The sequence below is a fragment of the Entelurus aequoreus genome, linkage group LG18 (assembly GCF_033978785.1).
Source record: "Entelurus aequoreus isolate RoL-2023_Sb linkage group LG18, RoL_Eaeq_v1.1, whole genome shotgun sequence".
Taxonomy (NCBI): domain Eukaryota; kingdom Metazoa; phylum Chordata; class Actinopteri; order Syngnathiformes; family Syngnathidae; genus Entelurus; species Entelurus aequoreus.
Genome location: NC_084748.1, coordinates 39,000,306 through 39,110,305, shown reverse-complemented (window position 1 = coordinate 39,110,305; position 110,000 = coordinate 39,000,306). Strand labels below are relative to the sequence as shown.

The 110,000-nt window shown below is 39.4% G+C and overlaps 3 protein-coding genes across 7 annotated transcripts in view; 1 reads left to right on the top strand and 2 right to left on the bottom strand.

The window, feature by feature from the left end:
• LOC133633614 (scavenger receptor cysteine-rich type 1 protein M130-like) overlaps window positions 1-2,509 on the top strand; it is a 28,082-nt gene extending 25,573 nt beyond the window's left edge. For both annotated transcript variants that reach the window (XM_062026196.1, XM_062026195.1), the window contains 3 exons: window positions 446-766; window positions 833-1,153; window positions 2,394-2,509. In XM_062026196.1, coding sequence (XP_061882180.1) covers window positions 446-766; window positions 833-1,153; window positions 2,394-2,434 — 683 coding nt within the window. In that variant the 3' untranslated portion in view covers window positions 2,435-2,509. The remainder of the gene's footprint in view (window positions 1-445; window positions 767-832; window positions 1,154-2,393) is intronic.
• A 10,983-nt stretch (window positions 2,510-13,492) lies between these two features.
• On the bottom strand, window positions 13,493-80,210 carry patl1 (PAT1 homolog 1, processing body mRNA decay factor). Of its 3 annotated transcripts, XM_062027151.1 has the most exons (21): window positions 80,181-80,210; window positions 80,007-80,099; window positions 60,049-60,151; window positions 59,703-59,918; window positions 59,376-59,594; window positions 53,429-53,508; window positions 51,551-51,631; window positions 46,913-47,113; window positions 46,631-46,732; window positions 44,041-44,127; window positions 43,664-43,884; window positions 37,668-37,812; window positions 35,887-36,004; window positions 32,886-32,983; window positions 28,517-28,576; window positions 26,980-27,125; window positions 26,725-26,884; window positions 25,129-25,254; window positions 20,747-20,838; window positions 20,519-20,668; window positions 13,498-14,082 (listed from the first exon to the last, which is right to left on the bottom strand). In XM_062027151.1, the coding sequence occupies exons 2-21, from the start codon at window positions 80,019-80,021 to the stop codon at window positions 14,061-14,063; spliced, it is 2,442 nt and encodes an 813-aa protein (XP_061883135.1). In that variant the 5' UTR covers window positions 80,022-80,099; window positions 80,181-80,210; the 3' UTR covers window positions 13,498-14,060. The 3 variants fall into 3 exon arrangements, with proteins under 3 accessions (XP_061883134.1, XP_061883135.1, XP_061883136.1); XM_062027150.1 differs by lacking the exons at window positions 80,007-80,099; window positions 80,181-80,210 and adding an exon at window positions 75,519-75,871 and having other exon boundaries at window positions 13,493-14,082; XM_062027152.1 differs by lacking the exon at window positions 80,181-80,210 and having other exon boundaries at window positions 80,007-80,145.
• Window positions 80,211-86,410: 6,200 nt separating this feature from the next.
• LOC133634122 (E3 ubiquitin-protein ligase DTX4-like) overlaps window positions 86,411-110,000 on the bottom strand; it is a 57,420-nt gene continuing 33,830 nt past the window's right edge. The window contains exons 5-12 of one of the 2 annotated variants that reach the window (XM_062027148.1): window positions 105,408-105,469; window positions 100,373-100,534; window positions 100,200-100,261; window positions 99,965-100,131; window positions 99,735-99,888; window positions 99,529-99,618; window positions 96,291-96,389; window positions 86,411-93,535 (exon numbers count right to left, since the gene is read on the bottom strand). In XM_062027148.1, coding sequence (XP_061883132.1) covers window positions 93,404-93,535; window positions 96,291-96,389; window positions 99,529-99,618; window positions 99,735-99,888; window positions 99,965-100,131; window positions 100,200-100,261; window positions 100,373-100,534; window positions 105,408-105,469 — 928 coding nt within the window. In that variant the 3' untranslated portion in view covers window positions 86,411-93,403. The remainder of the gene's footprint in view (window positions 93,536-96,290; window positions 96,390-99,528; window positions 99,619-99,734; window positions 99,889-99,964; window positions 100,132-100,199; window positions 100,262-100,372; window positions 100,535-105,407; window positions 105,470-110,000) is intronic. The other variant, XM_062027149.1, reaches the window with a different exon arrangement.

Genomic DNA, 110,000 nt, shown 5'->3' with positions numbered 1-110,000 from the left:
GGAGGTGAACTTTTATTGCGGTTTTGAAGGAGGATAGAGATGCCCTTTCTTTTATACCTTTTGGGAGCGCATTCCACATTGATGTGGCATAGAAAGAGAATGAGTTAAGACCTTTGTTAGTTCGGAATCTGGGTTTAACGTGGTTAGTGGAGCTCCCCCTGGTGTTGTGGTTATGGCGGTCATTTACGTTAAGGAAGTAGTTTGACATGTACTTCGGTATCAGGGAGGTGTAGCGGATTTTATAGACTAGGCTCAGTGCAAGTTGTTTTACTCTGTCCTCCACCTTGAGCCAGCCCACTTTAGAGAAGTGGGTAGGAGTGAGGTGGGATCTGGGGTGGAGAGCTGCTGGAGGTTAGCCCCACTCACAGATGTCATTGTTGTAACTGCTTTGACAACCACACCCGTTTTTTTTAACGATATGACAAGGTCCCATGTTTCTTTGCAGACGTCCTGCCTCGGCCTAAAATCACCTTGTTCTCCGGCTACACGGGTGAGAAGCACCGGGACGTGAAGCTCATCAGGGGCTACAGCTTCACCATCAAGTGTTCCGTGGAGCCATGGTACCCCGACGGTCACTTCAGCCTGAACTTTAATAGCCTCAATCAGACTCTCAGCCGCAGGCAGCCGGCTGTCAATCACTCTGCCCGCTTTGTGTTTCCAATTGCACACGCGCCGCATGCTGGAAACTACACTTGTGTCTATCACAACTTTGTTTTTGGGCAGAATTTCTCCTCTGCGAGCCACGGTCTCTCTCTTAGCATCTCAGGTAGGAGGATACTTAGCAAACATGTCAACTCAAACTCTACCGATCAGTTTACTCTCTGCTTTGTAGATGATTTAGATGTGATGTTGGATGACGGACAGCCCCGACGCAATGGGAGCATCTCCTGTGCTGGAAAACTGCATGTGCATCATAAAAACCAGATGAGGGCGCTGGGCGCAGAGTCGTCATCCTGGGATCTGAAGCAAGCTTCTGTGGTGTGCAGACAGTTGGGGTGTGGCGCCGCCCTCTCAACCGAAGCCTGCCATCTTCCCAACAAAGAAGCCGTGTGGCGTTTCTTCTCAGACTGCGATGGATCGGAGTCTGCGCTGATGGACTGCGGGAACGTCGCTCATTGGTTTTCCTCCTCAGCGGTTGTGGTGGTTTGTGAAGGTAAGTCTAGTGGGATAAATGTGTAGCCCAGGGATGCCTAAAGTCGGCCAAAATCTGGCCAAATTTAATTTTGTTTGGCCTGCTGAAGCGTGGCTATTCCCACTATTTCCTTGACAGAAATGCTGAAATGTAATATTTATTCTAAACTGTGGAGGGAAGTGCGGCAGCGCCCTGCAGGAGCAAAGGTCACCGCCTCTGGCAATGGTGTCGAAGGGGGAGCACCATCAGCTAGGGGCGGCTGTGGGACGGCGAGACCATACTTGCCAACCCTCCCGTTTTTACCGGGAGACCCGGTATTCAGCGCCTCTCCCGATAACCTCACGACAGAAATTTTCTCCCGACAAACTCCCGGTATTCAGCCGGAGCTGGAGGCCACGCCCCCTCCAGCTCAATGCGGACCTGAGTGGGGACAGCCTGTTCTCACGTCCGCTTTCCCACAATATAAACAGCTTGCCTGCCCAATGACGTCATAACATCTACGGCTTTTAGAGAGTAGAGTGCACAACTGCGCACACAACAAGGAGACGAAGCAGAAGAATGAGGAAGTTACAGACATGGCGACGCCGTCGACGAGCAAGTTGAAGAAATACGCTTGCAAGTTCCAAAACGAATGGAAACAAGAATTTCAGTTCATCCAGGACAGTTCGAAGGGGAAGGGGTATGTAATTATGTTGCCTGTACATTTTGTAGAACAGACTCAGTCATGAACGGAGAAGTTAAACAGGACAATACTGCCATCTACTGGATAGCCTCCGGAACACTGAAATTCAAGTATTTATTTTATTTATATGTATAATAAAAAAAAATAAAAATAAAAATATGTATATATATATATATATATATATATATATATATATATATATATATATATATATATATATATATATATATATATATATATATAGCTAGAATTCACTGAAAGTCAAGTATTTCATACATATATATATATATATATATATATATATATATATATATATATATATATATATATATATATATGAAATACTTGAGTTGGTGAATTCTAGCTGTAAATATACTACTCCCCTATTAACCACGCCCTTAACCACGCCCCAACCACGCCCCACCCTGACCACGCCCCCACCCCCCACCCCACCCCGCCACCACCCGCCACCCGGTATCGGAGGTCTCAAGGTTGGCAAGTATGGGCGAGACACAGCTGGCAAGTGATTAGATTTCACAGGTGGTACGTGTTAATCTAATCATCTGTTGTCTTTAACAGTAAGCAGCCGGGAGCAGGGAGGGGAAGAGGATTGGGAGTGACGGCAGCGTCACGACATGCCGAAAGACATTTTGTAAAAGCTTGTTAAAAACATTAAAAACGTTGTTTAACCTGCACGCTTGGCTCTTGTGCCGTGTCTACAGTGGAGCTGCTAGGAAGCGACTTCCACATACACGTTTTTACAACGTTAGAAAACATTCGTAAAACTTTTCAGAGGGTGAGACAACTCCTGGAAATGACTGTCTTAGAATGGCCAAAAGGTATAGATGTATGTGTCCAGGTTAAAGGAAACGGCAGGCCGTCCTCTTCTAATGGATTTATTACAATCTTTGCAAGCTGGGTAATGTTTGCTGTGGTCTGGAACAATATGGCGCACAAACAACTATCAGAAATGTAGCCAATATTACATACAGATACTGTAATGCAGTGTTTTTCAACCTTTTTTGAGCCAAGGCACATTTTTTTCATTGACAAAATGCGGAGGCACACCACCAGCAGAAAACATTAAAAATTAAACTGAGCAGTCGATATTGACAGTCAAAAGTTGTTCTCGCAAGTGTTGGATATTAATTCAAACCATAACTAAGCATGCATCACTATAGCTCGTCTCAAAGTACTGTCACGAGCTGTCACATCCCGCCGCAACTTATTTAGAGTTTTTTTGTGTTTTCCTGTGTGTCGTGTTTTAGTTCTTGTCTTTTGGTGGCTTTGCCTGTTTTGTTGGTATTTTCCTGTAGCAGTTTAATTTCTTCCCTGAGCGCTCTTCCCCACACCTGCTTTGTTTTAGCAATCAAGAATATTTACGTTGCTGCAATCCTTCTTTGTGGAGACATTGTTGATTGACATTTCAGGTTCGGATATACTTTGTGAACGCCTTCTCTGCTCCAGACACTGTAAGTCTTTGCCGTTGTCCAGCATTCTGTTTTTGTTTACTTTGTAGCCAGTTCAGTTGTAGTTTCATTCTGCATAGAACTAACCTAAACTACTAAACTTCAATGCCTTTTCTTAGCGGCACTCGCCTTCTGTTTATTTTTGGTTTAAGCATTAGACACCTTTTTACCTGAACACTGCCTCCCTCTGTCGTCTGCATTTTGTGATCGCGACAAAGCAATTAGCTACCTGCTGCCACCTACTGATATGGAAGAGTATTACACGGTTACTCTGCCGAGCTCTAGACGGCACCGCCACTCAACAACAACACATTATTTCCAGACTATAATTACTTGTTTGCAAAAAATATTTTAACCCAATTAGGTGAAATGACATAATCTCACACCAGACTGTAGCTCACGCTACACCACTGTGCCGCACAGTGGTTGAAAAACACTGCTGTAATGGGTCATGAAACTAAAATAAACTAAATACACAGAGGACATAAGTAAAGGAAATTAAATGAGCTCAAGTATACCTACACAAAAGGCATAATGATTAAATATGTACATACAGCTAGCCTAAATAGCATGTTAGCATGGATTTGCTTGCAGTCATGCACTGACCAAATATGCCTGATTAGCACTCCACGCAAGTCAATAACATCAACAAAGCTCACCTTTGTGCATTCACGCACAGCATAAAACGTTTGGTGTACAAAATGAGACGAAGAAGTAGTGGCATAGAACACGTCTTTCTGTGGCAGTGTCGGAGAAAGTTGTACATGTAAACAAACTGTTGAGTCACAGTCCACACAACGGTGAGTTCAAGGGCCGCGGAAATTAGTAGGACAAAACGGCGCTCACCAAATACTCTCATCAGTGAAGCACAAACATATTAAACTTTCTAACAATTAGGACGGTTTGTGTCGTGTTTGTCCTCCTACAGAAACCATATTAAAATTAAAATTAAAATTTCACCCCATTTTTTTCCTATTTCCATACATTTTTGAAAAAGCTCAATGGAGCCACCAGGGCGCCGCTAAAGAGCCGCATGTGGCTCTAGAGCCGCGGGTTGCTGACCCCGGCTCTGCACTGTTTATGGAGACACACAATTAGATGCTAGCCGCTTGTCGGTCTGCAGGACTAAAAATAAACACAGTGGAAGCCAGAGCGGGTCGGTGTTTGTGGTCGGCAACAATGTCAATCCTATACTTTTTCATGAAAATCGGCTGATACTGATCAATGGCTGATTGATCGCCACATCACTACTTTTGCTCCCATTCAATCCCAAAGTCCTCTTTTGTCCAATGACTTATTCCCTGATGTTTTTATGTTTGTAGACAACAAAACAATACAAACAAACTACACAATAAAAAAAAACACACCTACTGTGCTTCTAATTAGAAATAACTAAACCAGTCATCACTTAAGTGGTTGCCTCATTCGTCAACAACAACAAAATATCACGTTGTAAGGTTATAGTAGACATTGTAAGTAGGGAACAGTAATTTGTTTGATTACTGAAAAAAGTGACGACTTCCGTAAGGTTGACCATGTTATTCCCATGATTACATAATCAACTATACGATAAATAAATTGTTTTAGAAGGCCGATGCTCACAAAAATGCACACGTTACACAATACACATCTTACATTAGTTTGGAATTTGCAGAAGTTTACTAAATTAGTTTTACGATACTGTCAAGCTGACAGCACTGCACAGTATGGAATATGTTTGTGATTTTTCCGATCACGTGTTGTAATATTAATGTGCCATTTTTGATCAGGCAGCACTGTGACCACCGCTAGGGGTTCAGGCAGGGTCCTAGGCAACTGGGCCAGTGCATTTTTTTAGAGCAGTATAGTCATAGACATCTTATAAGTAGACGCAGCATTGGCTGCTGTGACGCGAGAAATTCGGCCGCCATCTTGAAGTGGTGATGAGGAGCCGGCGAGCAGCCTAAACTGACAGTTGACAGGTAGAAAACAAAGTTCAGCGTTTTCCTGCTCAAATGAGCGGACTGTTGAAAATAGGACTCGGGGGATTACTTTTCACAAGTAAGATTTAACATTAACGTACTATTAGTTGTATTTTGTGAAAAGAATATTACCACAGAGTTGAGAAGGAGCAAAGATCTTCAATAGTACTGACATCGTAACCGCTAGCAAACAAGAGTATGACCATAATAGAATTGCTTGTCAATTAAATTAAATTAAATTTAAAAATGTCATACTTGAATAATTTAAAGTTGAAATAAATGATTGTGACACCTAAAACAAAATTCACCAGCCGCCACTGATTATGATGCATTCTCATTTTAGGCAAAGTATAAGACAATACTTTCTTAACAGTATCATTGTAACCAGTAATAAGTCTTCAAGTAACAATATTCAAATACTAACATTGTTGGGTAAAACAGAATTTGGTTTGATTCTGAATCCAGTGAAACAGATTGGTGGTTTTAGCGGATATAAAGACTTCCAGGTGTTTATATATGTTTATGTTGAAGTATTTGGCAGACGCTTTTATCCAAAGTGACATACATAAAAAATACATATAAAACAATCACTGTAAACATGATCATTTAAGGGAAGAATGTAATACAAAATATCAATACAAAGTGTCAAGACAGAATAAACTATCTGCTGCTGCAGCAACAGAGATACAGTCTAAGATATATAGATATCTAATGTATTCATACATTGTTTATGTAGGATATACGCATTTTTATATAACCTAATCATATTGTTTCTTGAACTTAAAAATAGCTGACCGTTGTTTTCCCCCTTCTCTGCGATTATATTCCCAGTTTTGATCTCGGACGTCTGGTCACTTATAGCATATAGGAATATTCTATTACTGTTAAGCAAACTAAGAATAATAAAACACGCCAAAAAATGTGTCCTTTATCATAGCTACACGTATGACAAAAAAAAGCGTGAAAACTAGTGGTATTCAGTGAGGTAAGATGAATTAAATGCTCTGACAGTTCATTGCTCCTGCCAAATGAATTGCACTGAGTGGAGCGGATCACCACCCCAAGATGGCGGCCCCGCGTCTCGTCAGCGCCTGTAGGCGGTAGCGCTCGATGCTGTGTCTACTTATAAGATGTCTATGGTTTAGACTGCAGTTCAGTGTCAGTAAAGTTCGAGTTGAGCATAATTAAGAGTAAGTCATTTTACTACAACATGTTCCAAATAAATATTACAATGTTTGTTGTAGTTATACGTGATAATACTCGTAGTGACATAAATGACTTGAATTTGATTCCAGCCGCACTTCAGGATTCAACACGTTGTCATGTGTTCTTCCCACCACTGGGCGGCAGTAGCATTCCAACATAACCAAACACAATAACCGGAAGTGCTTGTGTTTTCGTCGCGGATGACATAAATGTGTTAATGTCATGATTATGTCTATGGTTATTATTATTTTTCTAAATCTCATTAAATTAGATGTGTATCTCCTGATCACACGTAAAAAATCAAACAATATACGGATTGGTAATAAAAGTACTTTTGTTATTACAATTAGTGAAAGTGTTGTGGCTTCATTCTGAGTAGCGGCAGCGCCATCTGGTGGCAATAAAGACTTAGTGCAGGCATTCAAAAGCAGACTGGAATACGAACGATATTCAAACGTGTAATAAAGTTCTTAAAAGCCACACTTAAGTAAAAGTATAACTATAAATACAATTTCGAAACCAATTCCCGCAGTGACAATTGTTATCCCTTTCATATTGTGTACGTAAAAAATGTCTCTGCTATGTATTTACAGGCTAGACTAGAGGGGAGCAGCAAAGGAGTGAAGGCATGAAGGATTATTATATAATAATGAAACATTTATGTTGAAAATAATGAGAAGAAATCGAATTAAAAAATAAAACGTTGATTCCTGTGGTAAATGATTTTGCCTGTGAATGTTGTTTGTTATGTGACTGACAAGCAATGGCACAAAAAGTGACAGCACAGGTCACTTAAGCAGAAAAATAAGGTTTTCTACTTAGTTGGTGTAAGACAGGGGTGTCAAAGTCAAGGCCCACGGGCCCGCGAATGCATTATCTACGACCCCCAGGAAGATATTTGATTAGTATTAGAATCGGCCCCGCAGGCCACAGCATGCACCAATACTCCATCAGTGTTGGCGCTAGGAATTTTCAAAATGGGGTTCCAGGGACCCCATCAAGTCATACAAATGGGGTCCCACAGTACATTTTTGGGGTCCCACTTTTTTGTAACCGTTTTGAAAACAAATGAAAAATGTATGCATTATCCTGTTATATCTCACATTCGATATAGTGTTTTGGACAAAGGTTGTCATTCATTAAAAAAAATAATACAAAAGAAAGTACATTTTAATGCATATGTATAAAATAGGGGTGTAACGGTACACAAAAATTTCGGTTCGGTACGTACCTCGGTTTAGAGGTCACGGTTCGGTTCATTTTCGTTAAAGTAAGAAAACAATAAAATATACATTTTTTGGTGATTTATTTACCAAATTTGTAAACAATGGCTTTATGCTTTTAACATTGGGAACACTATAATAATTCTGTCCACGTTAATCAACATTAAACTGCCTCAAGTTGTTGCTCCGATTAAATAAAATGACAAAACTTTTCTTCTACATATAAAAAGTGCAACATTAAACAGTTTCAAGTCAACTCATCATGCTTAATTTATTGCAGCATTTGGGAATCCTGTAGTGGATTTGTATTATGTAAATGTTATATTTTTATCAAGATGTGATAGCAGGGACCCTGCCATTGAAAACTAGGCTGCTCCATTACTAATGATTAATGTAACTATAGCTGAAAAAATAGTACAACAGCAATAGGAGAGACTATTCATCCCTGAACACCATGGAGTTCATGTAGGCTTAATGATGCAGTTACATTATTATATCAACTATCAGAGACAGAAACTCTTCATTTAACATAATGTCCTTTTTTGCTGCTTCAACACAGCTCAATCAACACAGAAAAAGGTGAAGTGAAATAACAAACAGACAGGGCTTTGCTGTCCGTAACACACACGCACACACCGCAAAATGAGCTAACGTTACGCTAAAAGCAAATTAGCCCTCATCTCAAGCCAGGACTGCGAGCGAGCTGAGCTGCCTTTTATATTTCTAGAACGTCAACGGGCTCATAGTGATGTTACTAGTACTTTTGTAGTTGACTGGGAGGTGTTTATTATCATTTGGGGAGAGTCCGCTGCCTGATGCTTACCTGCTAAACGCTAAGCTCTGACTACATGCGCTCTGAATACACACTGCTGATTGGCTGTTACCGCTCTGTGTGTAACCAATCAGATGGTTGTGTGGGTGGGACAATGCTGGGTGCTGTGTAGGAGACAGAGGCAGAAAGCAGAGCAGCTTGTTAAGACTTTAGCTTAGGCGGCTACTTCATATGTTCGTGTGGAAACTCGTTCGGTACACCTCCGAACCGAACCGAAACCCCCGTACCGAAACGGTTCAATACAAATACTCGTACCGTTACACCCCTAGTATAAAATGTATTCACTTTCTTCTTTCCTTCATGGATCTAAACTTTACCGCAGCCGGGATTTTTTTCTATATTTTTATTGCAATATTTTCAAAATGTGTTTGTTCTATTTTTGGCCAAAGTAGGACCAAAAAAACAATCTGAAGTTGTCTTTATTTTGTAGTTTTAATGCCGTGGTGTTAATAGTCCGGCCCACGTGTGGCCCCTGAGCTAAAATGAGTTTGACACCCCTGCTGTGAGACATTAATAATTTCAATACACACATTTTAAAGTAGTCAGTGTACGGCTTGTATAGCAGTATACCCACTGCAGACTATTCACTGAAAATGACAGCCTGTGATTGGCTGGCAAGCGTACCAGGATACCCCACCTCCCACCCAAAGTCAGCTGGGGTAGGTTCAGCTTCATCCATTTATCAATTATTGCGCCAATACTGCACTCAATTACTTGTTCAATGTCTTGGAGCCCGTTCCAGTCTTGTGCAGGTCTACAATCTGGTTCCTGAGATCAGCTCTTAAGTCTTGCATGAGGTGGTCAAGTTGTTTTCAGCCACATAATGAGGTAAGATTTACAAGTACTTCCTTAAAAGGGACATAACACATTTGTATGCTTCATGAACACATAACTGCTCTGTGGGGGGTCAGAACCTGATTGGTAGACCAACAAGATGATCGAATACAAATTATGATACAAATTGATTTATATAAAACCTTTATGGTCGTGTCTGTTACAATTAAAACGGTGTGCTGACACAACCTTTTCACTTCCATATGACAGATGATATTTGAGCTTTGAGTGTTGGCCGATAGTGATTTCGATCCAATACGATATTAGCAGGTATCAGTGGCGGGCAGTGCGTTTTCCACCTAGGCCTTCAGTGATGTCCAACTTCAATAATTACCTCTCCAAATACCATAACTGGAGTAATACTATACAGGAAATACGCACTACTGCACATTGAAACACAACAATAGTGTACAAAACAGGTTATTTTCTGGCGCATTTAAAAAAAAACAATTAAAACGCACCAGCAATTAAAACATATCTTATGTGGTTGTGGAAAGGTGCTTGTAGGAGTAAAGGTCACCGCCTCTGTCCATGGTGCTGAAAACAGAGCGCCATCAGACGGGGGCGTGGCAGGTGTTGACGGCGAGACACAGCTGGCAGATGATTAGATTGCGCAGGTGGTACGTGTTAATCTAATCATCAGTTGTCTTTAACCGTGAGCGGCCGGGTGCTGGAGGAGGAGGAGGAGGAGGAGGACTGGCGAGACTGGAAAGTCTGGACAAATATACGAGTGAAAACCGGAAAAACATTCAACCTTCGTTTAACCCTGCACAACTGGCTTCCAGAGTGTATGTCTGTGAGTACGCAAAGCTTACAGTGGTACTGTCAAAATTGCACTTGCAAAAAAACATATTAAAAGTGAAAAAATAAAAATATTTAAACTCACAATTTGTAGGCAAGGCAAGGCAACTTTATTTGTATAGCGCTTTTCATACACAAGGCAGACTCAAAGTGTTTCACAGACAACAAAGTGAAATAAAAGAAAATAAAAGCAAAATTAGAATGTAGCACCCATTGGACGCCGTATAAGCCAGTGGTACCCCTCGTAGTCGGCTTATTCGAGTGGAAATGTTGAGCATTTCCCCATTTCATCGCCAGAACAGCTGAGCTAGTTGGCCGACATCGTCTCACAAGATGTAGTTTCGCTTTAAATATCCTTCTTGAAAATGGCCTTGCAAATATCTATCTGCCACCTAATCAACATGTTGTTCTCCTTCTTTGCTATCCTGCTCTGGCTACGGCTCAACACTTCCTGCTAAATTGAAACTTGTGATTGGATACTCACTTTGGAATGACAAGTGAGTATCCAATCACAGTCTCGTTAACATCAGGCTACTTGGGTAGGCTACTGTCAACACCTTGTGATCTGATTGGCTATTGCAATTACCTATCAACTGTATGTGCCCGTTCACTTTCAGTGCACAGACGCCCGCATTGTTGATTCTGAAGGCCCCGGGCAGATTTGGTACAGCATGGCAACATAAGCGAGCTGAATTCTGATTGGATACAAACTCTACACTAAAAACAACAGCACTGGAAGGAGCATAATATGACATGAAGAGAATATGCATACTTTTAGATATTTAGGGAAAGTAAATAAAAAAATACTTTTATCTTTAATTATGATTTTCTGGTTATGTTAGGCCCTGACGGCACACCACTGGCAGGTATCATTGATACTTTTTTAATATTTTGAAGTGTGGAATGTTAGAACATGTTCGATCAAGTGAAATTATCCAGATAACAATAGTCGATAAATGTATTAATAACCATCTGTAATAGACTTATGTTGTCTTTGAGGGTTGAAGTAGAGTGGTAATTGTTTTTGGCAAAAACCACAATATTTCATTGACTTAGCTTATGAAGCAGTAACTTGAACGATGCGGAAACATGTGTTACTGGATATTGTCTAATACACTTCTGCCTGGGAGACTTTGTATGTGTAAGTAATAATGGATCTATACATATTTGATGTTGTTTATATTGACAAATTCGCAATTAAGGACACTTATGTGCTGTTAGGATGGACTTTTTTGTATCTCACAATGGGGAAATTACGTTGTTGCAGTGCAGGTTTTTACATGCAGTAAAGTAGAGCGTAATGAGAAACAAATAATTTAATAATTACTACATATTGCTCTCTAACATGTATAGAAAAAAGTAGGGATGTCCGATAATGGCTTTTTGCCGATATCCGATATTGTCCAAATCTCAATGACCGATACCGATTAATACAGTCGTGGAATTAACACATTATTATGCCTAATTTGGACAACCAGGTATGGTGAAGATAAGGTCATTTTTTAAAAAAAATATAAAATAAAATAAGATAAATAAATTAAAAACATTTTCTTGAATAAAAAAGAAAGTAAAACAATATAAAAACAGTTACATAGAAACAAGTAATTAATGAAAATGAATAAAATTAACTGTTAAAGGTTAGTACTATTAGTGGACCAATCATGTGTGCTTACGGACTGTATCCCTTGCAGATTGTATTGATATATATTGATATATAATGTAGGAACCAGAATATTAATAACGGAAAGAAACAACCCTTTTGTGTGAATGAGTGTAAATGGGGGAGGGAGTTTTTTTGGGTTGGTGCACTAATTGTAAGTGTATCTTGTGTTTTTTATGTTGATTTAAAAAAATAAAAAAATAAAATAAAAATAAAAATACGATACAGATAATACAAAAAACGATACCGATAATTTCCGATATTACATTTTAAAGCATTTATCGGCCGATATTATTGGACATCTCAAGAAAAAAGATATAAAAAACACTAACATCCGTATTGCACACCATGAAAAATCACACTAATCACATAAGTGCATTGCAAAGTCTAATGGCCATGGGTAGGAAAGACCTTCTTGCACTGTGGGTGTAAAAGTCTAATACTGAAAGAGCTACTCAGTGTTGTGCATGGAGTGACAAGGATTGGACATTATGGATGTCAACTTGGTCAGCATTCCCAATGCCGTCTAGTGGGCAGCCTAGGACGGAGCCAGCTCTCTTAATCAGTTCATGAAGTCTGTTCCTGTCTCTGACCTTTGCTGCCCTCACCCCAGCAAACGACAGCATAGAACACCGCAGAAGTCACCAAAGTGTCGTAAAAAGTGCGCAGGAGTGACCCGTACACCCCGAAGGACCTCGGTCTCCTTAAGTGTTGAGAATGCATATATGTTTAAGAGTTCTTTCTTTATTCATAGTCATGTTTAAAGCAGCTAGTATTTTTCCATTTGTACTCTTTCTATGCTTGCATATTGTGTCCGCAGATGTCTGTGTAGTGTCTTGAGGGATTGGAATGTGGGAGAGATGCATCCCCCTCCTTATCTTATCAGTGTTGGAGAAGGGGGAGGCATTCCTTTCTGGACAGGTTGGGGGCTGTTTTCGTATTCAATAAGTTGTCTTGAATGTTAGACCATTTCGAGATGTCGATATGAAAGAACAATTGGACTGGTCTCCTAAAGCTTTAGTAAAGCTTGATAATATTCCTATTCTGTCTTGATGGTCCTTCTTACTCAGCATATATGTCATCAAAAGAACCTGGGATTGACCGGTGGTTTTAATTCCCCGAGAGGTAGACTGCTCAGACGCAACAATTGGCGTAGGCGACTTTGACCTTTCTAGTACACAGCGATTAAATTGTGAGTCCAGTCCAATTTATTGAGGTGAACACCCAGGTTTTTAAAGGAGTCTACTATTTCTATATCTGATCCCTGGATGTTCACGCAGCCTCATGCCCTGCAGCCAGGTGATGGTCTACTCCCGCATCTTCCAGTGCCAGCTGGATTTTGTTGAAAGCACTGGAGAAGTCAAAGAACACTTCCCGTGGTCTAGAGGTGGGTGAAGGCCCGATGCAGCAGGTAGATGATGGCGTCATCCACCCTGAAGCTTGGACAGTGAGCAAACTGCAGCTGGCTGAGGATAATCCACTCCATGGTCTTCATAAGGCAGGTCTGAAGTGGTTCGACTCCTTGGGATGAGGGGTTTTAAAAATTGGAACCACAGAGCAGTGTGCTTGGCTGTTGTGTAGCCGCTTGATTACAAAGTTGGCTGAGGGGCAGGTTGACACCTTATGAATAGTCCATGCACACTATCCTTTGTTAAGAAAATATTTTTATTTATTGCGGAACTATTTTGATATTCCAAACAAATGTCAACTTAGAAAAAACATATACACTAAAAAAAAAAAAAAAGGTACATTTATTGAAAACCACATGTACAGTTGACTTTAAAAAGACAGTTACACACAATGTACACGCCAATAATAATTTACAAAGAGACTTAAAGCAGACGAGTTTAGGTGATCGATTAGTTGGACATATTTGTCAGCTTTACGGTGTTAAGAGAACTGCACTCAAAGCAACGGGACAAGAAAATAGGAGTGCACATTTGATATCATAGAAATACTTTTAATTTTAGGGTTCAATTTTAAAACAATATATTTAAAAACGCAGAATTCATTGCTATCATTCAAAAATCCTCAATCTCATTTAGTCGGCTCGGTTCCATTAAAAAATGCACACGCGCACACTCGCACACAACAAAAAAGGGGCAAGAGAAGCAGTTGGATTAAAACAAGTCATCACAATGCCACACACACACACACACACACACACACACACACGCACACACACACACACACACACACACACACACACACGTCCGCAATATATCAGGAGGCTTCTGTGTTGATGACGATGCAGAAACTTTTACCGGGACAAAGTGGAAATCCTGGGAAAGACAAGTAACACAATTCTTATTTATTTTCTCAGAAATGTCATTGTTTCAGAAATACAATCCAAAATGACTTCAATAAAGTTTGTCTGAGTCTAAATATTCACAGCTTAAATACACAATCCAAAAGTAGTAAAAAGACGAAAGTGTGTATCTTAGAGCAACACAATATTGTAAATTCAGGCCTCAAATTTTTACTTTTTAAGGTCAAGGCAAGTGTTGCCTTAAAGGAGGGCTCATATTTTAGGGCACCAAGGCAAATATTATTTTCTTTTGAGGCAGGGGCTCCAAAGCATGCATGCATGCATATATTATCTCTATTTTCACATTCTGATAGAGGGAGGTATTTAAAAAAACAAAAACATTTTATATGTACATTTATATGCTGTATCGGGACAGATCCATTAGGAGTTTGAGCAGAAATATGTCATAGGAATTAACTATACACAATAAAACATTAACAAAATGCTGTGTCACATTGTTTTTTGAAGTAATACCTTTGTGTCATGAAAAAAACAAGTAATGTAAAAAAATCCTTGTTTACTTTTTGATTTAAAAAATAAAAAAGCAGTTTGGCTAATGAAGATAGAGTCTAATAAACAAGCGTTGTTCTTCTCTTGGTTCAGTACAACAGTTTGGTCAACAAAAATAAAGGAGGAGTGACACCTCTCACATCGAATACAAAATCTTCACAGCCTTCGTTCAATTCGATAGGATGACAAAACATTTTAGCTAGTAGTGATGTTAATGGAACACTGATACAGTTTGCAGGTAAATAAAGCAGGAGTGACAACATCCCAGTAAACAAACTAAAGACTTTATAAACAAGTTGTGACAACGTTCAGGACACATCGCCTGCTGCATGTTTCTTCAGGTCATTACCTCTCAGTCACAGCAGCTGATGGATGCTTTTTTAACAAAATAAAAGTAACATCAAATAGTTTTCTCCTTCGCTGTGTACTTTTAGTGTGGGGACAAGTGCGTCTGTCTCCAATATTGTCCACACCTGTCTCCATCTAAATACAGCAGTGCACTGCGGGAAATGAGGGGAAACGACGTTAAACCAAGCACTTGGCTCCGTTTACTCCGAGGGGAAGTAAAGTCTGTGTCGTTGGTCCGCCATGATTATCAAGCCAAACGACGCTAGTGCGCATGCGCCTGATTTCATGTTGCCTAAAATGCATTAATAAATGACGGGGTTGGTAATTAAAAAAATAGACGGTGTTAGTAACAGTCTGGAATTTTATCGCGAATGATCATTATACCGTTTACCGTTACATCCCTAGTCCATTATCAAGTAAAAAGTCAAGGACGGTCACGGCATGTTCTTGCCGTTGATGTCGGTCAATTTTTTTAGGGAATTACGGCCATTGACAGGGCGGTCGCAGCTTTTGCTGTGGTTAAATTCGATCCCTATAAATTGTATGGGAAACGTAATGTGTGTCTTCCTGTGTTCTATAAAGTTCACTGAAGTCAGATTTACATTATATGGTCAAGTGACGTCACCTATGGTCATGAAGTGTGGGTCATGACTGAAAAAATAAGATTGCGGATACAAGCGGCCGAAATCAGTTTCCTCAGAAGGGTGGCTGGCATCTCCCTTAGAGATCGGGTGAGAAGTTTAGTCGCCCGAGAAAGACTCGGAGTAGAGCCGCTGCTCCTTCGCTTGGAAAGGAGCCAGCTTAGGTGGTTCGGGCATCTCGTGCGGATGCCTCACGAGCATCTCCCTAGGGAGGTCCTCGTTGCACGTCCCACTGGGAGGAGACCCCGCGGCAGGCCAAGGACCAGATGGGGGGATGACATCTCCTCTCTGGCCTGGGAACGCTTCGGGATTCCCCAGGAGGAAGTCGCTAATGTTGCTCTGGAGAGGGAAGTCTGGGGGTCTCTGCTGGAGCTGATGTCCCCGCGACCCGATTCCGGATAAGCGGTTGAAGATGGATGGATGGATGGTCAAATGGCGCCATGACCATTTTATTATCTTTTCACCGCAACCCCGAAAGGGGTAAGCGGTAGAAAATGGATGCATGGATGGATGGAACTTCCAAAGAGCACAAATCGAATGAGTCATGGTTGCTTAGAGACAGCAAATCTGCCAAATGTGAATCAAAATTGAAGATGTATCCAATATCTGCCAAGGTGGAACCCCAAAAGGTTTTACATTTTTATGTTTTGCTATTTGAATAATTCCAATTGACCAAACCTGTTCTAACATCCCACACTACAAAATAGTGTGTGATTTGTGCTGATGTAATGTCGGATCAATACCGGTCAATACTCAAGGCTCCAATATTGGTATTGTATCGGAAGTGAAAAAGTTGCATCAGGACACCACTACCTATAACAACCGTATTTTTCGGACTATAAGTCGCAGGTTTTTTTTCACAGTTTGGCCGGGGGTGCGACTTATACTCAGGAGCGACTTATGTGTGAAATTATTAACACATTACCGTAAAATATCAATTAATATTATTTAGCTCATTCACGTAAGAGACTAGACGTATAAGATTTCATGGGATTTAGTGATTAGGAGTGACAGATTGTTTGGTAAACGTATAGCATGTTCTATATGTTATAGTTATTTGAATGACTCTTACCATAATATGTTACGTTAACATACCAGGCACGTTCTCAGTTGGTTATTTATGCGTCATATAACGTACACTTATTCAGCCTGTTGTTCACTATTCTTTATTTATTTTTAAATTGCCTTCCAAATGTCTATTCTTGGTTTTGGGTTTTATCAAATACATTTCTCCCAAAAATGCGACTTATACTCCAGTGCGACTTATACATGTTTTTTCCCTTCTTTATTATGCATTTTCGGCCGGTGCGACTTATACTCCGGAGTGACATATACTCCGAAAATACGGAACATTATGTTCAAACACATCCTTCGATGAGTCAGGGACGATACTATTTTTTTTAGAACAATTCGATTTGAAACGATTCAGTAAGTTAAAATCGATTCAGCAATATTTTAGCAAAAAATAAATAAAAAATCAAGCAGTGTTACTGTGAAATACTGCAGGGGAAGTTTTCTATATTCCTGTTATTTCTTGTAAAGGAATTAGGTATACATGACAAGTTTCGGTGACACAAGGACCTAAAATGGCCGAGGGTGTGATGAACGAAGTCAGAAACGTAAGCGAAGTCATGATTTTTTTTTTTTTAAACTTTTTTAATAATACTAATATACTATGTTCTTTACACCGTTTATAACATCTATCACCGTCACTTCTGTTGTGTCCGTCGTATCCATTGTGGTTAAGATGGTGGCTTTACATTATTGTGTGTGTCGTTTATATTTGTTGTGCCGTTTACAATCATGCTGTAGCGAAAACGTTTTTGTGTTGCAATTAATTCTTTATTGTCTTGTGGCGTTTGCATTTGGTGTGACCTTTATCGACCCCATGGCGACTCGTCTTGAGTGTAGCGCGACCAGATGTCACCAAACGCCCGTCGAAGGTAATGTTACAGACATTAGGTGAATTAATAAGTACCGTAGGCTAATTGTTTCAGCCCCCTCTGTAATTTCACTCACTCACCATTCTTATATAAAAACATTTTATGTCCTGGGCCCTGCTCTGCTGCTCATACTCCTGGACTCCTTTTCAACTAATTTCTGATGTCACAAATTGTTATTTTTTGGGGTCATCCAAACCCTTCCCGATGAGGAAGAATCATGGGAAGAACAAACCGCGATGTGGACAAAACAATTTTTTAAGGAGCCGTGGTGGTTAATGAAATTATTCAAACTTGAATATTGTATGATGTATGGGCAGCACGATCCCAACAGGGACAAGCGGTAGAAAATGGATAGATAGTATGACTTGTGACTTTTTAATTTGGATTCATTTTTATGAATATGTATTAGCTCAGTGGAAGCATAATCTACCAGGGGCTGTGGGCATACTTGCCAACCTTGAGACCTCCGAATTCGGGAGATGGGCGGGGTTTGGTGGTAGCGGGGGGTGTGTGTATTGTAGCGTCCCGGAAGAGTTAGTGCTGCAAGGGGTTCTGGGTATTTGTTCTGTTGTGTTTATGTTGTGTTACGGTGCGGATGTTCTCCCGAAATGTGTTTGTCATTCTTGTTTGGTGTGGGTTCACAGTGTGGCGCATATTTGTAACAGTGTTAAAGTTGTTTATACGGGTCACTCTCAGTGTGACCTGTATGGCTGTTGATCAAGTATGCCTCGCATTCATTCATGTGTGTGTAAAAGCCGCATATATTATGTGACTGGGCCGGCACGCTGTCTGTATGGAGGAAAAGCGGACGTGACTACAGGTTGTAGAGGACGCTAAAGGCAGTGCCTTTAAGGCACGCCCCCAATATTGTTGTCTGGGTGGAAATCGGGAGAAATTCAGGAGAATGGTTGCCCCGGGAGATTTTCGGGAGGGGCACTGAAATTCGGGAGTCTCCCGGGAAAATCTGGAGGGTTGGCAAGTATGGCTGTGGGCCATTAAAATCGTCATGACCTTTCTACCTTATAACACAGCCCTGGTCATAGATGGGCAGACAGACTTAATGTTTAACGTCCTTATCATTAAAAGTGCTAAACTTCTTAAAAAGTCTGTCGTTCTTAAATGCAATGTTTTCTTTTTTCTAGTATCGATAAAATCGATATTGCCCTTTAAATCGATGCTGGATCGATACCTATTTTTCGGAAGGCCAACTTGTATAATATTTAAAGGCCTACTGAAACCCACTACTACCGACCACGCAGTCTGATAGTTTGTATATCAATGATGAAATCTTAACATTGCAACACATGCCAATACGGCCGGGTTAACTTATGAAGTGCAATTTTAAATTTCCCGCCACACTTCCGGTTGAAAACGTCTAGATATGATGACGTTTGCGCGTGACGTCAACGTTTGATACGGAAGTATTCGGACCCATTGAATCCAATACAAAAAAGCTCTGTTTTCATCCAAAAATTCCACAGTATTCTGGACATCTGTGTTGGTGAATCTTTTGCAATTTGTTTAATGAACAATGGAGACTGCAAAGAAGAAAGCTGTAGGTGGGATCGGTGTATTAGCGGCGGACTACAGCAACACAACCAGGAGGACTTTGAGGATAGCAGACGAGCTAGCCGAACGACCTCACCTTGACTTCCTCCGTCTACGGGCCGCCAACCGCTTCGGTGATCGGGTGAAGTCCTTCGTCGTACCGTCGATCGCTGGAACGCAGGTGAGCACGGGTCGTGATGAGCAGATGAGAGCTGGCGTAGGTGCAGAGCTAATGTTTTTAGCATAGCTCTGTCGAGGTTCCGTAGCTAAGTTAGCTTCAATGGCGTCGTTAGCAACAGCATTGCTAAGCTTCGCCAAGCTGGAAAGCATTAACCGTGTATTTACGTGTCCAGAGTTTGGTAGTATTGTTGATCTTCTGTCTATCCTTCCAGTCAGGGACTTATTTGTTTTGTTTCTATATGCAGTAAAGCCCGATGCTATCACGTTAGCTCAGCAGCTAAAGAGCTTCACCGATGTATTGTCGTGGAGATAAAAGTCACTGTGAATGTCCATTTCGCGTTCTCGACTCTCATTTTCAAGAGGATATAGTATCCGAGGTGGTTTAAAATACAAATCCGTGATCCACAATAGAAAAAGGAGAGTGTGGAATCCAATGAACCCTTGTACCTAAGTTACGGTCAGAGCGAAAAAAGATACGTTCTGCACTGCACGCTAGTCCTTCACTTTCATGTTCCTCATCCACGAATCTTTCATCCTCGCTCAAATTAATGGGGTAATCGTCGCTTTCTCGGTCCGAATCTCTCTCGCTGCTGGTGTAAACAATAGGAAAATATGAGCAGTCCTTCCTCCGGTGTCGTCACGCTACTTCCGGTAGGGGCAAGGCTTTTTTTTATCAGAGACCAAAAGTTGCGAACTTTATCGTCGTTCTATACTATATCCTTTCAGCAAAAATATGGCAATATCACGAAATGATCAAGTATGACACATAGAATGGATCTGCTATCCCCGTTTAAATACATTTTTTTAAAAACAACTCGGTTTAAAAGTACCTCTACCCATAGCCTGTGCGGACTAAGGTACTGTAGTGTAGCGGGTGGTTGGCTGATTAGTAGTTTTAAACTTAACAGCCAGCGGATTTCGCCGCAGTGAACAAGTAGAAACTCCATCGCACAACCGTGAGGATATAAACCTCACATTCACAAACAAAATGAAAAAAAAATGCATTGACATAGTAATGGCTGACTTATTTTTCAAGGAGGAACAACACACTACGTTACTACTTGCAACAAAAATAATCTGAGTGCTCTCAACACTGGTTATCTAGTCATAAAACACTGAGGAAATCTTAAGCACTTTGAACGTTTTTTTTAATGTACCGGTATAATATATTGCCCAGCCCTATTATGGATCAATGGAACTGGGCTCAATACCTGAAGTCCTGTGTGTATTTGTGACTTACTGTAGTTTTTCCTGTAACAAGTCCAAGCGTTGGCGGTCCACATAGCGTGAGAAGAGGAAGAGCAAATTGGGAGGCGTAAAAAGAGGAGAAGAGAGAGACGTAGAGGGAATGCTCAGCAACTCCCTGGTCACAGAAAACACCAACTCTGTCCTGGATGACAAAAAAGTAACAACTAAGCAAAATGCGTCAGTCGAGTTGGTACAAACATCAAGGATTGAAGTGTCTCACCATCGATTGTCATCCATGAGCTGACAGTTGGGGTCAGAACTTTGCATCCTCTCTCCTTTACTCAAGATCAGATAGAGCAGCGTAACACCAAACTGAACACAAACAAAGGACACGTTTTTATTTAGTGTCTTTTTGTATTCTAGACCTCAATATTTGTCTATTATGAAACCATTAGTGCTGAGTATCATGGCTAATATCCCAAATCCATTCGATTTTAATTCTTAAAGGCCTAAATCGATTAATCACAATTCAATCTGATTCAATCTGCACTTAAAAATTAAAAATGTCTCAGATCTGCTACAGAATGCAAATGTGCCTTGTTGTTTCTCTCTACCATAAAAAAAAAACTTTGGAGAGTTTTAACCGTATCTGTCAAAGTCAAGGCCCGGGGTCCCACAGTACATTTTTGAGATCCCACTTTTTTGTAACCGTTTTGAAAACAAATGATAAATGTATGCATTATCCGGTTATATCTCACATTCTGTATTGTGTTTTGGAAAAAGGTTGTCACAAACGTTACCTAATTCATTAAAAAAAAAAATAATACAAAAAAAAACACATTTTTACGCATATGTAAATGTATTCAGTTATAAACATTCATTCATTTTCTTCTTTCCTTCATGGATCTAAACTTTACTGCTGCCAGTATTGTTTTCTATATTTTTATTGTAATATTTTCAGAATGCCTTTGTTCTATTTTTGGCCAAAGTAAGACAAAGAAAACAATCTGAAGTTGTCTTTATTTTTTAGTTGTAATGCCATGATTTTAATAGTCTGGCCCGCATGTGCATAGAATTTCCTCCATGCGGCCCCTGAGCTAAAATGAGTTTGACACCCCTGGTGGAACTCGAAGCAAGCTATTCTTTGGGACTCTTATTATGTTAGCGCAGTCAGACAGGACGTAACACACAGCAAATTTATTGTAAAGACTGCAACTGTGGTTTTGGTTTTTCCGCTGCATCTATAAACAGTTGTTATGCATGCGGGGAGATTTGTAAACAAAAGTAACTGTCCTCTCTCGAGATACAGCTGCCACCCTTTTTTTTATAGTGAGTTTACACTACATTAGTGCAGACATCACAAAACTGACAGTTAAAAAAATACAGTTATCAAAAATAACAGTTTCAGTCAGATGTTTATGTTGCACCGGAGTATGGTTCACTTCGGGCAGCGCTAGAAGTTTGATGCTGGTGAGTGAGGCCATAAATCTTTGCCAAAACAAAAAGCGATGACCTCAACAACTGTAGCTTTATGGCTCGAGGAGAATCGGGTAGTAATGCTGGTTACTTAGTAAGTCCCTTGGTTTTTTTTTTGTTTTGCCCCGGACGGCTTGTTGTTGGAAGCGTAAGTTAGCATAGTGTGACACGGCTGCACATGTTGCAGCATACGTAAGACTAGCAAGTCTTACGTATAGTTAGATTAAGTCTCTAACTATTTTTGGTTCCCCGGCTGACACAGGTGGCTAAAAGCAAACAGTGTATGTTAATACACATTGCGGAAAATAAACTACATTTCTTACAAGTATTATATCAATGGAGAACTGGAATATGAGGCTAAACATTTAACACGTCTGTCAGGTTCAAACACTGATGACATCTATTAAACGAGACAAGAAGCAAGGAATTAAACAGACAGAATTAAATTTGGCTCAATTTGAGGAGAAACGTCTGGGCTGTACTCTTGGACAGTCTCCAGCATGCTCGGGCGAAAGATTGTACGCCACCTCTTTTTATTTGGACTTTCCCTGTTTACATAACAACAGCTGTTTCTAAAGGAATGGGGGGTATGTAAACAGCCATTGCTTTCGGTCACATTAACACAAAAGAAAAAGATGCCTCTGGCTTGGACTGGTCCTGGATCGAGCTTGGGCAGGTCTTGGATCAAAATAGATAACCCCTCCTGTCTCCTCCCATCGTACACAGCGGAATTTTCCAAGCCTTTGGCTTGGTGCAACAAACACAGCCTCTTGTCTGTTCACTGGGAACTCAGAGAACGGAATGTTTTTTGATCATTTACATACAATTTTTCTGACAACGTCGCGTAAGAACAAGCAGGAGCAGACAACAAGGAATGCTAATTGCTAAGATAGCCACTAAACTATCTTGAAAAAACACAAGCAACAGGTGCTTATTAAACTTTAAGAAGTGTACCATATTTTTTGGACCCTAAGGCGCACCACAATATAAGGTGCACTGTCGAGGAACGGGTCTATTTTCATACACAAGGCGGTTTTGTTGGCGGTCTTATTGACGTGCCTCTACTTCGACTGCATCTTCTCCCCGTCATCTTTTGTTGTAGTTTTTAGCACTGCCATAGTGAGTCTATTGACAGATAAAGTTCTAACTAAATGCTAATTTGTATTAGAAATGGCAACAGCGGAGGATGAATGCCCCACAACATGAAGATAGAGAAAAAGAAGGAGCTTATGGACTATGGCGCGGACTACAATGGAGGACGGGCGCAAATTTTCAAGGACATATGCAGATCCCAAATACACATCAGCATGTACCAATAAGTACAAAATGTTGGTTTTACATAATAGGGTAAAACTAAACGCAAGATAATATAACTTCTAATAGGTGCCATTTTGGGGTCCTTATACACACACGATAATAATACCCCTATGTTGAAGCACAGTACGTCTGACTACGGTAGCCGTATTGCTCCGACAATCTATCAAAAAGTGCGGCTTCGTAGCTAAGTCGTGCTAAAACATTTTGACAGATTTTTGAGCTCTGTTGTAATGTTCTATATTTTCAATGAAACATCAAAGTTTTGGTCTTGCTTGCTTACCGGTACTTGCTAGCATCCTTTATTGAACAGGTGTCAGTCAAGCTGCAGTCCACACGGATCTCTTATGAGTCACTGCCATCTACTGATCACACTTGTCATTATACTACAGTATGTACCATATAAAATTTGTTCGAGGTCAGTACACACAAACAGAATTATTACATAAGTTAGGCGCATCGGGTTGTAGGCGCACTTTTGAACTCTGAGAAAATGAAAGGATTTTAAGTGCGCCTTATAGTCCGAAAAATATAGTAAACGGAAGTGCATTACAGCAGAAAGTAAGCAGATAGGAAAAGGAATTTAACAAGTACCGTAGATTAATAAGAGTCTAGAGAGAAGATAATAAAAAAAGACAACAGTTGGTGTGTAGCGGCCAGGCATACACCGAGGGCGGAACTATCCAAGGGTAGTTTCAATATACGATTGATAATTGAGGGATTAGATTGATATTTTTCATTACACAAAATAATGTTTTTGGTCATTTTTGTTAATGTTTACAAATTTAAGAAATAAGTGTCTGGAATTAAAATGGGATTTATAGCTATTTGAAGGGAGACGGATCTTGAGGAGTCCTTTCTTTAAAAGAGCCGTTCAAAAGACCAACTTTTTCCTATATATATATATTTTTTTACATAACTTGTTTTCATTAAGGAAACACTCACTCGTGGCAGCAAATAGGATAAAACGCTGTTCAATAAATCAAAATGTATACATTACACCAATATAAACACATTAAAAAAATATTTTTGAAATATTGATAATGTAATTTGGATTTTGTTTTCATTGTACACATTCCACAAGATGGTGGAATTTACCCATTCTTTGACAGCAACGTCACTATGTCTGCTTGATCTTGTATGTCATCACCCCAGGTGTCATTAGTCCTTCAATAAATACAGCCATTGAAGCTGATTTGGAATCTTATTCTGAATTTGATTTTGAGAGGGCAGCATGGTAATTTGCAAAAATAATGGCTCTCAAAAGAACAAATTACAATTGCGAATCGGTTCTCATCGTTCGCTTGAAAGACCCATTCAAAAGACCCGACTCGTTCACATCTCTCACATCTCTACCCTGGACACGGGAGGACTGAACCCAAAGGATTTAAAATAGTTTTTGTTTTTGCTCAGTTACTGTGCACTTTTGAGGAAATTGTATGTAATAAAATAGAATAAAGAAATACTTTAAATATTGTGTTAATATTGTTACACTGTCAGTAGCACTCACCATGAATTACTTATGTATTTACAGTAAATATATGATTAGTATCTCACTCATGGATGATCGGAATTGGCAGCATAAAACCCTAGCCGCCATACAACAATTTTTTATCTTCACTAAGCAGCATTTTCTCCCCTTTTTTACCCTAAAAAAATTGTGGGATCCCAACATATACAACGTTTTAATACTGTTTTTTCTGGGTGTTCTAATGTGTTTAAGAACATGACATTCATATTGCACTCCAACAAAATTGTGGACATTCATCGCTCGGTTTGCAATCTTAAATTGTTTGAGTTGCCACTTCTTTAGAATATGTGATGCCTTACATAAATAACTACAATACAGAGCATTTCATCAAAAGTGTGTACCTTGTTATGTAGTACTGTGGCTAGTTGACCCTCGCTGCCCTGGAGCTCCTGCAGCATGTCTGTGAGGGCAGCACTGGACATGGACATGATCACAGCAGAAACTGGCTCCACCAACCAGCACAGCACCTGAATAGACAGAGTGTTATCAGAGTCAATCTGCATTTACAGTATCTTTTAAAAAAGCTGCATTATGAGCACAGAAAATACTAGAGCAAGAAAAATGTAATCCTAATATTTAAAGAGTTATTAGACAGTTGGACAGATAACTTCACTATGTTGGGTGAAGCACAACAGAGTTGTCAATTTGTGCACTAGCTGATCACTAGTCCACACTTATTTAGATGTTTCCCTACGTTTGAAGCAACGCTGGTAATACCAATCGCCACATTTGGCAAGGCGTGTTTTACCTCCTTGTTTAAAGAGTCACCTTTATTGTTAGTTTTGAAGCCCAAATACCTCCATATTGCACTTCTCTTTACGAACCAGTAGAATTTGAGGTTTTTTTTACCATTTTTTCTCTCCACGCTCTGCTTGTATGCCCTTTGTGTGCGTTTTGACACACAACATCATGCACCTCGGCTCTGTAGTCACCGTAGCACAGCAGCATAAACGGTATCGGAATTTTTCAAAGGTAGTATAGTACCATTTCCAATTGATTAGTATCGCGGGAATTTATTAGTATTAGTATACCGTACAACCCTAATAGAATAGAATAGAATGGACTTTATTGTCATTATATTAGCATGTAACGAGATTAAGGACTCCAATTTAAGGTGTGGTAGTGGAACAAATATGGGATAAAAATAAATTACACGAGGTAATAAAGATAAAACTAAGAATTTAAATAAACAGACTACTATCCAGTAAAAATACGTACTGCGTGTACGCGCACGTATTTCAATACTACATACAATACAAAATAAAGGGGACCACAATTTTTTTAAAAATTTCAACTTTAAAAAAAAAAAAAAGTACATATTTATTAATTTTCACAATTTGACAACTTTGAGTATATTTTATCCCCATAAAAATATCACAATCCGTGAGATTTTATTAAGTCGCAAAATTGGTGCAATTTACGGAGAATCTGGAAGAGTAGGCAGCTATGATATTGTGATATACACTGTAACCGATTACGATAACGATGATATATTCCAAGGCAAACAACTACAATTGGAAGTGTCTTTCCTGATGCCTCTTTAACTCAGCCCGTGTGGAAGAAACACCCAGAGGCTTGTCATTGGAATCCATCAGCCTGGTGAGGCTGCATTTCGAGATGGAAAACTCAGTGGTACTAGAGTCCAAGTTCGCACAGAAACGCATTATAGGCACTGCTGCGAGGCGGCGCAGTTTGTCGTTTTTTCTTAAATGACCTGCAAGCACTTTGCCTGTTATATTTTTATTTAAAAAATCATTAGTGTTTTTCACAAAAGCTAAGCACTTTTATGTTTTGCAATATGTTTCCTTATTGTACCCAACATGAACAAACTAATGTTAAAACGGAGGGTTGTACTAAACAGTGATAAAGGCATACCGTTACTACCCTAGTACATAGGATATTTTCTTATACTGTCTTTTGCAATATATATACGTTACCTGGTCTTGCTTGTCCTTCTTGGCTAAGGTGGGCAGGTTGCGGGCAATCGCCGTAACAACGGCAGCAGCCTGAGAGGAGGGCAGATAGGGGAGCAGCCTGGATATGAGCCGCTTGCCCTTCCTCACTGACATGATCATCACACACCGATCATCGCTCACCCTTCCAGAGAGCATAAGGAAAATAATTATAATGCATGTGCAACTTGGGCTTATGAAGACAAAATGCACAGAGCAAACTTAAGTCAAAGGTCTAACCTGTCGTCCCAATCTTTTTCTTGCAGAGAGTTACTAAGCTGCATGGTGTTGGTTTTGTGCTGCTCGAGTAAAACCTCTCTGTCCTCTTCTGGTGCATGGACAAAACGTTTCTCAAAGTCTTGAACCTCCAGAAGCAAACTGTAGATCTGAAATAGTTATGTGGGATTAAATTTAGGCTGGGTAACAATTTTGCTGGTGGAAAACACACCCTAAGAAACGAGAAGGCATTAGTTTCTTGAGTTTCAGGAAATGTCTTAAATCGTATTGAAATGCGTTTGCTGCATTGACGTACTGTTATTACTAGCTATTTACATCCACATTATCTACCTTGTTTTGACGAGCAATTGTATTGTAAAAAACTTCAAAACATGGCTAATGTAATTTTTGAAAGTTGACGAGCTATCTAATAGTTCATGGAATGTCGTAAATTATATTGAAGTCTGTTTGCAGCTATTTTGGCATTGTAGTTTACTAGCTACAGCCACACATGCTAGCTTGAATGTCAAGCAATTATAGAATAAAAACATTCAAAACATGGTTAATGTAAATTTTGAAAGTAGATAAGCTGTGAAGTTTTTCATGAATTGTAGTAAATTGTAGTGAAGTCGGTTTTCAGCTACTGGTAGTCTGACATTGTAGTTTACTGGCTACAGCCACATAAGATAGCACCTATGACGAGCGATTTTAAAATCTAAACATTTAGAACATGGCTAATGTAAATTTAGAAAGTAGATTAGCTGTTTAATCATTTATTAAATGTAGTAAATTGTAGTTAAGTCTGTTAGCTGCTCACCTGACATCATAGTTTACTGGCTACAACCACATTAGCTTACTCATTCTGATGAGTGATTTTTAAGTAAAAACAACATTCAATGCACGTCTTATGTAAATATTGAAAGCAGATCAACTGTCCAATCATTCATAAATGTAGTAATGTGGCTAGTCTGACAATGTGGTATACTAGCTCGTATGACAAGCAACTTTATAATAACAAAGCAACATCCTAAATGTGGCTAATGTAAATTCTGAAAGTAGATTGTGTAATGTGATGCAGTGTGATGGGAACTTTTTCATAACACTTGGTTGCAAGCTTTATTAATTTAACAATTTAATAATTGTCCCCACTTGACATCCATTGCAGCCAGTCACCCTGGAAAGGGAGTCCCTACATCCGCAAATAATTTTCAAAGTTTCTTCTTTTTTCCCCATCTGGGATTTTTAAAGTTTTTCCTTGCCCGGATGTGGGTTTAGGTCAGGGGATGTTGTGAGTTTGTGAAGCCCTTTGAGGCACCCGTAATTAAGGGCTATATAAATAAAATGTGATTGTTGATATTGTCCAGGGTGTACCCCGCCTTCCGCCCGAATGCATCTGAAATAGGCTCCAGCACCCCCCGAGACCCCGAAAGGGACAAGCGGTAGAAAATGGATGTATATAAATGCCCAAAACCGAGGGCGAAGAGCTAAAACACGGGGTAATTCAGCCTTACAGCAGTCTAGTTGGATGCGTGGAAAGTTTATCTGATTTATATGTTCTTACCTTTTCCACTGTGTACAGAATTTGCCGCCTCTTATTCCAAACCTGCTTTTCTCTCTTTTCCTGGGAATAAAAACACGTACATAAATAACTGAATAGGAACATGTCAATCTAGTTATATAACAAAAGGCAAAAAAATACATATATATTAAAAATAATAATTTTAGAACCTGTGTTGTTTTTCTTGTAACACTGACATTTCATAACTACAATGGGGGAAAATGAGGATTTGATCCCACGTTTTTATGGTAGGTTTACTGGAACATTTACATTATGTTTTTTTACATGGTGTAAAAAAACAAAAAAATAACATTAAATAAAAGGTTGTAAATTCACGTGTATATGACTGAGGGAATTAAGTAGTTGATACCAATGCATAACATGACTTTCTACTTTGGTGTTCTGATCAGGGTATTTTGCTGCCGATTCCAATCATCCATAAGTGAGATTGGCCAATACCGACCACATGTATTAACTAAAAATATTTTAATTTATTTATGATGAATGCTATTGACAGTGTAACATTATCAACACAATATTCTAACTACTTCCTCATTCTATGTTATTACAAACAATTGTAGAAGCAAAACAAAGTCAATAATACACAGTAACTGAAAACAAGTAAAAGAAGCAGTTTTAAAATAAACTATGGAAGTTTAATTAGCCTTGAATTTGTAAACATTAACGAAAACAAAAAAACTGAAAAATAAAAATATCAATCCAGGAATCAATAAAGTAATATCTATCTAATAGCCATACACTGATATTACCCTTGGTAAAAACACTATCGAGATATGGATCCATCTGCACTCTACACAGAAACAGAGCACTTTATATTATACTCTCTCTTGACTATTATTAATCGACTTGCTAATTTCTGCTGTAATGCGGTTCCATCTACACTTCTTAAACTTTACTAAGCATTTATTTATTGCATTGTTTCAAGCTAGTTTAATGGCTAGCTTAGCGATAAGCATGCCTTCTTGTCTGCTTCTGCTTGTTCTTACTCGGGGTGTAACATGATTAGCCCCTTCCTCCAGTGATAATAATGCCTATATTAAATGTAGTTTACTGGGTGCAATGGAGGATTATTGACTTAGGAGAGCGGCTACACACTGTGTATAGTGAAACAGTTAGCTGCTAGCCACCCTGTGTCAACTGAGGGACCAGAAATAATTCATGTCAGCCAGTGGGGATCAACTTTTGTGATCATTTGATCAATGGGATTATTTAGCGTTGGCCAATGACATACTTTTTCCACAGAAATCGCTGGCCAATCGATCGGCACATCCCTAAGAAAAACATAAGCTGACTAGCACAAAGGTCAAATGTTTCTTCTAGTCCGTAACCTGCAGCCTAGTCAGCAGGCTTACAAACATCTCAGGAAGGTGTTTCGGTAAGAGCAACACCCCCAAAGCAATGTTGTTGGAGTTATAAAATGAACTCCATATTCTCTACTGCTCACTAGTCCTACCATATCGGAGTTATTGTGTAGAAATATGGAGAACTAACTACAAAAGTATGCTTCATTCAATAACCGTTACAAAAAAAGTAAGTTAAAATAATACATAATGTTGGACTATAACAACTATAATCTGGTACCAAAAAATGTACAACAATTCTTCTCAACAAAGGGGGAGAAATAAAATCTTAAGAGAAAAATCTGTTTTAAAAGATTTGTATGCCCGTACAACACTTAAGACCTGTAGTAAATCACTATGTGGAATTAAATTATTGAATGTATTAAGCAAAGAATTCAAACTAAGTACTAATATGATCCAGTTTAAGAAATTGTTCAAACTTTAAGAGTTTATCGAGTACAAAGAAGGATCATCCTGATAAACATTTTAAACTTTATTGGAACATGAGGTAATCTGATTAATCTCATTTTGTGGATTACAATTTATTTACCTATTTATTGAGACCTTTATTATTTATGGATTCATATTGTGTACAAATTGAGAAATGGAAGTGAACAAATGTGTTAGTAATTGCTAATAAATGGACAAGGGGTATGATTAAATAAGATCTGCTTCTTCATACTCCTTTTCGGACATGTTGTAATGAGAAACTGGAAATATGTGATGTATCATACTGTAACTGTATGCATGTTTGAAATAAACTTGAACCATAACCACCACATTCAGCATTCAAACGCATCAAATTCTTCCAAGCCTTCTCTGAGACGTTTATTGAACAACTTTAGAACATGAAGCCTTTTATCTCGACTTTGTAGGTACTTTTGGATCATAATTCATTACAAAAAATGATACGAATGGTTTTCTTGGTGACTGTGCTCCTAACTCCCTTGAGATCATTAAAAAGCTCCCAAGCTAATTCTGGGCTGGTCCCTCACCTTTCTCAGAATCATTCTTACCCCTGAGGTGAAATCTTGCTTGAAGCGTCAGAATGAATGACTATTATTTTGGCCTTCTCACTGAGCACTCTAAACAAGCTGCAAAGCAGCTGGCAGTACATCCAAAATACTGCTGCTTGAGTCCTGATTAGAACAAGGAAATATGACCCTATTAGTCCAGTGCTTAGGTCACTGCACTGGCTTACTGTTGGTCAGAGAATAGACTTTAAAACATCTCTCCTTGTGTGAAAGTGTTTTCAGTACATCTCTGATAAGGTAGAGCTATTTGAACCATCTAAAGCTCTGAGAACCTCAGGGAGTGGTCTTCTGCTGGTGCCCAGAGTCCGGACCAAACATAGTAAAACTGTGTTTCATTTTTATGCTCCTAAAATCTGAAATAGTCTTCGAGAATTTGTGAGACAGGCCTCAATATTTGCAATGTTCAAATCTAGGCTGAAAACATTTTTACTTTTGCATATGACCACTGAAAGTATTTTATCTACAGTATTTGATTGATTTTAAATTTAATGATGATAGTTTTTATGATTTATTTTCTCATTTTAATTTTGATTTTATATTTTGATTTTTGCCTTGTCATTTTCTGGAAAGCCCTTTGAATTGCCTTGTGTACAAATTGTGATCTATAAATAAACTCGCCTTGCCTATTTCTTCCATCAAGCTTCTGATCTTGTAGCCTGTACCAGTCTTGTGCAGGTCTACAGTCTGGTTCCTGAGGTTCTTTGACAGCTCTTTGGTCTTACCCATGGCTGTGGTGAGGTTAGAATACTGTGATTTTTTTTACACAGCAAGATCTTCACCACCAACTACAATTATTTTCCGAAATGGTGTCGAAATTAAAGGGGATTATTCTAATCTACATTTAACACAATTTCTTGTGGTCTAGATAATATGTATTAGAAATGCGTTGGTGTAAAATATGTGAGATTTTTGCTCCACAGACACATTCATAACCCATATTTTTGAGAGTATGCAAGACATTTTTTTGTGGAGATTGCGATTCAAACCCTCAACACCCTCTCCAAAGTATCAAAATATACATTTAAACAGTGCACATTTTTAAAATGTAAAAATCTAAAATGCAAAACAATCATCACCACAATTCTTTTCAGTCAGGGTTGAATATAAACTTCATAAACAATATTTTGATTCGCCGGTCACAACTCTAGGTACACCTGCCCACTCTTGGATCCATACAATGACGCAACAAAAAACTGCTTTTAGCAGCATTTTTTGTCACTGGATGTCGCTTGTAGGTATTAGATTAAAATAATACTTGATCTTACCTTAACTTGTGTTTCCTCAAACAAAGTAGTAATGTCGCTGCATTTTTCCTTCGAAGTTTAGCGGCTAATCCAATTTCGTGGTGGTATTTGTTTCATAGTATTTATTTTATACACAGAGCAGGCGGGAGGGGATAAAACTACAAGGAATATACGGAAGTTCCAGCAACAACAGTCTGATTAATTTATCATACACTGAATATGTTCATGTAGTCTGTGTACGGTATACAAAATTGTGATGCTTGTCTTTTCTAATGCACATTTCAGATATGGAAAGCTAAAATAGTTACTGTGTAAAATTAAATAAGCCCTTCTTTTCGACTGAGAGTATCCCGAGTCAGTGGTACAACCTAACGCTGCACTATTGTAATTGAGTGGTGGAGTTTAGTGCAGCAGAATTTTCCATGGAAGAAACTACTTTTGTGTCTTTTATCCACGTAAGTTTATCTTATGCGTAGTTTTGTAAAAAAAATTAAAAAAAGAAAATAAAAAAAAGAGAGAACTAGTTTGTGTGGGGTCAGAATGCTTGCTGGTTAGTAGGGGATTAAATACGTATTTCACTCATTTCAACACAAATTAATGTATAAGTTAGTGTAAGTGTTATTGTTACATACTCCCTCTTTCTGTTATTGATAAGATCAAATACTTATTTTTCCCACTTTATGTAACAGCTGGTAAAAGAGGATGATAAAAAGGCACAGAACAAGAAACATACCTCATCATCTGAGCGAGTTGTTACCACAGCGTCAATCATTTTGCGTGGATTGTTGACACTAGACACAGTCAGCTTACCCAGAGAACCCGCAAACTGAACTGTGGGAAACATGCAACAGAAAAAATTGTTAGTTTGATTCATGACAAACTCTAGTGTAGTGGGTGTGATACAGATTTAATCTAATGGTCTTTGCTCCGCTCATGTCAACAAATGACATTGGGGAGTGCTGGAGCTGTCTAAATAAAATAGCACCGACCACAATGGCACTTATCCCTAATGCTGTTGCCAGGTGAAAAAAACACCCCGATACTGGAAACTTAAGCCACACTTGGTAAGCAATACTGTAAATTAAATGTGCCATAGAGTTATGAATATAAAGTAAAGCTGCACATTTGTAAAATTGTGATCACAATCAAGATTAAACGAGGGTGATCGTCATTGATATTTAAAAAGCAAGCTCCACTGCATATCAAATCAAGCACTTTCACAGCCCGTGGCGGCAGAATAGCAACAGCGGCTCGTATTGAAGCCCTCTAACAGTTACCACCCAAGCCAAGCTATAGGCCACCGAGTATGGCACAGACCTCCATGACCGCACTGACCAGCATTAACTAACTTTTCCCGGGCTGCTATAATGACTTTGCTACTTTGCTATAATGACGAACGTGGCGCCACCATGTAATCTTGTAATTAAATAGTCAAAAAGAAAGGCTGGATCAACATTATCCATGTATTTAAAATTCAATATTAGTATTAATGTCAGTTTTTTCTCATTACATGATGCCTTTAGCTCATTTTTGATGCTTTTTTATGACACCATAAAAAACTTGTCATCAATTGGACACCCCTGCTTGACCTGATCATACATTTGATTTGTAGTGTGAAACATGTTTAATAAATGACAAAATATATGTCAAAGGGAGAAATAATGAGTTGGAGGGGCACATACTGTATTGGTAAAAGGACAGATACATAAAGACTTTGAGCAGAAATATGTCACATAGGAATCAACTATGCACCGCAAAACATTCACAAAACGTACATCATATAAATTGCTTTTTAAAGTAATAACATTCTGACATGAAAACCCCCCACAAATAATGTACTTTTTAAAATCAATATAAAACACAAAGCAGTTTGGCCAATGAAGATAAAATCAAGCTTTTTTTTTTTCCTTTTCACAGAACCATGTGGATCAATCAGTACAATAGTTTTGCCAACATAAATAAATTGAGCGATACCTCTCACATCTAATACACAGGCTTTGTGCCTCACTGACAACTCAGCATGCTGTCACTTTACAGCCTGTGTCTAATTCAATTAGATGACAAAACATTTTAGCTAGTGTTAATATTGGGGACACTGACAAACTTGGCAAAAAAATAATGGACGAATGACCATCCTAGTTAACAAACGGCCAGACGTTATAAACAAGTTGTGGCAACGTTCCCTCCACGTTTCTGCCTGTTCAGAGTCAGAGCAGGTGAGGGAAGAACGACCAGTGACATGACGCTGTGTTGCGCTTTACAATGAAAGCAACATGAAATATTGTTCTCTTCTGTAGTATGCTTTTTGGGTGGGACAAATGCATCAGTTTCCAATATTGCCCACACCTGTTGCCATCTAATAACAGCAGTGCCTTTTTAAACGCTCGCCAAGACTCCAAAGGAAGTGAAGCAAGTAAAATGAAGTTAAACAAAGCGATCGACTGCAGCAACCTCGGGAAACCATTGTGAATGTTAATGTTTTAATGTAATCAGTGTTGTTAATGTTTAGGTTCAGTGTGGTGATAGCGTTTTGTGCCCATACACAAAGGCCTCTGGCGTAGACAGGCGCTCTCTTTATAAAGCTGTTCTTTGCCGCTGCGGTTGTGAAAGTACTTGAGTTGATATTAAGCGGAGCAAGCGTTTTCAAATTGTATGGTATTGTATGCTCTTTATTGTCATTGCACAAGTACAACAAAATTTCATTTTCAACACTAACCCGTTCAAGATTAGACAAACATACACTATATTGCCAAAAGGAGAACGCTACATTTCGGACTGCATTATGCAGAGTGTGAAATTTGGTGGAGAAGGAATTATGGTGTGGGGTTGTTTTTCAGGAGTTGGGCTTGGCCCCTTAGTTCCAGTGAAAGGAACTCTGAATGCTCCAGGATACCAAAACATCTTGGACATTTCCATGCTCCCAACCTTGTGGGAACAGCCCCTTCGTCTTCCAACATGACTGTGCACAAAGTAAGGTCCATAAAGATATTGATGACAGAGTCTGGTGTGGATGAACTTGACTGGCCTGCACAGAGTCCTGACCTGAACCCGATAGAACACCTTTGGGATGAATTAGAACGGAGACTGAGAGCCAGGCCTTCTAGACCAACATCAGTGCGTGACCTCACCAAACAATCCTATAAACACACTCTGCAACCTTGTGGACAGCTTTCCCAGAAGAGTTGAAGCTGTTATAGCTGCAAAAGGTGGACCGACATCATAATAAACCCTATGTTGGGAAAGGGATGGCACTTCAAGTTCATATGTGAGTCAAGGTGGGTGTCCAAATACTTTTGGCAATATAGTGTACATTGTACAAGTAGATGGAAAAAGAACGGTGATGGGTCGCCACTTAATGGCGCCCCATAAAAAGTGGGAAAAATGTAGACGCTGGGGAAGGATGAGTATAATAACTTGATGGGAGCCCACAGGACAACACAAGTGACTTAGTTGAATGTATTTTCCAAGTCCACAAGGCACCTGCTCGACAGGTTGGCAAACTTCTATGCACCCTCGCAAGGGTGTAGAGCTGCTCGAGTGATTTCTCTTTACCAGTGTGTCCAAAACATGCGGACACGGTCTGATGATACGACTACCAAGACGATAATAAACGTGTGGCCTAAAGTGTCCTGGGCATTGAAAAGTCTCCACGCCCCCTTTAACAGGACGTACCCAAAATAATCCACAACATAAGAAAAAAGGTGCAGGTGCACTTGCATATCAACTACATTTACCTGGTCTGTAGGTGTGTTCAATCTTGGCAACTTGTGGAGTAATGAGCTTGGTCGTGTGTTCTTTTTTACTGCTGTCTCTTTCTCTCTCCTGACGTTTTTCCATCTTTTCGTAGTAGTTCTGCAAGTGTGGCATGAAATATATAGATTATGATATTGAATTAATGCAGTAAACGATTGCATGTTGTGTTACCAATATTGTTATAGTTATCAATACCTTGTGATCATTTTGCTCAGAAGGAATGTGATGTGCTGCTGTTTAAATAGACACACTTCAAATTAAAATACATCCCGGAGCCTTTAGTACTACTATGATGGGTTTTTTTTTCAACATTTAAAACACTTTTTTGTGGTCTACAGGCCTGTTGGTATCAAACAAAAACTTGGTGTGTATTTTTTTTCCGGCGCTTTCGCGTTTGTCAGTTCTGAAAATAAACAACATCTCTCAGAATCCTCTGAGCAGCATGGGGCACCAAGGTGGTAAGCAGGAGGTGAAGTGTGTTAGTAGTCAATGATAGGAATAGTTTTTTGGACACATTCTTAAAAATGTCATCAAAATCTATCCACAACAATTTGAGCTACGTTGCTCACAAACAAACAAACCCTGGTGAAAACATGACTTCTTTGGCAGAGCCGAGGTAAGAAAGCCTACGTTTCCAAGGCCAGCTGGTCACGGCGCAGCGAACAAAGGGAATCACTTAAAAAATGTTCAATGCGGAAAATATGAGTTAACTGAAAAACTACTTGATAAAACCTTAGTCCATCCACCCTTGTTCTCACTGCTTGTTTCTCTGGTTGTCGCTTGAAGCTGGAGCCTGTCCGCCAAGCCGCACTCGGGGTACAGGCCACCACCTCAAACTGTCATCCAGAAAATACATTTTAAGCCAGTGCAGCCAAACATCAGTTAATGAGGTAATTACATTATTAAAAGTGGCCGGTATGTTTATCATAAACTAGTTCATTTTACACACTATAGCATTTTTAAGTATTTTTCTTTTTATTGGAACATATACCGAAGTAAAATCGTACTGTGGCCTCAATACAGTGATATCATACCGTGAGATTTGATACGATCTACCAGTCAATCTTTGGGACCCTACCGGTAGATCGCGAAAATATTAGAAGAAAAAAGTTTTAATATAACATTAGTGACAACCCCACCCAGAGAACAGATCTGCTCTGGAACACTTTGCCCCTCCATGTTCGAACTGCTCCCACAGTGGAATGTTTTAAGTCTCGTCTTAAGACACACTTTTATTCTCTGGTTTTTAACACTACGTGAGTTGTGTGGTCCTCTGTGTTTTTTAATTTGTATTTCTATTTATTGTTTTAATTGGCTTTACCCTTTAAAATCGTTTTTAATCATATTTATTTTTATATTTCTTTATTTTGTTTTTATTCAGTCATTGGTGGAGCTAAAGATACTATTTAAATCTTGTTTTTAATATTTTTGTGCAGCACTTTGGAAACATTTTTGTTTAAATGTGCTATATAAATAAAGTGGATTGGATATACAGTATATATATATAAATAAAAAACCTTCATGGTTTGATTTAAAATTTTCGGGACTTATGCAGATCCCAATTACACAAAAACAGGTACCAATAGGTAACAAAAGTTGATTTTGGAAAATAGGTCCCCTTTAAGAGCCTTTAGTTAAGACATTATGTGCAGTATGTGTATGCAAATTAACTTCAGAGTACTCAGTGGTAAAAATATGTATTTAGTGTGAGCACTACTGTGATCTAGCAGTACCTTAGAGGAGCTGAACTTGCAAGACCCACCTGATAGTAGTAGTCATCCAAGAAAGGGTCAGTACTTTGAAGCTGCATCATTTGAATTTTAGTGACCCATTCCTTCTCTTTCTGAGTCATCAAGTTACTGTATGGATCCCTGCTGTGCCAGTCCCCTCCAGTCCTGGTATGGTCCCTTCAGGAAGGTAAGTAGATGTTAGAAGTCAGGCACTTAGACCTGCAGTGCATTCTAGCCTCAATGTCCCCATTCACACTGCACAACAAATCTGTTTTTCCCCCCCTCAAGTGACACAGATCGGATATTTTTTGCCAGTCTAAATGCTCCAAAGTGCTTCAAATTTGATCTTTTTGCATTAGGTTCAGGCCACACCATGAAGTTTTTTCGAATGTGACTTCAGTATAAACGGAAACGCATTCTGAATGCGACTTTTGTGTCATTTTTGGGCGAGCTACGTCAACCATATTCGTGGGAAAAACAAGTGGATACATCATCTCAACATCAGGTTTCGGTGAGCATAGTATTTTTTTCGGCGGCCGAATTTCCGGTGTATCACTAGTCAATAGTTTGCAAATAATAGACTATTGGAATACATGAAGATATACATATTATATAATTTAACCACAAAGAAATAGCGATTGTTGAAAGACCGGAATTGACGCGTACGCTGTCCCGTATATGCTTACATGTTACGTACATTGCATAAGTTGAGTTGAAAAATAAAGCTAACGTAGATCCACGCTGATGTCCACTAAACAGCCATAGAAAGATTAGAGCCCTCCAAAATATATTACACATATTAAGTTAAACTTAAAGTTCCAATGATTGTCACACACACACTAGGTGTGGCGAAATTATTCTCTGCATTTGACCCATCACCCTTGATCACCCCCTGGGAGGTGAGGGGAGCAGTGAGCAGCAGCGGTGGTGGTCATGCCCGGGAATCATTTTTGGTGATTTAACCCCCAATTCCAACCCTTGATGCTGAGTGCCAAGCAGGGAGGTAATGGTCCCATTTTTATAGTCTTTGGTATGACTCGGCCGGGGTTTTAACTCATTTTACATATATATATATATATATATAACATACTTTCATTCATATATATATATATACACACACAGGTAAAAGCCAGTAAATTGGAATATTTTGAAAAACTTGATTTATTTCAGTAATTGCATTCAAAAGGTATAACTTGTACATTATATTTATTCATTGCACACAGACTGATGCATTCAAATGTTTATTTCATTTAATTTTGATGATTTGAAGTGGCAACAAATGAAAATCCAAAATTCCGTGTGTCACAAAATTAGAATATTACTTAAGGCTAATACAAAAAAGGGATTTTTAGAAATGTTGGCCAACTGAAAAGTATGAAAATGAAAAATATGAGCATGTACAATACTCAATACTTGGTTGGAGCTCCTTTTGCCTCAATTACTGCGTTAATGCGGCGTGGCATGGAGTCGATGAGTTTCTGGCACTGCTCAGGTGTTATGAGAGCTCAGGTTGCTCTGATAGTGGCCTTCAACTCTTCTGCGTTTTTGGGTCTGGCATTCTGCATCTTCCTTTTCACAATACCCCACAGATTTTCTATGGGGCTAAGGTCAGGGGAGTTGGCGGGCCAATTTAGAACAGAAATACCATGGTCCGTAAACCAGGCACGGGTAGATTTTGCGCTGTGTGCAGGCGCCAAGTCCTGTTGGAACTTGAAATCTCCATCTCCATAGAGCAGGTCAGCAGCAGGAAGCATGAAGTGCTCTAAAACTTGCTGGTAGACGGCTGCGTTGACCCTGGAAAAAAGAGCTGGACTGCTGCTGAGTGGTCCAAAGTCATGTTTTCTGACGAAAGCAAATTTTGCATTTCCTTTGGAAATCGAGGTCCCAGAGTCTAGAGGAAGACAGGAGAGGCACAGGATCCACGTTGCCTGAAGTCTAGTGTAAAGTTTCCACCATCAGTGATGGTTTGGGGTGCCATGTCATCTGCTGGTGTCGGCCCACTCTGTTTCCTGAGATCCAGGGTCAACGCAGCAGTCTACCAGCAAGTTTTAGAGCACTTCATGCTTCCTGCTGCTGACCTGCTCTATGGAGATGGACATTTCAAGTTCCAACAGGACTTGGCGCCTGCACACAGCGCAAAATCTACCCGTGCCTGGTTTACGGACCATGGTATTTCTGTTCTAAATTGGCCCGCCAACTCCCCTGACCTTAGCCCCATAGAAAATCTGTGGGGTATTGTGAAAAGGAAGATGCAGAATGCCAGACCCAAAAACGCAGAAGAGTTTAAGGCCACTATCAGAGCAACCTGGGCTCTCATAACACCTGAGCAGTGCCAGAAACTCATCGACTCCATGCCACGCCGCATTAACGCAGTAATTGAGGCAAAAGGAGCTCCAACCAAGTATTGAGTATTGTACATGCTCATATTTTTCATTTTCATACTTTTCAGTTGGCCAACATTTCTAAAAATCCCTTTTTTGTATTAGCCTTAAGTAATATTCTAATTTTGTGACACACGGAATTTTGGATTTTCATTTGTTGCCACTTCAAATCATCAAAATTAAATGAAATAAACATTTGAATGCATCAGTCTGTGTGCAATGAATAAATATAATGTACAAGTTACACCTTTTGAATGCAATTACTGAAATAAATCAAGTTTTTCAAAATATTCTAATTTACTGGCTTTTACCTGTGTATATATATATATATGTATATATATATATATATATATATATATATATATATATATATATATATATATATATATATATATATATATATATATATATATAGATTCATTCATGTATATTTATTCATATATATATATTCATTCATACATACATGTATATACACATATGTATACATATACATTCATTCATACTTATATATTCATTCATACATCCATCCATCCATACATATACATTCATTCATACATATATAATGAACAAAAATACACACGCCACACTTTTGTTTTTGCTTCCATTTTTCATGACTTGAACTCAAAGACCCAAGTGAAGTGAATTATATTTATATAGCGCTTTTCTCTAGTGACTCAAAGCGCTTTACATAGTGAAACCCAATATCTAAGTTACATTTAAACCAGTGTGGGTGGCACTGGGAGCAGGTGGATACAAGACAGTGTGGGTGGCACTGGGAGCAGGTGGATAAAGTGTCTTGCCCAAGGACACAACGGCAGTGACTAGGATGGCGGAAGCGGGAATCGAACCTGGAACCCTCAAGTTGCTGGCACGGCCACTCTACCAACCGAGCTATGCCGCCCCTTGCTGTTCATACTAAATCTTTTAGTATGTACACAAAATGTCTATTCCTCTCAAATATTGTTCACAAATCTGTCTAAACCTGTTTTAGTGAGCACTTCTTCTTTGCCATGATAATCCATCCCACCTCACAGGTGTTACATATCAAGATGCTGATTAAACAGCATGATTATTGCACAGGTGTGCCTTAGGCTGCCCATAATAAAAGGCCCCTCTGATATGTGCAGTTTTGCTTTATTAGTGGTCTGTGGGGTAAGAAAAGCAGTCAGTATCTGGTGTGACCACCATTTGCCTCACGCAGTGCAACACAATTCATTCGCATAGAGTTGATCAGGTGTGGAATGTTGGTCCACTCCTCTTCAAGCGCTGTGCAAAGTTGCTGGATATTGGCAGGAACTGGCACATGCTGTCGTATAAGTTGATCCACAGCATGCCAAACACGCTCATTGGGTGACTTATCCGGTGAGTATGCTGGCCATGCAAGAACTGGGATGTTTTCAGCTTCCAGGAATTGTGTACAGATCCTTGCAAGATGGGGCCATGTATTTTCATGCTACAACATGAGGTAATGGTCCCGGGTGAATGGCACAACAATAGGCTTCAGGATCTCGTCACAGTATCTCTGTGCATTCAAAACGCCATTAATAAAATGCACTTGCGTTAGTTACCCATAACTTACACCTGCCCATACCATAACCCCACCCACTCATAGGCCACTCGATTCACAACGTGCACATCGGCAAAACACTCTCCCACACAACGCCACACACGCGGTCTGCCATCTGCCTTGAAGTGATTAATCTGTGAAGAGAACACCTCTCCAACGTGCCAGACGGCATTGAATGTGAGCATTTGCCCACTCCAGTCGGTTACGACGACAAGTTGGAGTCAGGTCGAGATCCCGATGAGGGCGACGAGCATGCAGATGAGCTTCCCTGAGAAGGTTTTTCCCAGTTTGTGCAGAAATTCTTTGGTTATGCAAATCAGTTGCTGCAGCAGCTGTCCGGTAGCCTGGTCTGAGAGAATCATGGAGGTGCACCTGCTGGATGTGGGGGTCCTGGGCTGGTGTGTTTACACGTGGTGCGGTTGTGAGGCCGGTTAGATGTACTTCCAAATTCTCTGAAACACCTTTGGAGACGGCTTATGGTAGAGAAAGGAATATTTAATTCAAGGGCAACAGCTCTGTTGGACATTCCTGCAGTCAGCATGCCAACTGCACGCTCCCCAAAAACTTGCGACATCTGTGGCATTGTGCTGTGTGATAAAACTTCACATATCAGAGTGGCCTTTTATTGTAGGCAGCCTAAAAGACAACAGTGCAATAATCATGCTGTTTAATCAGCTTCTTGATATGCCATAGCTGTGAGGTGGGATGGATTATCTTGGCAAAGAAGAAGTGCTCACTAACACAGATTTTGACAGATTTGTGAACAATAATTGAGAGGAATAGGTCTTTTGAGTATATAGTAAGAGTTTTGAATCTTTGAGTTCAACTCATTAAAAATGGGAGCAAAAACAAAAGTGTTGCGTTTATTTTTGTTCAGTGTATACTAAGGTTGTACGGTATACCGGTACTAGTATAGTATCGTGGTACTAATGAATCAAAAACGGTACTATGTTTGAAAAGTACCGGTTCGCAATTTAATTTTTTAACGTGCATGACGGCGCGCCGTCACGTCATGACATTGTAGGGTTTACGAGCAGAGGAGCATGTTCGGCAGCGCACAATCACAGAGTACTTACAAGCAGACAAAGTGTGTGTAGACAGAAAAGGGAGAATGGAAGCATTTTGGCCTACTAACGGACGATAAAGGTGAAGCCTGTAACGCCCTCAGGAACAGGTACTTTAAGACATGGCTAGCTAGCTAGCAGCGAACATCCATCCGCAGTCGGCAGTGTTTTAGCTACTTCTAAATCACTAATCCTCGCCTCCATGGCGACTACTAAAGTGAGTTTCTTACAAGTATCATCCCTGCAGGACGAGGAATATCTAAACATGCTTCACTACACACCGTAGGAGGATACAACAGCTCACTGGCGTCACCGCTAACAAAAGCTAGCGTGCCTGAATGTAAACAAATGCCATGAGTGGATCTACGCCTGACATCCACTGTAATGATACCAAGTACAATAGCGTATCTAGTCAATACTGCTATAATTACATTGATATTTTTTATCGTCACAAAATCTTTTTTCCTTTTTAAAAAATTCACATTATGTTTATAAACTCAGGAAATATGTCCCTGGACACATGAGGACTTTGAATATGACCAATGTACAGTATTGATCCTGTAACTACTTGGTATTGAATCGATACCTAAATTTGTGGTATCATCCAAAACTAATGTAAAGTATCCCAACAACAGAAGAATACGTGATTATTACATTTTAACAGAAGTGTCGATACAACATGTTGAAACGGAATATAACCAGATATTAAGAGTAAATGAACAAGTGGATTAATAATCCATTTTTACAGCTTGTCCTTTATAATTTTGACAAAATAGAATGAGAAATGACACAATATGATACTGCATACTTCGGCAGAAAAATTAGGAGCCTTTGTTTGCTTACTTACTACTAAAAGACAAGTTGTCTTCTATGTTCACCATGTTATTTAAGGACAGCATTTTCTTCGATTGCAATAAGAAACATATGTTTGATGTACTGTAAGATTTTTTGTTAAAATAAAGCCAATAAAGCCATTTTTTGTGGTTTTGTAGTCAATGTTGCACACAATCCCTTACCCTCCTCTGTTCTGCATGCGCTGGGTGAGCATGCGGCGATGTTGGGGGTGTAGGTGGGTGGCACTGTGTCTGATGGGCGGCATGTGGTTAGGGTGGCCAAGATGTGGCAGGGGACCCATTCGATGACCGTGAGGAGGGTGTGGGCCACCGAAAAATGGCCTGAAACTTCCTCCGCCTGGTAACAAAGGGGGCATTGGACTGCCACGGTGAACACCTGCCACCTGGAAACACGAAAGTGTTGTTGGTCGTGTGTGTCTTCAAATGACAAATCAATTAATTTGTCAATTATATATGAAGCCTATTAGAGATTCACCAGAGTCATGGAACAATGCGACCGATTTGCTTTAAAGGTTTCATCACTATACAGTATCACTGACCTGAGAGTTAAGAAGCTGGGCTCTTTGAATCTGTGAAAGCACAGGACCGACTCCTGGAGGAAATGGTCCACGATACAGAGGCGAGTTCTAGCAGAAAAAACAGCAAAGTTTTTTTCCTGCACTTAGTAATTTGAATTGTTAAAGCAAAAATATATTTTTCCATTTGCACAGCAAATTATTTAACCAAAAATACAACACTTAGGGAGCAACAGGAATTTCTCACATTAAAAATGGTCTTCTTCTAAAACGTTTTTATTTTATCCATATACTTAAAAAATATTAACATATTTTAGCTTCTGTATTAAGGACTTTCCCCCTTGTTGGTGTAAAAATGCAGAGGCTTTCTATGACCTCATCTTCTTCTCTTGTCTTCGATGTTGGCTCCCACAGACTCAGATCAGAGTCTGCAGAGGTGCGCGCATACCAAAAGCCCATATCCACTACGCCTGTGCGGACAAAGCTTAAATCTTATGACCGCTCCCCTAAGATCTTTGTAAACAAACGTGGCGTTGACCGTGTGGAAGTTCACTGTTTCAAAGGAAGTGTGCTATTTCAACCAAATGTTCTACAAAAATTCAGTGAGAAAGGAAAAAATATCACAAAAACAAATCAAACCTTATTAGCCACCTGAAACGCCAGCATTGCTTTGACGGTGAAAGCCTAACAAAAGTGACGCCTGCTGCTAAAAAAGCAGCCCCAAAGCCAGACCCAATTAAGAGAAGCAGAGGGTTTGTTTCGATCGCCGTAGCTTTTGAAAAGTGCAAAAAGTCTGCCAGAGACGACTCAAGGGCTTAAGCAATCTGTAATTTCATTATAGAAATGATGGTGCTGGATGACCAGCCATTTATCATCATTGAAGACACTGGCTTTAATCAGGACAAATCTACAAGCTTCTTTGTCAACTCCACCTCTGTATGAATCTTTAAATTATCTTCAGGTGCACACAAAGTACACTAAAATCTATATTTAAAAAATAAGATGTTGATAAGTTAATCGGCATTGGTCTTGAAAAGCAGGAAGATTTTGGTATCAGTTTGAAAAAAATATCCCGCATCTGTAATTTACATGCATTTTAAAAACATTTGTTTGCTCGCCAAAGTTAACAGCCTGTACAATAACACACAACTTTAACTGTTATTTACAACTCTTTTCTATCAGCCGTGACAAAACTACAATATGATGTATAAACACTAAAACATTAAATACGAAAAGGATGTGAAAGTTCCACTTCGACCTTGTTTACTTCCCTGACAACCATTTTAAAGTTTTGTAATAAATCAGTAACATCAAACACATATAGTGTGCCAAACATGGGGAAGTGTGGAAAGAGAGTGTTGTAGTGGAACTCGAACGGTGTAATTTTGAATTTAGTATGGTGCTTAGACATTTTTTTATAATGTCCACATAGTTTAGTAGGTATGTAACATTGCGTACCACGTGTTTGTTAGCTTGATGTGTTGGTTTCCAGATATTATCGGCCAATAAATGCTTTAAAATGTAATATCGGAAATTATTGGTATCGGTTTCAAAAAGTAAAATTTATGACTTTTTAAAACGCCGCTGTACATAGTGGTACACGGACGTAGGGAGAAGTACAGAGCGCCAATAAACTTTAAAGGCACTGCCTTTGCGTGCCGGCCCAATCACATAATATCTATAGCTTTTCACCTACACAAGTGAATGCAAGGCATACTTGGTAATCAGCCATACAGGTCACACTGAGGGTGGACGTATAAACAACTTTAACACAGTTACAAATATGCGCCACGCTGTGAACCCACACCAAACAAGAATGACAAACACATTTTGGGAGAACATCCGCACCGTAACACAACAGAGCAAATACCCAGAACCCCTTGCAGCACTAACGCTACAATATACACCCTCCACTACCCCCCACCTCAACCTCCTCATGCTCTCTCAGAGAGAGCATGTCCCAAATTCCAAGCTGCTGTTTTCAGGCATGTTCAAAAAAATAATGCACTTTGTGACTTCAATAATAAATATGGCAGTGCCATGTTGGCATTTTTTTCCATAACTTGAGTTGATTTATTTTGGAAAACCTTGTTACATTGTTTAATGCATCCAGCGGGGCATCACAACAAAATTAGGCATAATAATGTGTTAATTCCACGACTGTATATAACGGTATCGGTTGATATCGGAATCGGTAATTAAGAGTTGGACAATATCGGAATATCGGATATCGGCAAAAAAGCCATTATCGGACGTCTCTAGTTTTTTAGTTATTTGCCCTATAGGCGGGAAAGGTTGTTTGGATTGCAACATATAAATAGATGCTATGCTCCTATATTGACCGACATAACTCATGTTGTCCAAAGGAGAGGGATACAGAAGTGCAGAAGATCAATTTTAATGTTATTAACGACTACCGTAAATGTTATTAACGACTACCGTACTTCGAGATGTCCTGCGGGCCAATTTAAAGATGCTAACGGGCCACACATGGCCCTAGTTTGAACACGCCTGGTTTAATTTGTCAATATTTGTCATTATAGCTCTTAATTAACAGATTTGGTGCCACATTTTTTTGTGAAAGAAACTTTAAAAAGGTGATGAAAAATCTTACAGCTAAATTGAGTAGAGTGTTAGGTGACAGACGTTCCGGGAAAGGAGGCGGGTATCTGTGCTGAATCGGGGCTCTCACATGAACTGCTGTGGGATGGTGGATCTACAAACATACACACACAAATATTGAAAAGGGTGGGCAGGACACAACGTGTACACTGAGAAAATGGCAGCATTAGGGTTGATTAAAAAAATCTTAAAACATGAACTACAACCATAAAATTAAGAACAACGGCGGATTTTGTACAGTATGTCATGCAAAGGACGGTTAGATGCTCTATACCTGATGATTTAAGGTGTGACTCATTGGTTGCTTGGGCGGAGTCCCAATAGGTACCGCCCTTACTGGGGGGGAGCCAATCACAGGAGAAGAAGAGCGTGGAGGTGGAACTCTTTCTGACAAGTCCCGTCCTTCATCGTTTCTCCCCTGAGCTGGGCGCTTTGGAAGTCCCGCCTCCTTTATTATGGACATTAACGGATTATCCTGAAGAGAGAGCAAGCGCCACAAAAAACAGTCTATTGGCAATCACATTAATTTGAAAATATTGTTCATACGTTCCAGGGCAAAAAACGTTGCATGCTCATACATTGCACTTCATTGTTTATGTGCAGATGGCTCTTGCTCGCCCATGATTCTGGACAGGACATAATGTAGAAAAAGAAATAAATGGTCCCAAGTGAAGAGGTTAGGGCTGGGCGTTATATCGATGTACTTGATATATCGCGGGTTTGTCTCTGTGCGATATAGAAAATGACTATATCGTGATATTCGAGTATACGTTCTCACGCAGTTGCTTTTAGCTGCGGGCATTACACTACAGGCTCTTCTCACTCTTTGTTGTCACTCCTTCTCACACAGACTTAAAACAAGCGCACCTTCTTACATACGTCACATACGTATGTATACGCCCTCACGGAGCAGAGAGGTAGCGGCATGGGTAACGTTAGCTGTGGTGTGAGTGGTAATACGAGAGAAAGAAGGTGAGAATCTGGTAACAAATGAAGGAAAAATTAATTCCCAAGAAAAACAGCAGGGGGCTTCAAGTTGGAATATGTCGAACAGACAACCGTAATTTGTCAAGTGTGGGGCAAAAGCGTTGCTACAAAAAGTAGCATTACTGCTAATATGTAGCATCATTTGAAAAGTCACCTGCTAGAGAATGAAGAGTGCTTACTCCGCATGTCAACATCTCCGTTCGGTGCCACACCAACAAAATGCCGAGGCAACCATTTCCAGATCAACACCGTATGAAAAAAATAGTCAACAGAAGGAGATAACGTCTGCAGGAACCTACCACATAGCGAAGGACATACACTATTTGATTTTCTATTATGCAGCTCATTTTTATTTGACAGTTATTGAAATATCTTGTGTGACATAATGCACAAAAGTGCACTTTATTTGTTTTAAACTATTGTAGTGACGTTCTGTACAAAAAGTGCACTTTAATTTAGTGTTGTTTTGATATGTCATCTTAGTGACATCATGCACAAAAGTGCACTAATAGCTTGTTTTAAAATGTCTCTGACAATCTTGCACTGTCTGTTTTGAAATGACATGAATGTTTGTGTCACTGCTTAATAACTGTTTAATAAATACAGTTTTGGTAAATTGACTTAGTTGTGATTTCCCTCTCTGCATGAAAGTTTAAAATGAGCATATATTAATGCAGTATGAACAAGAATGTTTTAATGTAGACACATAGAATCATCATACTGCTGTGATTATATGCATCAAGTGTTCATTCAAGGCTAAGACAAAATATCGAGATATATATCGTGTATCGTGACATGGCCTAAAAATATCGAGATATTTAAAAAAGGCCATATCGCCAGCCCTAGAAGAGGTAGTCTTTTTTTTTCTTTGACTATTTAAAAAGAGTTAGGGGCCTACATTTTATTGTTCGTTGTTGGTTGCTGAACTCTAAAATACAGACAGCAACCAGATCTCCAAAATCCTTGGTGATCAACAATGTATAAATCAGAGTCAGAATCCTTTTATTGCCATTGTCAGGAGGGTTCACAAAACATAGTGCTACACAAAATATTAGCGAGTAAAATTAAGATAACCAAAATAAAAATAGAACTAGGAAAAAACAAGATGAATAAAATAAGAATATCAATACACCAATATAAAATATCTCAGTCTCTGTGTATAGTTAATAGCCTGAGGGCCAAACTAGACTGGTCTAAACTCACAGATGAGGAAGTGCTGTTTTATTACAGGAGAACTGATGCTCTTTTAAATAATATGTCTCTTCCACTTGATGCAATTTTTTGTACTAATCTTAACTGTAATGATATTAATCATAGAAAATCCCTTTGTGTAATGTATGACTATATTGTCAAAATCCTGTGTGAAGCTAGCAGTTCTTATGTTACATGCACGAACAGGAAATCCAGTGGGAAGCCAGGCTGAAATAAACATGTTCGAGTGCATTACACTGCGGCTAAGGAGGCTTTCAGTGAATGGGTTCTGGCTGGCAGACCTAGACTAGGTCCAGTACTAGATCGTAAGAAGCTAACACATTCTAGGTGCAAATCTGCCATTCGATTTGTCATTTGAAAAGAACACACTATGAGAGCTGACTCATTGGCTGAGAAACTCCTTAACTGCAATATCAGTGGATTCTGGAAAGAGGTGAAAACATTGAACCGAGGCAGTATGCCGCTGCCATGCACAATTGAGGGTGTAGCTGGAGCTGATAAGATTAAGATTAAAGTACCAATGATTGTCACACACACACTAGATGTGGTGAAATTTGTCCTCTGCATTTGTCCCATCCCCTTGGGGAGCAGTGGGGAGCAGTGGGCAGCAGCGGCGCCGCGCCCGGGAATCATTTTGGTGATTTAACCCCCAACTCCAACCCTTTGTTGCTGAGTGCCAAGCAGGGAGGTTATGGGTCCCATTTTTATAGAACATAGCTGAGAAATGGAGGCAGCACTATTCTGCGCTTTTTAATTGTGTTAAAAGTGAGCCCTTTCCATCTGTTTTACAGGCCTGATGTCACACGGGCTGCTGCCTTACTCCATGCTGGCTGTCACTCTGGTGCCGGTCATCAAGGACAAGGCAGGTAAGGTGGGAAGCATGGAGAATTACAGGCCTATTGCACTTGCAAGCATACTTTCTAAAGTTATAGAGAGAATTTTATTAGACCGCTTAAGCGTTTTTCTTACCACTGCTGACAATCAGTTTGGTTTTAAAACTAAGCATGGTACTGACCTTTGTATCTATGCATTGAAAGAAGTGATTGATATGTATAAAAGGTAAGAACTCCTCAGTTTTAGTTGGCTATATTGACACATCGAAAGCCTTTGATAGAGTCAACCATCAGAAACTCTTTTTAAAACTGAAAGAGAGGGGCGTGCCTGATAGTATAATCAGAATTCTGTCATATTGGTATGCTAATCAGAGCATGCAGATCAGATGGGGCGGTAAATGCTCAGCAACATTTAATGTTGGGAACGGGGTAAGCCAGGGGGGAATTCTCTCCCCTGCCCTCTTCAATCTGTATATGAATGACCTATCTGTACAGCTCAATACATGTAGAACCGGATGTGTACTTGGTAATACTGTGGTCAATCATTTTATGTATGCGGATGATTTAGCCATCCTGTCTCCTAGCAGTGCTGGCTTCCAACAGCTGCTGAATATATGTACAGATTATGGTTTAAAATATGATGTGAAATATAATGCCAAAAAGAGTGTCATCATGATATGTAGAACAAGAGAGGACAAGGACCTCTCCTTTCCTTCATTCTATCTGTCAGGACAGGTGCTGAGTGTGTGTGATAAAACTAAGTATCTGGGGCACATCATTACTGATCTATTGGGTGATGATGATGACCTATACAGACAGCGGCGTATGCTGTATGCCCAAGCCAACATGCTGAGAAAGAAATTGTATTATTGTACATATGATGTAAAGATCAACTTATTCAGGGCCTATTGCACTCCTCTGTATACTGCCCCCCTGTGGGTAAAGTATAAGCAGAAAAGCATACAGAAACTGCAGGTTGCTTATAATGATTGTATGAGGCTTCTCCTGGGAATTCCAAGAAGCTCCAGTGCAAGCCAGATGTTTGTTAGTGTTGGGGTGCCCACTTTTTCAGCGTTGCTACGCAACCTTATGTATAAGTTTATGTGTAGGGTATCTGAGTCTGAAAATGACATAATCTCTGTGATAACGAACCCTGGCCGCAGTTCTGTTAAGTACTCATCTGGATTGTGGAACCATTGGCACACATGTTTGTATGTCAGAAACTGACATTTGGGCTTTATGTTTTATTGTTTTTATGTTTTATTGTTTTGTTTTTTATTTAATGTATTATATTCTGTTTTTATATGTTTAAATGGATCTTAAGGTCTGCAATAAAGATTGATGATGATGATGATGATGATGATGATGATGATGATGATGATATGGATGTAACGGTAAACGGTATAATGTATAATGACAAACTGCGGTAAAATTCCAGACGGTTAGTGACACCGTTTACATTTTTTAATTATGCAAAAAACATCATTAATGCATTTCAGGCAACACTGCTTACTTCCTGGAAACGAAGTCGCCACATGCGCTAGCAGCTTTTTACTCGACAAAACATGGTGGAAAGCAACTACACGGACCTTGCTCCAGGAGATTTTTCCTTTGATTAAACTGAGCCGAATGCTTCGTTTCACTTCCTTTGTGTAGAATCTCGGCATGCGTGCGCACTGCTGTTAAATGGCTTATCTACTGTAATGTTTTTTCTACAAAGGAAATCATTAAAAAAATATATTTCTTTTTTTAATAAAACTTGGTTAAAACATTTCAGTATAAGTACTTTGTAAAGACATCCCTAGTGTACATATATACATGAATAAACTGGACAGTGAGTAGTTGGTGAAATGTTAATCAAAAAAATAAAAAGAACTCACCTCCATGTGTGTAATTAGTCCAGGGGTAACACTGACTGGTCCAAAGCCCATACTGTTCTCCCATATACTGTGGGAGTTCATCTAAGGGCGATAAAAAGAGAAAACAAAATTCTGTAAATAAAAGGCATTGTTTTTGGCCAAAGTTGGTGTGATTGCCTTTTATGGAGTACCGGTCCAGGCACCAATTAATCACAGCACTGTTTCAAAAGTACCGATTTGGCACTGGTGTCGAATATATCCGTCTATCCCTACCAGCTCCTTGTTAATGATGTTAGAGGGGGGGGTTACCCACATATGCGGTCCTCTCCAAGGTTTCTCATAGTCATTCACCGACGTCCCACTGGGGTGAGTTTTTCCTTGCCCGTATGTGGGCTCTGTACCGAGGATGTCGTTGTGGCTTGTACAGCCCTTTGAGACACTTGTGATTTAGGGCTATATAAATAAACATTGATTGATTGATTGATAGTGTGGGTGGATTTTACTATTTCAAATGTTTATTAAGGATTTCATGATCGTTTGAGAGTGGCAAGAGTGTGCTCGCGCATGTTGCCACGGCAGTGCATACAGCACAGCTAATTTTTTATTAAATAGAAAGTTGATCCATCACGTCCTTATATTTGTTTGATATACAATACAGTATACTACTTTATATTGTGATCAAAGTGTACAAACCTTCACTAAAATACAGACTTTTGTTGAGGCTGGAACTCATTATTCATATTTACATTATTTCTTATGGGGAACTCTGCTTCACTATACAAACTTTTGTATATGCACGAACCATATACAAGAACCACTTAATTTTTTTAATCAAATCAAATGCATAGCCTCTGAAAGTATGACTTCTAATAGCCACAAACTGGAGGATATGTTTTTTGATCAGGATACAATTTTTAAAAATAGTTAAGTTTTTATGGAATTTTAGATGAATATCATACTAGGAATTCAAATGATGCATTTGTTATGAATGATTGATTTAAACGTTTTGGAAAAATACATGTCAAGGAATGATATTTGGAAAAATGTCAATAAGATGCATTAAAAATAAACTTAGTTAATTTAACATCTTGAATAGATTGTATTTTACACCCTGTCAGTTGTTTAAAACGGGGACAGTAGATAGCAGGTTATGTATAAAGTGTCAGGCAACTGAAGGAACTCTTATTCATTTACTGTGGTAATGTCATAAAATAAAAAATGTGGTCTGTTAGAATTGCCTTGTTTGACCATCCTAGGCAGCCGTAGGTCACATGAGGTGTATGCGTCACGAGAGTTGCTAATGTTAGCCACACCCATGTGTGTTGAACAGGAAAAAAAGAGTTGTGTATGAAACAAGCTCAGCTTCCTCAGAATGGAAAAGTTTGGGTGCCCAATGTCGTTTGATTTTGCCATTCAGCGGAGTGTCCGCTATGGAGCCAGCGCTTTTCTCGCTTTCGGACCTTACAAAACCTCTTGTATCCAGTTTTAAAGTCGAATAAATAGACTAATAAATTAAACACACGCACACACACACACGTAGCATATTATCGATGACCGCAACATTCTGAGATACATTCATCCTTTGATGGATGAACATATTGACCAAGTCCTACAATTGATATTAATTATTTTCAATGCCATTTAAAGCCTTAATTTTCCCAAAATCCATTTATGAAATTGTAATGCTTTTTAATGCCCTGCGGAAACCCTGTAACGATAATGAAGAAGGCATGGCTTAGCGGGCAAAATCGGAAGCATCCATACTCAACCTGAGTGGAAAGTCTTACGTGAAAAGCGGACGCTGTGATAGCTGCAAAAGTGGCACCATGTTCTATATTCACTTCTAGAGGTGTAATGATCACTGGCCAATTATTTTTGTCATAGTTTTTCAACACTAACCTGACTAGGTCCCGAGCGGAGTAAATGTTGTTGTTGTTGGTAGCTGAGCATTGATGAGGGAAGATGACCAGGAGGAAGACCTGGAGAAATGCAAAGAGCATAGTCACAAAAATCCATCAAAAATAAATAAGGCATAGATTTTTTTAAACAAAAACTGGGATGTTTTGTATGTTTTAAGCACCAGCACAGTTTTAAAAATACCGATTTGGTACAAGTAACCAATTTATGGATCAATCCATTACTTCACGTCACAGCAAGATGGTGACACGCTGTGGACTGCTGTCTTAGTGAAAGAACAAAAATACCTTTTTTTACAAGCTATGAAAGTTAAGCAACAAAGAAAAGACAGAAATAAGCGACAATGCCGCCAAAGAAAGATACGAAGACGGAGGAGGACATCGCGGAAATTCGTAACTAGCTCAACCTCATGTCAGCGGAACTGAACAAAGTAACAAAGCAGCTAACAAAGTTAACAGGACTTGCTGATGAGGTTAGACATCTAAAATATCTTATAATAGCCAAAGATAACACTATTGAACACCTTGAGAAAATAATTGACACTCTAGAACAGTACACAAGAATGGAGGATGTCATCATTTCAAACCTTGCTTGTACGCCAAAGCCGTACAGGGAGGCAGAAATTTTAGCAAGGATGCTGGGGACGAGGAGCTACAAAGACTGGAGAATCGAGTCTTGCAGTTTTTCAACAGTAAACACATCAAAATAGATGCAAAAAAACATCCCAAAGTGTCATACTCTTCCTCGAATGGACAAATTAAAGCCTGCTGTGATTCTACGTTTTGTAAACCGAAACTCCAAAATGTAATTGCTCAAGCAAGGAAATCGATTAAAAAGGTATCCGACATCTACTTAAATGAACACCTAACCCAAAAAAAACGCAGAGATTGCTCCTGAGGCACGCATACTGAGAAAAAAACAAAAAGATCACGGCAACTTGGACTAGAAACTGTAACGTTCTAATACAGCTGATTGGATCTACTTCGGAGCAAGCTAAAGTTATAATGATAAGAGAGCTGACAGAACTTGACAAAAGTAAATAATGTTTCTTATATTCCTGAAAAATGTCTACAACAAAGAGGGTAATGAGAGGCCTTTCAAATATTTTTTGGACAGGACAAATATTTTTGAGGAAGTGATGGACAAACAGCCTATGACTTTTTGAAGTTGTGGCCATGCTTGAAATATTGACTATGACTGTTTTGGATGGGACAAATTATTACTCCTTTAGAAGGATCTGTCACCTTTTTTTCCTCAATTTTAGCTCGCTGGGACCTGACTGTAAAATGTGCCTATACAGTAAATGGGACATATTCGGATGGATATTTTCATTATCAACTAGCAAAAAATGGACAACAATCGAAACAAACGACTCTTAAGGATGATAAATATATTTTTGCATTAACAAACAATGATGATGATGAATTTGAAAATAGTGATGATGAAAAAGGACTTAAACTGCACCCTAACAATAAAAGTTCTGCTTCTAATGACAAGTTTTTAGAATACAAAACTAATCATTTTGGAAATGACATACATCCTGACAACAATTTCTTCAACAGCATAAGAGACAGTTGTAAATATTATACTGATGACGCTTTATACGTAGATACTGAACTGAGATGTAATATTATTAACACTATGTCAATCGCTGTCAATGGAATTATGGGATGTTTGACAATTTAAATAGTTGTTGAAGGAACTAAAAAACATATTAGTAAGCGGTTTGTACAGAACACCTGGGTCATGTCGGGACACATTTCACTAAAACATTGACACCATGTTTAGTAACATCCATCCATCCATCCATTTTCTACCGCTTGTCCCTTTTGGGGTGATTTCAACATCAATTTATTAAACCCCCATTTGAATACTCCAACAACAGATTTTATATTAATGTGTAGCAACAACTTATTTCCTCTGATAACTTAGCCAAGTAGGATCCTAGTAGACAATTGACAATCATTTACAAATAAGTAAAATTAAAGCTGGACTACTGACAAATTACATAAGTGACCATCTTCCTGTATTTTGTATCTTCCATCAAATCCTAAAGAATAATTATGAAACTAACACGGTCAACGATAAAGTGATCCGATGTACAACACCTACAGCCATGACTGCCTTCAAAGCCGACCTGTGTTTACAGCAATGGGAGGGAGTCTATGCCAATAGTGACCCAAACGATGCATGTAACGTTTTTTGTCAATATTACTCAGGCATTGTTCATACAAAAAAATCATGACTAAATATGAAAACAAACCAAATAAATCATGGATCACAAAAGGTATAGGAAATGCATGTAAAAAGAAAAATAATTTATATAAACAATATATACAACAGAACTAAGTCAACAGAAAAAAGATAAGATATATAAAAACGAACTAATAAACATAATAAGAACACTTAAAAGGGATTGCTGTCATAAACAGCTGGAACCGCACAGATCAAATACTCAAGAAACCTGGAAAATACTAAATACGAAAATTAGAAATGGATCAGAAAAAGTGCAATATCCAAAACACTTTCTAAAGTGCAATTTAGTTACAGATAAAATTGAAGAAATCAGTGTAATAATTTATTTGTAAATGTAGGGCCAACCCTTGCAAATAAAATTATAGAACCGAAAAGGATGGATTAAAGGAGGAAGTAATTAGATGAAAACCAAATTCCATATTACCATACCATACCAACTTTATTTATAAAGCCCTTTAAAAACAACCATATTCATCAGAAGTGTACACGTAAGTAAAAATATACAAATAGTAAGAGAATTCAAAAAACAAAAACAGTCAACTGACTCAGATGACATAAATATGCTGCTTGAGAAAGATATAATACACTGTATTTTTTCACCTTTTACATACATCTGCAATCAATCTTTCATTACTGGCATTTTCCCTACCAAAATGAAAAATGCAAAAAATAATTCCAATATTCAAAAAAGGGGACCAACACCATTTCTATAATTATAGGCCCATCGCCCTACTTTCACAGTTTTCAAAAATCTTAGAAAAATTGTTTGCTGTAAGACTGGAGAGTTTAATTGAAAAGAAATTATTGAGTAATCGTCAGTATAGGTTCCGATCAAACAGCTCAACTTGGATGGCAGTAATGGAACTTGTGAAAAAGATAACTACAGCAACAGACAACCAACAATATCTAGTTGGTATATTTATTGATATAAGTAAGGCTTTTGACACCATTGATGATGCTCATAATCTGTTACTGAAAAAAATGTGAAAGTATGGCCAGATGTCAAAGGCACTGCGCTTGGCTGGTTAAGTAGTTATCTTAGCAACAGACAGTTTGTACACGTGAACCATGTCAATTCAGCAAAAAACATTACCCACGAGGTTCTATATTGGAGCCAAAATTGTTCGTGTAAAAAAATGTATAGTGTATATTGCTTGCAGACGACACCAGTCTTTACTGCTCAGGGGATAACTTGGATAATCTCCTGGATACAGTGGAACATGAGCTCAGAACACTGAAAACATGGTTTGATATCAACAAAATATCACTCAATTTACCGGTAAGTAAAACTAATTATATCCTCTTCGGAAATAAAAAAAATTAATACACAGATTAAAATCCAAATAAATTAAACCAAAATAGAACGAGTATAGGAAAAATTAAATTGGAAATTGCATATTGATGTAATGTATAAAATGAAAACATATTTAGCACAGATGTCATTGTTCATATCATACACTTCTCTTGAACTTCCATATTTAAGCTACTATGTGGAAATATGGGGGAACTACATATCAAATATTAATAGCATCATTTTGCTCCAAAAAAAGCCATCAGAATTGTCAACCAAGCAGACTATACCGCACCAACTGATCCCCTTTTCATCAAACTCAACACTTAAAAATTTCCCGACCTGGTTGAGTTAAACAGAGCAGTTGTCTTTTAAGGCACATAATCACATGCTTCCACTGTATCCAGGAAATGTTCAAACCAAGAGAAAGTCAACACAGTTTAAGAGGTGCTGCAATTTTCAAAAAAACACAAATACGGACTACTCAAAAATGCATGTGTATTTCGGTGAAAGGAGTTAACTTATGGAACATTCTGGATGATGAACTGAAAGAAAGTACCTAAATTAAAAGATTAAAAAAAAAGAGTAAATCACATATCATAGAAAAATATATAAAATATATAGAAGGTGTACTACGAGCACAGAACTGAATATTATGAGTATAAAACCTGTCTACAGTATAATGCAACAATAACGATGCAAGGGATGGTAAAATACCTACTGTATGTAATTATTATTCTGTACTGAAACTAATATTGCCGACTATCAGGCATATTGATTATGGAAATGATAGTTAAAAAACTCAGAATTCCCCATTTATATTTTCTTTCTTTTATATTAGAACAAATGTTTTCCACTATTAAGTGTTGTTAATTGATATAAGTGACTCTACTTCAAGTTAAAGTAAGGTTTGTCTCTGTGCGATATAGAAAATGACTATATCGTGATATTCGAGTATACGTTCTCACACAGTTGCTTTTAGCTGCGGGCCTTACACTGCATGCGTTTCCCACTCTCTTGTCTCTCCTTCTCACAGAGACTTGAAACAAGCGCACCTTCTTACATACGTCACGTGTGCAACGTCACACGCTCCCGCGGAGCAGACAGGTAGCGACATGGCAACGTTAGCTGTGATGCTAACAGTGCGGTGCGGTGCGGGTGGTAATATGAGAGAGAGAAGGTGCGAATCTGGTATCAAATGAAGGAAGAATTCATTCCCAAGAAAAACAGCACGGGGTCCATCGTCTGGCGGTGGTTTGGCTTCAAGCGGGAAGATGTTGAACAATTATGCGGCAAAAGCGTTGCTGCAAAAAGTAGCACCACTGCTCATGTAGCATCATTTGAAAAGTCACCCGCTAGAGAATGAAGAGTGCTTGAAACTCCGCATGTCAACATCTCCGTTCGGTGCCACACCAACAAAATGGCGAAGCAACTATTTCCAGATCAACACTGTACGAAAAAAATAGTCAACAACAGAAGGAGATAACGTCTGCAGGAACCTACCACATAGTGAAGGACATACACTATTTGATTTCCTATTATGCAGCTCATTTTTATTTGACAGTTATTGTAGCTGAGATAGGCTCCAGCGCCCCCCGCAACCCCGAAGGGAATAAGCGGTAGAAAATGGATGGATGAGTTATTAAAATATCTTGTGTGACATCATGCACAAAAGTGCACTTTATTTGTTTTAAACTATTGTAGTGGCGTTCTGTACAAAAAGTGCACTTTAATTTAGTGTTGTTTTGATATGTCATCTTAGTGACATCATGCACAAAAGTGCACTCATAGCTTGTTTTAAAATGTCTCTGACAATCTTGCACTTTCTGTTTTGGAAATGACATGAATGTTTGTGCCACTGCTTAATAACTGTTTAATAAATTCAGTTTTGGCATATTGATTCCCTCTCTGCATGAAAGTTTAAAATAAGCATATATTAATGCAGTGTGAACAAGAATGTTTTAATGTAGACAGAATCATCATACTGCTGTGATTATATGCATCGTTCATTCAAGGCTAAGGCAAAATATCGAGATATATATCATGTATCGTGACATGGCCTAAAAATATCGCCCAGCCCTAAGTTAAAGCCAGCGTAGTCCATTTCAGACGTTTAATAATAGGTTAGTGTTTTTCAAACCTACACCATTGTTCTCTTAGTAATGTCACTTTATCAAGCCTTTTCTAACATTCCACACAACAAAATAAAAGTATGTATGATTTGTGCTGATATCGTATCGGCCAATAATAAATGCTAAAATATCGGTTTTGTTTCCGAGGAAAAAAAAGTTGTATCGGGAAAACCCTATCAATAAATGTTTTCAGACATGTACATGGGAACAATAAAAATTACAAACTAGATCAGCTGGTTTTAGGTCTCACCTGTGGGAGGCCCAGGGGTTTGCTGGTGTGTGCGAGTTGAATCCGAAATGGTGGAAGGTTGAAGCAGAATTTTGGGTCTTGAGTCATGCTCCAACCTTTGGTTGTGGGAGAAACCGGGCCTCTCTGCAGTCCCAACTCCAGCAATTGCCGGGTCAGCGTCGAGGACAAGTCTTGCCAGCGACTCGGCCAAGTCACCTTCCCTTCTTCCATCATCCACATCTGAAATGTTAGTTTTACATTTGTTACTCTTGTATCAGCACATCAGCTTTTGTTATCTGCCAAAGGAAACGTGACAACAGAGGATTCCCTTTGCATATTTTGACTCACCTGCCTGAGGTCTGCCTGAGGAAGAAGAGTGGTGGGGTGAAGAGAGGGATGACTGAAAGGGGAGATGGTCAGCTGAAGATGAAACATAGGTGGAGGATGGCTCTTCAGCCACTCCTAAATCTAGTTCACCTCCCATCCCACCTCTTTCTAGCCCAAACCCCTCTCCAAGCCCATCAAGCTCAGCCAGGCGCTTGTGTTCCTCCTGCCAATCATCGTCTGGAAGAAGAGAACGGTCAAAAATGGTGATTGGTTGTTGTGTGCCAGTCCGTGTTGCAAATTAACCAATATTCATATTCGTGAATATCGGCAGAGATGAGTGACTTGTTTACGAGACAACGTGACTCACCGTTGGCACCTGCTCCAAAGGTGTCATCGTTGAACTGATCAATTTCATCTTCTTCTGCCAATCCCTCATCTTCTTCCTCCAATGTACAGTCTTCATCCAAGGACTGGAAAATAAGGGACAGAAGGGAATAAGAATGCATAAGAGTGCCAATGTCTAATGAATGGTAACCGGTTTGGCACACACACTGAATCGTGGCCCGGCGCGGGACACTTGCCCTATCGCGAATGTAATGCACTTCTGTTTAGCGCCATACTTGGCAACAACTTCATTCATGTTTGGTAAAGTTCTGTGCAGTTGAAACTCTCAGAATGGATAACAGCAGGATCACATCTGTGAGACGACTCTTATGTAGGGCTGGGCGATATGGTCTTTTTTTAATATCTCGATATTTTTAGGCCATGTCACGATACACGATATATATCTCGATATTTTGCCTTAGCCTTGAATGAACACTTGATGAATATAATCACAGCAGTATGATTATTCTATGTGTCTACATTAAAACATTCTTGTTCATACTGCATTAATATATGCTCATTTTAAACTTTCACGCAGAGAGGGAAATCACAAGTAAGTCAATTGACCAAAACTGTATTTATTAAACAGTTATTAAGCAGTGGCACAAACATTCATGTCATTTCAAAACAGAAAGTGCAAGATTGTCAGAGACATTTTAAAACAAGCTATGAGTGCACTTTTGTGCATGATGTCACTAAGATGACATCAAAACAACACTAAATTAAAGTGCACTTTTTGTACAGAACACCACTACAATAGTTTAAAACAAATAAAGTGCACTTTTGTGCATGATGTCACACAAGAGATTTCAATAACTGTCAAATAAAAATGAGCTGCATAATAGGAAATCAAATAGTGTATGTCCTTCGCTATGTGGTAGGTTCCTGTGGACATTATCTCCTTCTGTTGTTGACTATTTTTTTCATACGGTGTTGATGTGGAAATGGTTGCCTCTGCAATTTGTTGGTGTGGCACCGAACGGAGATGTTCACATGCGGAGTTTCAAGCACTCTTCATTCTCTATCGGGTGACTTTTCAAATGATGCTACATATTAGCAGTAATGCTACTTTTTGTAGCAACGCTTTTGCCCCACACTTGACAAATTACGGTTGTCTGTTCGACATATGGATACGATGGACCCCCTGCTGTTTTTCTTTGAATTAATTCTTCCTTCATTTGTTACCAGATTCGCACCTTCTTTCTCTCGTATTACCACAGCTAACGTTAGCCATGCTGCTACGTCTCTGCTCCGCAAGGGCGTATATGTATGTGACGTATGTAAGAAGGTGCGCTTGTTTAAGTCTCTGTGAGAAGGAGAGACAACAAAGAGTGGGAAGAGCCTGTAGTGTAATGCCCGCAGCTAAAAGCAACTGCGTGAGAACGTATACTCGAATATCACGATACAGTCATTTTCTATATCGCACAGAGACAAACCCGCGATATATCGAGTATATCGATATATCGCCCAGCCCTACTCTTATGCACTAGTTTGAAAGACATCTAATATATCGCTATATTGATGAGCAAAGATGTTATTTACCAGTCATCTGTGGTCGTTTTTTTATTTTTTTTTTATTGGTTTTCATTTCACTTTCTGTTTGGCTTTGGTAACTAGCGCCTAATTTTGCTCGCATTTGTTGACATCATATTCAGTGTGGTCTGCATTTACACTTGCCTCACTCAGCACTAAGGATGTAACGGTATAATGATAAACCGTGGTAAAACCAATCAAACCACTTAAAAACACCGTATGCTAGTAACTACAAGGGTCGGAAGGAAAATTGAACACCAAATCAATGATTGAAGTGACAAACTTGTCATCTAAACAACGCCACGTTTGTTGACAAGAACATATAGCCATGGAAGCACATTCAATCTATCTATTAAGCAGAGCCAACACAAACCAGTGAAAGATTAAAAAACATGCTGTCAGAGCTGACAAACTGCCGTTGCTAGCCTGCTAAGCTAACAATAACAGATCGAGCTATAGTGCCTGTGAGACTCAGACGGAGCGTTTACTTGCTGACGTCACACATCACTAAGCATCAGTCACCGTCTTTTAAAAGGCACACACACAGATGCACACACTGCTCTCATATATATACTTAATCTCAACCGCATTGGGCCAGATATATGACGTTTTTTTTAAGTAATGCATTAATTACTTTGCCTAGTAATTAAATATATTTATTAAAGAGTAAATCCGTTAGTAAATCAATTACTTTTTTGGTAAAGTAAGGATTAACTATAATTAATGACTTTTTTAAAGTAATTTTCAGAACACAGCTTGTCACACAGCATCATGAAGCAGTTGGCAGGTTGGTGTTCCTGACTAAAATCTTTGGCCCCCTTAACACTGCACACCAAATCAGATTTGTTTTGCCCTCAAGTGACACAGATCAGATTTATTTTCCCAGTTTAAATACTCCAAAGTGCTTAAAATCTGATCTTTTTTGCATCAGATTCAGGCCACAACAGGAGGTAGTCCTGAATCTGATCTTTTCATATGTGACTTCAGTCTAAACGCTATGCGACCTGAATGCGACTTCAGCTTTCGGCGAGCTACGTCACTCGTGTGCGCCGGGAGAGACGCAGCCGCCAGCGTAAGTGGATATTTCATCACAACATCTGGTTTCGGTGAGAAAAGTCTATTTAAGATGATCAAATTTTCGGTGCATCGCTTGTCAATGGTGATGTTATATATGAATATATATTTTGATTCCGAAAAGAAATCGCGATTGTTGATTGTCGTGTGCGCGTTTACACTGGACTCTCATAAATATCACATTTAGTTGCAGTGTAAACAGTCATCTGGGAAAAATCTGATTTAAAAAAATCCGATTTGGGTCACTTCGGCATGCAGTGTAAACGTAGTCTTTGTGTTTATGTCCTATAATAATGTTTACCTATAAAAACACCATTGGTAAAGGTAAATTATTTTCATGTTGCCGACGTTTTAACATGTTCTCTTAAACCACATTTCAACAAAAGAGCAACTTTTCACATGTTGCTCTTTTGTGTTTTTGTTAGCTGAATAATTGAGCATAAATGTTTTTTTAAGAAGATTGGAGATTATATATGACTGTTCTTCAATTATTTTCAAAGTTCTTTCTTTTCTCTAATCTCAAATCACTTCTTAAATTGAGATCCTATTATTTAAAACCTACTTTTCTTACTCGTTGGCGCCTGTGTTTGTGTATTTGTGATCCACATCAGTCCCGAAAATTTAAAATCAAGGTATGGTGGAGATATATAGTTACATCAACAGATATTTTCATTTATAGGTTAGTTTATGGACCAACCTACATCTGGATATGAGTTTTGGTCCATATGTCCCAGCCCTACTACACTTGTGTTACTGACAGTGCTAGCCTAGTTTGGGGATGTTCTCTGTGTTGAATTGAGCGTTGCAGTAGGTCTTATGATGGCATTGTGTTCATATGTATGAGTGCACATGAGTATGTTGTTTGAGTGTCAAAAATGAAATTGTGATATCTGAGACATTTCATATTGCTACAAAAATATTTCTGTGCTACAAAAAAATGTCTGTGCTATTAACTTTTTTCATGTAATTATAATGATAAATGGGTTATACTTGTATAGCGCTTTTCTACCTTCAAGGTACTCACAGCGCTTTGACACTATTTCCACATTTACCCATTCACACACTGATGGCGGGAGCTGCCATGCAAGGCGCTAACCAGCAGCCATCAGGAGCAAGGGTGAAGTGTCTTGCCCAAGGACACAACGGACATGACTAGGATGGTAGAAGGTGGGGATTGAACCCCAGTAACCAGCAACCCTCCGATTGCTGGCACAGCCACTCTACCAACTTCGCCACGCCGTCCCCGTAGTAGCACCAGTGCTATTAGTGAAAAAGCTAAGCTTACAGGTACAGCCCTGCTTCTGTTAAACCACTAATGGTAACATAAGCTAACCTGTGGTGTTTTTGTTATATTTTTGGTTTGCAAAATGTAACTTTGAACAAGTTGCAAACAGTCCATTTATTTAGTTATGCGTTTAGTAGGGCTGTTACGGATTAATCGAAATATCAATTTATATTCTTTAGATTCATGAAAAAAAAAATTAAAATTAAAAATAAAATAAAATCAACTACAGGTACATCAAAATCATTTTGAAAGGGAATCGATTGATTTTATCCATATTAGAAAAAGGAAAACGTTGGATTTAAGTACAACATACTTTATGTGAAGTTTGGCACTTTTAATGATATGGACAATAAACGTTAGGTCTGGCCGCCCATCTGCGGCGTCACCAAAATAAAAATGGCAGGTAGCTTTGGTGGTAGAGAAAAGTTATAACAAATGCAAACACAAGACAATATAATTAATTTTAACAAACAAACGTTCAGCTACTGTACAGCATGATTGCAAAAAAACACAACAAAGACAAACGGTAACAAAATAAAGCCACAACTTAACTTCCGGTACACAACCATTGGCAGCCAAGGAAAAGTAATTTCAATAGAAACAAATAAATACAAAAGATGTATCAAGAAGGCTATGGAAATTAGGAAAGCGAGGGGCCAACATCAGCAACAGGGATGAGGTGGCGTACATGCTTTCGCACAACTGGGACACTGTCCCTCATCGGCATTTAGCAGGTAAATGTACTGTTAAAATGTTGATTACTGTAGTTTGATTGAAAATTGCTTGAATATTGAAAATGAGAGCAGAAAAGGTTTCCTCTTGTTGATTCATCATCCTCCTCAACCTGAGTGCAGCCTTTGACACCATCTTTCATCCAATCCTCCTCAAAAGACTCTCATCCATTGTCATTATCAACACCCCCCTGGAATGGTTTCATTTTGGTTCATACAGCTCAAATCCTTTAAATCTGATCATTCTGCAATCACAATAGGTGTTCCACAAGGATCTGTCTTGGGCCCCCTACTCTTCATCACATACCTTCTCCACTTTGGCTATATTTTCTGTAAATTTAACATTCACTTTCACTGCTACACGGATTACACCCCAGCTCTACCTCTCTGTCAAGCCGAATGCCACACTTCCACCCTCCTCCCTCACCTCCTTCTTATTTGAAATAAAATCCTGGTTAACCTCAAACTTCCTCAAATGAACCCTTGTGTAATGTTCATATTGTTGTTACCGGTACTCAGCCAGCGTTTGTGGGTCTGATGGACCCGCTGCATTTTGTGGCTTTTAATGTCTCACAATCAAACACTTTTATGTTAAAATACTGAACAGATGTTTACCTTATCCCAATAAACATTGCTGCATTTTGTGGCTTTTAATGTCTCACAATCAAACACTTTTATGTTAAAATACTGAACAGATGTTTACCTTATCCCAATAAACATCTGTTCAGTATTTTAACATACAAGTGTTTGATTGTGAGGCATTAAAAGCCACAAAATGCAACGGGTCCCTCAGGCCCACAAACGCTGGCTGAGTAACAACCAGGCATGTGATTTGACCACAATGAAAAAGACTGAAAAAATTTCCGGGGTCTGGGGGACGAAGGCCCTGGTGCCCTGGTGGGGGGGCAAGGGGGGCAACGCCCCCCGAAGCTCCTGGTTTTTCACCAATTTAACATGCTAAAATTAACAAAGACAGCACCATTTGAAGAAAATATTTTAGTGTTTAAAGACATGAAAACATCATTAATAGAACATACATAACCCAATTATAATAATGAATCACTGTATATGGTTCAGTCCCAACAGTATTTAGTCACTAATATTTACATCTTGTGTTCATTTCACATCCACAGGTGTCACATTGATCAGTGATATTATCTACAGTTTATTTACAGTATTACCACATTACTTCAGTTCACTTCACACATTAGCTTTCTCGGAGAGCCCTAACATGAGCCTTCCTTGCAAATTTCTGAGCAGCCTGCATTTTCCTTTTGGTCTCTGCTTTTGTGGCTTCTTTTTTGGATTTTTGGATAAATATAACAAAATAACAAATGTAAACATTTCATTCTTTTCGCCAAAATAGGATATAAATTTATGAAAATAATTAAACATGTTTAGTATTGTTTACTCATATTTGAAAATATGAAATAATAATAATGTGAGGACACTGACATATTGCATGAAACAAGTATGAAAATATTTACCTTCAAGATTGTTACACCACTGACAATAGTTTCAAGAGACTACATAAGAACTTAATATTACAAAATAGTATTATATGCAAATTTATTTCAAATAAATTGTTAACTGGAATCAATAATGCGACTCTTTGAATTTCTGTAATTTCATAATATATTTTCACGTGGCTTTTTATTTTTAGAAAAACCCATTTATATTTCGCAAAGCAATAATTGGTTAATATTTAAAAATACATGTGTATTTCGCAAGCAAATATTTTTTAGCTTACCTCATTATTAACAACCCTGTCTGCAACTGAAGTGGGTTGTGGGTGGATCTTTCCTCTCCATGTCACTTTCGGTTGACATCCAAAATTACCAGCTAGTGAAAAGTTTGTTTTCCTTGCTTCAAGTTGTTTCATATGTTTTTGGCGTTTCGCATGTACTTCCAAAGCCTTGAAACCTCGTGATCCATAGTCAATATTATCATGACACCACGTGCACAAAACCTTTCCGGGATGATCGATTTTCCGAATAAAATCACCGAACAAAGTCGTAACTTCCTTCTTCCCAACAGTATCAGTGATTTCCCTTTCCATCCAATCCCATCGAAACTTATTTTTGACATGTTTATCAATTTCTTTTACTCGTAAAGCGTCCTTTCTCTCGAGAACCGACATCGTTTACATTTGGAAAATGGCGGAATGATGACGTTATTAACGTCATCATTCATAACAGATGTCCTGATTGGTCACAAGGAACATATCGACCAATCAACTACGGCGTAATATAAACTACGTCTCGAATCTTGATTTAGGGTCGGAAAAAAAAACGGAAAACGGAAGATAATTTTTTTTTTCCCCGAGATTAAAAAAGACGGAATTCCGACTTTAGACGGAAAAATCACATGCCTGAACAACAATATGAACGTTGCACGGAAAATTTCTCTGCCAGTTTCTGCATCCCGCAGGGATTCTTCTTTTGTGTTTCTGCACCTGCGGTTCCCACACAAGGTTGCAACATTGTTTGACAACACTGTCTGCTCTCATTTTCTCGCACATTTGACCCTCTGATGTTCTGTGTACCTACACTCTGTCCTCCTCATGTCTAGGCCTGCTGTGTGTGTGTGTGTGTGTGTGTGTGTGTGTGTGTGTGTGTGTGTGTGTGTGTGTGTGTGTGTGTGTGTGTGTGTGTGTGTGTGTGTGTGTGTGTGTGTGTGTGTGTGTGTGTGTGGTACACAGAACATCAATTTCCACACTTCTATTAGCAGTGGACCCGGACATCTTATATGTAATAGAAATGTGTAGAGGGGTATATGGTGTGTGGTGATTACCGTATTTTCCGCACCATAAGGCGCCCCCCGTGTTATTAGCCGCACGTTTAATGAACGGCATATTTCAAAACTTTGTTTACCTATTAGCCGCCCCGTGCTATTAGCCGCACCTACGCTACGCTAAAGGGAATGTCAACAAAACAGTCAGATAGGTCAGTCAAACTTTAATAATATATTACAAACCAGCGTTCTAACAACTCTGTTCACTCCCAAAATGTAATGTGCAAATGTGCAATCACAAAAATAGTAACACTCAAAATAGTGCAGAGCAATAGCAACATCAATAACTCAACGTTGCTCATACGTTAGTGTCACGCAACACACAAAATAAACATTTAAAGCTCACTTTCTGAAGTTATTACTCATCTACAAATCCCTCGAATTCTTCTTCTTCGGTGTGCTTCACTTGTTTTTTGACACCATCTGTGATGTGGACGCGCATGCAGTCGTAGATCAACAGGAACGGCGCTGCGTGAAAAAAGTCACCCGGTGTCTTCGCGTAAACGTCTATCAACCACTCGCTCATCTTTTCTTCATCCATCCATCCCTTCGAGTTAGCTTTTATGATGACGCCGGCTGGAAAGTTCTCTTTTGGCAAGGTCTTCCTTTTGAATATCACCGTGGGTGGAAGTTTCTGGCCGTTAGCATGGCAAGCTAGAACCACAGTAGGACGACTTCTCATTCCCTGTGGTGCGAATATTCACCGTACGTGCTCCCGTTGTATCCACAGTGCGGTTCACATGAATATCAAAAGTCAGTGGAACCTTGTACGCGTGTCTCTTAGTAGGAGACATTTTGTTGTCTTTACAGAAAAACAAATGAAATTAAATATCCGCGAGCTTCTTCTTCTACGGGGGCGGGTGCTCACCTTGGCGGTTGCTTACAGTAGAAGAAGAAGCGCTTCCTCTTCTATGGGGGCGGTTGCTTACCGTAGAAGAAGAAGCGCTTCCTCTTTTACGGGGAAAAAAGATGGCGACTGTTTACCGTAGTTGCGAGACCTAAACCTTATAAAAATAAATATGAATATTAATCCATATATAAGGCGCACCGGGTTATTAGCCGCACTGTCTGCTTTTGACAAAAATTGTGGTTTTTAGGTGCGGCTTATGGTGCGGAAAATACGGTAATTATGTATTCTGATATACAGTATGTTCTTCACAGAAAATGAGCCAAAGTCAGTGAGTCTCAGTTTGAAAAATTAATTAATTGTATAATTTTTCTTTTAATAAAAAATGAAAATGGGTCCTACAGACCCGAACACCACACAAGGGGTGTGGTGATAAAACCAAAGTAATTCTTATTGGTACAAAATCCACACTTTCCAAGGTCAAAAGTTTCACCCTAACCATCAACAACTCCACAGTGATCCCCTCCCGTTAGGTTAAGAGTCTGGCTGTCATCTTGATTAACACACGGTCATTCCATCTCACATCAATAACATCACTGGCTCTGCAGCCACTTCTGTAATATTAACCGGCTCCGCCCCTCTATTACTGTCCATGATGCCGCCATCCTTGATCACAGTCTGGTCATCAATTATTGTAACTCCCTTCTCTTTGGCCTCCCCTAGAAGTCCCTCCACAAGCCCCAACTGGTCCATAACTCTGCTGCCAGATCATAACCCAAATCCCCTCATTTTGTCCCATCACATTGATTGATTGAGACTTGTATTAGTAGGTTGCACAGTGAAGTACATATTTCGTACAATTGACCACTAAATGGTAACACCCGAATAAGTTTTTCAACTTGTTTAAGTCGGGGTCCACTTAAATTGATTCAGATACTGATATATACTATCATCATAATACAGTCATCACACAAGATAATCACATTGAATTATTTACATTATTTACAATCAGGGGTGTGGAGGGGGGGAGGGGGGGAGTAGGATATGGACAGCAAGTAGTGGACATAGAGAGAGAGAGAGAGAGAGAGAGAGAGAGAGATCAGAAGGCATAAGAAAAAGTATCTGCATTTGATTGTTTACATTTGATTATTAGCAATCCCATCCTACAAATAATTCACTGTTTCCCGGTCAGGCAAATAATTACATACAAAATCCTTCAATATACCTATAAGGCCAGCCACAACTTCACCCCTACTTATTTGTCTGACCGTTACTCCAGCAAGCTCCCTCAGATCCTCCTTTTACATACACCTTGCGGAGCCATCAACCCGCCTCATCACCATGTGGAGCAGAGCTTTCAGTCACTCTGCTCCCAAAATCTGGAACTTTCTCCCATCTGACATCCGCAATATTGACTCCCTTCATACATTCAAATCAAGACTCAAAACCCACCCGTTTAACATTGCTTACTCACTGTAACTGCCTCTACACTGTTACCATGTTGATTTTATCCGTTGTTTTATCGTTTTCTTTTAAACATTTTATCTGTACATGTTGATTGTATCCTTTGTTGTTTTTATCATTATTTTTTTATTATTTTATCTGTATACTGTAACGTGTCCTTGGCTTTTTTGAAAGGCGCTTATAAATTCAATGTACCGTGTTTTTCAGACTATAAGGCGCACTTGAAATCCTTTTATTTTCTCAAAACTCGACGGTGCGCCTTATAACCCGGTGCGTCTAATGTACGGAATAATTTTGGTTGTGCTTACCGACCTCGGAGCTATTTTATTTGGTACATGGTGAAATGATAAGTGTGACCAGTAGATGGCAGTGACACATAAGAGATACGTGTAGAATGCAATATGACTCAAGTAAACAACACCAAAATGTTATATGTTCCATTGAAAATATAGAACATTACACACGGCGCTCAAAAATCTATCAAAAGGTTTTAATACGACTTTGGTAAGCAATGACGCCGCACTGCTTGATGGATTGTACTGTGCTTCAACATATGAATATTATTATGGTGTGTGTATAAGATAAGACATTATCTGGCGTTTTGTTTCGCAATATAATGCAAAAGCAACTTTTCTTACTTCCTGGTACCTGCTGATCTGTATTTGGGATCTGCATGAATCCGCCTCTGTAGTCCGTGCCGACGCCATAGTCGATAGGCTTCTTCTTTTTCTTTATCTTCTTGTTATGGGACATACATCCTCCGCTGTTGCCATTTCTAATATAAAGTAGTGTAAAGTTCTTACTTATATATGTCAGTAAACTCACCATGAAAGCGCTAAAACATACCGCTGTAGTGAGTTTACATTATTCACCCAAGAAACTTTAGTTATTAGAGAGTTCCGGTTGGACGTTTTTTTCACGAGACACATTCCCGGCGTTGTTATTGCACTAGTGATCCACGATTGAGGAGATGCTGCTCCGTTATTGATTTAAGTAAAGTCTGAATGTCATTAAAACAGTTAGCTCCATCTTTTGACACTTCTTCCACTCCCGTCCTTGCACGCTACACCGCTACAACAAAGATGACGGGGAGAAGACGCTGCCGAAGGTGAGCCACGCAAATAAGACCGCCCACAAAACGGCGCATCCTGAAGCGACTGTCAGAAAGCGGCTTTAAGATGATCTGTAAAACATAATCTATGCAACATTTTGACCAAAGAACCACTATTACATGTTATGTAGACCACAAGTGTTTTCAATTTAGAAAAAAAAATACAAATATGACACCTTTAATGCACCCTATAATCCGGTGCCCCTTTTGTATGAAAATAGACCTGACTAGACCCGCTCTTAAGCAGTGCGCCTTATAATCCGGTGCGAGATGGTCCGGAAAGTACGGTACTACTAATATTATTTATTAATTAAAACTAAAGTGTTGGTTGCACTTTTTCAAATTAATGTGATGCATTGGCCATTAACTGTTGTTTACTTGCTTGTTTGTATCCATAATTCATTTATACCCAATTCCCTTACAAGAAATAAGAACACAGGAAAATTCACCTGCAGTGTTGAGTATCCACTATTTATTTCACAGTCAAACTGGTTGTTTTTTTTTGCTAAAATTACTGAATCAGTTTCAACTCACTGAATCGTTCCGGATCATATTGTTCTAAAAAAATAATATTTTCCCTGAATTCTATTGGCAACCACAAATTCTGAATCAAATCAAATTGTTACACCCCTAAATAATAGTGTTAATATGAGCATATTGCTGTAAAAATGTGGTCACTGATATAATTCCAACTGAGGTCCTGGTTAAGTGCAGGTCAATTGACATGGCATCTTCCAAATACTTGTAGTAGTGGAAGTAGCAGTAGTAGCATCAAATTAAACTTTAAAGTACAACTAACAAGTACAGAGGTCAAACTGTCAAATGAGATTGTTTTAAAAAAGTCCGGTATGAAAAATAATGTGTAACACTGACTACACACACTGTTACCAACAATTTATATACAAACCCCGAAACAGTGAAGTTGGCACGTTGAGTAAATCGTAAATAAAAACAGAATACATTGATTTACAAATCCTTTTCAACCTATATTCAATTGAATACACTGCAAAGACAAGATACTTAACATTCAAACTGAAAACTTTTCGTTATTTTTTGCAAATATTAGGTCTAACGAGTCCACATTTCAAATGTTTTTTGGAAACTGTAGACGTTGTGTCCTCCGGACCAAAGAGAAAAAGATCCATCCGGACTGTTATGGGCGCAAAGTAAAAAAGCCAGGATATGTGATTGTATGGGGGTGTATTAGTGCCCAAGACATGGGTAACTTACATATCTGTGAAGGCACCATTAATGCTGAAAGGTACATACAGGTTTTGGAGCAACATATGTTGCCATCCAAGGAACGTCATCATGGACGCCCCTGCTTATTTCAGCAAGCCAATGCCAAGCCATGTGTTACAACAGCGTGGCTTCATAGTAAAAGAGTGCGGGTACTAGACTGGCCTGCCTGTAGTCCAGACCTGTCTCCCATTGAAAATGTGTGGCGCAATATGAAGCCTAAAATACCACAACAGAGACCCCGGACTGTTGGAACAACTTAAGCTGTACATCAAGCAAGAATGGGAAAGAATTCCACCTGAAAAGCTTCAAAAATTGTTCTCCTCAGTTTACTGAGTGTTGTTCAAAGGAAAGGCCATGTAACACAGTGGTAAAAATACCCCTGTGCCAACTTTTTTGCAATGTGTTGCTGCCATTAAATTCTAAGTTAATGATTATTTGCTATCGAAAATTAGGTTTCTCAGTTCGAACATTAAATATCTTGTCTTTGCAGTGTATTCAATATAATTCCAATTGAGGTCCTGGTTAAGTGCAGGTCAATTTACATGGCATCCTCCAAATACTTGTAGTAGTAGTAGTAGTAGTAGTAGCATCAAATTAAACTTAAAGTACGACTAACAAGTACAGAGGTCAAACTGCCAAATGAGGTTGTTTTAAAAAAAGTCCGGTATGAAAAACAATGTGTATCACTGACTACACACACTGTTACCAACAATTTGTGTACAAACCCCAAACCAGTGAAGTTGGCACGTTGTGTAAATCGTAAATAAAAACACAATACATTGATTTGCAAATCCTTTTCAACCTATATTCAACTGAATACACAGCAAAGACAAGATACTTAACGTTCGAAGTGAAAACTGAACTGAAAACAAATATTAGATCATCTAAGATGGACTGATGCAAAGTGGAAAAGTGTTCTGTGGTCTGACGAGTCCACATTTCAAATTGTTTTTTGCAAACTGTGGACGTCGTGTCCTCCGGACCAAAGAGAAAAAGAACCATCCGGACTGTTATAGGCGCAAAGTTGAAAAGCCAGCATCTGTGATGGTATGGGGGTGTATTAGTGCCCAAGACATGGGTAACTTACACATCTGTGAAGGCACCATTAATGCTGAAAGGTACATACAGGTTTTGGAGCAACATATGTTGCCATCCAAGCAACGTTATTTCAGCAAGACAATGCCAAGCCATATGTTACAACAGTGTGGCTTCATAGTAAAAGAGTGTGGGTACTAGACTGGCCTGCCTGTAGTCCAGACCAGTCTCCCATTGAAAATGTGTGGCGCATTATGAAGCCTAAAATACCACAACAGAGACTATTGAACGACTTAAGCTGTACATCAAGCAAGAATGAGAAATAATTCCACCTGATAAGCTTCAAAAATTGTTCCAAAACGTTTACAGAGTGTTGTTAAAAGGAAAGGCCATGTAACACAGTGGTAAAAATGCCCCTGTGCCAACTTTTTTGCAATGTGTCGCTGCCTGTGCCACAGGGGTTAGTGCATGTGCCTCACAATACGAAGGTCTTGAGTAGCCCTGGGTTCAATCCCGGGCTCGGCATCTTTCTGTGTGGAGTTTGCATGTTCTCCCCATGACTGCGTGGGTTCCCTCCAAGTACTCCGGCTTCCTCCCACCTCCAAAGACATGCACCTGGGGATAGGTTGATTGGCAATACTAAATTGGCCCTAGTGTGTGAATGTGAGTGTGAATGTTGTCTGTCTATCAATGTTGGCCCTGTGATGAGGTGGCGACTTGTCCAGGGTGTACGCCGCCTTACGCCCCTGTGCACCTGAGATAGGCTCCAGCACCCCCCTGCGCCCCCGAAAGGGACAAGCGGTAGAAAACGGATAGATGGATGATTATTTGCAAAAAAAAAATTACATTTCTCAGTTCGAACATTACTAGATCGGTTCGCAGTCGAGTGTGAAGCGACTGGGGTGGGAATCAGCACCTCCAAATCCGAGTCCATGGTTCTCGCCCGGAAAAGGGTGGAGTGCCATCTCCGGGTTGCGGAGGAGAGTCTGCCCCAAGTGGAGGAGTTCAAGTACCTCGGAGTCTTGTTCACGAGTGAGGGAAGAGTGGATCGTGAGATCGACAGGCGGATCGGTGCGGCGTCTTCAGTAATGCGGACGCTGTATCGATCCGTTGTGGTGAAGAAGGAGCTGAGCCGGAAGGCAAAGCTCTCAATTTACCAGTCAATCTACGTTCCCATCCTCACCTATGGTCATGAGATTTGGGTTATGACCGAAAGGACAAGATCACGGGTACAAGCGGCCGAAATGAGTTTCCTCCGCCGGGTGGCGGGTCTCTCCCTTAGAGATAGGGTGAGAAGCTCTGTCATCCGGCGGGAGCTCAAAGTAAAGCCGCTGCTCCTCCACATCGAGAGGAGCCAGATGAGGGGGTTCGGGCATCTGGTCAGGATGCCACCCGAATGCCTCCCTAGGGAGATGTTTCGGGCACGTCCGACCGGTAAGAGACCACGGGGGAAGACCCAGGACACGTTGGGAAGACTATCTCTCCCGGCTGGCCTGGGAACGCCTCGGGATCCCCCCGGGAGGAGCTGGACGAAGTGGCTGGGGACCCGCGACCCGACCTCGGATAAGCGAAAGAAGATGGATGGATGGATGGAGTTCGAACATTAAATATCTTGTCTTTGCAGTCTATTCAATTGAATATAAGTTGAAAAGGATTTGCAAATCATTGTAATTTGTTTTTATTTACCATTTACACAACGTGCCACCTTCACTGGTTTTGGGTGTTATTATTCGAGTAACTATAGGTGACATTACATTGACTGAACATGTGGAAAACGCTAATTTTAAATGTATTACACAGTATGAAATGTCTTGGCGACAAAGCTGGCAAATAAATGAAGCCAATAGTGAATGAGGTTGGTTGCATTTGGACGCCGAGATGAGCGGTCGCACTCTCTTTCGCTCCCGATCGGGAATTCAAACAACTGCTCGGATTATCCCACATTTCCTCGTTTTTCTACTGTGGATCACGGATTTATATTTTAAACCTCCTGGATACTTTACCCTCTTGACAATGAGAGTCAAGAACGCGAAATGGACATACACAGTGACTTTTATCTCCACGACAATACATCAGCAAAGCACCTTGGCTTTGGAGCGAATGTGTTAGCATCGTGCTTGGCTGGCCATCGAGGCAAAGGGAACATGCCCCTGACTGGAAGGATAGACAGAAAGTCAATAATACTACTATTACTTCTACTATCAGGAGACACTGAACTCAACCCTGGACCTGCAACAACACGGTTAATGTTGTCCCGACTGGCGAAGACTAGCAATGCTACTGCTAGCGTCGCCATCGAAGCTAACTCGGCTACCGGCTCATCTCAGCTCAAGCTCACCTGTGCTCCAGCAATCGGCGGCTCGGCGGAGGACTTCGCCCCGTTCATCGACACGGTCGGAGGCTCGGCGGCGGCGGTGGAGGACGACCCAGTTATCGGAGAAGGCATCGACTCAGCGGCGGTGAACGACGTAGCGGCGGCGGTGGACGGCGAACCAGTCATCGATGATGGCGGGGAACTGCACGAGATGGCGGGGGTCCACGCGGCCTCTCCCCGGTCCACGACGGTCGAGGACGCGGCATACACTGGATTTAGAGGCGCCTTTACAAAAACATTTTCGTTATTCTCTTTGTCCTCAAAAAAGCCCGCCAAAAGGAAATCCACCCCCAGCAACCCTACCTGGCCTCCCCCTCTCCAACTCCGCCCCTCCCCCTCCCTCCCCCTCCCTCCCCCTTCACCTGGAGGAAGATGTCTCTCTCTCTCTCTCCCTTCTCTTCTTCAACTTCAACAGCAATAACAACCAAGAACTTTTCTGGTCAGTACCACAACACAGCGGACTCTGATGCTCTTTTTGGTTCCAGTGGACTACACATCATCCACCTTAATGTGAACAGCCTCTCTGGAGCCAAACTCGACCAAATCAGAGAAATGTTCCTCAACACGAAGGTAAAAATTTTGTGTTTCTCTGAAACCAAATTTGATCAAAGTATTTCTGACTCAGAGATAGAAATAGAAAACTTTTCGGTTATCAGAAAGGATAGGAATAAACACGGTGGGGGCGTTTGTATGTATATTCACCAAGATATAAAATACATAACTCGCACTGATCTTAACCACAATGACCTGGAATCTGTGTGGGCGGAAATAAATTTAAAAACGCTAAGCCGGTACTAATAGGGACTGTTTATAGACCCCCTAATCAGAGTGATTTCTATGGGGCTTTGGAAGAATGCTTGGCAGGGACAGACAACGTGGAGAAAATTATAACTGGGGATGATGCGCCTGTCTTCAGATCCTTCAGCAAGTTTTGTAATCTGCACGGTCTTTCCCAGCTAATAGCGCTACCTACAAGGGTGTGTGATTCCACCCAATGAACCATAGATCTCATTCTCACTTCAGACCGGCCTAAAATAAAAAATAGTGAGGTCATGATCTGTGGTCTTAGCGACCACTATCTAACCTTCTGCACCCGCAAAATAGCTAAACCCAAAACCAATGGCCACATAACAGCCCAATCCAGATCCCTCAAAAAATACTCCAATGACAATTTCAATTTAAAATTAGATGAGTGGGACTGGTCCCCTGTGCTCGCGAGCAACCTGGTCGATGTTGCTTGGGATCGCTTCAAAACGGCATTCCTAAAGATACTAAATGACATGGCTCCCGTGAAAACAGTCAGGATCAAAGCCCGCTCGGAACCATGGATGAATCCGGACCTATTAGCTGCCATTAAAGACAGAGACAGAAAATACTCTGAATACCAAAAATGTAAAACAGAAGTAGATAAACAACCCAATAACATCAACCTCAAATTACTCCTTTCAACTCTCAAAAAGCAATGCAATAAATTAAGAAATAAGTCAACCAACCTGACTAAATCCTTAAAAAAAATTACATTAAACGACAAAATAGAGGAAAACACAAATAAGCCACGTGAGCTCTGGAAAATTGTCAACAACCAGCTTCCTGGTTGCAGCCAGAAACTTAAAACAAGACTCACCAACATCAGCATCAAGGAGGGTGACTCCCTCATTACAGACAAAATGGAGGTAGCTAGCAGACTTAACATCTTTTTCACCAGCATAGCCGCAACTCTTGTCAACAAGCTGTCCCACCACTCTGGTCGCTTTGGTGTAGAACACATTAAAGCCTTCTACAGAAAGCTAGGAGTATCCAACGATGATTTCAAATTAGAAATGGTCACAGCTGATGAGGTGTTTAAAAAATTGAGCGCGCTCCACCCTAACAAGGCCACCGGCCTTGATAATATTCCCTCCAGATTCCTCAGGGACTCTGCCTCCATCATTGCCCTGATCATCACGCACATAATAAACCTATCAATCACACAAGGCCAAGTACCAAAAGATTTTAAGATAGCAAGAGTAACTCCCCTCTTTAAAAAAGGAAGCAAATTGGAACCTGGCAACTACCGGACCTGTTTCTATTCTCAGCTCCATTTCGAAAGTAATGGAGAAAATAGTTTATGAACAGGTCGATAGTTACCTTGCCACTAATAAACTAATGTACAAATTCCAATCCGGCTTCAGAACTAACCACTCCACTGACACATGTCTTCTCTATCTGACCGACCACATCAAACATAAATAATAAATGATAAATGGGTTATACTTGTATAGCGCTTTTCTACCTTCAAGGTACTCAAAGCGCTTTGACAGTATTTCCACATTCACCCATTCACACACACATTCACACACTGATGGCGGGAGCTGCCATGCAAGGCGCTAACTAGCAGCCATCAGGAGCAAGGGTGAAGTGTCTTGCCCAAGGACACAACGGACGTGACTAGGATGGTCAAAGGTGGGGATTGAACCCCAGTAACCAGCAACACTCCGATTGCTGACACGGCCACTCTACCAACTTCGCTACGCCGTCCCTGAGGTGGACGTGGGCAAATACTGCTGCATGGTCATGCTGGACCTTCAGAAGGCCTTTGACACCGTTAACCACGCTATACTGTTGGATAAGCTCAGAGCAATCGGATTTAACAAAACCTCATGGAGCTGGATGCAATCTTACTTGGAGAGGAGGGAGCAGGTGGTAGAGGTGAACGGCACCGTGTACCCCCCCCTCTCGGTGAGCTGTGGAGTCCCCCAAGGCAGTATATTGGGACCTTTACTGTTCCTAATATACATAAATGACATGTCATCGGCATGCGACTGTGAATTGTTTTTGTTTGCGGATGACTCTGCCCTGCTGGTATCCGGCAAGGACAAGTCACAGGTGGAGAAAATCCTCAGTGCTGAGCTCTGTAGAACTTGCACCTGGCTTGCTGACAACAAGCTATCCATACACTTGGGTAAAACAGAATCCATCCTGTTTGGGTCCCACATCAACCTTAAGAAAGTCAATGACTTCACCATATAAGTGGGTGACATTGTTATCACCAGGAAAGATGAGGTCACCTACCTCGGTTCCATTCTAGAGGCTAACCTTTCCTGTGATAAAATGGCAACCAAGGTAATCAGAAAGGTTAACCAACAAACGAGATTTCTCTACAGAATCTCCTCGGTGGTCAACAAAAGCACCTTGAGGATTCTGGCGGGAACTCTCGTTCAACCCTTTTTCGATTACGCATGCACCTCCTGGTACCCTAGCACCTCCAAAACCCTCAAATCTAAACTCCAAACATCTCAGAACAAGCTAGTCAGGTTCTTTCTAGACCTCCACCCCAGATCCCACCTCACTCCTACCCACTTCTCTAAAGTGGGCTGGCTCAAGGTGGAGGACAGAGTTAAACAACTTGCACTGAGCCTAGTCTATAAAATCCACTACACCTCCCTGATACCGAAGTACATGTCAAACTACTTCCTCAACGTAAATGACCGCCATAACCACAACACCAGGGGGAGCTCCACTAACCACGTTAAACCCAGATTCCGAACTAACAAAGGTCTTAACTCATTCTCTTTCTATGCCACATCAATGTGGAATGCGCTCCCAACAGGTATAAAAGAAAGGGCATCTCTATCCTCCTTCAAAACCGCACTAAAAGTTCACCTCCAGGCAACTACAACCCTAAACTAACACCCTCCCCGGATTGCTAATAATTAAATGTAAACAATCAAATGCAGATACTTTTTCTTATGCCTTCTGATCTCTGTTTCTCTCTATATGTCCACTACTTGCTGTCCATATCCTACCCCCCCCCCCTCCACACCCCTGATTGTAAATAATGTAAATAATTCAATGTGATTATCTTGTGTGATGACTGTATTATGATGATAGTATATATGGTAGTATATATCTGTATCATGAATCAATTTAAGTGGACCCCGACTTAAACAAGTTGAAAAACTTATTCGGGTGTTACCATTTAGTGGTCAATTGTACGGAATATGTACTTCACTGTGCAACCTACTAATAAAAGTCTCAATCAATCAATCAATCAATCAAAAATGACCAAGACATTCTCCTGGTGTCTCCACAGTGTTGGTAACAGGACACCCCATTAGCAACAATGCTAATCCTGACGTTATCTTACATCACAAACCACAAAACGGCTTCAATCCCAAAAGTAACGAACATTGTACAGTTTCAGAACACCGTCGCACAAAACAATATCACAGCATGTGGGGGAAATAAACTGTAGTCGAAAATATGATCCGGTAGACGACGCGTCACGGCGGTCCTCCTGCGGGTCATTACGTCAGGCAAGCGGGCTGCTTTACAGGCCGCCAGTCGCATAAACAACCAGCAAAGAAGCCACGTCTTGCCTCGAACACGTTACGTGTTAGCAGCGTGCGTTTTACACGTACAATTGCCCTTTGAGAAAAGTGTCGTGTGAGCTAGCTGGACGAACGAACTCACCTTAAATCGAAACATCTGTCCTCAGATTTCCACGCAAAGGAGGCGCAGTGTTGAAGTGGCGCGCTTGTGACGCACTCGTTCGCGTGAACGTGCGTGGAGGGGGGGGGGGAGAGGACAACGTGAACGAGCGCACCCCGGGACGCCACGGATACAACATTCGCTTGTTTTTATTACCTTACTTGACTTTGTTCACCGGTGGGAAGGATGACGTCGTGTTCATATAGAGCACTGTAAAGTAAACATTGTGACATTTAATTTTTTCTTTGAAATGCTTCTTTTTCGTACAAAAAAAAAAGTTCAACAGGAACACTCTGTCGACCTCTGCCGGCTACCAGGAGGTATGACAGATCAATAGATAGCTGTACACTGTAAAAAAAAAATATATATATATATATTTTTATGGTTAATTTACTCTAAATTTCTACTGTAATGTTTCTATTTTTTCTATAATAGTTTATAAAACTGTTCAGGAGAGAACACACAGAAGATAATACAAATAATAACAGAAGAAATGAACAAATTAAAAAGATGGTTTGACAAAAACAGACTATCTTTGAATCTCTGTAAAACTAAAATAATGCTATTTGGTAATAGTAGAAAAGAGCATCGTACACGAATACAAATAGACGGAGTAGACATCGAAAGGGTAAAAGAAACCAGATTTTGGGGAGTATTAATAGATGATCAAATGAACTGGAAATCTCATATACAAAACATACAACATAAGGTGGCAAAAAAAAATTCAATAATGAATAAAACAAAACACGTCCTGGGCCAAAAATCACTTCATATTCTCTACTGCTCGCTAGTGTTACCATATCTGAGTTATTGTGCAGAAATATGGGGAAATAACTACAAATGTGCGCTACATTCGCTAACCGTGTTACAAAAAAGATCAGTTAGAATAATACATAATGTTGGATATAGAGAACATACAAACCCTTTATTTATTAAGTCAAAAATATTAAAGTTTGGTGATTTGGTAAAATTGCAAACAGCTAAAATGATGTACAAAGCAATATATATAACCTGCTACCAAAGAATGTACAACAATTCTTCTCAACTAAAGAGGAGAAATATAACCTTAGAGGAAAAAATAATTTATAACATTTATATGCACGTACAACACTTAAAACTTTTAGCATATCAGTATGTGGAATCAAATTATGGAATGGATTAAGTAAATAAGTTAAAAAATTGTACTGATATGATCCAGTTTAAGAGGTTGTTCAAAATAATAGTGCTTACAAAGTACAAAGAAGAAGAATTATGAGAAATACTTCTAACCTTATTAAAAATAAGATATTCTTCATCTCAGTATGTTAAAAATGACTGAATTAATTAATTACATATTATAAAACTGTTGTGTATACTAATTCATAGATGTTATTTTATTATATAAAAAGGTCAGTAAATGATTCTATATCATTGTAAATGCTTTGAAGTGGGAAAGGGGTAGGATTAAATAAGCTTTGCTTCTTCCTACTCCTTTTCGGGCATGATGTAAAATGAAATGATGAAATTGTGTGACGTATTAAGATGTAAGTGTGTTCATGTTTGAAATAAACTAAAGAAAGAAAGAAAAGAATAAACAATCCGCCTGTTATTTTAAGTAATATGGCAGTAATGACAAACTATGTATATTTCTATTTTTTTTACAGAAAAATACCAAATTAATTATACATAGCATTTTCTGTTTTCTTGAATCACTTTCAAATTCATGTAAAATTACAGTAATTATCTTTCATTAAATATGTAGCTTGTTATATAAAAGTCTATATCCATACTAAAATAAAGGTATTTTTCTGCAGAACTGTTTGCATCGTCACTTTATTAAAGGCCTACTGAAACCCACTACTACCGACCACGCAGTCTGATAGTTTATGTATCAATGATGAAATCTTAACATTGCAACACATGCCAATACGGCCGGGTTAGCTTATAAAGTGCAATTTTAAATTTCCCGGGAAACTTCCGGCTGAAAACGTCTCGGTACGATGACGTTTGCGCGTGACGTCAAGGGTTGAAGGAGACATTTTGGAATATCACGGTCGCCATCTTAAGTCGTCTGTTTTCACCACATTATTCCACAGTATTCTGGACATGGTGAATCTTTTGCAATTTGTTCAATTAACAATGGAGACTGCAAAGAAGAAAGCTGTAGGTGGGATCGGTGTGTTAGCGGCTGGCTGCAGCAACACAACCAGGAGGACTTTGAGTTGGATAGCAGACGCGCTACCATGAGTACAGCTTTGGCTTCCAAACATTTGATCGCTTGCCCGTACGTGAGTGGCGCTATGTCCATGTCACATACGTAACTTTGGGGAAATATATGTTTCTTGCCGACTCTGATGGCGGCTGGAGTGTCGTCGAAAGCTACAACGCCCGCCGCCGCGTCACTGTCCTCACCTTGACTTCCTCCGTCTCCGGGCCGCCGACCGCATCGATGATTGGGTGAAGTCCTTCGTCGCGCCGTCGATCGCTGGAACGCAGGTGAGCACGGGTGGTGGTGAGCAGATGAGAGCTGGCGTAGGTGGAGAGCTAATGTTTTTAGCATAGCTCTGTCGAGGTCCTGTAGCTAAGTTAGCTTCAATGGCGTTGTTAGCAACAGCATTGCTAGGCTTCGCCAGGCGGTACAGCATTAACCGTGTGGTTACAGGTCCAGTGTTTAATAGTAATAGTAGTATTGTTGATCGTCTGTCTATCCTTCCAGTCAGGGGCTTATTTCGTCTGTTTCTATATGCAGTTAAGCACGATGCTATCACATTAGCTCCGTAGCTAAAGTGCTTCGCCGATGTATTGTCGTGGAGATAAAAGTCACCTGTGAATGTCCATTTCGCATTCTCGACTCTCATTTTCAAGAGGATATAGTATCCGAGGTGGTTTAAAATACAAATCCGTGATCCACAATAGAAAAAGGAGAGAGTGTGGAATCCAATGAGCCCTTGTACCTAAGTTACGGTCAGAGCGAAAAAAGATACGTCCTGTACTGCACTGTAATCCTTCACTCTCATGTTCCTCATCCATGAATCTTTCATCCTGGCTCAAATTAATGGGGTAATCGTCGCTTTCTCGGTCCGAATCGCTCTCGCTGCTGGTGTAAACAATGTGCAAATGTGAGGAGCCCTTTAACCTGTGACGTCACGCTACTTCCGGTACAGGCAAGGCTTTTTTTATCAGCGACCAAAACTTTATCGTCGATGTTCTCTACTAAATCCTTTTAGCAAAAATATGGCAATATCGCGAAATGATCAAGTATGACACATAGAATGGATCTGCTATCCCCGTTTAAATAAGAACATTTCATTTCAGTAGGCCTTTAAAGGTGGTTGATCTTAACAATTCAGAAAAAATCTGTAAAATAATGGTATTTTTCTGTGGAACTGCCAGCATTGTCACTTCATTAAAGGTGTTTGATCGTAATAATTTGGAAAAAATCTGTAGAATAAAGGTATTTTTCTGCAGAACTGTTTGCATCGTCGCTTTATTAATGGTGGTTGATCTTAATAATTTAGTGAAAATCTGTAAAATTACGATATTTTTCCGCAAAAAGTTTCATGAAAATTTCTGTAAATATAATGTTTTTGATCATTATTTGGTTTACAATGTTTTTCTTTAATTTGATGGTTTTCGTTTGGCTGCCAGTAGATGACTGTTTTTATTACAGATTTTTTTTTTACAGTGTAGGTAAACCCAGCCTAAATTGGGACCCTAAGATTTTTTTTCACACTTTTTCATTTATGTGAATCAATATTTTGGGGCGGCATAGCTCGGTTGGTAGAGTGGCCGTGCAAGCAACTTGAGGGTTCCAGGTTCGATTCCCGCTTCCGCCATCCTAGTCACTGCCGTTGTGTCCTTAAAGTTAAAGTACCAATGATTGTCTCACACACACACTAGGTGTGGTGACATTTGTCCTTTGCTTCTCCTTACCCTTGCTCTGCTGTGCCGAGGTGGTGTTTGGAACATCTACAGGCCTGCTCTGCCATGGGCCACTACACCCACCAGACCTCTGTGGCGCTGCCGTGCCTCCACATCCAGCACAACAGCCTGGGCACTCTACTTCCTTCTGGCCTTTGATGTGCATTTCTGGTCTTGTCATCCTCGTCCGGACAGAAGGGTGACACGGCAGTGCGGCTGGATCAAAAGAGACTTCGGAGACGCTTTACTGAACCAAAAGTTGCTTTATTACAAGCGAACGTCATTATACAGGACTGCAGTTCCTGGAGGACCTCAGGTCAAAAATGAAGGACTCCTAGCCTGGAGAAGCCAAACCATCAGTTTTTATATTCCTCCTTTCTGTCTCTGGGTGTGTGCTAAGTCAGGACAGCATAACCTGACCATGTAAGAAGATGTTCATGTGCAGTGACTGGGAAGACAACAGATGTATACCATAACTTGTAGGTTGACGTTTAAGATAAACATGGAGTCTCTCCTCCAGGATAGAGCTATCACTTTTGCATTCCGAAGTCTGAATTTATTGCCTCTTCTCGTGAGAGTTAACCCAGTCCACATACGAATGTCCAACTAAGGCTCATTAATTTATGATGGGCTCAACCATTATGTACTTAAACCTGGTGGTTTGCTTTCACCAAGTTGAATATAAACATTCACCATATGTAATTTGAGTTAATTAATTCACTTCACCTTCACCACAACTATTGCCTGGGCCACCTTGGTGTCCCTTGAGTCTCTTTACAGCAGCACCTCTCTGGTCCAAGTTACCTTGAACTCCTCGTCTAAGGACTTCAAAGGCAACCAGAGCTTTGTGGTGTTCCCATAAAGGGCAATGTTTAAGAGGCTTCTCGGTAACGCCAACCATCACACAGCAGATTAATGCTCAACATACACAACACATTTTGCGCATTCTAGAACACTTTTAAATCTACTTATTTGAGTTTAACAATGCATATTTGACCAAGTATTCTACAAAACCCAAAACCAATGAAGTTGGCGCGATGTGTAATTCGTAAATAAAAGCAGAATACAATGATTTGCAAATCCTTTTCATCCTATATTTAATTGAATAGACTGCAAAGACAAGATATTTAATGGTCGAACTGAGAAACTTATTTTTTTTTTGCAAATAATCATTAACTTAGAATTTAATGGCAGCAAAACATTGCAAAACATTTGGCACAGGGGCATTTTTACCACTGTGGTACATGGCCTTTCCTTTTAACAACACTCAGTAAACTGAGGAGAACAATTTTTGAAGTGGAACTATTTCCCATTCTTGCTTGATGTACAGCTTAAGTTGTTCTACAGTCCAGGGTCTCCGTTGTGATATTTTAGGTTTCATATTGCACCACACATTTTCAATGGGAGACAGGTCTCGACTACAGGCAGGCCAGTGTAGTACCCGCAAACTTTTATTATGAAGCCACGCTGTTGTAACACGTGGCTTGGCATTTTCTTGCTGAAACAAGCAGGGGCGCCCATGATAACGTTGCTTGGATGGCAACATATGTTGCTCCAAAACCTGTATGTACCTTTCAGCAATAATGGTGCCTTCACAGATGTGTAAGTTACCCATGCCTTGGGCACTAATACACCCCCATACCATCACAGATGCTGGCTTTTCAACTTTGCGCCTATAACAATCCGGATGGTTCTTTTCCTCTTTGTTCCGGAGGACACAACGTCCACAGTTTCCAAAAACAATTTAAAATGTGGACTCGTCAGACCACAGAACACTTTTCCACTTTGCATCAGTCCATCTTAGATGAGCTTGGACCCAGCACAGCCGGCGGCGTTTCTGGGTGTTGTTGATGAATGGCTTTCGCTTTGCATTGTAGAGTTTTAACATGCACTTACAGATGTAGCGACGAACTGTAGTTACTGACAGTGGTTTTCTGAAGTGTTCCTGAGCCCTTGTGGTGATATCCTTTACACAATGATGTCGCTTTTTGATGCAGGGATCGAAAGTCCGTAATATCATCGCCTACGTGCAGTGATTTCTCCAGATTCTCTGAACCTTTTGATGATATTACAGTGAATTCCCTATATTCCTTGCAATAGCTCGTTGAGAAATGTTGTTCTTAAACTGTTGGACAATTTGCTCACGCATTTGTTCACAAAGTGGTGACCCTCACCCCATCCTTGTTTGTGAATGACTGAGCATATCATGGAAGCTGCTTTAATACACGATCATGGCACCCACCTGTTCCCAATTAGCCTGTGGGATGTTCCAAATAAGTGTTTGATGGACATTCCTCAACTTTCTCAGTCTTTTTTGCCACTTGTGCCAGCTTTTTTGAAACATGTTGCAGGCATCAAATTCCAAATGAGCCAATAGTTGCAAAAAATAAAGTTTTCCAGTTTGAACGTTAATTATTTTGTCTTTGCAGTCTATTCAATTGAATATAAGTTGAAAAGGATTTGCAAATCATTGTATTCTGTTTTTATTTACGATTTACACAACGTGCCAACTTTACTGGTTTTGTATAATCTTATTACTTGATGCATCCTTACTTATATAGCACAGAGAAACAGACAGCTGTTTTGTTCATTGTTTATTTTATGTGTATTAATCAGTCTTACTCCAGCATTTTCTGTTACACATTGCCCTTCGTACCACACATTTCCCGTTGTCCTATCAAAAAACAGGCACAATCCCAAAGGGCTCACAAAAAGATGTGCTATTGTCTTCTGGAGGAACTCCGAGTGGGAATCAATCTGCTTTCAAAGGAGGAACACAAGTCGGATGGTGAGTTATTGCTCACATTGTTCAAACACTGCACAATATGGATCAGTAGCCAGTCTTCTAACATTGTCCATAGTTCAAAGTCATTTACTGATGATACAGCATTAGCAGTTTCCAGAAGCAATTGTACAGTGTTTGGGTCGTCAGAGCAATATATATGACAAAATACAAGAATGCTCAAATGAGGGCGTACCATTAAATCCCCTATTTCAGAGAAAACATGTTTAAAATCAGCATTACATATGCCATTTAAATGGTAAATAAAAACATTTTGCAATAAACAAAACACATGAAGAATACACAGTAAATTGACAACAAAAGCTATTAACACTATGATCATGTTAGGGTAATACTATCATAGAGAAAGGGTCTATTTTTTAAACCTATTCAAATGAGTAACCATACAGAGAGGACCATCATCATTGTAATACAGTGGAACCTGTTATTTTCTATGTCAAAGCCGCTCGTTTTATGTCATCTTTTGTTTGTTAGTTGTCAAAGAAATGTAAAAAGTTATAGGCGGATTTTCACGAAACTTTCAAGATTTTTGGCCTACTACGCTATGAGCTTCAAGTTCTGTTTGAGTAAGATAGCGGCCATGGAGAGAAAAAAACAGCGGAGACTCCATTTCTTTCATTGCACTATAGCCAACACGTTATTCGTCGGATTTTCATGAAAGTTTCAGGAAATGCTAGAAGAAGGATAAAGAATAATTGATTAGATTTTGGGCCTGATCTGGAATATTTCTGCTTGGTGATATTACGTTTAAGTTTGTATTTATGCAATAAACACAGCAGAGACAGGCAACAGGCTTCATTCAGTTTATTCAATTCCTAGCAAGTTCAAAATATTTAAGGCAAATTTTCCTCACACTTTCAGAAAATGTCCATAATGGTATAAGGAACAAGTGATTACCGTATTTTTCGGACTATAAGTCGCAGTTTTTTTCATAGTTTGGCTGGGGGTGCGACTTATACTCAGGAGCGACCTATGTGTGAAATTATTAACACATTACCGTAAAATATCAAATAATATTATTTAGCTCATTCACGTAAGGGACTAGACGTATAAGATTTCATGGGATTTAGCGATTAGGAGTGACAGATTGTTTGGTAAACGTATAGCATGTTCTATATGTTATAGTTATTTGAATGACTCTTACCATAATATGTTACATTAACATACCAGGCACGTTCTCAGTTGGTTATTTATGCGGCATATAACGTACACTTATTCAGCCTGTTGTTCACTATTCTTTATTTATTTTACATTGCCTTTCAAATGTCTATTCTTGGTGTTGGGTTTTATCAAATACATTTCCCCAAAAAATGCGAGTTATACTCCAGTGCGACTTGTATATGTTTTTTTCCTTCTTTATTATGCAGTTTCGGCCGGAGCGACTTATACTCCGAAAAATACGGTACCTTTTAGGGCTGATCCGGATCCCCAACTTTTTTTTTACTATTGGAAAGTAGGGCCTGGCGGAGGTCTGCACTCTCTCTGTGCTTTTCTAATTGTACTTTGATTCTTCTATTTTCATGTATTTTATACTCTTATCTCAAAAGGCGCTGTGGCGAATTTGTTGTCATTTTTTACATCTGCAATGACAATAAAGCTTTTACACGTACACATTTTGGTTCCCAAATTTGTACAGTGCCTCGCAAAAATATTAAGCAATAAAAGGCCAAAACCTCCAAAGGGGTGAGCACTTTTGCAAGACATCGGTTTAAGCGGGCACTTTTTTAGTAACAATAACAAGACTATGACTTGAGTGGTTGGTTGACATCAGAGCGTTGTTCAATTATTATACAAATTTCCCAATGATGTTGTTAGTGCTGAAAATCTAGAAGTACAGTACCTAATACTCTTAACTTGGAGTGTGTGTAGAGTATACACATTTCTCTGGCCACACTCATCATACACACATGAGCTAAAAACACAAAGATAAAGTTAAAGTTTAACTTAACTTTAACTTAAGATAAAGGTCCATTCACTGACCCGAGTCATCACTTGCTAGAGAAATAGATAAAGACGACAAGGAGCGTTTCAAGCAAAAAGCTCAGTCTCCAATATCGCCATGAGATTGAGGACAAAATGATCATGAAAACATGTGCAGGATAATATATAAATCTAATACATTATTATTATCTGATGACACAAAAAGAGTGGATGAATTCCCAAGTTTTACTTTTCTTAGGCTGAATCCCACTTTTTCCCCTTTTCGTCGAGCAAGGGGTGTCCCAATACCCTAGGGAAGGGCTAAATGCCAAGGGGTGTATAATCCTCCAAACAAGGAGTGGTCCCAAACACACTGGCAACCAAGTGTTGTTTTAAGTTCCCATCACAACATGGCTGACAAAATGGCAACAAGCGTGTAAATGTAACATTATAAAATTTAATATGGACATGTTTTATTAGGTATTCCATTATTTGCTCCTCCAAGTAAATATTGCCATGTTTTGAACGTTGTTTTTAAAGCTTACAATTAGAAATGTCCGATAATGGCTTTTTAGCCAATATCCGATATTCCGATATTGTCCAACTCTTAATTACCGATTCCGATAACAACCGATACCGATATATACAGTCGTGGACTTAACACATTATTATGCCTAATTTTGTTGTGATGCCCCGCTGGATGCATTAAACAATGTAACAGGGTTTTCCAAAATAAATCAACTCAAGTTATGGAAAAAAATGCCAACATGGCACTGCCATATTTATTATTGAAGTCACAAAGTGCATTATTTTTTTAACATGCCTCAAAACAGCAGCTTGGAATTTGGGACATGCTCTCCCTGAGAGAGCATGAGGAGGTTGAGGTGGGCGTGGTTGGGGGGGGGCCACCCTCAGTGTGACCTGTATGGCTGTTGACCAAGTATGCATTGCATTCACTTGTGTGTGAAAAGCCGTAGATATTATGTGACTACGTCCGTGTACACAGCGGAGTTTTAAAAAGTCATAAATTTTACTTTTTGAAACCGATACAGATAATTTTGAAACCGATACAGATAATTTCCGATATGACATTTTAAAGCATTTATCGGCCGATAACATCGGCAGTCCGATATTATCAGACATCTCTACTTACAATGCTATCAGACAAGCACCAGACTTCACTCCAGTTTACTATTTCATGAATGATTAGACAGCTAATTTACTTTCAGAATGAACATTATCCACGTTTAGAATGTTGGCTGTAGCTACAGTGTTTGATTAGCAGCAAACAGACTTAGCCAGAGTTGATTATATGTCATAAATGATTAGACTGCTAATCTACTTCCTTTTTTTTTTTTTTTTTTTTTTTTTTTTTTTTAAATCGCTCGTTTCGACGACCCAACACAACTAAAGTCATCTTTCGTCACTTCGCGCCTTTTCACTCCATCACTGTTTTTCCAAATACAGTAGAGGCCAAAAGTTTGGACACACCTTCTCCTCATTCAATGTGTTTTCTTTATTTTCATGACTATTTATATTGTAGATTGTCACTGAAGGCATCAAAACTATGAATGAACACATGTGGAGTTATGTACTTATCAAAAAAAGGTGAAATAACTGAAAATGTGTTTTATATTTTAGTTTCTTCAAAATAGCCACCTTTTGCTCTGATTACTGCTTTGCACACCTTTTGCATTCTTTTGATGAGCTTCAAGCACACCTGTGAAGTGAATATGATTTCAGGTGACTACCTCTTGAAGCTCAGAGTGAATGCCAAGAGTGTGCGAAAAAGCAACCAGAGCAAATGGTGGCTATTTTTGTTAAGTACATAACTCCACATGTGTTCATTCATAGTTTTGATGGCTTCAGTGACAATCTACAATGTAAATAGTCATGAAATTAAAGAAAAGGCATTGAATGAGAAGGTGTGTCCAAACTTTTGGCCTGTACTATATGTTTATTAAGAAAATCCCAACATGATTCCTCGCTATTTTGTATTTAACTATGGCCGCGCATCAGTCAAAAATGTGCATATTTAAAAATGTTCAAGGATAAATAAGCCTAAATTAACTTAAAATAACAAATGTTAGATGCACTGCAGATCCTAATCAAACAGAAGGCAGTCATTTCACAGGTTCGTGGTTGTGCTTGAGAACTGGGTGTGAGAGAATCTACAGTATATGACTGTACAGTATCTTATGTCTTATATGTATTACAGTACAGTATGTGTCTTATTTTCTATTATGGCTACTGTACTGGGTAAACAAGTGTAAAGGTGATCATAAGGGTGTTATTTCATTTCCAGAGGTTTTAAATAATGTTAAAAAATGTTAATGCTCTATTCAGAAAATAATAATTCTTACTTTTTGCTTACTTTGTCAGTCTTACAGGGAAGTTGTGGCTACAACTGTAGCTTACCACCACCATATAGTGTGTGGACTAAATGAATAATTCGTTTCCACTTACATATGCTTTGGGTCACTAGAAAAAAAAAATATTTAAAGCTAACTTATTATTGTTATTATTAGAGTAAATTCACTTATCACCAACGGGTCAGGAAACAACAAACAGCGATAAAGGGGGGACGACTGCAACAAACCTATTGTAGCTTCTGAATACCGTGACATTTGTTTTTTATCAGTCTAATAATAATAACAGCCACCAAGCGGCTAGAGGTGACGACGTATCGAGAAATGAACAGCGTGTAATTTCTTAGAGCGTGTTTTCCACCGCTAAGCCTTGGCTCGGTTTCAAGAGACGAGGGCTGGCAGTGAAACAAAGGAGGGAAAGTTAAAGGGAGAATTGGGATTCAGCTTAAAAGACAAACATGTTTCGTATTTTGTTTTTCCAGTTTGAAACCTTTCACGCTCACAAGTTTTAAATAATTTTAGAATGCAGTCCACTCACATTTTTTATATCAGAAATATTTACCATCACAGTGTCTTCATATTTTAGTGTGTGATGTCATATTATTATCATTGGCCGGAAGTCAGCACCCGTAAAGGCTAAAGGGCCTTAATTTGAGTCAAAGATCGGCCCGTGTCTTTATCCTCCGACTTTGAGGTAATATTTGTTTTTTTCCCACTCTTACATCTTTCAACATCTGCAGCAAGCTTGTGGGGTTCAACAATATTTTTCACTTTTGCATCGGGGGGTCATTAGAGTATTTAACAGAAAATGACATGACAGCCAGACCTAAACTTTTGACTAGCTGATGACCAGCCTGTTTTCTATAGATAGTTTTTTTTTTTTTTACTATCTTCTTTTCCTTGTTGTTGCATTTTAATGCTTTACTTACAATCTGGTTACTGGCACTAGTAAATGTCGTTGGCATACACTGGTTGTATTGACAATGCCCTAATACTGTGATGGCGCCATCTGCTGGATTTAAAAAAAAGTCACTACATTTGACATGCAAATAAAATTAATAGTTAGCAATTATAATATGTTTATTTTTAAACGAATAGCTGTGCAGAAAGGAATATGAAATGCGCAACTCTGGTCAATGAGCCAAATAGTGAACTGGAAAAGAAGAACATTGACCTTATTTGGCTTTGTAAAAGTAAAATTATGGCACTTTTCTGAACTTTTTCTCAGTTCCATTTTGATTGATAACGGTAAAAAGCGCCTTCTGAGAAACAGTCTGGCGCTTTTGCAGTCAAATAACACAGCAGCTGTATCGGCCACATGATTTTTAAAGTGACACACACACACACCGAGGTATCAAGGGACACTGTATCACTCCTAGTGCTTCTGTATCGTTTCACCCATCACTATGGTTTACCTTCCACAAATCTAGTGTCCTCCGCCCCAGTTTTAGTATTTTGTCCAGATTTGTACACGTGATGTCTTAAGACCATGTAAACCTTGTTTCAAAACAATCACATGTATGCAAATACATGCTCCTTGGACTTATTTACTCCTACAGGCTCCACTGTGTGACATCAGACCATACAAATGTGAATAAAAGTTACCGGTACATAACAGTGTTGAACGAGGATTACAGTGACAAGAAATAAAACGTTTTCATTTGCTTACAGGCTGGATGTAGCCCGACATGAAAACCAATAGAAGAAGAAATATTACAAAAAAAAGTACCAAGGTTCATCATGAGTTTGTGGTGATAGCACCTGTAAAAGTAGCATACAAGTTAGTTCTACTCAGCTCCTATCCTACACTACATTCACAAACCTTCTCTCTCTCTCTGACTGCCACATTATTTCGACAGTTCCCTCCCCTACTGAAGAAATCGCTCTCTTGATCCTTTCTCTCTCCCAATTTTGGATAAGCCATTTACAATCTTCTCCTTTCACTCAGTAAAGTAAACTTGTATTTATTGTTATTATTGGTACCGTTTCAGTCTCACATACCTGTGTGTAAAGTTAGTACCTTGTTGCGAAGCAGCCAAAACAGAATGTGCCCTCCTTCCTCATGCTGTATTTTTTGTTTTGTTTTTAGTGGCGTCCTTTGATTGACACTCATTTCTTCATTGAGACTTCAAATTCTAAAGATTACACCCAAAAACACAATACAGGATTGGAATGACAGGCAAACCACTATTAACTAAATTAAAAGTTTTAAAAAGTGGTTAATTTAAAAAAACAAATGTTCTCCAGCACCCTTTAAATTCGGGCAGGTGGTCTTGGTCACTTTTTGCTTCTATAATTTCTATAAATTCTCTTCCCCTTTCTTTTTCATTATCTTCTACTCTTTTGCATCATTACTAGCCTCACATCTGCTGGTCTTCCTCTTCCGTTCACTTTTCTGTCAATCCATCGTCCTCTGTGATGCCCTGAGCGCGGAGCTCGTCCAGAACATTGTCTAGGTGCCCAGGGTCGGGGAAGCCATGACCTGTCAGGTTGGAGCCAAACTCTGTTTTGTGGTGGACCTGAAGAAGAAGGGAACAATTGTTGCATCTAAATTTGATGTCAATGTACTAACACATTAGTCAATTTGAGCCTTAGGCCATGTCCACACGAACACAGAGAGTTGCAAAAACACATACTGTATTTGGGGTTAAAACGATCTCCATCCACACAAGTGTAGTTTCAAAACTGTCTATGTCTACACACAAACGCATACACCTGCTGTCATGCGCATTTTGTCCAATCAGAAGCCTGAAAAAAGCAGCAATAGCTGACTTGGTGGCATTACACCTCCTATTATGTTTATTTTGATCGACTTTAGATGTACAATGACAAGTACATTATCTTTAAAACCAGCCTGCACGTACACAGAGCCCTGGGAACATTATTAAAGAGCGAATGCACGCCTGTGCTGCTGAAATCCAACACTCATAGAATTAAAACATGCTCAGCAACATGGTGATGTATTACATGTACAGTGAAGTCTACGTTATTTATAAAATCTGCACGCACTAACGAGCCAAGAAAAACATTTTGCATGTTTAAGAATAGAATAGAATAGTTTTATTTGTCATTATTACAGTGAACAGGTTCAAAGAACAACGAAATTGGAGCAGATCCCCTAAGGCAAGGGTCACCAACGCGGTGCCCGCAGGCACCAGGTAGCCCGTAAGGACCAGATGAGTAGCCCGCTGGCCTGTTCTAAAAATAGCTCAAATAGCAGCACTTACCAGTGAGCTGCCTCTATTTTTTAAATTGTATTTATTTACTAGCAAGCTGGTCTCGCTTTGCTCGACATTTTTAATTGTAAGAGAGACAAAACTCAAATAGAATTTGAAAATCCAAGAAAATATTTTAAAGACTTGGTCTTCACTAACTGACAAAGAAACAGATGACAGATTTGGTGTCCAGTTCAAAGTGTGACATGATCTATTTAAAAATTTGAGAGTTGACTTTTGTATTTTACATGAGTTATTATTTGTACAAACATGGTGCAAAGTAATTCATGATTTGTTAAAAAATGTTAGTGGCTAGCTAGTTAAAATGGGATATTGTGATTTACAAGACTGTCTTAGAAGTGATCATTTGAAAATGTTCAATTTGAAAAATGTGCACTTAGAAAAAATATAAAAATAAAGTGTAGCATATTGATATTTATCTGTTTCTATATATATTTATTGTGAGAAATCATTAAGATGATCAGTGTTTCCACAAAGATAAATATCATTAATTATTAATAATAACATAGAGTTAAAGGTAAATTGAGCAAATTGGCTATTTCTGGCAATTTATTTAAGTGTGTATCAAACTGGTAGCCCTTCGCATTAATCAGTACCCAAGAAGTGGCTCTTGGTTTCAAAAAGGTTGGTGACCCCTGCCCTAAGGTGCATACCGGTACACAATAATTTAGTAATATAAATAGTAAAACAACCATAAAAAAGAAGTTATGTACCGTATTTTTCGGACTATAAGTCGCAGTTTTTTTTCATAGTTTGTGCGACTTATACTCAGGAGCGACTTATGTGTGAAATTATCAAATAATATTATTTAGCTCATTCACGTAAGAGACTAGACGTAAAAGATTTCATCGGATTTAGTGATTAGGAGTGACAGATTGTTCGGTAAACGTATAGCATGTTCTATATGTTATAGTTATTTGAATGACTCTTACCCTAATATGTTACGTTATCATACCAGGCACGTTCTCAGTTGGTTGTTTATGCCTCATATAACGTACACTTATTCAGCCTGTTGTTCACTATTCTTTATTTATTTTAAATTGCCTTTCAAATGTCTATTCTTGGTGTTGGGTTTTATCAAATAAATTTCCCCAAAAAATGCGACTCATACTCCAGTGCGACTTGTATATGTTTTTTTACTTCTTTATTGTGCATTTTCGGCCGATGCGACTTATACTCCCGAGCGACTTATACTCTGAAAACTACGGTATCTATATATATATATGTATATATCCACACACATGCATATATCCATACATATGTATATATAAACACATATAACATTATGGCACATTAGAGTCCGAAAAAATCATTAAGGGAATTATAAAGCATTTTAATCATGAATATAGTGATATGGTACATGTGCAATTAAGTGTATATTGTCTTTAACATCAGTACACACTACAAGGAGGACGCTACATTATGTTTTTTTTAGTTGCTTGGTCACTTTTTACGCGCAAGCACGGTCCATCTACAGAAATGGAAACAAGACACGTAAGTTAACTTCATGATTTGTCGTTAAACAAGGGCTAAAAACATAAGATAATTTTGCACTTTTCTTATGACACAAAGCAAAAAGTCTTGCTTGTCAAAGCTGTCCCATCAGGTGGAGGTTCCACAGTGATCGTATCCAAAACAGCCGACTGTCACTAGCGCCGGCGGGAGTGTCGCAAAGCCCATTTTGATGTCTGTTTTATTAATGTTGAGTGAAAATAGCAGCATGTTTACGTTCAAACATACTGTAAGTCATCTTATAGTGTGTTTTAAGACAGCAAGGCAGTGTTGTTAATCTTGGAAATGACAGTGCACAACCGTGACGTCATCACAAGTCTCCGTTTGTGCCGTGTACACGCATACGCTAAGCGGAGAGTTTTGGAACTCTACATTTTGGCCAGCGTTTGCAAAAGTCGGCGTTTTTAAAGACAAAAGTATGCGTCTGCGTGTGGACAAGAGGCCTAAACGCAAAGATAAGTATGCGTTTATTAAGTATCTGTGTTCGTGTGGACATGGCCGTAGATGAATAATCTCAAAGACACACCTCGTTCCATATGACAGTGTCAGACTCTCCTGTGGTGCTTGAAGTCCCGACTGAAAAGATCAACCTGCGGTCCCAAGCTACCAGAAGCAACCTCAGTACCTGGTGGTGAATGAAGGACAGTATGACAACTTGCAGGACATGAGGAAAAAACTATTGAGATATCTAGTCTTTAATAATGGTATATTTGAAATATCCAAAGTGAATACAGTGAGATTTTGCCACATCCTGTGTCAAATTTTTTTTTTTTTTTTTGGGGGGGGGGGGGGGGGCGTGGTTGGGGGCGTGGCTATTTACAGCTAGAATTCACCAACTCGAGTATATATATATATATATATATATATATATATATATATATATATATATATATATATATATATATATATATATATATATATATATATATATATATATATATATATATATATATATATATGTATGAAATACTTGACTTTCAGTGAATTCTAGCTATATATATGTACATATATATATTTATTTTATTTACATAGAAAAAAATAAATAAATACTTGAATTTCAGTGTTCCGGTGGCTATCCACTAGATGGCAGTATTGTCCTGTTTAACTTCTCCGTTCATGATGAGTATATCATTTCGGCCACCGTGTTCAATGGAGAAGTCTGTTCTACATATTTACAGGCAACATACACCTTCCCCTTCAAACTGTCCTGGATGAACTGAAATTCTTGTTTCCATTTGTTTTGGAACTTGCAAGCGTATTTCTTCATCTTGCTCGTCGACGGCGTCGCCATGTGATGTCTGTAATTTCCTCGTTCTTCTGCTTCGTCTCCTTGTTGTGTGCGCAGTTGTGCACTCTAGTCTCTAAAAGCCCTAGATGTTATGACGTCATTGGGCAGGCAAGCTGTTTATATTGTGGGAAAGCGGACGTGAGAACAGGCTGTCCCCACTCAGTCCCAGGTCCGCATTGAGCTGGAGGGGGCGTGGCCTCCAGCTACGGCTGAATACCGGGAGTTTGTCGGGAGAAAATCTCTGCCGGGAGGTTGTCGGGAGAGGCGCTGAATACCGGGATTCTCCCGCTAAAAACGGGAGGGTTGGCAAGTATGCATGACAAGATCACGTTCACATGTTGTCTTTGTTACTTTCCGGAACCTGATTGTAAGCCAACAACCATTTACAGCTTTGAATGCCAAGGAAGACAATTTTAAGTGATGTATTGTAAGAATGGTCATAATATATAGACTATTGACTAGTGATGCAATATAAAGAAAAAAAAGGCTAATACTAATTAAACAAATTTGTTTTTAAATGTATGTATAACATTTTTAATTATTGCATCAATGCCAATTATGCAAATTGTATGATGGCATATAGCCACATTCCCATTGCCAGAGGTGTATTGGCAATCTGGGGAAAACTGATCCACACACTAATTTGGGGAAAGAAAAGAAAAAAAAACACGATACATGCCACATATTGAAAAAAAAAGTCTATATTGACCTGCAGTGTGAACGTTGCCATAATTTATATTATGTTGCGGCCATCACAATAGATCAATTATCTTTTTCTCCAATTGTAATGCTGCAATTGTGACTTCATAGTGATAACGAACAGGTATAGGTACCAAAACTCGGAATTGACGTAAACCGTAGTAATCAGACCAAAATAAGTATCGATCTGTGCTTAATTTAAGTAATAAATGAGTAAATACTCAGCCACCTGCAACAATTGCTTGATAGTGATATTGTGAAAGTAACAACATGTAAGAGATGTAGCGTCCCAACAAAGGCAGAGAGTCTGAAACGCTTTTTGTAAAACAAGCCAACAGCAGCCTTTTTTAAAATTTTGATGAATCACAATCCTTATGTGAAACAAGCACACGTTTTTCTTCCTTTATGCTTTCTAACTCGTAAATAAACGCGGGCAAAAGTCAGTAAGCAATGGAGCTAATGGGATTCGGTCTATTCCCCCTTCAAGGGCTCTAAAAAACATCCAAAAGATTACATCAACATTTTATTTCCATGCTGCAGGTATAAAGGTTATGTAGTAACAGGCGCATTCATAATAACATGCAATATTTACATAACTTGGATTTACATAACGATTCACATCCCTAGTAACAAATCTGCTCCACTCCTGAGCGGCCTGCAGTGTTTTATACCCATACAGTATCAGTTGAGCTGAATAACTACTACGAATAGAGATTTCCCGATCCCGGGATCGGATCAGGCCGATATTTACCTTTTTTAACTGACACAGACAATCTTTACCACAGTTGTGTTCCCGTTAGGGCTGCAATTGTTCGAGTAAATCGATTGTTTCAATCAGAAAAAACACATTGATTTGTATTTTGTTGCTTCAATGATTTGTTTAATGAGTAAAATAAGCGCAAGAATGCTCCAATAGAGCGTACATGAGAGTGGTCCACCTATTGGGATGTAGCTGCGCTGATAATGACAGCAGAGTGCGGCTAAAGAGCGATAACTCAAAGGAAAACAAGAGAACGAGGACGAGAGAGAAGAGCAGAGAAGCTGTCAAAGGTTTTGTGATCAATAATTTGTCTTGTTCTTATTATTACAAAATATGTTTGGGGTCAATTTTGTTATTGTTTGCATACTCAGGGAGTAAGTCTTTGGATACTGACTTTAAAGGGCAAAACCCAAATGATAAAAATAGGAGCCAATTGTAGATTTTGCTTTTGTTTAGTTATTGTACACTGGACACTATTTTGTTAAAATAAATCATATGTAACATTCAATACCACAAATGTAATACATAATCTGATTTACAACAATACAAGCAAATTCTAAAGATATGTTTTATAAAAAGATATGTTTTATAGAAAGGTGTTATTGTGTGTACTTTAGTTAGTTACTATAAAACATTTTCAGTTCTATGATCAATTGTCAAAGTATCAGATCAGGACTCAAAATGGAATCGAATCTAATCTTAAACCAAAAAAATCGCATCAGGTTCAGAGACCAAAAAGTTGATTGGGACATTCCTAAATACAAATCTTACCTTTAGCATTTGGTTTGACACAACCTGTGGTTATAAAAGAAGCTACCATGCAGTAGAGAAGGATATAGAGCTGGAATGTTTTGGCATGCTGAGGCATTTAGAATTCAGGGAGGGTCTCATGGGTCTGGCCCGGTCGCTGATTGACTTAATTCAGTCAATGTTATTTTATTCATGAAGTGTTAAGGCCTAATAACTTTGGGTGCATGAAATGTAAGTACATGTGTCAAGAAGGTTAAGGAACTTTACCTTACGTCCCCTCTCACTGTCTGGGAGGTAGCAGTGTCTTGGGAAGCCTCTGGCAGTGAAGGGCTTCCCTGGGTTCGGATGCTCTGGTCCCTGATCACACGTCAAGATTAAATTCCAGAACTCATGTTGATAAGCATCACTGTTATCACTGTGATGAGGATGAAATTCAATTGAACACACTGAGCTGCTGTGTTCTTTCTAAGTACCTGAATGCCTGGCGGGATGTTATAGATGATGCGTATAGTTTTGCAGTCCGGGTGACCTGGTAGTGAGTGAGGGATGACGTGGTACTCCATTTTCCCTGCTGGTTGGCTACCAGTCTTTACACCATATATGGTTTTACAAGTGGGACACTGAAGACTAATACCAAAAGGAAGTATTTGGTAAATATTGGGAGCTTACAGCATATGCTTCATATTGTTTATGACTAATGTACCTGCCGTCCTTGTTTCCATTATTATACATGGCCACCAGACACTGGAAATGGTATTGGTGTCCACACTGTGCAAGACGCCCAACAGACTCTGCCCTGGAAACGGGTCCCACACCTGGACCTTTGTATCCAGATGGACCCCCTAAGGGTTCCATACATATGGTGCAATCCTATTAAAGAAAACAAAGCTTTAAAATTTCATTTTGTTTTTTAACTCATGCCGAAATATTGGTCATACCTCGTCTGGTGGATTCTTTACTTTTTGCAGGTACTTTTTAACCACCTCCTCTGGAGTTTTACCTGCAGACAAAATAGCACACAAGTGAAGTTGACATTTGTCTCTGGTGTTTGATGTGGATATTTAGGGTGCAGTTCAATTTATGTTGGTTTACTTAGATCATAGACTATTACCCTTACGAGCCTGCTTCTTGGTGGTCTTTCTGCAACAGTGGCCAAAGCCTGGCACTGGTTTAATTTCACTTTTGCTGACAGGTGGAGGGTGCAGTACCAGTTTAGGCGGCCTGGTAAGACACACAGGCAGAGCAGCAGCACTCATCAGGATGCCGGTGATTCCTGAAATATGCAGAGTTGGAAGAGAAAAAGTTATAGGCTCACAGATTTTGATTATTCAATAAAAAATAATGCACAAGCTGCAATGAACACTACTCCAAAAATTAGGGGTGTCCTATATCAGGCTCAGGGCCAGTAAATGCTGATCAAGCAAGATGTATATTGACTACTATGTGTGTCCCTATACAACTTTTTTTTTTACCTACAGTGTGACACCGATATTGGAGCCTTATTGGCAAATACAGATATTGATCCAAGACAATATCAGCACAAATTATACAAACCCCGTTTCCATATGAGTTGGGAAATTGTGTTAGATGTAAATATAAACGGAATACAATGATTTGCAAATCATTTTCAACCCATATTCAGTTGAATGCACTACAAAGACAACATATTTGATGTTCAAACTCATAAACTTTATTTATTTTTTTGCAAATAATAATTAACTTAGAATTTCATGGCTGCAACACGTGCCAAAGTAGTTGGGAAAGGGCATGTTCACCACTGTGTTACATGGCCTTTCTTTTTAACAACACTCAGTAAACGTTTGGGAACTGCGGAGACACATTTTTTAAGCTTCTCAGGTGGAATTATTTCCCATTCTTGCTTGATGTACAGCTTAAGTTGTTCAACAGTCCGGGGGTCTCCGTTGTGGTATTTTAGGCTTCATAATGCGCCACACATTTTCAATGGGAGACATGTCTGGACTACAGGCAGGCCAGTCTAGTACCCGCACTCTTACTATGAAGCCACGTTGATGTAACACGTGGCTTGGCATTGTCTTGCTGAAATAAGCAGGGGCGTCCATGGTAACGTTGCTTGGATGGCAACATATGTTGCTCCAAAACCTGTATGTACCTTTCAGCATTAATGGTGCCTTAACAGATGTGTAAGTTACCCATGTCTTGGGCACTAATACACCCCCATACCATCACACATGCTGACTTTAACACTTTGCGCCTATAACAATCCAGATGGTTCTTTTCCTCTTTGGCCCGGAGGACACGACGTCCAGTTTCCAAAAACAATTTGAAATGTGGACTCGTCAGACCACAGACCACTTTTCCACTTTGTATCAGTTCTTCTTAGATGAGCTCAGACCCAGCGAAGCCGACGGCGTTTCTGGGTGTTGTTGATAAACGGTTTTCACCTTGCATAGGAATAGGACAGTTTTAACTTGCACTTACAGATGTAGCGACCAACTGTAGTTACTGACAGTGGGTTTCTGAAGTGTTCCTGAGCCCATGTGGTGATATCCTTTACAACACTGATGTCGCTTGTTGATGCAGTACAGCCTAAGGGATCGAAGGTCACGGGCTTAGCTGCTTACGTGCAGTGATTTCTCCAGATTCTCTGAACCCTTTGATGATATTACGGAGCGTAGATGGTGAAATCCCTAAATTCCTTACAATAGCTGGTTGAGAAAGGTTTTTCTTAAACTGTTCAACAATTTGCTCACGCATTTGTTGACAAAGTGGTGACCCTCGCCCCATCCTTGTTTGTGAATGACTGAGCATTTCATGGAATCTACTTTTATACCCAGTCATGGCACCCACCTGTCCCCAATTTGCCTGTTCACCTGTGGGATGTTCCAAATAAGTGTTTGATGAGCATTCCTCAACTTTATCAGTATTTATTGCCACCTTTCCCAACTTCTTTGTCACGTGTTGCTGGCATCAAATTCTAAAGTTAATGATTATTTGCAAAAAAAAATGTTTATGAGTTTGAACATCAAATATGTTGTCTTTGTAGCATATTCAACTGAATGTGGGTTGAAAATTATTTGCAAATCATTGTATTCCGTTTATATTTACAACTAACACAATTTCCCAACTCATATGGAAACGGGGTTTGTACATACTTTTATTATTTTGTAGTGTAGAATGTTTGATCAAGTGAAATTAGTCAGGGAAAAATGGTAGGTATGAAAAACACTAACTTATTTAATATAATTTCTGGGCTATAGAGAGCACCTGTTTATAAGCCACACCCACCATATTTTTGGACAACTTTAATTTTGTACATAATGTATATTGGCCGAAGGTGCACACATTAAAACATGAAATATATCATATCACACAGGCGCACAAATTTAACAAAAGGGCGCTGTCTTTATCCTCCTACTCCTGCGCGATGGAGCTGGATTATTAAGAGTCAGAGTTGAGGACACTCGGGATTGCTTCGCCTGGTGTTTTCTCTGCCTCATTTTCACTTTTACTTTAATCACGAGGCAGCCATTTCCTTTTCCGATGGCCGGGTCGATCGCTTTCGGCGGGTCTTGAGCATTTTGTCGCGTCTTCTCCAAGTTAAGGTTGTGTGTATAACGCGCTAAATGGCTGGTTGAATGGTTTGACTTAATAGGCTCTTTTCCACCGCAGGAACTTTGACAGGAACTTTCTCATTTAAGTAAAGTTCTCCCTGTGTTTCCACCAAAAACTACCCAGGTAAATGTAGTTCTTCAGGAAACTTTCGGAGTTCCTCCTAGCTCGGTGAGACTTTTCAAAGCTACCCGGAACCTTTTCGAGGGCGGGCTCTGCTGTCGAACGATGATTAGTTGAACACCGTTGGGGACGTTCCTACAACTTATTTTACAAACACACGACCGGCATTGCGGAGTATGCGAAACTGACTTGTTTATTTCTTGTGTATTTCCATTACGACAAACCCGTCAACAAAGAGAAAGAAGAACAAAAGTAACTTTCAACTTGCAGCAACTTTTGTGGGGCATCTGTGTCGAGAACTGGACGGACTCTTTCAAACGTATTTACGGTGGAGTATGATGCCGGACTCGAAGTAATGACCTCAGCTGCTTACTACTCTCACTTTGTTGGATAAATGTGAAATAAAGGAGGAAGTACACGAGTGGAACGAAGGTAAATTACATCAAATATTAACTATTTACTTTATTACATGTTGTAACATTAGTCAGTGACACTCCATTTGTGTAGTTATTAGCCTCAACCCGAGTGAACAGAATGCTAATGGTAACAAGCTAACTCTAAAGCCAATCAATCAATCAATCAAGGTTTATTTGTATAACACCTCACAAGATCACAATGGTGCATAAAGTGCTTTACAGGACAAATAAGTTGAAAGCAAGTAAAACCACCCATATTAAAACAGTAATAATAAATACTATAGCAATTGCTTATTAAAAGCCAATTCAAACAAATATGTTTTTAGTTGGGATTTGTAAGCTTCTAGCTCCGTAATGGCTCACAACTCAGGTGGGAGGGAGTTCCATAACTTGGGTGCGGATGCAGAAAAAGAACGATCACCCCATTTTTTATGTCTAGTGCTTGGTACTTCCAAAGATGTGTGTAAAGATGAGCGTAGATTCCGTGGTTGGTGGCGAACAGTTAAATATCAGCCAAGTATGCTGGGGCCAGACCATTGATGGCGTTAAAAACAAAAAGAAGGATTTTAAAATGTATTTTAAAACATACTGGGAGCCAATGGAGGGCAAAGAGAAACGGGGTAATATGGGCATGTTTTGGAGTATGAGTCAGGAGGCGAGCACCTGTATTTTGTACTAACTGGAGCTTGTGGAGGAGTGACTGATTTAGTCCATTATAAAAGGCATTACAGTAGTCCATTCTAGAGCTGATGAAGGCATGAATGGCTTGTTCAAGGTCTGCCCACGGCAGAAAAGGCTTCACCTTTGCCAAAAGTCTCAGCTGGAAAAAAACCTGCTCTAACGACGGAGTTAACTTGTTGCACATCATCAGCATAAAAGTGGAAGTTAACATAGTATTTGGATATGATTGAACCTAATGGGAGCATGTAAAGAGAAAAAAGAATAGGCCCAAGTATTGAACCCTGGGGTATGCCAGAAGAAAGTGGAGCAACTGTGGAGAAAAGATCATGAATTATTACTGAAAAGGACCTTTGGGAGAGATATGAGGAAAACCATCTTAGCACAGATCCACATAGGCCAACGCAGTGCTGCAGGCGGGACATGAGGACTGCGTGGTCCACAGTGTCAAAGGCAGTTGTGACTTCCAAAAGGACTGGACTACCACAACAGCATTTTTGGTGTCGAGGGCCATAAGAATGTCATTTTGGACTTTTAGTAATGCTGATTCTGTGCTCTGGCGATTCTTGAATCCGGACTGAAACTTGTCAGCAATATCATTGAGGGACAGATATGGCTGAAGTTGTGCGAGGACAAGTTTTTCCATGATCTTGGACAGAAAAGGGAGATGTGATTTTGGACGAAAGTTGGATAGAATGGATGGGTCTAGGTTATGCTTTTTAGAAGTGGTCTGACTACAGCATGCTTCAGGGCAGTGAGGACAATACCCAACCTGAAGCAGCTGTTAATAAAGAGAACAAGGCTTGGACCAATGGTGTCCATACCCTCCAGCATTATTTTAGCAGGTATAATATCTAGAGGACAGCCAGTGGGGTTTAATTGCTGGGCTGATTTTTTAAGATGAGAGATGGAAATTGATTAAAAATTCTCAAAAATGTGCTGTACAGGAGGACTAAGTAGGGCAGTAGTTTGAGCGTCGCATTGCCGATGTACGTAGAACAGCATGATGAAGCTCATAATTAAACCAGGGTCTTACACACACACACACACACACACACACATTAATTTGTCTTTGTTAGAACACACCAAGTAGTGAAACATTATACAGTTAGACATGTGTACTGTGTTAAAAATATTAGTAGGTTCACATGTTAAGGTGAGATAATGTGTTCATCCTTAATTTTGACCAAGAAAATATCCCTAACTTTTTTGTGAGCAGTGTACTTGTCTGTAACATGAAACAGTCATATTTGTGTGTGTGTGTGTGTGTGTGTGTGTGTGTGTGTGTGTGTGTGTGTGTGTGTGTGTGTGTGTGTGTGTGTGTGTGTGTGATCTCACCGGCCAACGCAGGGTGAACAGGACTAGATCCATTGAGGTTCTTCACGGGCACAGTGGGAACACTGCAACAGAAGACATAAGTTATTTACTTCCCTGTGTTAACATATTCCAAATCAAACTGTACAGTATTGTTAATCTTTACAGTACAATAGAGATTACAAGTACAGTACCGTTACAAGTAATTTAAAAACCAGCAAATAACCCAAAAGATTCTTACTTTGAAAAACAGATGACGGTCATTTTACGATGGTATCAAAGGACAAAAAATAATAATGAAAAAAGATGAGTAATGAAAAGAGATGGCGACTTGTCCAGGGTGTACCACACCTTCCGCCCGAAAGGGACAAGCGGTAGAAAATGGATGGATGGATGGATGGATGGAGTAATGAAAATGACAAAAAGTAAAACTAAGGCTCAAAAACAAGTAGTATTCATTCACGCCTCTCTTCTCTCCTGTTGAGTGTCCCTCGTTCTCCTCTCATCTAACAACACACAACTGACGCCATCTGATGGTTAGTAAGCCAATCAATGACCATGGAAGGCTGTGTGTGGGTGTGTGTGTGTGTGTATTTCAGAGCTAATCCACAGATTTTCCTCTGGTCAGAGACACGTCATGGAGTCACTCTCTGGAGATTACCTCCTTCGTCACAAAGCCAATCATCACTAACTGATAAAAAAAAAACACCAAGACTTATGTTTCATTTGTATGACTGGAAAAACAAACATTTATGAAATACATCTTATGTGAATAGCAAAAATCAAACAGATTTTAACTCATTGCCTCAACCCTGCTAACTAGCAAGGAATAGTGTCAGTTTTCCTCATTTAAAGAAAACTTTTAAATCTTGAAAAAAGAAATACTTCACAAGCTAAAAACGGTATTTCATAAAAGTAGCTACACACTTCACATTTTAGCAAATGGACAATACAATAGAAATAGACACGACTATAACTCAGTGAGTAGGGGTGTTGCGATCTGATATTGATCGGTCCGATATTAGTAAAAAAAACAAAAACAAGTATTGGATAATTACGGCTTGCATCTAAAATCTCTGATACAAGTCGTCCTGCAGCGTGTTTACTTGTGCAAAGCTGGACAGTCAATTAACATCTACATGTCCCCCAATAAGCACACCAGGTCGGTCTTTTCTTGTACTTCAGTCAAGTCATTTACAAAACGTAAACATGATAGGCTGTAGGCTACTACGAGCTAGGATCTACAGAACAGCTGAGCAAACTAACACACAAGCTAGAGATTAGGGGTGTGGGAAAATGTTTTTAAATTTTCAAGCATAGATTTTGAAAAAAAAGTTTTAGGCCATCTTCACGTCACGTGTACGTCAGCACCCAAGAGAAGCTTTTACCACCTGTAACCTGTTTTGATGAGAATGTACTATCATTTTCATACCAAATAACATATTGCGAGAATCGGTTTGACTCGAGAATCGATTCAGAATTGAATCTTCACCCGAATAATCATAATTGATTTGAATTGTGAGTTGTTCTAAGATTCACATTCCTATTAGACGTATGTAATAAGTGTCCTTATTTGGACAATATTACAGTCTAAAACAGCACATTTGTCAATAAAAGTATCAAATAATTATAGTTGCTTCTATGCAAAGTCTCCAAGGTTGAAGTGTATTGGAAAGTATCCTGTAAGATCCACTAGTGCTGCATGATTAATGAACATCAAATCGACATTGAGGTTTTAATTACCGTGATAACAGCAGAGGACTTTTTTCCTCGCCTCCGTTTCTAGCGATTGAGTGATACAAGTGTTCGCCTGTAATAATTGTTGAGCCTCACGTCCTTACCCAGATGGCCAATCAAAAAAGTGGTTACAAGAAACAGGACTTTTGTGTGCGCTGCAACTGATGCAATCAATGTGCTAATAACAAACACCGCTGTACAGTAGCTGCAAAAAGTTGTATTGTGTGTTTTATTGGTGACAGTGTAAAATGGCTGAAGGAACTTCTCTGGTGACAGCAGTACCTTAACTTAGCTCAATGTGGGGGGACTACGATGACAGGCGGCCAAGGATGGTTTGAGCAATATTTCATTACAGCAGCATAACCTCATTGTATAGCTTGCATTGATTATTTCTTCAGTTCAGTAACATGATGTACCGTGAACAAAAGATTAGGTCTTCACAACGCAGACTTTCAGCAATCCAGAAGGGGGAGCTGTCCACATAAAGCCGAATGTTTTGAAAGTAGATAATTGCATAATGTTGTAATGTGTGGCAACTTGAAAAAATTGTTGATTGAAAGTCTAAATGTAAAAGACAGCATAAAACCATTCTAGACGATTAGTAATAATAAATAGGTGAGTGTTTTTCATACCTACCTTTGTTCTCTGTTTGACTAATTAAACTATAATAGGGACGCACACATTAGTCAGTATACATCTTGCCTAAACAGCGTTTACTGACCTTAACCTTACAGCAGTGATCTGAACAGAAGCGTAGCACTCAGTGAACATGTAGCAAAAGCCCATAACATGTTTGTAGCCAAGTAGTTCATGCAACATTAAATCAATCAATTCCACACCATTGACAACATTTTTAACAATCAAGTATTTTTTTTAAAGGCCTACTGAAATGAATTTTTTTTATTTAAACGGGGATAGCAGATCCATTCTATGTGTCCTACTTGATCATTTCGAGATATTGCCATATTTTTGCTGAAAGGATTTAGTAGAGAACTTCGACGACAAAGTTCGCAACTTTTGGTCGCTGATAAAAAAAAGCCTTGCCTGTACCGGAAGTAGCGTGACGTCGCAGGTTGGAGGGCTCCTCACATTTCCCCATTGTTTACACCAGCAGCGAGAGCGATTCCAACCGAGAAAGCGACGATTACCCCATTAATTTTAGCCAGGATGAAAGATTTGTGGATGAGGAACATGAGAGTGAAGGACTAGAGTGCAGTGCAGGACGTATCTTTTATCGCTCTGACCGTAACTTAGGTAAAAGGGCTCATTGGATTCCACACTTTCTCCTTTTTCTATTGTGGATCACGGATTTGTATTTTAAACCACCTCGGATCCTCTTGAATCCTCTTGAAAATGAGAGTCGAGAACGCGAAATGGACATTCACAGTGACTTTTATCTCCACGACAATACATTGGTGAAGCACTTGCTACGGAGCTAACGTGATAGCATCATGCTTAAATGCAGATAGAAACAAAATAAATAAGCCCCTGACTGGAAGGATAGACAGCAGATCAACAATGCTACTGTCAGGAGACACCGAACCAAACACAGGACCTGTAACTACACGGTTAATTCTGTGCCGCCTGTCGAAGCCTAGCAATGCTGTTGCTAACGACGCCATAGAAGCTAACTTAGCTACGGGACCTCGTCAGAGCTATAATAAAAACATTAGCTTCACCCGACCATCGATGCGGTCGACCGCTAGCGTCGGATAGCGCGTCTGCTATCCTCAAAGTCCTCCTGGTTGTGTTGCTGCAGCCAGCCGCTAATACACCGATCCCACCTACAGTTTTCTTCTTTGCAGTCTCCATTGTTCATAAAACAAATTGCAAAAGATTCACCAACACAGATGTCCAGAATACTGTGGAATTTTGCGATGAAAACAGAGCTGTTTGTATTGAGATACAATGTGTCCGAATACTTCCGTTTCAACCATTGACGTCACGCGCAAACGTCATCATATCTAGACGTTTTCAACCGGAAGTTTCGCGGGAAATTAAAAATTGCACTTCATAAGTTAACACGGCCGTATTGGCAAGTGTTGCAATGTTAAGATTTCATCCTTGATGTATAAACTATCAGACTGCGTGGTCGGTAGTAGTGGGTTTCAGTAGGCCTTTAAATCTAATATTATGGCAAATGCTCAAATGGGCCCCACGTTTGTATGTCGAAAATAATTTTGGGAGGTAATTAATAACATGTCATTGACTTAAAAAGCCAATTACTGTATTGTGAAAGAAACAGCCTTATAAATAGGTTTGCAGACATAACTAAATGCAGTCTGCACCAGATGATGTCATTGTGTGACGTTAACAGTAATCAGTCACACACATGTGCATATACATGCTGCCATTCAAAGGATTAATCCATGCAGTGTTAGCAAGGTAGGTGTTACAGGATGAGGGAAGACATGGTGAGTGTTAAGTCTGATCCGAGATAAACTTTATTTAGTCTAGCTCTTTAACACACTTTCCACCTGGCCCACAGATGAGCAGATGACACACAAATAAGACGCTTGACTCAAATATATTTTTAGAAGTTACAAACACGAACGTCACTCTTGTCTGTCTTTCATTTTCCTGATATCACAATACACATTGAAATATATCTTGCCAACATAAACTTAGGTTTTAGTGATGCATATATTATGTTAGTGGCAATCAGTGGCATGTCCAGAATTTATTTTTTTCAAGGGTGGCATCTAGTTCTGCAGGCGTGGCACCCATATAACAGTCAGTCTACCCCAGGAGCAGCAAGCTACTATAGTAGTATACCATGGTTACCATCACCAAGTATAGAGTGAATGACAATTGCTGACAAACAATATTGTACGGCATTGAGCTATTACAATACATCAGAGAACTTGCAACAGAGTAAAA

Excerpts from the sequence above, each read along its gene's own strand:
- patl1 (XM_062027150.1), bottom strand. The coding sequence starts at position 75,680 with ATGACTGGTTCGCCGTCCACCGCCGCCGCTACGTCGTTCACCGCCGCT. Across the intron at positions 36,005-37,667 it reads TGGATGACTACTACTATCAG|AACTACTACGAAAAGATGGA; the intron begins GTGGGTCTTGCA and ends CCACACTTGCAG. Across the intron at positions 20,839-25,128 it reads CCACAGTACTACATAACAAG|TTTGGTGTTACGCTGCTCTA; the intron begins GTACACACTTTT and ends GTTTGTGTTCAG.